The sequence below is a fragment of the Scleropages formosus genome, chromosome 21 (genome assembly GCF_900964775.1).
Source record: "Scleropages formosus chromosome 21, fSclFor1.1, whole genome shotgun sequence".
NCBI classification, from domain to species: domain Eukaryota; kingdom Metazoa; phylum Chordata; class Actinopteri; order Osteoglossiformes; family Osteoglossidae; genus Scleropages; species Scleropages formosus.
Genome location: NC_041826.1, coordinates 15,527,639 through 15,646,011, shown reverse-complemented (window position 1 = coordinate 15,646,011; position 118,373 = coordinate 15,527,639). Strand labels below are relative to the sequence as shown.

The window sequence follows — 118,373 nt, the reverse complement described above, 5'->3', positions numbered from 1 at the left end:
GCCCCGCAAAAAGCTGAAACCCTTAGCCGGGCTCCAGCACTTACCCTAGCCCGAACCCTAACCCTAGCTCCAGCCTTAACCCTATCTCCATGCATGGGCCAGGCTCCAGCCTTAACCCTACCTCCAGCCCGAACCGTAGCTCCCAGCTGAACTCCGGCTGCTGCGCAAGCCACAGCGCCGGCCCCGCAAAAAGCTGAAACCCTTAGCCGGGCTCCAGCACTTACCCTAGCCCGAACCCTAACCCTAGCTCCAGCCCTAACCCTATCTCCATGCATAGGGCCAGGCTCCAGCCTTAACCCTACCTCCAGCCCGAACCGTAGCTCCCAGCTGAACTCCGGCTGCTGCGCAAGCCACAGCGCCGGCCCCGCAAAAAGCTGAAACCCTTAGCCGGGCTCCAGCACTTACCCTAGCCCGAACCCTAACCCTAGCTCCAGCCTTAACCCTATCTCCATGCCATGGGCCAGGCTCCAGCCTTAACCCTACCTCCAGCCCGAACCGTAGCTCCCAGCTGAACTCCGGCTGCTGCGCAAGCCACAGCGCCGGCCCCGCAAAAAGCTGAAACCCTTAGCCGGGCTCCAGCGCTTACCCTAGCCCGAACCCTAACCCTAGCTCCAGCCTTAACCCTATCTCCATGCCATAGGCCAGGCTCCAGCCTTAACCCTACCTCCAGCCCGAACCGTAGCTCCCAGCTGAACTCCGGCTGCTGCGCAAGCCACAGCGCCGGCCCCGCAAAAAGCTGAAACCCTTAGCCGGGCTCCAGCACTTACCCTAGCCCGAACCCTAACCCTAGCTCCAGCCTTAACCCTATCTCCATGCATAGGCCAGGCTCCAGCCTTAACCCTACCTCCAGCCCGAACCGTAGCTCCCAGCTGAACTCCGGCTGCTGCGCAAGCCACAGCGCCGGCCCCGCAAAAAGCTGAAACCCTTAGCCGGGCTCCAGCACTTACCCTAGCCCGAACCCTAACCCTAGCTCCAGCCTTAACCCTATCTCCATGCATAGGCCAGGCTCCAGCCTTAACCCTACCTCCAGCCCGAACCGTAGCTCCCAGCTGAACTCCGGCTGCTGCGCAAGCCACAGCGCCGGCCCCGCAAAAAGCTGAAACCCTTAGCCGGGCTCCAGCACTTACCCTAGCCCGAACCCTAACCCTAGCTCCAGCCTTAACCCTATCTCCATGCATAGGCCAGGCTCCAGCCTTAACCCTACCTCCAGCCCGAACCGTAGCTCCCAGCTGAACTCCGGCTGCTGCGCAAGCCACAGCGCCGGCCCCGCAAAAAGCTGAAACCCTTAGCCGGGCTCCAGCACTTACCCTAGCCCGAACCCTAACCCTAGCTCCAGCCTTAACCCTATCTCCATGCATAGGCCAGGCTCCAGCCTTAACCCTACCTCCAGCCCGAACCGTAGCTCCCAGCTGAACTCCGGCTGCTGCGCAAGCCACAGCGCCGGCCCCGCAAAAAGCTGAAACCCTTAGCCGGGCTCCAGCACTTACCCTAGCCCGAACCCTAACCCTAGCTCCAGCCTTAACCCTATCTCCATGCATAGGCCAGGCTCCAGCCTTAACCCTACCTCCAGCCCGAACCGTAGCTCCCAGCTGAACTCCGGCTGCTGCGCAAGCCACAGCGCCGGCCCCGCAAAAAGCTGAAACCCTTAGCCGGGCTCCAGCACTTACCCTAGCCCGAACCCTAACCCTAGCTCCAGCCTTAACCCTATCTCCATGCATAGGCCAGGCTCCAGCCTTAACCCTACCTCCAGCCCGAACCGTAGCTCCCAGCTGAACTCCGGCTGCTGCGCAAGCCACAGCGCCGGCCCCGCAAAAAGCTGAAACCCTTAGCCGGGCTCCAGCACTTACCCTAGCCCGAACCCTAACCCTAGCTCCAGCCTTAACCCTATCTCCATGCATAGGCCAGGCTCCAGCCTTAACCCTACCTCCAGCCCGAACCGTAGCTCCCAGCTGAACTCCGGCTGCTGCGCAAGCCACAGCGCCGGCCCCGCAAAAAGCTGAAACCCTTAGCCGGGCTCCAGCACTTACCCTAGCCCGAACCCTAACCCTAGCTCCAGCCTTAACCCTATCTCCATGCCATAGGCCAGGCTCCAGCCTTAACCCTACCTCCAGCCCGAACCGTAGCTCCCAGCTGAACTCCGGCTGCTGCGCAAGCCACAGCGCCGGCCCCGCAAAAAGCTGAAACCCTTAGCCGGGCTCCAGCACTTACCCTAGCCCGAACCCTAACCCTAGCTCCAGCCTTAACCCTATCTCCATGCATAGGCCAGGCTCCAGCCTTAACCCTACCTCCAGCCCGAACCGTAGCTCCCAGCTGAACTCCGGCTGCTGCGCAAGCCACAGCGCCGGCCCCGCAAAAAGCTGAAACCCTTAGCCGGGCTCCAGCACTTACCCTAGCCCGAACCCTAACCCTAGCTCCAGCCTTAACCCTATCTCCATGCATGGGCCAGGCTCCAGCCTTAACCCTACCTCCAGCCCGAACCGTAGCTCCCAGCTGAACTCCGGCTGCTGCGCAAGCCACAGCGCCGGCCCCGCAAAAAGCTGAAACCCTTAGCCGGGCTCCAGCACTTACCCTAGCCCGAACCCTAACCCTAGCTCCAGCCTTAACCCTATCTCCATGCATAGGCCAGGCTCCAGCCTTAACCCTACCTCCAGCCCGAACCGTAGCTCCCAGCTGAACTCCGGCTGCTGCGCAAGCCACAGCGCCGGCCCCGCAAAAAGCTGAAACCCTTAGCCGGGCTCCAGCACTTACCCTAGCCCGAACCCTAACCCTAGCTCCAGCCTTAACCCTATCTCCATGCATAGGCCAGGCTCCAGCCTTAACCCTACCTCCAGCCCGAACCGTAGCTCCCAGCTGAACTCCGGCTGCTGCGCAAGCCACAGCGCCGGCCCCGCAAAAAGCTGAAACCCTTAGCCGGGCGCCAGCACTTACCCTAGCCCGAACCCTAACCCTAGCTCCAGCCTTAACCCTATCTCCATGCAAGGGCCAGGCTCCAGCCTTAACCCTACCTCCAGCCCGAACCGTAGCTCCCAGCTGAACTCCGGCTGCTGCGCAAGCCACAGCGCCGGCCCCGCAAAAAGCTGAAACCCTTAGCCGGGCTCCAGCACTTACCCTAGCCCGAACCCTAACCCTAGCTCCAGCCTTAACCCTATCTCCATGCATAGGCCAGGCTCCAGCCTTAACCCTACCTCCAGCCCGAACCGTAGCTCCCAGCTGAACTCCGGCTGCTGCGCAAGCCACAGCGCCGGCCCCGCAAAAAGCTGAAACCCTTAGCCGGGCTCCAGCACTTACCCTAGCCCGAACCCTAACCCTAGCTCCAGCCTTAACCCTATCTCCATGCATGGGCCAGGCTCCAGCCTTAACCCTACCTCCAGCCCGAACCGTAGCTCCCAGCTGAACTCCGGCTGCTGCGCAAGCCACAGCGCCGGCCCCGCAAAAAGCTGAAACCCTTAGCCGGGCTCCAGCACTTACCCTAGCCCGAACCCTAACCCTAGCTCCAGCCTTAACCCTATCTCCATCCATAGGCCAGGCTCCAGCCTTAACCCTACCTCCAGCCCGAACCGTAGCTCCCAGCTGAACTCCGGCTGCTGCGCAAGCCACAGCGCCGGCCCCGCAAAAAGCTGAAACCCTTAGCCGGGCTCCAGCACTTACCCTAGCCCGAACCCTAACCCTAGCTCCAGCCTTAACCCTATCTCCATGCATAGGCCAGGCTCCAGCCTTAACCCTACCTCCAGCCCGAACCGTAGCTCCCAGCTGAACTCCGGCTGCTGCGCAAGCCACAGCGCCGGCCCCGCAAAAAGCTGAAACCCTTAGCCGGGCTCCAGCACTTACCCTAGCCCGAACCCTAACCCTAGCTCCAGCCCTAACCCTATCTCCATGCATGGGCCAGGCTCCAGCCTTAACCCTACCTCCAGCCCGAACCGTAGCTCCCAGCTGAACTCCGGCTGCTGCGCAAGTCACAGCGCCGGCCCCGCAAAAAGCTGAAACCCTTAGCCGGGCTCCAGCACTTACCCTAGCCCGAACCCTAACCCTAGCTCCAGCCTTAACCCTATCTCCATGCCATCGGCCAGGCTCCAGCCTTAACCCTACCTCCAGCCCGAACCGTAGCTCCCAGCTGAACTCCGGCTGCAGCGCAAGCCACAGCGCCGGCCCCGCAAAAAGCTGAAACCCTTAGCCGGGCTCCAGCACTTACCCTAGCCCGAACCCTAACCCTAGCTCCAGCCTTAACCCTATCTCCATGCATGGGCCAGGCTCCAGCCTTAACCCTACCTCCAGCCCGAACCGTAGCTCCCAGCTGAACTCCGGCTGCAGCGCAAGCCACAGCGCCGGCCCCGCAAAAAGCTGAAACCCTTAGCCGGGCTCCAGCACTTACCCTAGCCCGAACCCTAACCCTAGCTCCAGCCTTAACCCTATCTCCATGCATAGGCCAGGCTCCAGCCTTAACCCTACCTCCAGCCCGAACCGTAGCTCCCAGCTGAACTCCGGCTGCTGCGCAAGCCACAGCGCCGGCCCAGCAAAAAGCTGAAACCCTTAGCCGGGCTCCAGCACTTACCGTAGCCCGAACCCTAACCCTAGCTCCAGCCTTAACCCTATCTCCATGCATAGGCCAGGCTCCAGCCTTAACCCTACCTCCAGCCCGAACCGTAGCTCCCAGCTGAACTCCGGCTGCTGCGCAAGCCACAGCGCCGGCCCCGCAAAAAGCTGAAACCCTTAGCCGGGCTCCAGCACTTACCCTAGCCCGAACCCTAACCCTAGCTCCAGCCTTAACCCTATCTCCATGCATGGGCCAGGCTCCAGCCTTAACCCTACCTCCAGCCCGAACCGTAGCTCCCAGCTGAACTCCGGCTGCTGCGCAAGCCACAGCGCCGGCCCCGCAAAAAGCTGAAACCCTTAGCCGGGCTCCAGCACTTACCCTAGCCCGAACCCTAACCCTAGCTCCAGCCTTAACCCTATCTCCAGCCATAGGCCAGGCTCCAGCCTTAACCCTACCTCCAGCCCGAACCGTAGCTCCCAGCTGAACTCCGGCTGCTGCGCAAGCCACAGCGCCGGCCCCGCAAAAAGCTGAAACCCTTAGCCAGGCTCCAGCACTTACCCTAGCCCGAACCCTAACCCTAGCTCCAGCCTTAACCCTATCTCCATGCATAGGCCAGGCTCCAGCCTTAACCCTACCTCCAGCCCGAACCGTAGCTCCCAGCTGAACTCCGGCTGCTGCGCAAGCCACAGCGCCGGCCCCGCAAAAAGCTGAAACCCTTAGCCGGGCTCCAGCACTTACCCTAGCCCGAACCCTAACCCTAGCTCCAGCCTTAACCCTATCTCCATCCATAGGCCAGGCTCCAGCCTTAACCCTACCTCCAGCCCGAACCGTAGCTCCCAGCTGAACTCCGGCTGCTGCGCAAGCCACAGCGCCGGCCCCGCAAAAAGCTGAAACCCTTAGCCGGGCTCCAGCACTTACCCTAGCCCGAACCCTAACCCTAGCTCCAGCCTTAACCCTATCTCCATGCATGGGCCAGGCTCCAGCCTTAACCCTACCTCCAGCCCGAACCGTAGCTCCCAGCTGAACTCCGGCTGCTGCGCAAGCCACAGCGCCGGCCCCGCAAAAAGCTGAAACCCTTAGCCGGGCTCCAGCACTTACCCTAGCCCGAACCCTAACCCTAGCTCCAGCCTTAACCCTATCTCCATGCATGGGCCAGGCTCCAGCCTTAACCCTACCTCCAGCCCGAACCGTAGCTCCCAGCTGAACTCCGGCTGCTGCGCAAGCCACAGCGCCGGCCCCGCAAAAAGCTGAAACCCTTAGCCGGGCTCCAGCACTTACCCTAGCCCGAACCCTAACCCTAGCTCCAGCCTTAACCCTATCTCCATGCATGGGCCAGGCTCCAGCCTTAACCCTACCTCCAGCCCGAACCGTAGCTCCCAGCTGAACTCCGGCTGCTGCGCAAGCCACAGCGCCGGCCCCGCAAAAAGCTGAAACCCTTAGCCGGGCTCCAGCACTTACCCTAGCCCGAACCCTAACCCTAGCTCCAGCCTTAACCCTATCTCCATGCATAGGCCAGGCTCCAGCCTTAACCCTACCTCCAGCCCGAACCGTAGCTCCCAGCTGAACTCCGGCTGCTGCGCAAGCCACAGCGCCGGCCCCGCAAAAAGCTGAAACCCTTAGCCGGGCTCCAGCACTTACCCTAGCCCGAACCCTAACCCTAGCTCCAGCCTTAACCCTATCTCCAGGCATAGGCCAGGCTCCAGCCTTAACCCTACCTCCAGCCCGAACCGTAGCTCCCAGCTGAACTCCGGCTGCTGCGCAAGCCACAGCGCCGGCCCCGCAAAAAGCTGAAACCCTTAGCCGGGCTCCAGCACTTACCCTAGCCCGAACCCTAACCCTAGCTCCAGCCTTAACCCTATCTCCATGCAAGGGCCAGGCTCCAGCCTTAACCCTACCTCCAGCCCGAACCGTAGCTCCCAGCTGAACTCCGGCTGCTGCGCAAGCCACAGCGCCGGCCCCGCAAAAAGCTGAAACCCTTAGCCGGGCTCCAGCACTTACCCTAGCCCGAACCCTAACCCTAGCTCCAGCCTTAACCCTATCTCCATGCATGGGCCAGGCTCCAGCCTTAACCCTACCTCCAGCCCGAACCGTAGCTCCCAGCTGAACTCCGGCTGCTGCGCAAGCCACAGCGCCGGCCCCGCAAAAAGCTGAAACCCTTAGCCGGGCTCCAGCACTTACCCTAGCCCGAACCCTAACCCTAGCTCCAGCCTTAACCCTATCTCCATGCATAGGCCAGGCTCCAGCCTTAACCCTACCTCCAGCCCGAACCGTAGCTCCCAGCTGAACTCCGGCTGCTGCGCAAGCCACAGCGCCGGCCCCGCAAAAAGCTGAAACCCTTAGCCGGGCTCCAGCGCTTACCGTAGCCCGAACCCTAACCCTAGCTCCAGCCTTAACCCTATCTCCATGCATGGGCCAGGCTCCAGCCTTAACCCTACCTCCAGCCCGAACCGTAGCTCCCAGCTGAACTCCGGCTGCTGCGCAAGCCACAGCGCCGGCCCCGCAAAAAGCTGAAACCCTTAGCCGGGCTCCAGCACTTACCCTAGCCCGAACCCTAACCCTAGCTCCAGCCTTAACCCTATCTCCATGCCATAGGCCAGGCTCCAGCCTTAACCCTACCTCCAGCCCGAACCGTAGCTCCCAGCTGAACTCCGGCTGCTGCGCAAGCCACAGCGCCGGCCCCGCAAAAAGCTGAAACCCTTAGCCGGGCTCCAGCACTTACCCTAGCCCGAACCCTAACCCTAGCTCCAGCCTTAACCCTATCTCCATGCATAGGCCAGGCTCCAGCCTTAACCCTACCTCCAGCCCGAACCGTAGCTCCCAGCTGAACTCCGGCTGCTGCGCAAGCCACAGCGCCGGCCCCGCAAAAAGCTGAAACCCTTAGCCGGGCTCCAGCACTTACCGTAGCCCGAACCCTAACCCTAGCTCCAGCCTTAACCCTATCTCCATGCCATAGGCCAGGCTCCAGCCCTAACCCTACCTCCAGCCCGAACCGTAGCTCCCAGCTGAACTCCGGCTGCTGCGCACGCCACAGCGCCGGCCCCGCAAAAAGCTGAAACCCTTAGCCGGGCTCCAGCACTTACCCTAGCCCGAACCCTAACCCTAGCTCCAGCCCTAACCCTATCTCCATGCATAGGCCAGGCTCCAGCCTTAACCCTACCTCCAGCCCGAACCGTAGCTCCCAGCTGAACTCCGGCTGCTGCGCAAGCCACAGCGCCGGCCCCGCAAAAAGCTGAAACCCTTAGCCGGGCTCCAGCACTTACCCTAGCCCGAACCCTAACCCTAGCTCCAGCCTTAACCCTATCTCCATGCATAGGCCAGGCTCCAGCCTTAACCCTACCTCCAGCCCGAACCGTAGCTCCCAGCTGAACTCCGGCTGCTGCGCAAGCCACAGCGCCGGCCCCGCAAAAAGCTGAAACCCTTAGCCGGGCTCCAGCACTTACCCTAGCCCGAACCCTAACCCTAGCTCCAGCCTTAACCCTATCTCCATCCATAGGCCAGGCTCCAGCCTTAACCCTACCTCCAGCCCGAACCGTAGCTCCCAGCTGAACTCCGGCTGCTGCGCAAGCCACAGCGCCGGCCCCGCAAAAAGCTGAAACCCTTAGCCGGGCTCCAGCACTTACCCTAGCCCGAACCCTAACCCTAGCTCCAGCCTTAACCCTATCTCCATGCATGGGCCAGGCTCCAGCCTTAACCCTACCTCCAGCCCGAACCGTAGCTCCCAGCTGAACTCCGGCTGCTGCGCAAGCCACAGCGCCGGCCCCGCAAAAAGCTGAAACCCTTAGCCGGGCTCCAGCACTTACCCTAGCCCGAACCCTAACCCTAGCTCCAGCCTTAACCCTATCTCCATCCATAGGCCAGGCTCCAGCCTTAACCCTACCTCCAGCCCGAACCGTAGCTCCCAGCTGAACTCCGGCTGCTGCGCAAGCCACAGCGCCGGCCCCGCAAAAAGCTGAAACCCTTAGCCGGGCTCCAGCACTTACCCTAGCCCGAACCCTAACCCTAGCTCCAGCCCTAACCCTATCTCCATGCATAGGCCAGGCTCCAGCCTTAACCCTACCTCCAGCCCGAACCGTAGCTCCCAGCTGAACTCCGGCTGCTGCGCAAGCCACAGCGCCGGCCCCGCAAAAAGCTGAAACCCTTAGCCGGGCTCCAGCACTTACCCTAGCCCGAACCCTAACCCTAGCTCCAGCCTTAACCCTATCTCCATGCATAGGGCCAGGCTCCAGCCTTAACCCTACCTCCAGCCCGAACCGTAGCTCCCAGCTGAACTCCGGCTGCTGTGCAAGCCACAGCGCCGGCCCCGCAAAAAGCTGAAACCCTTAGCCGGGCTCCAGCACTTGCCCTAGCCCGAACCCTAACCCTAGCTCCAGCCTAACCCTATCTCCATCCATAGCCCAGGCTCCAGCCTTAACCCTATCTCCAGCCCTAACCCTAGCTCCCAGCTGAACTCCGGCTGCTGCGCAAGCCACAGCGCCGGCCCCGCAAAAAGCTGAAACCCTTAGCCGGGCTCCAGCACTTCCCCTAGCCCGAACCCTAACCCTAGCTCCGGCCAAAACCCTATCTCCATCCATAGCCCAGGCTCCAGCCTTAACCCTACCTCCAGCCCGAACCGTAGCTCCCAGCTGAACTCCGGCTGCTGCGCAAGCCACAGCGCCGGCCCCGCAAAAAGCTGAAACCCTTAGCCGGGCTCCAGCACTTACCCTAGCCCGAACCCTAACCCTAGCTCCAGCCTTAACCCTATCTCCATGCATAGGCCAGGCTCCAGCCTTAACCCTACCTCCAGCCCGAACCGTAGCTCCCAGCTGAACTCCGGCTGCTGCGCAAGCCACAGCGCCGGCCCCGCAAAAAGCTGAAACCCTTAGCCGGGCTCCAGCACTTGCCCTAGCCCGAACCCTAACCCTAGCTCCAGCCTTAACCCTATCTCCATCCATAGCCCAGGCTCCAGCCTTAACCCTACCTCCAGCCCGAACCGTAGCTCCCAGCTGAACTCCGGCTGCTGCGCAAGCCACAGCGCCGGCCCCGCAAAAAGCTGAAACCCTTAGCCGGGCTCCAGCACTTACCCTAGCCCGAACCCTAACCCTAGCTCCAGCCTTAACCCTATCTCCATGCATAGGCCAGGCTCCAGCCTTAACCCTACCTCCAGCCCGAACCGTAGCTCCCAGCTGAACTCCGGCTGCTGCGCAAGCCACAGCGCCGGCCCCGCAAAAAGCTGAAACCCTTAGCCGGGCTCCAGCACTTACCCTAGCCCGAACCCTAACCCTAGCTCCAGCCTTAACCCTATCTCCATGCATGGGCCAGGCTCCAGCCTTAACCCTACCTCCAGCCCGAACCGTAGCTCCCAGCTGAACTCCGGCTGCTGCGCAAGCCACAGCGCCGGCCCCGCAAAAAGCTGAAACCCTTAGCCGGGCTCCAGCACTTACCCTAGCCCGAACCCTAACCCTAGCTCCAGCCTTAACCCTATCTCCATGCATAGGCCAGGCTCCAGCCTTAACCCTACCTCCAGCCCGAACCGTAGCTCCCAGCTGAACTCCGGCTGCTGCGCAAGCCACAGCGCCGGGCCCGCAACAAGCTGAAACCCTTAGCCGGGCTCCAGCACTTACCCTAGCCCGAACCCTAACCCTAGCTCCAGCCTTAACCCTATCTCCATGCATAGGGCCAGGCTCCAGCCTTAACCCTACCTCCAGCCCGAACCGTAGCTCCCAGCTGAACTCCGGCTGCTGCGCAAGCCACAGCGCCGGCCCCGCAAAAAGCTGAAACCCTTAGCCGGGCTCCAGCACTTACCCTAGCCCGAACCCTAACCCTAGCTCCAGCCTTAACCCTATCTCCATCCATAGGCCAGGCTCCAGCCTTAACCCTACCTCCAGCCCGAACCGTAGCTCCCAGCTGAACTCCGGCTGCTGCGCAAGCCACAGCGCCGGCCCCGCAAAAAGCTGAAACCCTTAGCCGGGCTCCAGCACTTACCCTAGCCCGAACCCTAACCCTAGCTCCAGCCTTAACCCTATCTCCATGCATAGGCCAGGCTCCAGCCTTAACCCTACCTCCAGCCCGAACCGTAGCTCCCAGCTGAACTCGGGCTGCTGCGCAAGTCACAGCGCCGGCCCCGCAAAAAGCTGAAACCCTTAGCCGGGCTCCAGCACTTGCCCTAGCCCGAACCCTAACCCTAGCTCCAGCCTTAACCCTATCTCCATCCATAGCCCAGGCTCCAGCCTTAACCCTATCTCCAGCCCTAACCCTAGCTCCCAGCTGAACTCCGGCTGCTGCGCAAGCCACAGCGCCGGCCCCGCAAAAAGCTGAAACCCTTAGCCGGGCTCCAGCACTTACCCTAGCCCGAACCCTAACCCTAGCTCCAGCCTTAACCCTATCTCCATGCATAGGCCAGGCTCCAGCCTTAACCCTACCTCCAGCCCGAACCGTAGCTCCCAGCTGAACTCCGGCTGCTGCGCAAGCCACAGCGCCGGCCCCGCAAAAAGCTGAAACCCTTAGCCGGGCTCCAGCACTTACCCTAGCCCGAACCCTAACCCTAGCTCCAGCCCTAACCCTATCTCCATGCATAGGCCAGGCTCCAGCCTTAACCCTACCTCCAGCCCGAACCGTAGCTCCCAGCTGAACTCCGGCTGCTGCGCAAGCCACAGCGCCGGCCCCGCAAAAAGCTGAAACCCTTAGCCGGGCTCCAGCACTTGCCCTAGCCCGAACCCTAACCCTAGCTCCAGCCTAACCCTATCTCCATCCATAGCCCAGGCTCCAGCCTTAACCCTATCTCCAGCCCTAACCGTAGCTCCCAGCTGAACTCCGGCTGCTGCGCAAGCCACAGCGCCGGCCCCGCAAAAAGCTGAAACCCTTAGCCGGGCTCCAGCACTTACCCTAGCCCGAACCCTAACCCTAGCTCCAGCCTTAACCCTATCTCCATGCATAGGCCAGGCTCCAGCCTTAACCCTACCTCCAGCCCGAACCGTAGCTCCCAGCTGAACTCCGGCTGCTGCGCAAGTCACAGCGCCGGCCCCGCAAAAAGCTGAAACCCTTAGCCGGGCTCCAGCACTTACCCTAGCCCGAACCCTAACCCTAGCTCCAGCCTTAACCCTATCTCCATGCATAGGCCAGGCTCCAGCCTTAACCCTACCTCCAGCCCGAACCGTAGCTCCCAGCTGAACTCCGGCTGCAGCGCAAGCCACAGCGCCGGCCCCGCAAAAAGCTGAAACCCTTAGCCGGGCTCCAGCACTTACCCTAGCCCGAACCCTAACCCTAGCTCCAGCCTTAACCCTATCTCCATCCATAGGCCAGGCTCCAGCCTTAACCCTACCTCCAGCCCGAACCGTAGCTCCCAGCTGAACTCCGGCTGCTGCGCAAGCCACAGCGCCGGCCCCGCAAAAAGCTGAAACCCTTAGCCGGGCTCCAGCACTTACCCTAGCCCGAACCCTAACCCTAGCTCCAGCCTTAACCCTATCTCCATGCATGGGCCAGGCTCCAGCCTTAACCCTACCTCCAGCCCGAACCGTAGCTCCCAGCTGAACTCCGGCTGCTGCGCAAGCCACAGCGCCGGCCCCGCAAAAAGCTGAAACCCTTAGCCGGGCTCCAGCACTTACCCTAGCCCGAACCCTAACCCTAGCTCCAGCCTTAACCCTATCTCCATGCCATAGGCCAGGCTCCAGCCTTAACCCTACCTCCAGCCCGAACCGTAGCTCCCAGCTGAACTCCGGCTGCTGCGCAAGCCACAGCGCCGGCCCCGCAAAAAGCTGAAACCCTTAGCCGGGCTCCAGCACTTACCCTAGCCCGAACCCTAACCCTAGCTCCAGCCTTAACCCTATCTCCATGCATAGGCCAGGCTCCAGCCTTAACCCTACCTCCAGCCCGAACCGTAGCTCCCAGCTGAACTCCGGCTGCTGCGCAAGCCACAGCGCCGGCCCCGCAAAAAGCTGAAACCCTTAGCCGGGCTCCAGCACTTACCCTAGCCCGAACCCTAACCCTAGCTCCAGCCTTAACCCTATCTCCATGCATAGGCCAGGCTCCAGCCTTAACCCTACCTCCAGCCCGAACCGTAGCTCCCAGCTGAACTCCGGCTGCTGCGCAAGCCACAGCGCCGGCCCCGCAAAAAGCTGAAACCCTTAGCCGGGCTCCAGCACTTACCCTAGCCCGAACCCTAACCCTAGCTCCAGCCTTAACCCTATCTCCATGCATAGGCCAGGCTCCAGCCTTAACCCTACCTCCAGCCCGAACCGTAGCTCCCAGCTGAACTCCGGCTGCTGCGCAAGCCACAGCGCCGGCCCCGCAAAAAGCTGAAACCCTTAGCCGGACTCCAGCACTTACCCTAGCCCGAACCCTAACCCTAGCTCCAGCCTTAACCCTATCTCCATGCATAGGCCAGGCTCCAGCCTTAACCCTACCTCCAGCCCGAACCGTAGCTCCCAGCTGAACTCCGGCTGCTGCGCAAGCCACAGCGCCGGCCCCGCAAAAAGCTGAAACCCTTAGCCGGGCTCCAGCACTTACCCTAGCCCGAACCCTAACCCTAGCTCCAGCCTTAACCCTATCTCCATGCATAGGGCCAGGCTCCAGCCTTAACCCTACCTCCAGCCCGAACCGTAGCTCCCAGCTGAACTCCGGCTGCTGCGCAAGCCACAGCGCCGGCCCCGCAAAAAGCTGAAACCCTTAGCCGGGCTCCAGCACTTACCCTAGCCCGAACCCTAACCCTAGCTCCAGCCTTAACCCTATCTCCATGCATAGGCCAGGCTCCAGCCTTAACCCTACCTCCAGCCCGAACCGTAGCTCCCAGCTGAACTCCGGCTGCTGCGCAAGCCACAGCGCCGGCCCCGCAAAAAGCTGAAACCCTTAGCCGGGCTCCAGCACTTACCCTAGCCCGAACCCTAACCCTAGCTCCAGCCTTAACCCTATCTCCATGCATAGGCCAGGCTCCAGCCTTAACCCTACCTCCAGCCCGAACCGTAGCTCCCAGCTGAACTCCGGCTGCTGCGCAAGCCACAGCGCCGGCCCCGCAAAAAGCTGAAACCCTTAGCCGGGCTCCAGCACTTACCCTAGCCCGAACCCTAACCCTAGCTCCAGCCTTAACCCTATCTCCATCCATAGGCCAGGCTCCAGCCTTAACCCTACCTCCAGCCCGAACCGTAGCTCCCAGCTGAACTCCGGCTGCTGCGCAAGCCACAGCGCCGGCCCCGCAAAAAGCTGAAACCCTTAGCCGGGCTCCAGCACTTACCCTAGCCCGAACCCTAACCCTAGCTCCAGCCTTAACCCTATCTCCATGCATAGGCCAGGCTCCAGCCTTAACCCTACCTCCAGCCCGAACCGTAGCTCCCAGCTGAACTCCGGCTGCTGCGCAAGCCACAGCGCCGGCCCCGCAAAAAGCTGAAACCCTTAGCCGGGCTCCAGCACTTACCCTAGCCCGAACCCTAACCCTAGCTCCAGCCTTAACCCTATCTCCATGCATAGGCCAGGCTCCAGCCTTAACCCTACCTCCAGCCCGAACCGTAGCTCCCAGCTGAACTCCGGCTGCTGCGCAAGCCACAGCGCCGGCCCCGCAAAAAGCTGAAACCCTTAGCCGGGCTCCAGCACTTACCCTAGCCCGAACCCTAACCCTAGCTCCAGCCTTAACCCTATCTCCATCCATAGGCCAGGCTCCAGCCTTAACCCTATCTCCAGCCCTAACCCTAGCTCCCAGCTGAACTCCGGCTGCTGCGCAAACCACAGCGCCGGCCCCGCAAAAAGCTGAAACCCTTAGCCGGGCTCCAGCACTTCCCCTAGCCCGAACCCTAACCCTAGCTCCAGCCTTAACCCTATCTCCATCCATAGGCCAGGCTCCAGCCTTAACCCTACCTCCAGCCCGAACCGTAGCTCCCAGCTGAACTCCGGCTGCTGCGCAAGCCACAGCGCCGGCCCCGCAAAAAGCTGAAACCCTTAGCCGGGCTCCAGCACTTACCCTAGCCCGAACCCTAACCCTAGCTCCAGCCTTAACCCTATCTCCATGCATAGGCCAGGCTCCAGCCTTAACCCTACCTCCAGCCCGAACCGTAGCTCCCAGCTGAACTCCGGCTGCTGCGCAAGCCACAGCGCCGGCCCCGCAAAAAGCTGAAACCCTTAGCCGGGCTCCAGCACTTACCCTAGCCCGAACCCTAACCCTAGCTCCAGCCTTAACCCTATCTCCATGCATAGGCCAGGCTCCAGCCTTAACCCTACCTCCAGCCCGAACCGTAGCTCCCAGCTGAACTCCGGCTGCAGCGCAAGCCACAGCGCCGGCCCCGCAAAAAGCTGAAACCCTTAGCCGGGCTCCAGCACTTACCCTAGCCCGAACCCTAACCCTAGCTCCAGCCTTAACCCTATCTCCATGCATGGGCCAGGCTCCAGCCTTAACCCTACCTCCAGCCCGAACCGTAGCTCCCAGCTGAACTCCGGCTGCTGCGCAAGCCACAGCGCCGGCCCCGCAAAAAGCTGAAACCCTTAGCCGGGCTCCAGCACTTACCCTAGCCCGAACCCTAACCCTAGCTCCAGCCTTAACCCTATCTCCATGCATAGGCCAGGCTCCAGCCTTAACCCTATCTCCAGCCCGAACCGTAGCTCCCAGCTGAACTCCGGCTGCTGCGCAAGCCACAGCGCCGGCCCCGCAAAAAGCTGAAACCCTTAGCCGGGCTCCAGCACTTACCCTAGCCCGAACCCTAACCCTAGCTCCAGCCTTAACCCTATCTCCATGCATAGGCCAGGCTCCAGCCTTAACCCTACCTCCAGCCCGAACCGTAGCTCCCAGCTGAACTCCGGCTGCTGCGCAAGCCACAGCGCCGGCCCCGCTAAAAGCTGAAACCCTTAGCCGGGCTCCAGCACTTACCCTAGCCCGAACCCTAACCCTAGCTCCAGCCTTAACCCTATCTCCATGCCATCGGCCAGGCTCCAGCCTTAACCCTACCTCCAGCCCGAACCGTAGCTCCCAGCTGAACTCCGGCTGCTGCGCAAGCCACAGCGCCGGCCCCGCAAAAAGCTGAAACCCTTAGCCGGGCTCCAGCACTTACCCTAGCCCGAACCCTAACCCTAGCTCCAGCCTTAACCCTATCTCCATGCATAGGCCAGGCTCCAGCCTTAACCCTACCTCCAGCCCGAACCGTAGCTCCCAGCTGAACTCCGGCTGCTGCGCAAGCCACAGCGCCGGCCCCGCAAAAAGCTGAAACCCTTAGCCGGGCTCCAGCACTTACCCTAGCCCGAACCCTAACCCTAGCTCCAGCCTTAACCCTATCTCCATGCATAGGCCAGGCTCCAGCCTTAACCCTACCTCCAGCCCGAACCGTAGCTCCCAGCTGAACTCCGGCTGCTGCGCAAGCCACAGCGCCGGCCCCGCAAAAAGCTGAAACCCTTAGCCGGGCTCCAGCACTTACCCTAGCCCGAACCCTAACCCTAGCTCCAGCCTTAACCCTATCTCCATGCATAGGGCCAGGCTCCAGCCTTAACCCTACCTCCAGCCCGAACCGTAGCTCCCAGCTGAACTCCGGCTGCTGCGCAAGCCACAGCGCCGGCCCCGCAAAAAGCTGAAACCCTTAGCCGGGCTCCAGCACTTACCCTAGCCCGAACCCTAACCCTAGCTCCAGCCTTAACCCTATCTCCATGCATAGGCCAGGCTCCAGCCTTAACCCTACCTCCAGCCCGAACCGTAGCTCCCAGCTGAACTCCGGCTGCTGCGCAAGCCACAGCGCCGGCCCCGCAAAAAGCTGAAACCCTTAGCCGGGCTCCAGCACTTACCCTAGCCCGAACCCTAACCCTAGCTCCAGCCTTAACCCTATCTCCATGCATAGGCCAGGCTCCAGCCTTAACCCTACCTCCAGCCCGAACCGTAGCTCCCAGCTGAACTCCGGCTGCTGCGCAAGCCACAGCGCCGGCCCCGCAAAAAGCTGAAACCCTTAGCCGGGCTCCAGCACTTACCCTAGCCCGAACCCTAACCCTAGCTCCAGCCTTAACCCTATCTCCATGCATAGGCCAGGCTCCAGCCTTAACCCTACCTCCAGCCCGAACCGTAGCTCCCAGCTGAACTCCGGCTGCTGCGCAAGCCACAGCGCCGGCCCCGCAAAAAGCTGAAACCCTTAGCCGGGCTCCAGCACTTACCCTAGCCCGAACCCTAACCCTAGCTCCAGCCTTAACCCTATCTCCATGCCATAGGCCAGGCTCCAGCCTTAACCCTACCTCCAGCCCGAACCGTAGCTCCCAGCTGAACTCCGGCTGCTGCGCAAGCCACAGCGCCGGCCCCGCAAAAAGCTGAAACCCTTAGCCGGGCTCCAGCGCTTACCCTAGCCCGAACCCTAACCCTAGCTCCAGCCTTAACCCTATCTCCATGCATAGGCCAGGCTCCAGCCTTAACCCTACCTCCAGCCCGAACCGTAGCTCCCAGCTGAACTCCGGCTGCTGCGCAAGCCACAGCGCCGGCCCCGCAAAAAGCTGAAACCCTTAGCCGGGCTCCAGCACTTACCCTAGCCCGAACCCTAACCCTAGCTCCAGCCTTAACCCTATCTCCAGCATAGGCCAGGCTCCAGCCTTAACCCTACCTCCAGCCCGAACCGTAGCTCCCAGCTGAACTCCGGCTGCTGCGCAAGCCACAGCGCCGGCCCCGCAAAAAGCTGAAACCCTTAGCCGGGCTCCAGCACTTACCCTAGCCCGAACCCTAACCCTAGCTCCAGCCTTAACCCTATCTCCATGCATAGGCCAGGCTCCAGCCTTAACCCTACCTCCAGCCCGAACCGTAGCTCCCAGCTGAACTCCGGCTGCTGCGCAAGCCACAGCGCCGGCCCCGCAAAAAGCTGAAACCCTTAGCCGGGCTCCAGCACTTACCCTAGCCCGAACCCTAACCCTAGCTCCAGCCTTAACCCTATCTCCATGCATGGGCCAGGCTCCAGCCTTAACCCTACCTCCAGCCCGAACCGTAGCTCCCAGCTGAACTCCGGCTGCTGCGCAAGCCACAGCGCCGGCCCCGCAAAAAGCTGAAACCCTTAGCCGGGCTCCAGCACTTACCCTAGCCCGAACCCTAACCCTAGCTCCAGCCTTAACCCTATCTCCATGCATAGGCCAGGCTCCAGCCTTAACCCTACCTCCAGCCCGAACCGTAGCTCCCAGCTGAACTCCGGCTGCTGCGCAAGCCACAGCGCCGGCCCCGCAAAAAGCTGAAACCCTTAGCCGGGCTCCAGCACTTACCCTAGCCCGAACCCTAACCCTAGCTCCAGCCTTAACCCTATCTCCATGCATAGGCCAGGCTCCAGCCTTAACCCTACCTCCAGCCCGAACCGTAGCTCCCAGCTGAACTCCGGCTGCTGCGCAAGCCACAGCGCCGGCCCCGCAAAAAGCTGAAACCCTTAGCCGGGCTCCAGCACTTACCCTAGCCCGAACCCTAACCCTAGCTCCAGCCTTAACCCTATCTCCATGCATAGCCCAGGCTCCAGCCTTAACCCTACCTCCAGCCCGAACCGTAGCTCCCAGCTGAACTCCGGCTGCTGCGCAAGCCACAGCGCCGGCCCCGCAAAAAGCTGAAACCCTTAGCCGGGCTCCAGCACTTACCCTAGCCCGAACCCTAACCCTAGCTCCAGCCTTAACCCTATCTCCATGCCATAGGCCAGGCTCCAGCCTTAACCCTACCTCCAGCCCGAACCGTAGCTCCCAGCTGAACTCCGGCTGCTGCGCAAGCCACAGCGCCGGCCCCGCAAAAAGCTGAAACCCTTAGCCGGGCTCCAGCACTTACCCTAGCCCGAACCCTAACCCTAGCTCCAGCCTTAACCCTATCTCCATGCATGGGCCAGGCTCCAGCCTTAACCCTACCTCCAGCCCGAACCGTAGCTCCCAGCTGAACTCCGGCTGCTGCGCAAGCCACAGCGCCGGCCCCGCAAAAAGCTGAAACCCTTAGCCGGGCTCCAGCACTTACCCTAGCCCGAACCCTAACCCTAGCTCCAGCCTTAACCCTATCTCCATGCATAGGCCAGGCTCCAGCCTTAACCCTACCTCCAGCCCGAACCGTAGCTCCCAGCTGAACTCCGGCTGCTGCGCAAGCCACAGCGCCGGCCCCGCAAAAAGCTGAAACCCTTAGCCGGGCTCCAGCACTTACCCTAGCCCGAACCCTAACCCTAGCTCCAGCCTTAACCCTATCTCCATGCATAGGCCAGGCTCCAGCCTTAACCCTACCTCCAGCCCGAACCGTAGCTCCCAGCTGAACTCCGGCTGCTGCGCAAGCCACAGCGCCGGCCCCGCAAAAAGCTGAAACCCTTAGCCGGGCTCCAGCACTTACCCTAGCCCGAACCCTAACCCTAGCTCCAGCCTTAACCCTATCTCCATGCATGGGCCAGGCTCCAGCCTTAACCCTACCTCCAGCCCGAACCGTAGCTCCCAGCTGAACTCCGGCTGCTGCGCAAGCCACAGCGCCGGCCCCGCAAAAAGCTGAAACCCTTAGCCGGGCTCCAGCACTTACCCTAGCCCGAACCCTAACCCTAGCTCCAGCCTTAACCCTATCTCCATGCATAGGCCAGGCTCCAGCCTTAACCCTACCTCCAGCCCGAACCGTAGCTCCCAGCTGAACTCCGGCTGCTGCGCAAGCCACAGCGCCGGCCCCGCAAAAAGCTGAAACCCTTAGCCGGGCTCCAGCACTTACCCTAGCCCGAACCCTAACCCTAGCTCCAGCCTTAACCCTATCTCCAGGCATAGGCCAGGCTCCAGCCTTAACCCTACCTCCAGCCCGAACCGTAGCTCCCAGCTGAACTCCGGCTGCTGCGCAAGCCACAGCGCCGGCCCCGCAAAAAGCTGAAACCCTTAGCCGGGCTCCAGCACTTACCCTAGCCCGAACCCTAACCCTAGCTCCAGCCTTAACCCTATCTCCATGCATGGGCCAGGCTCCAGCCTTAACCCTACCTCCAGCCCGAACCGTAGCTCCCAGCTGAACTCCGGCTGCTGCGCAAGCCACAGCGCCGGCCCCGCAAAAAGCTGAAACCCTTAGCCGGGCTCCAGCACTTACCCTAGCCCGAACCCTAACCCTAGCTCCAGCCTTAACCCTATCTCCATGCATAGGCCAGGCTCCAGCCTTAACCCTACCTCCAGCCCGAACCGTAGCTCCCAGCTGAACTCCGGCTGCTGCGCAAGCCACAGCGCCGGCCCCGCAAAAAGCTGAAACCCTTAGCCGGGCTCCAGCACTTACCCTAGCCCGAACCCTAACCCTAGCTCCAGCCTTAACCCTATCTCCATGCCATAGGCCAGGCTCCAGCCTTAACCCTACCTCCAGCCCGAACCGTAGCTCCCAGCTGAACTCCGGCTGCTGCGCAAGCCACAGCGCCGGCCCCGCAAAAAGCTGAAACCCTTAGCCGGGCTCCAGCACTTACCCTAGCCCGAACCCTAACCCTAGCTCCAGCCTTAACCCTATCTCCATGCATAGGCCAGGCTCCAGCCTTAACCCTACCTCCAGCCCGAACCGTAGCTCCCAGCTGAACTCCGGCTGCTGCGCAAGCCACAGCGCCGGCCCCGCAAAAAGCTGAAACCCTTAGCCGGGCTCCAGCACTTACCCTAGCCCGAACCCTAACCCTAGCTCCAGCCTTAACCCTATCTCCAGCCATAGGCCAGGCTCCAGCCTTAACCCTACCTCCAGCCCGAACCGTAGCTCCCAGCTGAACTCCGGCTGCTGCGCAAGCCACAGCGCCGGCCCCGCAAAAAGCTGAAACCCTTAGCCGGGCTCCAGCACTTACCCTAGCCCGAACCCTAACCCTAGCTCCAGCCTTAACCCTATCTCCATGCATAGGCCAGGCTCCAGCCTTAACCCTACCTCCAGCCCGAACCGTAGCTCCCAGCTGAACTCCGGCTGCTGCGCAAGCCACAGCGCCGGCCCCGCAAAAAGCTGAAACCCTTAGCCGGGCTCCAGCACTTACCCTAGCCCGAACCCTAACCCTAGCTCCAGCCTTAACCCTATCTCCATGCATAGGCCAGGCTCCAGCCTTAACCCTACCTCCAGCCCGAACCGTAGCTCCCAGCTGAACTCCGGCTGCTGCGCAAGCCACAGCGCCGGCCCCGCAAAAAGCTGAAACCCTTAGCCGGGCTCCAGCACTTACCCTAGCCCGAACCCTAACCCTAGCTCCAGCCTTAACCCTATCTCCAGCATGGGCCAGGCTCCAGCCTTAACCCTACCTCCAGCCCGAACCGTAGCTCCCAGCTGAACTCCGGCTGCTGCGCAAGCCACAGCGCCGGCCCCGCAAAAAGCTGAAACCCTTAGCCGGACTCCAGCGCTTACCCTAGCCCGAACCCTAACCCTAGCTCCAGCCTTAACCCTATCTCCATGCCATAGGCCAGGCTCCAGCCTTAACCCTACCTCCAGCCCGAACCGTAGCTCCCAGCTGAACTCCGGCTGCTGCGCAAGCCACAGCGCCGGCCCCGCAAAAAGCTGAAACCCTTAGCCGGGCTCCAGCACTTACCCTAGCCCGAACCCTAACCCTAGCTCCAGCCTTAACCCTATCTCCATGCATAGGGCCAGGCTCCAGCCTTAACCCTACCTCCAGCCCGAACCGTAGCTCCCAGCTGAACTCCGGCTGCTGCGCACGCCACAGCGCCGGCCCCGCAAAAAGCTGAAACCCTTAGCCGGGCTCCAGCACTTACCCTAGCCCGAACCCTAACCCTAGCTCCAGCCTTAACCCTATCTCCATGCATGGGCCAGGCTCCAGCCTTAACCCTACCTCCAGCCCGAACCGTAGCTCCCAGCTGAACTCCGGCTGCTGCGCAAGCCACAGCGCCGGCCCCGCAAAAAGCTGAAACCCTTAGCCGGGCTCCAGCACTTACCCTAGCCCGAACCCTAACCCTAGCTCCAGCCTTAACCCTATCTCCATGCATAGGCCAGGCTCCAGCCTTAACCCTACCTCCAGCCCGAACCGTAGCTCCCAGCTGAACTCCGGCTGCTGCGCAAGCCACAGCGCCGGCCCCGCAAAAAGCTGAAACCCTTAGCCGGGCTCCAGCACTTACCCTAGCCCGAACCCTAACCCTAGCTCCAGCCTAACCCTATCTCCATGCCATAGGCCAGGCTCCAGCCTTAACCCTACCTCCAGCCCGAACCGTAGCTCCCAGCTGAACTCCGGCTGCTGCGCAAGCCACAGCGCCGGCCCCGCAAAAAGCTGAAACCCTTAGCCGGGCTCCAGCACTTGCCCTAGCCCGAACCCTAACCCTAGCTCCAGCCTTAACCCTATCTCCATCCATAGGCCAGGCTCCAGCCTTAACCCTACCTCCAGCCCGAACCGTAGCTCCCAGCTGAACTCCGGCTGCTGCGCAAGCCACAGCGCCGGCCCCGCAAAAAGCTGAAACCCTTAGCCGGGCTCCAGCACTTACCCTAGCCCGAACCCTAACCCTAGCTCCAGCCTTAACCCTATCTCCATCCATAGGCCAGGCTCCAGCCTTAACCCTACCTCCAGCCCGAACCGTAGCTCCCAGCTGAACTCCGGCTGCTGCGCAAGCCACAGCGCCGGCCCCGCAAAAAGCTGAAACCCTTAGCCGGGCTCCAGCACTTACCCTAGCCCGAACCCTAACCCTAGCTCCAGCCTTAACCCTATCTCCAGCCATAGGCCAGGCTCCAGCCTTAACCCTACCTCCAGCCCGAACCGTAGCTCCCAGCTGAACTCCGGCTGCTGCGCAAGCCACAGCGCCGGCCCCGCAAAAAGCTGAAACCCTTAGCCGGGCTCCAGCACTTACCCTAGCCCGAACCCTAACCCTAGCTCCAGCATTAACCTATGATAATCATATTACTTCTTTTGAGATGTAATTCTCATATTTCTCAGCACAAAAACACAACTGTTCCCCTGTTTACCGATTCTCATGCACAGTATGTTTGGCTTAGTGTAAATTTTGTGCATTCTTTATTGAGATATTTCACACAATCTAAAAATATTGCAGTATCCCCCACACAGAGCTACTTGAAATCAGATTGACAGACAGAGCAAAAGAAACATGCATTTTATTAGAAGCACACACATTTCTTAACAGCAATTTTAACAAAGATGTTTCCAGCAATCCAAGACACAAAACAGTTCAGAATCCCCCTGGGTCACTCCCAGCCCCCCTGCTGCACCCCATGGTTAAGGGGTTCCCCCCAGGACTCCCCAGAATCCCACTCTCGAATGCTGAACATAAATAGGACGACAACCAATCAGAAATCACACACAACTATGTACACACACATAAACACTAATGCCAACTATTTACACATATACTTCCCTCAGCGCTGTTACAATATTTTGTTCTCTTCTCCAGTGCGTAAAGCTGTTACTTGAAATATTACCTTTTAATATTGTACTGTAAAATGCGGTATTAAACTGTCAGCCAGCTCCAGTTATTTTTTGCAACAATGAGGCCCAACCTATTGTGTTTATAATTTGTTTTTCCCTCTCTCAGAAAGCCTGCAAAACTGTACAAGATCGCCTCCTTGTGGCATTGCATTTATTTAACAGACACATTTCTCCAAAGCAACTTCCAATGACCTCTATGCAGTGTTATCAGCCAACACACCTTATTCACCAAGGTGACTTACACTGCTAGACACACTGGGTCACTCATCCATACATCAGTGGAACACACTCTCTCTGTCACTCACACGCTATGGGAGAAGCTGAACAGCAGGCCTTTGGACTATGGGAGGCAACTAGAGCACCCAAAGGAAACCCACACAGACTGAGCACAGCTTGAACCCATGTCCTCTTGCACCACCAAGGCACTGTGAGACAGTAATGCCACTACCTGTGCCACCATGTAGCCCTTTGTGTTCAGGGGCCTCTCTGTGTTTATCCTTGCCTGTGTACTCTGAAGTTTTACAGGTGAGTCTACTGCAAAGCTTTTTAAATTTAAATTTAATTTAAATTTAACCCTAATCCTTTACTGGTATTGGCTCAGTCTACTCATATTTTTGTACATGATCTTCTATTTTAGTTTCCAGGGATGGCCATATAAATTATTTTTTATGAGCTGAATTTGTACAGATGAATCATAAACCCTTTTTTGGAACAACTGGTAGTGTAGTGGTTAGTACTACTACCTTTGGACCCACAGTGTGCAGGTTTGATCTCCAGCTGTAATACAGTTGAGCAAGGTACCTACTCTAAATTGCTCCAGTAAAATTATCCAGCTGGATAAATGCTTGTAACCATAGTAATTGCAACCTTAACATTTGTAGGTCACTTTGGAGAAACGCATCAGTTAAATGAATGAATGCAATCATTATATCAACCCACATATTAAGGGATCCGGTATATATCAGTTGCTTTCAGCCAAAACCTAGTTTATTAACCTGTGCATTACCATAGTAAAATATAAAAATAAGGTTTGAATGGTGGTGGTTTGACTCCTCTTTTTTTTTAATAGTTCCTATTTACTTCCTGCTTCCTCCCTGCCACATTGACAGTCTCGATGAACCAATGATCTCGGTAAATCTAATACCACAACTGAAATGGCAGATTCAATACAGGAACGTTATTTAATTTAGATTATTCTTATCGCCACAGAGACTTAAAATGCATACAATTATTTATCCATTTATACAACAGGGTAAATTTTTTCCATCAGTTTTTTTTTAATCAAAACCTAAAAGCCCATTCACAGAATCTAGATCACTGCAGAGTGTCTTTATAGGATCTTCCCAGGAACTTCTCAGCTACTTCTCAATGGTAAAGCTCTTCCGGCCACTTTGATATATTTATTCCTGGAATGTAATGGTATATAATCTTACTGGAATGGGGTTCATGCAACCATTCAAAAAGCCTTTAATAAAAAGTAGGTTTGTCCCCCATCCAAGAGACATGGTCAGGGAAACAGGCAAAATGGTACTGATGGGTGAACAAAATCCGAAGGTCAAATCCGAGAACCGTAATCCAGTAGACAGGCGAGAAGTCATGGTAAACCAGGAAGTTGTGGACGAGGAGCAGGACGAGGAGCAGGAGATCTAATACAGGAAGCGCAAGTGAATAGCAAGGCTGAACAAGGTTCCGCAGTTGTGTGTGTTCCGCACTTTCCTTTCATACATTCGTTCCCCTGATCAGCTGCAGCCTGCAGGTGTCCGTCATGGCGCTGAGGTGGAGGGTGTGACACATATTTACATTTATTAATTTAGCAGACGCTTCTCTCCAGAGCAAAGTACATCTCAGAAAAAATTACAATGAGTGCATTACATCAACAGAAAGAGTTCTGTATGCAGGTGCATGATTCTAAAGCACAGGTAGTTACTTTCCACCATATGAACCAATGTACATCACACAAGCAGCTGCATAAAAGTTTACCTCAATAATCAATAATTCCTAATCACATTTTTTTAAACAAATATTTACATCCCAGTAGCTGCATGAAAATTTATCCGTTATTCAATAGTTATCTCAAAGTTATAGAGCATGAACATTTACACATTAACGCGTACTTAAGACGTAATGGGAGAAGTGAGTTCAGAAGAAGTGCTCATGTTGAGGAGCTCAGTGGGACAGCAGGTAATGCTGGTACCTTATAATTTCTGAGGTGCTCACTGGGTATGGGGTTCAAGTGCAGCTCAGGGTGTGTAAAGTTTGCATACTTCTTCCCATGTTTGCCTGCCCTCTCATATATGAAACAAAGAAGACACTGGCAAACCACTTCCATTATTCCTGTACCTTGGAAAACAGGAAAGTGTCTGCTATGAGCCAGACTTGAGCTGATGGCCTATTGATCTATATTCATGTTAAACCCTAATCCAATTTTTTTTTAATGAAGTTATTAAACGTAAGCTAATTACACTTACATGCTTTGCAACGAAATTCATAATGCTATGGTCTTCAACAGAAGTTCTCTCTCTAAATAAGGGAATGACAACTCTTTCTTCCACTTTAACAATTGATTTGTATGACAATTCTAAAGAATTCTGAAATGTCTGGACCCCTTCTGGAACTTTTTTAGATAGTGCTACGTGATCATACCTTAGAAATAATGTAATCTTTTGACGTTCTGCCCTTACTGTACATATGTGGAGGTATTTGCAGTTTCTCCATGTGCTGTGTCTGTCTCTGTTTTGCAGTGTCCCAAAGCTGTTCATGAAACTAAAAAAACAGAAATAACATATCTATGTTGCTGCTTATGTATGTTAGTAGACCACACATGGGAAGTTCAGCATTTCCACTAAAAGTAGAATTGTTCAAAATTAGTTTTAAAGAAGTGACAGCTGCTTATACTGATTGTTAGTACAAATATTGTGTAGCTTTTCTTATACACTACAGTTGTCTCATCTTTATTTTATATAGTGGCTCAGGAATGCATTACAGTACTTATATTTCCCACTTTAATGGTAAATGCAAGTTCACTTTACGAGAATCCACCTTATCGTTACATTTTCATGAACGAATCTGACTTATGTAAAAGAAACCTGTTTGAATTTCTGTACTGAAAAAATGCACTTTAATAAGGTGGAAAAAATTATTATTGATCCTGTCAATCTAGAAAGGATTTCAACTCTTGCATAATAACAAGACTTCAGTTCAGCATTCAAGTAACTGTCACGCGGAACAGAGGACGTAGGGACAGATGGACCCATGTGCAGGATCGTTTATCAGGAACCAAGGGGTCAGGCGAGTTCTCGTTGTTGGGGATGGGCAAAGAGTCGGTCAATCGGTGGTCAGAGTGGGAGCGAGGATCCATGGAAGTAGTCAGGAGATGAGGTGAACGGTCAAAAGCCGGGGAATGAAGAACTAGGACTAGGAGAGAAGGAAATCTGGACAGGGCAGCAAAGGGGGACGGTTGTCTCAGTGAGATTCTGCAAGAGTGAAGGGGCTGAGGAGGGTCTTTTAAAGGCGAGTGCTCTGATTGTTGTCCAGTGCTTCATCAGCGTCGGGTGCTGTTGATTGTGGTGTGGGCGTGTATGTGACACTAACAACTGTGAACAACTGTGGAGAGAGTCAAAAGCTCCAAGTTTGGTGTACAGATGACGGTGGACCTCTCCTGGACTCTCAACATCACCTGCCTAACCAAGAAAGCCCAGCAGCGCCTCTACTTCCTAGGGAGGCTGAAGAGAGCCAAACTCCCCCCTCCCATCCTCACCACCTTCTACAGAGGGACGATAGAGAGCATCCTGACCAGCTGTCTCACCGTGTGGTACGGGAACTGCACGGTCTCTGACTGCAAGACCCTACAGCGAGTTGTAAGAACAGCTGAAAAGATCATTGAAGTCCCTCAACCCACCATCGACACCTCATACAAAAACCGCTGCATCCGTAAAGCCACCTTGTAGACAACCCCTCTCACACCTCTCATGGATTCTTCGCCCTGTTGCCATCTGGCAGGAGGTACAGGAGCATCCGCACCACCAACCAACAGACTCCGCAACAGTTTCTTCCTTGAGACAGTCAGACTGCTCAACACCCTGCTGCCTCCCAGCACTCACCTGGCACAGTCAAACAGCTAACCCAGCATGACTCAGTATTTTCCACTGCACACCTGTACTTTACAAAGCTGCATCAGACACTTTTTATTATGGAACTCATTTTTGCTGCTACAGTACAGTTTACAGCATATGTCCTGTGTATTTATTGTCCTGTGTATCTAATGTGTGGGTGGGGGGAGAATATCATGGTGGCGTAGCGGGTTTGGTCAGGGCCCGTGCTCTGGTGGGTCTGGGGTTTGAATCCTGCTTGGGGTGCCTTGCGAAGGACTGACATCCCATCCTGGATGTGTCCCCTGCACCCTGTGTTGCTGGGTTACACTCTGGTTTGCAGCAACCCTGCTTGAGACAAGCAGTTTCAGACAGTGTCTGTATCTAATGTTCTGTCCTGCATTCATCTCAGACTGTTGTGTATTTGCATTTTATGCAGTCTTGCGTACTGTTCTGTGTTGCACCACGGTCCCAGAGAAATGACATCTCGTTCCACTGTATACAGTCTGTGTAGAGGAATGACAATAAAAGTCTTGACTGAGGATTCTTTCAATATCATCCTCCACATGTGGTTCTTACTTTCACGCAGTGTTCACCTTGTGAACCCAGGACACCTGAGTACCAAAGTTGTATGTCAGTGTTTAATTTTGTTTATATTTATTCCCTACTGGTAATCTATGTAGGTGTGTGGACTGTGAGCTGGTTATCAGTACAGAGAGGAGAATCTGTTACCATCCCATATTGCTATGATCAGAAATATAAACACCATGTGAAATACTGGTATAAAAGGTACACATGGTCATCTGGTACTATCATGGTACGCACTGACTCACCACAGAGTAAAGGTGAGGTGTCCGTCACTGATGACCAGGACCAGCTGGGCTTCACTGTGACCATGAGGAACCTACAGGAGAAGGACTCTGACTGGTACTGGTGTGCTGTGGAGATTAATGGTGATGATGATGATGATGGCACATCTCTGTACTTCACAGTAACTACAGGCAAAATGGGTTTATTGTGACAAAAATAAAAAAATAAATAAATAAATAAAGAAAGAAACCTTTTAAACACGAGGTGGCAGCAGATAGTTAAAGGGGTTCAATGTAGATTGAATTTTTCAGGTTATTCTTAGAGAAAAATGTGGATTTCAGTGAAAACCATTGTACATTTGTGTAACAGTTGCTTCGTTTAAATAACTGGCTTCTTGTAAAAGTGCAGAAATTGAGTATTGCAGATATAATGGAAAGAGTATATTTTACATGTACATTTACATTTATTCATTTTAGCAGTTTTCTCCAAAGCGACGTACATCTCAGTGAGAACAATTTATACATTACATTAAGAAAAAGAGACATGGCTGCAGACATGTGATTGTTAAGTAAACTTAAGCTTGTTTCTTTCCACTTCATGCACCGATATTCATCGCACGAGTAGGTGCATAAAACGATCATGTATCTATTTATATGATTTCTATGTATCTATTTATATTTTAGAGGGGCGCGGTGGCGCAGTGGGTTGGACCGCAGTCCTGCTCTCCGGTGGGTCTGGGGTTTAAGTCCCGCTTGGGGTGCCTTGCGACGGACTGGCGTCCCGTCCCGGGTGTGTCCCCTCCCTCTCTCCAGCCTTACGCCCTGTGTTGCCGGGTTGGCTCCGGTTCCCCGTGACCCCGTATGGGACAAGCGGTTCTGAAAATGTGTGTGTGTATTTATATTTTATATAATAGATGTATCTCCAAAGAAACTAGGAAGGTGATTAGAAGTCGGCGATATTCTGGTAAAGTTTTATGCAGCCACTTATGATGAATGTCGGTACATATATGATATGGTGAAAGAAACTAACTGTACTTAATTAATAAGAGTCACACATCTGCAGCTATGTGTCTTTCTCCTAATGTAATGCACAAACTGTATTTTCTATGAGATGTACGTCGCTTTGGAGAAAAGTGTCTGCAAAATGAAAAAATGTAAATGTAAATGTAAATTTAATATAACCTTCCCGGTGCTCCAGCTGTGTGGTTCCGGACTCTGGAGAATGCAGTGCTTAAAGTTTTGGAAAAACATTATCGTGACTAATTTGCAGTTATGGCTCTTTTACAGTTGTGGCTAAAAATAAATAATTTATTCAGGATATACTGTATCTACGTCTCTCGGTTCTGACTCCGGATGTGGTGGAATGATCATCATGATGATCACCCCTCAGAACTCAGAACTGCTGAATACCATCAATTTTCATGAAGGCCGGGTCACGAAGAAAATCTCTTTCGGAATCACTTCTCTGTCTTATCTTCTGTGCACTCAGTCTAATAATAATAATAATAATAATAACGTAATTTGAGCAGTCGAAGTTTCGCCACTCTTCCGCGCACTGAGAAATCGGTCCAGGAGGGCTGTCCTCTGTGCGCATGCGTGGTGAGGTACCCCGGCCCGGGCACAGCGGGTGGTGTGAGCGCTAGATCCAGCGGACTGTGCTGCCGGGAGGGACCTCGTGGGATGCGGAGTCTTTCAGAATCCTTTTCACTCCCACAGGGTCGAGACGCGGAGTGAAAGAAGAAGGAGCCGCATATGAATCATTTAAAGCTGTAAGATGCTAATATTTCAAGTCGCAGCACACCTAGGTAAGTACCCTGATGCAACCTGTTATTATTTATTATTTATTTTACTTAAAGTTTTGTTCAGCAAATTTGTTATTCTTGCAACTTTGTCCACGTTACATTTTAGCAGAATTTCGGTTGTAGATTTCATCAAAGTTAATTCTGCATCCGGCACTTCTAGTACTTGGCAGTTAATGACACGAATTACGTTAGAAATTATGTAAATTAATTTAGATGAATTTGTATCGTACTATACTATACCCTTCATTTTTGCATGTTTCCAAGTGGAAACAATGCCTGCTGGTATGTTATCACCAATGAATACAGTTCTGTTACACTTTATATACCATCATCAAAAGATCTGGGCTGTCAGCTTTATCGACGTGAGTTTTCTGCCATAAATCCACTAGCAAACGTTAAGGAAAGCGGTGTGCGTTTACATTTACGTTTACTTTTTCCATTTTAGCAGATGATTTTCTCGAAAGCGACGTACGTCTCGGAGAACAATACAAAACAAAAGAGCATCATTAGAACAACAGAAGGAGAGATTTGGATGCAAATCCATGATTTTAGACTTAGAGTACGGTCGCATACCACAGCATTCACCAGTATACATGATTACGAGTAGCTGCATCATCATGTAGCCTATAAATAATAACAATAAAGAAATTATTTAAACAAAAAACAATTAAATATAAGCATGTACGCGTTTATCGGGCACTAAGGGGAAAGTGAGTCCGAAAGAGCTGAGTTTTGAGACCCCTGGCTTTCTTTTTCAATGTAAACCGATTCAGCAGTTCTGAGTGACAGAGAGTGAGAGGTCCCCAGGAAACCTTCGCTTCGTGCTTTCTTTCATATTTTGGACCTCTTGTGCGACTATACTAAATTGGTCAGAGGAAACAGTGCAACTGTTATTCAGCCTTTACTAGTTAGGATGCACAGAACAAGGTTAAATAACGGATTCCAGGTAAATCTGTAGATGGTATGATTTGAGATGCCCTGTGTCAAGCCGTTTTTTTTTTTCTTTTCGCGGCGTTCAGTATGAGATGATTTTCAAATGTGCCGTGCACTGCAAGTAGTAGTAACAGTATGGGAGCGCGGTGGCGCAGCGGATTTAGCCGGGTCCTGCTCTCCGGTGGGTCTGGGATTCGAGTCCTGCTTGGGGTGCCTTGTGATGGACTGGCGTCCCGTCCTGGGTGTGTCCCCTCCCCCTCCAGCTTTACGCCCTGTGTTGCTGGGTTAGGTTCCGGCTCTCCGCTACCCCGCTCGGGAAAGCGGTTTCATACAGTGTATGTGTGTGTATTATTATCGTTATAATTATAAGAAGAAAATTAAGGTGTGTGCTCTGACCCCGCTCCGCCGTCCCCGCGCAGCGCTCTGCGCGCTCACATTGGCCCAGGTGCCCGAGCTGAGCGATGTGTGCACGCAAGGCAGCTGCTACCCCGCAACGGGAGACCTCCTGATCGGCAGAGCCCACCAGCTGCGGACCTCTTCCACTTGCGGGCTCCACCGACCCGAGCCCTTCTGCATTGTGAGCCACTTGCAGGTAGGTCTAAAACACGCCCGGACACTGTCGCGTTTTAAAGCTCGTCCTTTACGAACTGAAGGTTGCTGGCTGGAAGCCCTGCTGTTCTACTGCTGCGCTTCCCCCGGATCAAGATACTCGTGCGGACCTGGTACGGCGATGCACATATGTACAGCAGTGCATTATGGCTAAATGATACGCAATAGGTTTTCTATTAAATACCTAACGCTGTGGGTCACCTTGGAATAACGGGTGTTGAAGTAATCACTACAATCAGTGGTCGCAGTGTTATTATCACGATAATATCACGTGTGTACATGATCTGGGATTTTAATTGTAGATGTTTTACAGTTTTGGCGGGAATCCTCGGGCTTGGGCCAGAGTTTCATACTAGTGCTTTACAAGTACTTTCGCTCGCGCCGTGTGGCTGGAATACATCCTGTGCGCCAATGATATTATAACTGTAATAACTACTGTAACATTTTACAGTGGAGCACATGCCCTGTGGGGTTTCTTTAATTCATGTTATTCCATTGTATGGGTGGAACTGTCGGTTGCTTTCTTGTGGAAGTTTTTGGGTGGGAGTTCATGTTCCTCCCCTTAGCGAGTCTAGACCATTTCCTGGGTTTGCTCAAAAATTCCCTGCACTGCTGGAAGCAGCACAAATCGACATTAAGCTCGGTGTTGCGGCGCTACCTTCACGCAGGCTTTCATTACACTCTTGCAGAATGAAAGTGTGTGGATAAGATATTGAGCACAAATAAACTTTTCAACGCACGGTGTTGCTGTTTCGGTGCTTAGACCACCCAATGTGTATCCACAACTGGTAATTAACCCATACTTTCAAATCTATGCTTTACATCAAAAGGATCTGAAAGCATTCTGGCAAGTTTTCTTTGTGATTTAGTGACTCTTGAGTAGAGCAAGTCCTACTTTTGAGCTGTCCCACCAATGATCGTTTTGCTTAAATTGTTCTATCAACTTTGGTAGCAGCTGGACCTTGAAAATGTCAGCGAGAGACAGGAGTTGCGAGCCTCAGACCATTTATGTCTTTATGGGTCACTCTGTGGGAGATATAAACTAGACAGATGACGCTGCTCAAGATGAGGCCAACAAAACAAACACTGCAGAAGGAATGAAAGGGAAGTGTCTTGTTCTAGAAATTTGCTGGGTATACAGTGTCCCTTATTGTTGGAAAAATGTTGCTTTGAAAATTTTGCCCAAGGGATCCTGATTGAAAACAGACGCGATGGAGAAGTATAATGTAAACACATCTCAAACATGGTTGAGACTTTGTTTTAGTTCACCTTCAGATCAGCAGGCCCTGCTGAGCTAAGAAGGTCTTTCATTTCAGATAATGGAAGCACCTAGTTTTAATGCGCTGATTACATCTTTGCAGTCCCAGTCACACAATGGTGAAATAGCTGCTTGTTGGACAAAGGTGGTTTTATCTCAAGTAACCAAAAGTATGTTTTAGGCTTGCCCCATTCACTGAAATTCCTTTCCCTGTTCCAATGTCTTGGTCCCCAGGAGGAGAAGAAGTGCTTTGTCTGCGACTCAAGAGAAGTCTACGATGAGAGGACAAATCACACGACCAGCCACAGCATTGAGAACGTGGTGACCACCTTTGCTCCCAACCGCCTCAAAACATGGTGGCAGTCAGAGAATGGTGAGCTTTCTCATGGGAAAGAGCTGCGGTAATGTGCACTCTTGGTTTGAAGGTTGGCTTAAAGGTGACTCTCTCTGTGGCACTTCTCAGCCCTTTAATCAGGTCAAGGAGGCCAAGAAGGGTGGGCTTTAAAGTAAGCAATAATGGCTGACCAATTAAACCTAGGTTTTACCTTTCTACTGTGAAATGAGAAGCTGGACCTAATGATTACCCAAGCAGCTCTTAAAGGACAGCTGTATTCTGTTCCTGTTTGTGCCTTCTTATTAAAATTAAGGAAAAAGATGTGAAATCTTGGTTTGTGGCACTGTGAAATGAAAGACCCACGGTGGAGACAAGAGTGTCCTGGTGAAAGACCAGAGTGAGAGAATTTCTGTGAAGGACAGAAAAAAGCCATGAATCTTGGAAAGAGTATCTGCCCCTGCAACAGATGGGCCAAGGTTTGAAAAAGATAAGGTCTGATTCAGTGTTGGTGTATTTAAAGCCAACAAACAGCTTGGATTCCATCACCTCCTCTTAAGCAAATGTCCTTTCTGTAAAAAAAACACATTAAAGTGATTTTTTAGAAAAGATCACCAATCCTAGAGATTATTTCCATCTCTTAATTATGTCTTCCAAGAAACAAGCATGCAGTGGCATCTCTCGCAAAAATCGCAGCCGTCCCGTTGACTCAATGAAACCCAACCTGTCTCCGTTTCCATGGAAACACAAAATGCTTGCCTGTCTTCTGTCCCAAAAATGGCCCAGCTTTTCCAGCTAGGTCTTTTAGAAATATGAACATCTGTTTTCAGGCCTAACACAGTGACAGTTTACACACACTTCAGTGTACCCACCACTGCTCTGAGAAATGCTAGGAATTCAGAGTTTATCTCTGTGGGAGGCTGGCCAGTGGGTCCCCTGTGGAGCTAACAGGCCTGGCTCTCGTTTGACTTGGCCTGGAACAGAGGTTCTCACTGAGATGCTTTGTGTTTCCTTTGCACTTTTCCTCCCCGCCAAGGCCTAGAGAATGTGACCATCCAGCTCAACCTTGAAGCTGAGTTCCACTTCACCCACCTCATCATGACCTTCAAGGTAGACACGACACTGAAAGTAGAGAAGATGGAAGGGGAGGGGCGAGACAATGGAGTTTGAGACACCTCTGGTTGTAGCAGTCCATCTGTTAGTTATAGAGAATATGTTTTTAAGCAGATAGTACCAGGTAGTGTAATGGTTGGACTTGTCACATGGGTGTTGAAAGACCAAGGTTCAAATCCCAACTCCTGCTGCAGTAACCCCTGTACAAGGAATTCTCCCTGAATTGCTCTAGTAAAAAATGCCCAGTTGTATCAATAGGTAAAAAAGCATCAGCTAAATGCATAAATAGTGTATCCATAAATCAGAAATGCCTGGGCTTTTGAACATAGCTAAATGAATAATTGTAAATCAGATTTGCCTAAAACACCTGAGCTTTTTTCTGCATTGATATTGCAGCACAAGTCCTGCAACCCATAACATGTTTCAAAGTGGAATAATATTTTTTTGTAGTTATCATTGTCTGAATCAACATCAGTCCAGTCCAGTCCATTGTCAACAAGGTGTATTCTATAATTCGACCCTTACAAATGAGCATTATGAACAGCTGCAGCAAAAATAATGGTGGCATGTATGTTGTGTGATTCTGCGGCAGACGTTCCGTCCTGCTGCCATGATCATTGAGCGTTCCGCTGACTTTGGGAAGAACTGGCAGGTCTACCGCTACTTCGCCTACGACTGTGAGGCATCCTTCCCCGGCATCTCCCGAGGGCCCATGAAGAAAGTGGATGATGTCATCTGCGATTCACGCTACTCTGACATCGAGCCCTCGACAGAGGGAGAGGTATGTGCCTAGTGACAAGACATGATGTTCCACAAGTATCTGGGCAACCTTTTCAGTTCTTGAGCTTGGCCTGTGTTCAGATCTTTAGTTCAGGCACTCTGAACACCTTCCACATCTTTCCCTTATTTGCTATTAGGTAATTTTTCGCGTCTTGGATCCAGCTTTCCGAATTGAAGACCCCTACAGCCCCAGAATACAAAGTAAGTGACAGACAGCAGGGTATGAATTTTTATATTTTACCACTTTTCATGTTGTACACGCCATCCATAGCACATACTAAGTGTCCTGATACACCTCTTATGCTCTCACACTTACTTGGCTTGAGGCACTGGAAAACGTAACATTTTTTCTGCCCATTTAACTCTGCAATTGCACAGATATGTTGAAAATTACAAACCTGAGGGTCAAGTTCACCAAGCTGCACACCCTGGGTGACAACCTGCTGGACTCACGCATGGAAATTAAAGAGAAGTACTACTACGCCATCTACGATATGGTGGTGCGTGGCAACTGCTTCTGCTATGGACACGCCTCCGAGTGTGCCCCCGTTGATGGGACCAGAGACAATGTGGAGGGAATGGTGAGCCGCACCCCTGACACAAGGCCACGGCTCCTGATCCCTTACTCCCTACACCATAACTGTTTAGTTAGTCTTGCTATATAGTTACACTGTATGCAGCTGCATCCAGCAGATCCATTTCACATTCTTCCTTTATGGATCCCAGGGCAGACCTGCTGTCTCCTCAACCGCTTTTACAGCAGTGTTAGCAAATCAAAGGCCTTTATTTCCATAATACATGGAGATTCATACAGTCTCATACGTAGGAATAATATGTGATTGCAGCTGCATGCAGCTGTATGTGAATAAACTACAAGTTCATCTCCTGTTTAGTCTCTTCCATTTCTTGTTTAGTCTGCGGTCCAGAAAAATCTCAGACAGTTGCACATTTGCTGACTTCTGTTTTCGACTAAACAAATGTTAAACATGTTTACTGTTATGTGCCCTTTGATACATGGGATATACTGCAGCTCATGCAATGCGTTGTATTTACAGAAGCAGTGTATCTACCGGGACACTTTGGTTGTGGCGTATATTCCACTTGCCAGAAACTAAATGCAACCTGGTCTTAACAATTTATCCTCATCTCCTCCCTCAAGGACAATGTTTACCACATTAATCAGCTGGCAGGAATCTGCAGGATTTCCATCTATCCATAAAGTCAATAAAGCCCCTGACTGGCTGTCTAGTGATCTGTGTGGTGGTTCAGTTCTAAGTCCTTCCTTGAAGGTGTTACAATATGTATTCAAATAATCAAAGTGAAATAAAACACACTGTTGATATTTCTGAAAAACAGCCCCTCCGGTGTTTAAATTGCCTTTTATATAATGTGTGCGCCTGTGAAAACACCACACCTAAACTGCAGCACAAACTAAAGCCCCCTGGTGTTTACATTTTTCACATGGACGTTTTCACAGCACGAGAAAAGCTGTGTCAAGATAAAAAGCACATCCAGCCAAGTGCAAGACAAGAGGTTGTTTCTGATATCCAGTCCTGTCCAATGCTGTTTGATATTCACTCTGTATGAGTGTTTTATCCTTGTTTATGTGACACTCAGAAAAAGTTACTGCGTTTGTCACTGGTCTCAAGACAGGACAGTATAAAGTTTTATTCTATCAATTTTTCATACGTTATTTAAGTTATATCTATTCCCAGAGAAAGTTTGTTTTAATAAAAATAAAAATTTTCTGTGAAACTTAGTATGTAGCATAGTTGGTTAGAGGCTCGTGCATAAAACTCTTCTAAGAGTATCCAGGAATCCTGGTTGTTTTTCCCTGACATTTCACCCAGTGCCTGGGCGTAATTTCATTTATTTCTTCCCCATGCAATTACATTTGTGGTCATCTGTAGGTCCACGGTCACTGCATGTGCAACCACAACACCATGGGCCTGAACTGTGAGAAATGCCAGGACTTCCACCACGATTTACCCTGGAGACCAGCTGAGGGACGCAACACCAACGCATGCAAAAGTATGATAGTAAAAGTCAGGATGTTTATTATCCATTATCTTAAAGTCCTTGCATGTACTTTATCTTGCACTAGAATTTGTGTTGTGCAATTGTCCAGATTTTACCGGAAGTGCCTTTCACTCCTTTCTTGGTGCATGGTTGTGTCGGTGCGGCCAGATTTATCACTTGACCTTCCCTGACTTCAGAGTGCAACTGCAACCACCACTCAGACTCGTGCCACTTTGACATGGCGGTATACGTGTTCACGGGCAACGTGAGTGGAGGCGTCTGTGACGACTGCCAGCATAACACCATGGGCCGCAGCTGCGAGCAGTGCAAGCCCTTCTACTACCAGCACCCCCAGAAGGATGTCCGTGACCCCCACATCTGCGAACGTACGTGCCGTCCCTTCCCCCTCCCTCAGCGATGGCTCCCCTCCACACTGTCTGGCTCATTGCAGCTTTGATCGCCCCCGGGGGGTGGGAACACCTGGGCTTTCAACTGTTATCTTTCATTTCTGAGCTCTCATGTGGCTTGTGCTCTGCGTGTGTGTGCGCGCGCGCGCGTGTGTTCTCAGCTTTCATCTTCAGTTACGAAGATGACTCTTAATTCCAATTTTCCTTCACATTCTGCATATGGGAAACCTTTGCATCTCTCTGCCCGTTTCTCTATCAGATACTTGGGTGCCCTTCACTTCTTGGTTTGGCTCCTCTCTGTGTTAGTGTCCATATGTACATTTATTCATTTATGTGACGCTTCTCTCCAAAGCAACTTATGATGTTATGCTTTTTACAATTATTTACCCATATATACAGGTGAGTAATACATTGTTGAAGGGTACGACCTCTGAAGGTAAAACTCGAAACTGCGACTTTTGGGCCCAAAGGCAGCACCTCTAACCTCTACACTATCAGCTGCCCTTCCAACTTTAAGCTCTTCACCTCCTCCTGTGGCACAGTGGGTAGCACTGGTTCCTCCCAGTGACTGGACTATGCTGTTGGACGTAGGCTCGATCCCCCATCGGTGTGTGTTTACTTTGCATGTTCACTTTGTGTTGGCATGGGTTTCCTCCTACAGTCCAAAGACATGTTTCAGGAGGACTGATGACTCTGAATTGCCTGTACTGTGTGATGCAGTGATCTGTAGTGTGAATGACTGTAGGGAGTGTATCTAGTGTTGTAAGTCACCCTGGATAAAGGCATTAGCTAAGTACTATGCAGTGATCTTTTTACATCACTTTGGATAAAAGTGTCTGTTTATTCATAATTGCAAACGAAAGACTGGCTACACTGACCCATTAGTGTTTTTCCTCCTAACGGGCCAGTCCTTCCTCGATGTCGTCCTTATCGTCCTGCTCTTCTTTTAGCGCTGTGTCTGTTTCTCTTATTTCTGGATCCTCCAATATTCCCTCAGCTTGCAACTGCGACCCGGTGGGTTCCCTGAACGGCGGAATCTGCGACGGGATGACAGACATACTGGCGGGCCTCATCGCCGGCCAGTGCCGCTGCAAGCCCAATGTGGAGGGCGAGCGCTGCGACCAGTGCAAACAGGGCTCCTACGGCTTGAGCGAGGACCCGCTGGGTTGCCAGCGTGAGTGTCTGTCCATCTGCCCTCTTTTGACACAGGAAGTTGACTGTAGCTTGTAATTTGTACGTCACACAATTAAATGGGTCACTTTTATGTCATTTGAAATTCTCATCCTCATTTTAGCCATTCAACTAGAATGGCAGTTCTGTGACTTGAATCAGCAGCCTTTTGATCCTTGTGCCATTCTTAAATCTCCACATTTCCTTCATGGTTACTGATTGTGAAGTTACGCTGCCTATTGTGTTTCCTGTGTCTTTTTCCCAGCATGCACGTGCAACCCTCTCGGCACTCTTCCGGGAGGGAGCCCGTGTGACACGGAGACAGGAAATTGTCACTGCAAGCAACTGGTGACTGGGAGGAATTGTGATCAGTGTCTGGTAGGTCATCGTGCCATAGGCGTGTTCACTGCAGTGTGTTTTGTGTCTGCTGAAGGCACATGTGACATAGTTCGCGTGAGGTAACCATGTAAACCAGCTCTTTAATAAGGTGTAGTGAAAGAAATGCCCTCTTTCAGCCACAACACTGGGGGCTCAGCAACGACATGCACGGGTGCCGACCATGCGAGTGTGACCAGGGAGGAGCCATCAGCAATGAGTAAGGTCAAAGCTCAGTTAACTCGATGTGTATGAGGATTCTCCATCCAGAAAATCTTCACCCCCCCCCATCTGTGACATTACCCTTTTTGGCTGAAAATGGTCATCATTTAGCAGAAGAGAAGCCCTGTTTCTTTGGCTACTTTCAGTTTAGCAGCCTGTCGGCTATTGCGTGTGGTGCCTCATCCGGCTGCTGGGCCAGGTGTGACATTGCCGCTGTGAGTGACAGCGTGTGAGTGCTGCTAAATAGGAATTCAGCCATTTGGCAGCTCTCCCTTAAAATGTGCGTCTGCTGCACAGCTGCTCTGCAGAGACCGGGCAGTGTCCCTGCCGAGAGCACATGTTTGGGCGTCAGTGCAACCAAGTGGAGTCTGGCTTCTATTTCATCGCTCTGGACCACTACACATACGAGGCAGAAGATGCCAAGTTTGGACCTGTAGGTGAAATGTTCCCTGACCCTGCATATTCTCATCACCTTTTTCTGTGTGTGTGTGCTCTGAGCTACACTATTTTCCCATTGTCAGGGTGTGACAATAGTCCAGCGGCAGTACCCTCAGGATCGAACCCCTACATGGACGGGGATTGGATTTGTCAACGTTCCAGAGGGAGCGTATCTGGAGTTCAACATTGACAATATCCCCTACTCCATGGAGTATGACATTGTGATCCGCTACGAACCCCAAGTAAGACATGGACTGATCACCTCTGTGTTTTCAAAATTTCTCAGTTAAATACATTATGAAGTGCACTATACATTTCGTCTTATAGCAGTTTATGTGCATGTCCCTGCAACTATAAAACAATGGAAAAATACACGCTCACCAAAAAATGCCGGAGATACTATTACGACCGGTACTGAAGCCTCGAGAAAAAACTGAAATAAAGTGTTATGAGGCCAGAACTTAGAGTGGTAACTATAGGTTTGTATACTTTTTTGATATGAACACTAAAGTGACACTTAGCCCATTTCAGCCATGGGAGATGCTGAGGAAGGGCTATGGCCAAAACACATTTGTGTTATATTGTCACTGTGTTCGTGTTAAAGAAAAGTGTGTGTGTGTGTGTGTGTGTACACACACACACACACACACACAGAGACACATACATACATACATATACATACATATATATGTGTGTCTTGCTCACAAGGACAGCAGACAGGAGGTAGGACCCAGTGCAGGATCTTTTATTAGTTGTCCAAAGGGCAAGGCAAGAATCATGGTCTGGGACAGGCACGGGTTGAAGAATCGAGGAGCGAACATAGTTCTGAGGGATGATCCAAGCAAACTGCAAAAACCGCGCTGAAAATAAGACGCGGACATGAAAGGTTGAGTTCACGTCTAACAAACCCTACATTTCACATGGGTTTAAATAGTACACACAATTAGCTCCTTAATAAATACGATACACACACACACACACATTTTCAGAACCGCTTGTCCCATACGGGGTCACGGGGAACCGGAGCCTACCCGGCAACACAGGGCGTAAGGCCAGAGGGGGAGGGGACACACCCAGGACGGGACGCCAGTCCGTCGCAAGGCACCCCAAGCAGGACCCGAACCCCAGACCCACCGGAAAGCAGGACCGTGGGCCAACCCACTGCGCCACCGCACCCCCCCTAAATACGATACTGTCATTCATTTCTGCTTGAGAGTAATAAATATTTTTTGCTCTATCTGTAGTTGCCCGACCAGTGGGAGGAAGTGATGATGACGGTGATCAGACCCGGTCCAATCTCTGCAGACAGTCGCTGTGTGAACACTGTGCCAGAGGATGATAATCAAATGGTCTCCCTCCACCCAATTTCCAGGTACACACCCCCGTCTATTGCTTCATTTGAGCTCTTCTCTATCTGTTCAAATCCGTGTTTCAAGCTCCCCTTCTCATTGATTCTGCTCTCCAGGTACGTGGTTCTGCCACGGCCGGTGTGCTTCGAGAAGGGGCTCAACTACACCATTCATCTGAGCTTGCCCCTGTACTCTGCCCTTAGTGTCGTCCAGTCCCCTTACACCCTCATTGACTCTGTGAGTTATCAGATTTCATTCATTGCATTTTGTCACTTAAACACCTCTGGACCTTCCTGTGCTCATCACTGTGTCCTTATAACCCTACTGCATTTCTAGTACAAGCCACTGTTGCCAAGCCTTGATGTAGCAAGAGTTGATTTTAAGTTGATTTGAGTTGAAGATTTTGAGCTGCATAGCTTTGCACAGTTTGATTATTAACACCAAGACTGACTGGATGCTTCATGTGGCTTCTGCAGATTGTGCTCATGCCCCACTGTAAGAACCTAGAGATCTTCACAGGATCAGAGGGAGGCGATTTGGTGACCAACAGTGCCTGGGACACCTTCCAGCGCTATCGGTGCCTGGAGAACAGCCAGAGTGTGTTGAAGACGCCCATGACAGACATCTGTAGGAACTTCATCTTTGGCGTGTCTGCACTGCTGCACCAAGGGGCTGTGGGTAAGAGCTCTGTCACTCAGCACTCATTACTTTATTTCTATGCGACAGTGCAAAGGGACTGACAGTGCTAGGTACTCTACACTGAATCCCCTACCATCATTCACCACATCGATACAACAAACGAGTATAACACCCACACTCACCCACACACAATTCAGAGTCACCATTTCACCTGAAGCATATGTCTTTGGACTGTGGGAGGAAACCAGAGCACCTAACAGAAACCTATGTGTACATGTGGAGAACACAGAAACTCCACACAGAATGAGCCGGATTCGACCCCACATCAAAACGCACAGCCCAGGCACAGTGAAGCTACTGTGTTGCACTGACTCCCCCCCCATCTACAGTCGTTACAGTATCTCCGCTAGCTTATTACTACCTTCTGTCGATACATTGTTTCCAACACAAAGACTTCATATCTTCAGTCATATCTACATACCATTAACCCCTTTGGTTTGTGCCTTATCTCCTGCTCATGTTCTAAATCCCAGTCATGCTTCCTCCTGCATGTCACTCATCTTCAGGCAGCCCCACATCCTCTGCATGCCCCTGCCTGCATCTGGGCCTCAAATATGATTACAGAGCTTGGCTGCCTAACATGTCCTGTCTCTGCTGTGAACCTCCTGGGGGTGTCTGTGGATGGAGCCCGTATGCTTGGGCTTCACGTGGAGGTTGGAATGGAGAGCATACAGCCAGGGCTCCATAAAAAATGGACCTTAAAGAGGATGGTTGTTTGGGTTTGACACTTTTGAAATCCCTCAGAATTAAAACTGGAAAAATCCTTGGACTTTCTTTCAATTCCTTTGTGCTTTGCCGAGGTGTGTGGTGTGTGCATCAGTGAGGTTTCTGCAGCTCCCCCCCTCCCCGTAGGGTTGCAGGTGTTTGGTGTTTGGGCATGGAGCACAATGGCAGGGCGGTCTGGAGGATCCTCTGATGTCTAAGACATTGTTTTTAATAATAAGTAAACAGACATCTGAGGCTTCCAGCTCCCCCATCCACACACACACACGCACACACACACACACACACACACACACACGCATGCTCCCTGTTATGTCTGTGGATCTTAGCTCCTCCTGAGACTGCTGAGCATGTTCAGACCCGTGGCCTACACAGGCTTGCTGTCTCCGCCATCACTCACCCCGCATTGACAACGGCAAACTTCTTGGCCTGTCTCTCGCCACAGCGAGTCTCTCTGTGGAATGTTCCACAGTCTGATACTAAAGAAAGGAAGTGCTTTTGTGAAGGTGTCACTGTGAAGAATTTAGATGACGTTATGGCCGAAAAGTCTGGCCAAAACCTTTCATCAGCATGAGGTGACAGTGGGACAGTCAGACAGATCTGAATGAGCTGTTTCACCTGAAGGTCAAACTAGTGGATGTTACAGAGTGTGTGCGACATTTATTAATGGTATCAAAATGAAATTTTTAAGTCATGGATTTTGTACTGAAGGTGAGAAGATATAACGATGATCAGTCTGTGTATGTTTCTTAATCAGCTGCCTCATGTTGTCTTTCTACCTTGCCCCTCCCCCCCACACACATACACACACACCCAGCATGTGAGTGTGACCCCCAAGGCTCCCTTAGCTCCGTGTGTGATCCCAATGGTGGCCAGTGCCAATGCCGGCCCAACGTGGTGGGCAGGAAGTGTGACAAGTGCACCCCCGGAACCTTTCAGTTTGGACCCAGCGGTTGCAGACGTGAGTTCCCAGGCCCCTTGTGGGCCACAGCTACCTGTCTCTCTTCAGCTGGACACCACTGGTGTGTGTCTTGTGAATTCATGCACAGTATACACATAGAGAATGGAATCGGTCTCATGAGCAATGTGAAGCAGTTTACTCTGTTGCTATGGTCCGCTCTAAGTATAGTATGTGATTCCCTACAGTATGCAAGTGCAACCCACAGGGTGCTGTCAGCGCTTTCTGCCACGAGGCTACAGGCCAGTGCGAGTGTGTTGTGGGTGCATCAGGCCGCCAGTGTGACGTCTGTCTCCCGGGACACTGGGGTTTCCCACGCTGCCGGCCCTGCTCGTGCAACGGCCACGCGGAGCAGTGTGACCCCCACACCGGGAAGTGCCTGGGCTGCCGGGACCACACCACAGGCCATAGCTGTGAAAGGTAAACATCTGGACTACAGGCTCAGTCAATGATCACGCACTGCAGAAATGCTTTTGTGCATGTATGGAAGTGAACAAAAATAACTGTTCATATGCTCTAATAATGGAATGATGAACTATGAAAATGATGGGAGTAAAAACAAGCTGAGACAAGGCCCCCAGTGGAGTTGACACCCCTCTCTGGTTTCAGAGAGATGTATTCTTGTGCAAATTTGGTGCCGGACTTCAAAGGATATGTATGAGGTTCTATGAGGCACTGATATCTTTAATTACAGTACCGAATACATTTATTCCAGACGCCTTTCACAGAACGACTGGTTCATTTGACTCATTTTTCTGACTTCACAACCTGAAGTGTCTGTACTTGGCTTGCAGGTGTTTGAACGGTTACTATGGCGACCCGGTGCTGGGCTCTGGGAGCCACTGCCGGCCCTGTCTGTGTCCGGATGGGCCCGACAGCGGGCGCCAGTTTGCCGGGGGCTGCTATCAGAACCCAGACTCCTCCCAGGTGTTCTGTGTCTGCAGCCTAGGATACAAAGGTAACAGTCACACTTTAAGATCTGTTTACTAAATTGAATGCATGCATCTCTTAGCTATGCTTCAGAGGGATTCACTGAGTTTTACTACCTGGACTACAATGAAAACTTTTTGATCCTTTAAATGGTACTAAGTATTATTATTATCATTAAGCGGGGGGATGCAGTGGCGCGGCGGGCTTGGCCGGGGTCTGCTCCTTGGTGGGTCTGGGGTTCAAGTCCTGGTTGGGGTGCTCTCCGATAGACTGGTGTCCTGTCTTGAGTGCCAGGTCAGGCTCTGGTTCTCCACAACCCTGCTTGGGACAAGCGGCTTCAGATGTGTGTGTGTGTGTGTGTGTGTGTGATCATCATTAAGCATTAATAAGTACTGTGCCGCTGTGTGAGAAGAGCATTCCATAAAAATAAATTCAACTGAAAAGTAAATAAGGCATCAGGGCCTCTTTCACTACACAAGCTAATAACCCTCCAAGTATAGGTTCTTAACCGCTGCACTAGCCACATTTTGGTCATTTCTCTCTTCCTTGCAAGGTGCAAGATGTGATGAGTGTGCCCCTGGTTACTATGGCAACCCGCAGCAGGTGGGGGGACAGTGCCAGCCCTGCCAGTGTAACCAGAACATCGACATGGTGGACCCAGACTCGTGCGACTCTCAGTCGGGCATCTGCCTCAAGTGTCTGCACCACACTGAGGGCGACAGCTGCCAGAGCTGCAAACTCGGTTACTTTGGAGACGCGCTCACCCAGAGCTGTAGGAGTAAGTTGTTATGCATAAACCCTACTGGGGACTTGAATCAGCAACCTCTGGTTATTGGTCTGTCAGTACACTCTCTGTTGCCCTGAGCATAATGTTTTGTGTTTTTACAATTATGAGTACATTTTGTGAAATACTTTATTCTTTTAATGAATTTCTCATGCATATTTTGTCCATCAGAGTGCACGTGTAATCACCTGGGCACAGCCAATGACACCTGTCCCTCAGCCGGGAACTGCCACTGCGACTTGGCCAGCGGGCAGTGCCGCTGCCTCCCCAATGTGGTGGGCCAGAGCTGTGACCAGTGTACCAATGACACCTGGAACCTGGCCAGCGGGTCTGGGTGTGAACCCTGCGACTGTGACCACAGCCACTCCTTTGGGACATCCTGCAATGAGGTAAGTCCTCCTGCGCAAAGCAGTCGGGTTCACCAGGCTTAATGGAGTGTGGAGAAACAGCTCAGTAGGGGTACGAAAAATAACCACAGCCATTGTGCATTTGTTTGACAAAATGTTTGCATTGTTTAATCCATTCATCAAGTGATTGATGCTTATAGTTATATACATACATACATTTACAGAAACAAAAACACAAATAGATACATACTTAGCCACAAATACATTTATACATACAAAGATAGACACACACACACACACACACATTTTCAGAACCGCTTGTCCCATACGGGGTCACGGGGAACCGGAGCCTACCCGGCAACACAGGGCGTAAGGCTGGAGGGGGAGGGGACACACCCAGGACGGGACGCCAGTCCGTCGCAAGGCACCCCAAGGGGGACTTGAACCCCAGACCCACTGGAGAGCAGGACTGTGGTCCAACCCACTGCGCCACCGCACCCCCTCAAAGATAGACACATGAATACAAATACATACCTAGAAACATAAACTGATAAATAGACACATAGATATATATACACATACATAGATGAATAATGGACTCATTGATACGTACATAGGCATGTAGATAGATACTTTGAAAATTAAGACTTTATTAATCCCAACAGAATTTACACAATTTAAGATGGAGACCTGGTGAGGGGGAGGGGCATTTTGCCAGATTTGGGTCCTCCAGATTTTCTTATGTCATCTATTTGTCATTTTATTTGTTGCAGTTTTGAGAAACTTGACCGGCTCCATTGAGGATTATCAAAACTGAAAGCAAGATATGTTTCTGTAACAAATGCATGTGGACTGGTCTTTGGGGGCTGCTGATGGTGCTGGTTTATTGAATACCTCAGCTTCTTAGTGCTTTATTCATATAATTATGTGGATTGCAAGTCAAATCACTATTTCTTTGTGTGGAAGCATCCTGTAAAGCTTACGCCCGGAGCTGTGCGCCGCCGGTGTGGACTGACATGAGTGCGGGGGCTTTGTGTTCCAGCTGACGGGACAGTGCTCCTGCAAGCCCGGCTTCGGGGGCCGAACATGCCGCGAGTGCAGGGAGCTCTTCTGGGGTGACCCCGAGGTGAAGTGCTCTGGTAAGTTTGTGCCTGATGTCATGCCTCTCAATGAGGGGGTTTGGGATGATTGCATGTGTACCTGCCGAGTTTCCTCTCTGACGTCTTACCTGTAGGAATGTTGATATTAGAGCTCTGGAGTTGCCCTACATCTGTGGAAGCAGTGTTTATCAAGGCAGTGAGAAGTATAGCTGTTTATTATCTGTCAGTCTGCACACCTTGTTCAAAGCTGCTCAGTTTCGCAGAGGAAGGCAAAGGGGGAGAGGTAAGGAGGTTGGTGTCTCATAGCTCATAGGGTCTCGTATCATTATTCATCACCGGGTGCGACAGCAAATGTGGGAGCTCCGGAGTCCATTCAGGAGAGGCAACAATATGTTACAGAATTATAATGTTACAGAATCAAAAACATGTTTACAGAGACTTCACTGTATTTGCACACGTGGGCCTGGAAGTTGCTGAAGAGCAGTGAGACCAAGGAGCTGAATGCCTGATAGATTTTTTTGTTGGAACTGTCCCACTTCCAGGGAGGCATATTCTTTTCTGCCAGGATTTCTGTAGGAGGTTCGGCAGTTCTGCTCTACAGTACGCACTCTGGCACCCCGACCCTTGTCATTTCAGAGGATAGATACCACCGGGCCTCCCGTACACGGCCGCTCCGCTCCGTCTTCATGAGAAACAAGTGGGGCGTCTTTCCAAGCTTCGCAATACTCTACTGCGCAATGACGCAGCTGTGTTCCCCCAGGCATCTCGGTGGGGTGACCAATGTCCAGGGCCCTGGGCCAGCTCAATGAGCTCTTTGTCCTCGGCTAATAACACCCTGACCTCAGGGGCTTTGTACACCACTAATCACAGCAGATTATTGGGCCTGCCTCTCCAACTCTGTTGCCGCATAGTCCTTGGTCGTTGACTACCTATAGTAGATCCACATTTAGCATTAATTACAGTGGATTCTTACCTCTTTTGTTGACATCCCTATGAGTGGAGACTACTGAGGTCCTCATCTTCTCAGAAAAGTACGTTTTTTGTTTTGTACATGGGTAAAAAACAGACCACAAGACATACTACTCCTCCGTATTTAATGATACATTATTGGTGTGCAGTTTAACGGAGGATTCTTTTTTGATTTATAGGAAGTGTGTTTTCTTTTGGAGAAATGGGGGTGCGGTGGCGCAGTGGGTTGGACCGCAGCCCTGCTCTCCGGTGGGTCTGGGGTTCAAGTCCCGCTTGGGGTGCCTTGCGGCGGACTGGCGTCCCGTCCTGGGTGTGTCCCCTCCCCCTCCGGCCTTACGCCCTGTGTTGCCGGGTAGGCTCCGGTTCCCTGTGACCCCGTAAGGGACAAGCGGTTCTGAAAGTGTGTGTGTGTGTGTGTTTTCTTTTGGTTTTTAGGCCATTCCTTAGCTGGTTTTTGCCACATCTTTAGCGCATAACAACAACTGCGATTGTTAGTTTTAAGAAATTAATAATAGGAATGCTATGTTTTACAGATGGGGGGGTGTGGTGGCGCAGTGGGTTGGACCACAGTCCTGCTTGGGGTGCCTTGCGATGGACTGGCGTCCCGTCCTGGGTGTGTCCCCTCCCCCTCCGGCCTTACGCCCTGTGTTACCGGGTAGGCTCCGGTTCCCCGTGACCCCGTATGGGATGAGCGGTTCTGAAAATGTGTGTGTGTGCGTGTGTGTGTTTTACAGATAAAGATCTTTTTAGACTGCTTATGAAATTCATGAATGGAGCTTCTCGGGTTACCCTCTGACAGCTGTTCTTTTTTTCTTTTAAACTCCTGGAATGCATTCTCACAGCAACATGTTGATTGCCATTTAACGGGGAATGCAATTTTCCGGAAGGTTTGCGTTTTCTCACAGTGGATGAGGCCCCGCGCTGACAGAAGTGTTGGCTGTTGTTTAGAGAAGTGGAACGAAGTAGGAAATCCCTGCTGTTCTCCTGGATCAGATTACCCTTTAATCCCTGTGTTTTCTTCCCCTGGGTCCTCCTGAATTTAATGGTCATTATTTCAGCTCTTACAGCTGAATTTTTGTCCTGCTCACAGTATTACACCATACAATGTACTTTTGTTACACTTTCAGACACACAAACCCCAGACCTCCGTACACTCAATCACAGATTCTACATTTAACCTGCAATGATGGAAACAATAACCTTGTTTACATTTACATTTATTCATTTAGCAGAAGCATTTCTCCAAAGCGATGTACATCTATTGTCTACATTTCATATAATCAAGTCATGGATAATAGTATTTTTATTAAAATAACCAATTCCTGTGTATACAAATGATCTTTTGGGAAGATCCAAGAATCATATTTGACACCGTGGGCTGTTTGTAAATTCTTGTACAGGCAGTGCTATGGCTGTGGGAACCCTTCACACACCAGTGTGTGTTTGTCCTGCTCCAGGTCTCTGACTTTGGGTGTTCCCTCCTGTCCTCCCTGCCGGGGTTGATTATTGCAGTGCGTTTCATCTCCCCAGGGGGTGCGATAAGAGTTTCTGGGTCTGTGAAAGTCTGTAAATATTTAGCGTCTGGCACCTGGTCTTTGTGAACACTAAGTGTTAGGGGCTATATTGGGTAAACGGAGGCAGTGCATTTGTCTCCTGCAGAGAAGGAGGTGTGAACAGGGCCATTCAGGTGGGTGGTCAGAATGGGGTTTGAATACTTGGAGACAATAGAGTACATTTTTCTCTGAAATGTACGTCGCTTTGGAGAAAAGCATCAGCTCAAACCACCACGCCCCCTGCTGCCTTGTTCAATTTTTGAAGTTTGAGCAAAGCCCCCCAGAGGTGGTAGATTTATTGAGGCAACTGTATGCTTGGTCTTTCTAGTGGAATCTGGAATGCGGGTGACCGCTGGGCGTGTTCATCATACTCCAGCTCCTGTTTGCTCTGCTGTCTGTCCCCCAGGAGTGGAGTGGGGGTGCAAAGGGCAGTGCTTTTCACTGATGGATTTAAGGTGGGGGAAAGTACCCCTTGCCCTGCCTCCCTTCCACACTCTTGTTCACCCTGCTCACACCCCTGGGGTTGGGAGCAGTGCGGGGGTTTACTGCAGCCGTCTGGAGCCAGTTCCTCTTATCTTGGATCGTGGTGGGGGAGGGGGCAGCCGCACCCTGCTGAGACCAAGAGTCCCCCATGAATGGACCACTGAAGCTCTATTCTTTGGTCTCTCCAGGTTTAAGACCTTCTCTTGTACAGTTACTTGTGGGCATTTTAAATAAGATACACCCATTCACAGCAGACCAAATATAAAATGAGCAGAAGATAACTTAAATAATTTATAGCATAGAAGGGTGAACACGTGGATGTACTGGTTTTGCACCCGCTCTCTTCCAGGCACAGTGATCGAATTTCCAGTGTAAACAGTGCGGGGTTTTTTCGCTTCCTCAAATTTTGCTTCAGCCAGGATGTGGAATCTGGGTCAGAAACCTCATGCTGTCCGAGTTACCCCTGTTTAAACATGAGGTATGCTGGAGAGAAAAGACAGCGAGCTGTCAAGATTCTTCTTACACTACAGCACTGGGCTTTGAAGGTTTTTTCACCCAACATACACACACTTCCTGTTGCCCCCAAGCTAATTTCCTTTTTCCCAATCAGGTTTGATGATGCCATTGAATAACCTCCAGCCACATGATGCAGGTCTCCGCTATTGCGAGTGTGACCGCTGTCATGTGTTAGATCTTCACTGTTCTGTTCTCCATTGCAGCCTGTGACTGTGACCCCAGGGGTATTAAAGAGGAGCAATGTGACAAGACCACCGGCCGCTGTGTCTGCGTGGAGGGTGTGGCCGGCCACAGGTGTGATGAGTGTGCACGGGGCTTCTCGGGCGAGTTCCCCCACTGCGAGCGCTGCCACGACTGCTTCCAGGTGTGGGATCAGGTGATCGGCGAACTCGCGAACCAGACACGCCGGCTGACCGAAAGGGTGGGGAGTCTGAAGGCCAGCGGAGTCACAGGACCCTATCATGAGACGTTCAACAGCATCGAGCAGAGCACCAGTGCCATTCAAGCCATCTTGGATCAGAACCCAGCTGCCCAGCCCCTGGCGGAGATCCATGAGCTGCTGGAGCAGGCCTCGTAGGTTCACCCTGAGCTCCATGGCTCGGACCACAACACACAACAAACACAACAAACGAACAGGCCCAGTCTGTAAAGCAATAACGTTATATCTTCAAGTTACTGAAAAACTAAACAGCTTATTTCAGCAGCCATACACTTGTCACTTTTTATGTATAATAATTATATGGTCAGTGATTGTAAAAATATTTCATTATTAATATGTTATGACTATGATTATAAAAGGTGAATTGTAGCGAATGGTGATTTTTTTTTTTCCAATTTTAAACAGAAAGCCTAGATGTTTTGTACTGCACTGTTTCTAGTGAAAAATTGTTTTTTTAGTATAATAGCTTTTTCATTTTTTGTATAACAGTGACCTGCTGGGAGAAATTACCAACAAGCTGAATACCACAGAAGAGACCGTGGCCCAGATTTCCAAGGACAACAATAGCACAGACTACAAACTGTTCGCCATCCAGGAGGATGCCCAGAAGCTGGAAAGCACCATTCGTGACCTGTGGGATCTGGTGGACTTTGTGAAGAACTCTAATGTACGAGGTATGTGTGGACCACTGAGAAGACAGGAGCAGATCTGTGCATTTATATATATTCATTTAGATGACTCTTTTCTCCAAACCAACTTCCAGTGAATGCTATGTAGTCTTCAGTTGACACCGTTTTAAATCCAAGATGACTTGCAATGCGGAATAGAGGCAGGAACAAAGAATTTTGTTTTTGTTTCTTCACGCTATACATTTAATTTTTTTATTCTACTCTAAAGGGGTGTGGTGGCGCAGTGGGTTGGACCACAGTCCTGCTCTCTGGTGGGTCTGGGGTTTAAGTACCACTTGGGGTGCCTTGCGATGGACTGGCGTCCCGTCCTGGGTGTGTCCCCTCCAGCCTTACGCCCTGTGTTGCCGGGTAGGCTCCGGTTCCCCCCGACCCTGTATGGGACAAGCGGTTCTGAAAATGTGTGTGTGTGTGTATTCTGCTCTATAAATAAATGCAGAAATTAAAGGCTATATTTTTTTGGTTTTTTGGGCCTCCTATAAGGCAGCCTTTCACAGAAATTTCACTGTCATGAAAGGGGAACATGAAGGTTCTAGTGTATATAAAATAAAATTTAAAAACAGTAAATTCTTAAAGTAAAGTTGCCGTGGTAGTGTGCATGGACTGGCTCGACTAGTGCAAAACAGTGGATGCAAACACGTGACTACTTACTACGTGACCTTAGAGCACCAGAACTGAGAGTTTGGGTGCTTGGTTCCCACAATGCATTGCATCTCATAGTCTCTCTTACACAGCTGATTGAAGCAATTTTCAAATGTGTGTTTCAGTTTATCATGTTGGACCAAATGTCGCTGGCAAGCACCCAACATCTCAGACCACACACACACACACACACACACACACACACACACACACACACACACACACAAACACACACACACAAACACTTTCAGAACCGCTTGTCCCATACGGGGTCACGGGGAACCGGAGCCTACCCGGTAACACAGGGCGCAAGGCCGGAGGGGGAGGGGACACACCCAGGACGGGACGCCAGTCCGTCGCAAGGCACCCCAAGCGGGACTCAAACCCCAGACCCACTGGAAAGCAGGACCGCGGTCCAACCCACTGCGCCACCACACCCCCCCATGTCAGACCAGATAAATGAAAATCTGGGCTGATACAATAAATGATGAGTGGTATTAATAATTGCTGGATGGTTAAGTGAAAAACCAGATATGGGAAGACAAAATCATAGGGGATCAAAGCATATATTCACATTGTTTGAGGACATTTGATAAGCAGCTCATAACAGGAATTTTAAAATGGCTCTCTTTTAATTCATGATTCTATTGGCTTTCTGTAGTCCATAAACATGTTTGCCTGATCTGAGTGTTTTTTGTTAGATGAGATACAGTCCAATATTTTTACTTCCATTATGAAGGTGCCATGGAGAGCATCACCAAACACTTCCAGCAGTCTTTGGATGCAGAAGAGCGTGTAAATGCCTCCACCAGCGACCCTGACAACACAATTGAACAGTCAGCCTCTATCCGGCAGATTGTGGAGGACAGGATGAATGAAACCAAGGGCCAGTTTGATGAGAGACAGAAGGACAATGCCAGGAGACTGGATGATCTAGCTGGTCAGCTGGAGACCCTTGACCTGTCCAAACTCAGTGATATGGTAAAATGGCAACCATTCTTAATCTAATGCTTTTGTTTGAGGGACTTCATGAAACATGTCTTTTCTAGTGGAGTTTCGTCTTACTGTGGCACATTGTTCTTATAAGTTATATTATCCAAGAACAAACTTATAGTAACGTACAGTGCAACTGCTTCGGTGCTGGTGTTTGGTGTTTGAATAAATCCAAAGCTGGGTCCCGCTAAAGTAATTTCATTCATACCACATAGAAGTATGATTTAGCAAGGCTGTTTTACATTGGCGTACTCTACCACCAGACATGCGGTAGCCCAGCTGGATCCGAGACGTGTGCCAGCTCGCCCTGTGGGGGTCTGGGCTGCCTGAAGGAGGATGGAACGAGAAAGTGCGGCGGCGAGGGGTGCGATGGCCTCGTCACCCTGGCACACAGTGCCTGGCAGAAAGCCAAGGACTTTGACAGGGAAATTCTCAGTGCTCTGGAAGAAGTGGACAAGCTCTCCAAGATGGTGGGACATAGAAAAAAAATCATTGAATAATCAGCATATTAGGTTTGGAATAGTGACTATGACTAAAGGCTTTACTGGGCTATGCTTTTTAAACTGCTTGTCTGTCAACTGATATTTAAAGGAGTCCTGCTGCAGTAATAACCTAGGCGTTCTGTAGGTGATGGAGGCCAAGATGAAGGCAGATGAGGCAAAGCGGAGTGCTCAAGATGTTTTGCTGAAAAGCAATGAGACCAAGCAGCACGTGGAGCAAAGCAACACGGAGCTGCGTAACCTCATCAAGCAAATCCGCGACTTCCTTACACGTATGTCCTCAGCGCAGTTACAGACCAGGTTATGGGCTATGCCCTCACTGATGTGGACTTGGAGAAAATGAACACTATGGAAGAATCCTGTCCTTGGAATTCATACATTCCCATATGGCAGTTCATGAGTGGCAGTCATAGCAGTATTGCACAAATTCGGTTTATACTTGTTGCATGCAGTAACTCCTGTTTTACTGGTGATGGCAGAGGATGGAGCAGACGTGGAGAGCATCGAAGCGGTGGCCAATGAGGTGCTGGCGATGCAGATGCCTACAACACCGGGCCAGCTGCAGAACCTGACAGAAGAGATCCGGGAGCATGTGGGCAGTCTGTCGGAGGTGGAAGTGATCCTGAACCAGAGCGCGTGGGACATCCAGAGAGCCGAAAGACTGCTGGAACAGGCCCATAAAGCCAGGTGAGGAAGCTCTGAGTGGAGCAAGTGGGTGCTTTGGGATTGAGGACTTCCACAAATAGTTGTCAGAAGCTTTGGCTAGATAGGGTGTGCCCAAGAAATTTAGATTATCTGGTCAACAAATATATGGGCAGCTTTCTGTATTTCACGTTGTCCGTCATGTGTCCCTGACACAGTAAAGATGCTCAGAACGTCAAGGACACAGCTGAGATGGTGAAGGCGGCGCTTGAGGAGGCTGGGCGTGCCCAAGGCACAGCTGCAAGAGTGATCAAACAAGCCACAACAGACATCAGTGGAACCCAGGACCTGATAACTTCGGTGAGATGTCCTGAAGGGCACTGGAAAGAGCAAGAGCACTACGGGCTGGCTTTGTTCTTCAGAGATATGTAAACATTGCAAATTGTATTATAAACAATTTAAATATTTCCCATTGTTCTAATTCATGTCAAGTTATGATGAGGTATGAAATCATGTCCTAGCTCAGTGAAGGTCACCCATGTTAACATTTATACTCTAGCTAAACACACACAGTATTACAATAGACTGTAACAATGTTCCTGTGCTGGGCCTCAGCTGGAATCAGAAACGTCGGACTCGGAGTTCCGCCTGAACAACGCCACGCAGAGGCTGCTGGTGCTGGAGAAGGACATCGCTTTACTGAAACAGAAAAACCAGAACAACTCTATCAGCGTTGAAGAGACCAATAAAGCCACAGAGGATCTCAACCAAGTAGCTGACGAGGTTCAAAAGGTTTGCATAGACTTAACTGAGTATGCTGCAAATGCAATCGTCATCATCACTGTCAAAAATACACACACATACACTGTCTAAAACCGCTTGTCCCAAGCGGGATTGCTGCGAGCTGGAGCCTAACCCGGCAACGTTAGGGAGAGGGGACGTACCCCGGACAGGACTCCAATCTGTCGCAGGGCAGGACTCGACCCCCAGACCCACCAAGGAGCAGGCCCCAGCCAAACCCGCCTTGCCACTGGGCCCTCCTTCTTTCAAAAATGGCTGCTGTTATTTTAATGTAGAATTAATCCTTCATTGCTGTTACATTGCCATTTGTTACAATGTGGCCTGTAGCTATGAGGTGTTGCATGATTGGTTCTGCCTGTGACTGAACAGGAACTGGACACAGAACTGAAAGACAAGTTTAAGTCCGTGGAAGACCTTGTCTCGCAGAAGGCTGGAGGCCTGGAAGATGCCAAGAAAAGAGCAGAGCAGCTTCAGCAGCAGGCCAAGGAACTGCTGTCACAGGCCAGCGACAAGCTGCAGCAACTCAAAGGTAACATGGAGCTCCTTCCTAAACTCACCCTCCTTGTGAAAAGACACCCCAGGCCCCACATGCAATGTCCAAAGAACTTAGCTGAAATCCAGGTGTGTTGAAACCCATGTGCATCATGTCAGCTCAGAGCAGATGCAGTGGAACAGCCCAGTGATGATCATACACACAAATGGGAAGTAGAACACCTTCCTATGCAGAAGTTACAAAAATTAATTTGCAACTTCCTTTCATTGCAGATTTAGAGAAGACATATGAGGAGAACCAAAGGAAGCTGGAGGAAAAGGCCAATCTTCTGGCTGACCTGGAAAGTGCAGTTCGGGGCCTGCTCCAAGACATTAGCGAAAAAGTAACTGTGTATAGCACCTGCCTGTTTTAAGTGAACTCATGACTAAAGAGGAAAGGCATCAGATACCAATGTTTACACCAAATCTTGAAAAATACCTATCATGTATGCAGAAAATGTGAAAGAAACACAAGCTGTAAAGGGCTGTGGAGTACATATTAAAGAAAAATGAATGCATATTGTGAACCATGAATGTACTGACTTGTATTTCTCTAAACATGAGATCTTGAAATACTGCTAATACTTGGAATTTTTTGGTAAATTGTATGACTGTATCCACAGTGTAATAAAAAAAATAAAAATGATACACATTCAGATTTTGACCTAAGCATAATGTATTTACACAAAAAATATTACCTGTGTAAACAAAGGATTTCAATGTTTTAACCGGTTAAATTTGTTGTTTCAGTTTTTAGCTGGACTTAAATAGCACTGATTTTATTTGAAAAGCTTGAACCATTCTACTGTGCAGTTTTTCTGTCACAGGCTCCTGTTTGTGAAAATACATACATTTTTTTAACTGACAAACCAAGTGGGGAACAGAAGTCTAAGTCCATCCACTACATCAAAACCAGTAAAACCTTAATAATTCAGCTTAACTCCTTGAATTATTCATGGGCTAGATTCTTATAAAAACAGAAGATAATGCTATTATGAATTAAAAATGAAAACTAAAAATTTAAATTTTTTAAATACTGTACTAAAATCAGTGTGGGAGAAGCAACACCAGGGACAGGACATTTGTCCTTAAGACAATTTTATTATACTTCTTGAATCAACATTAAAATTGCCTGCTTTAAAGTGACTGAAAATAAAAACGTTGGGTCCACAACCTCCTATTCGCTATGTTGTGTTCTCTATATGCGAGACAGTGCTGCATTCCTCCTGCACAACAGGTGGCATAAAGGTATAACAGAGGATGGCATAGGGAGAATAAATTAAAGTGCTTGACCCTAATTACAAAGTGCCTTCTTTGTGACTGAGTACAAAATAAAACTTCAGCATCTGGTCACTTTCAGTTTGCAGTCAAAAAAGCATAACAGAGACATACCTCTTTTTAACTGCGGAATATAGCAGAAATGCAGCTATTTCTGCACTGCAATAAATATTTTACAAAACAGAATGGCAACGAAAACATAATTAAACAAATAAACTGGCCAATGTGAATATGTTCCAAAACTCATAGCTCGAATTCTTGTAACATGTGGTAGCATTTTTTCCCCACAGAGTGGGCTCTTTATTCAGTAGAACAGCATTTTTGCCTGTTAAGCAGTCATTTCACGTCCATACACATGGCCTTTGAGCAATTTTGACAGACGTAAGACCACACAACCACTCAAATCATGCCGTCAGTCCTGCACAGGTGATTCTCAGCAACACTCAAATTCCTATCCCCATTATCAGTATAGAGCAGTCATCTACTACAACAAAATATATATGGAATAAACACTTGTTTTAACATTTAGAGAAATTACAAACCAAAACTTCATCTGAATATGTACACAAGTGTAATTATGCTTAGCACAAGGCAGTGAGGTAACAATTATACCCCTTTGACAATTTAAATGTAAATTAAATACAACCAGAAAAGCAGATTGAGTACTTAATTTGACATTTGCCTCCAAAGAAACTTACAATATTAAGATATTTAAATGTAGGTGTTTTTCTTGGAGCAATTCAATGTAAATACTTTGCTCCACAATATTAGAGCAAGAGGTGCTATTCCAATCCAGGTCCTCGAAGTCCAATGTGACAGCTCAAAGCACTACACTACGAGCTGCTGCTGCATACCACCCACAAGAGTGAAAGACATAAGTAGCTACCTGGTAAACTTTGTTTTATGAACGGAGACAAATTACCAAGTTGTCTCCATTTAGGGTGCATTGTATGTTTGGAGGTTAGACTCCAGACTACTGCAGTGCTGCAATGCACAAACAGTAATTGATAATGAATCCATGAAAATATAACATTGAAAGACTTGTCACAAATATTGTGACGCATTGGTGCTACCACCTACTGCTCTTTCCCACTTCTCTATTGAACTGATTTTCCCCTCTGATAAAGTGGGATTGTGTGGAAGTTTTAAGACACTGCATTTATTTTCTATCGTGATTTCAGTTATAGTCTGGTTTAGAAACCTAGCATGAAATATACAAGATAAAAGGAAATGTCCCCTGTGCATTTCAGAACCATTATACTTAAGTGTTAACTTTGTATGTGTCATTGTGACAAAAAAAGGCGGCATATTTGACTTACTAAAATGCACATAGTTCAATAAAACATACCCATCTATCATCAGTATTTTCAAAAAGTCAATTGTTTTTATTGAGAACATTTAAATAACAATAATTGGGGTACTAGGTAAGTTGTCCAGTAGGTCATGCCACCTATGGATAAATGGGCCAGATTTTGTAAACTGCCTTGTGAGACAGACATGTATATACATCAATCGATTAGAGTGTTTTAGAAGTTAATTGCTTTTCCAAATGATGCTGCGAGGTTGGCTTCTCTGAAGGCCTCTGAAACCGTCTGAAAGATGAGAAGAAAAGATGACTGGATCAAACTGGGTGCATGTCAGCGCGGTAAAATTAAAACTAGAAATGAGAGGAACTCACAGGATGGGCGTGGCACACACGGGCAACATCCTCGCATGAGGCTCCATACTCCATTGCCAGTGCTGCCTCATTGATCATTTCCCCAGCACCCTGGACACAACAGGGACACATTACTATTAGCACTGCTTTGGCACTTTGATCCACCACATTATCAAAGACATCCAATCTAAGTATTTAAGTCTACAGTATTTTAGTAAACTGCATAAGTTCTTCTCACATATCAGTTCAAGGAAAATGCATGATTATATATGGTAACTGCTGTTAATCAGTAAAGATCTATTCTGTTGCTTGGGGTCAGTTGACTTACTGATCCAAGAATGTGAGATCCCAGCATTCTGTCTGTCTCCTTGTGGCTTAGGATCTTCACCAAACCCTCTGTGTCTGCATTGGTCTTTGCTCTGCTGTTAGCTGCAAAGGGGAATTTGCCAACTTTGTATGGGATACCCTAGAAAAACAACAGTATCATTTAAAGGACAAGGACTAGCTCAGTTTATGTAACAAATTAAAAAATACTATATGCTCCGATTTAATTAACACAAAAGTGCTTGTAACATGTAGCACACAAAGATTGAGTTTAGAGAGAAAAAGCATGTCTTAATCAGTAAGGGGGAAAAAAAAGCCAGCCAAATTCATGGTACTGTCCAACACATTGTCATACTGCCACCATGTGATGGAACAAGGTAATTGCATGATACCAGGACACAAGTACTCACTTTAAGATTCCTGTACAGTTGACAAACCTAGTATACATCCATTATACAGTATATAAATTGTCATGTGTATTCTCTCCTCCTCAACTCACCTCTTCTTTAAGCTGCTCCTCTGTCTTACCCACCCAGGCTACCTCAGGGTGGGTGTAGATGACAGAGGGGACACAGTTATAGTCAATGTGGACAGCCCCCCCAGCCATGCCCTCCACACAAATGATGCCCTCATCCTCCGCCTTGTGAGCCAACATGGGTCCTGCCACCACATCCCCAATGGCGTAGATGCTGTGAGCCAGGGATCACAGAAGCCAGTTAAGTGCATTTTATACCTGCACCAGGGAGCCTCTAAGTGTTAATTTCCACACAACACTGTGGGTATCTTATATTTATAATATTGTTATTACTGCCTACTGTTGGTCAGGCTATGTTTTACTTAAAGTGACTTACATATTTTACCACACATGGAAAATTTACTTGATTAATTAAAATGAGCACAAAGATCAGTGGACTCCTTTACTAGAAAATGTTTGACTTACTCTGGGTTGCATATGGAAGCAGGAGATGGAGGCATTTAATCATGACACTTTTTGTTTAAGCACAGAGAGGAGTGATCTTGCTTACTTAGGCACTTTAGTCTGGAAGCGGTTGTTGATGGGAATCCGGCCACGATTGTCCAGCTCGATGCCCACATTCTCCAGTCCTAGGTTCTGTGTGTAAGGGCGGCGGCCGATGCAGACCAACAGAACATCGCAAATGAGGGTTTCATTTTTACCCCCTGCAGCTGCCTCCACCCTAAGAAGAAAACAGACATAAATCATTGATGTGTGCTGTTAAACACAGCATACTTCGGCATACTGGAACTGTTTTACAAAGCGAACACTCACGCCACATCAATCTGTCCATCTGGCCTCTTGGTGGCACCCAAGACCTTTGTGTTCAGCTTGAACTTCATTCCCTGCTTCTGCAGGATGCGCTGGAAGTTCTTTGAGATCTCCATGTCGATCCCCATCCCACCCACGTGGCCCAAGAACTCCACTGCCGTCACGTCAGAACCCAAACGCTGCCACACAGAACCCTGGCAATGGCAAGAGGCTCAGTACATACAACTGTTGTCTTGAAGCTCCTAAAAATCCTCAGATTACAGGAGACAGGCCAAATTGTAATATTCAGCATACCGCATGCACTGCAACATGAAAGGTCAGCGATAAAATATATGTATATTTTAAGTATTCCAAGAAACACTGTAATTTGACAATAAGAACGCTATAAGTTTTCAAGTTTGTGAAAATCATTATCAGACAGGCACACATTATGAGTCTACAATCTGAGGATCAGTACTAAGTGAATGTGACAAACCAGTTCCACGCCAATGACACCGGCACCAATCACAATCAGCTTCTCTGGAACCTTCGACAGTGACAGTGCCCCAGTGGAGGACACTATAGTCTCCTCATCAATCTGCAGACAGACAGATATGGAAATTATAGTTTTTACACTGAAACTCTACAACAGAAGTGTCCAAACTTTTTTTAGTTTTTCCAATCACAATCATTGTGAACTGGTGAGGGCTGCATGCATAAAACCTGTAGAAAGTCAAGTAGTACTGAATGTAGTACTGACTCAAACATGTAAAGTCAAAAAATTATTTTACTGTTTGTGTGTATTTTCTTTAGATGTGTGAACAAATGTGCATAATCGTAACTACTGTAGTTCTGTTCAGCGCAGTTGGTTTTCATACTGTGACTTCATCACTTAACTCATTTACAGCGAGTTAACTACTCTTAATGTTTGTATTTACTTAAACCTTAGTGCTCAACAGGGCTTCTAAATGAAGAATTCTGACAAATGTAAGAAATTTCAAGATGCTATCACATGCTGTGATTTTTACACATGGCCCTCAGACAAGTTTACAATTATTACAGACCTTGGCCAAAAAAGGTGGAAATTGCTGCTTTACATAATAAAACTTAAGATTAATTATTTGGTGTTAATTTAATTTAAGAGAAGCAATATTGTGTACCTGTATTCCTGGGAAAGGCATGACCTCTGACCCAGTAGCAATAAGGATGTTCTTGGTGTTGATGACTTGCTCGGCGCCATCACCCGTTGATGCGGTTACCTGGTTCTTACCTGTAATCTTCCCAAAGCCACTGACATGTGTTACCTGGAAATACCAGCATTAAAGAGCAAAAACAAGTAAATAGGGATGCAATTAAACTTTTTACATTTGTCATGTGGTATTTAACATGTGCTATCAAGTTTTCTTGAACAATTACTGATTTTAGGTGTATATAAACAAAAATCTGAATGTCCAGGAGTGTGCTGAAAGTTCTGCAGCAATGCAAGTGTCAGTGGTTTATGATGGACCTTGTTCTGCTTGAAGAGGTGTGCAATTCCACCCGTCAGTGCTTTGACTGCTCCGCTCTTCTGTGACATCATCTTCTCCAGGTTCAGTTTAATTCCAGAAACTACAGTGTTAAGAGGCAGTCACTTTATTCCATTCACTGTCATTTAAAGAACAGCAAACCAATCCCATGTTTTAAAGAATCATGAGACAGACATTTATTCTACAGTCAGGAAAATCATCCTGCATGCCCTCCCACAATGATACTTTTACACTTACTTTCAATACCCCTGCTTTCAAAATCTTTTCCATGTGCCAAGTGATACAGATAAGAGTTGTTCAGCAGAGCCTGAAAAGGTTACAATGAAAAAGGTTGAATCGGATAAAGTTTCCCATTTAAAATGTCCAGGTCTTCGGTACATAATGAAAACATTTTAACTAACCTTGCACATTTACACAAACCACTGAACTCTTGTTCTGAACATTGTGGATAGTTGCAGAACTCATACCAAGAGCACTGATACAGCAAATGATACAAACCAACCCTATTATAACTTCACCTTTGAAGGAATACAGCCAACATTCAAGCAGGTCCCTCCCAGGGTGGCATTCTTTTCCACGCATACTGTCTGAAATGATATAAATACATATCAGACATTTAGCAGTAGAACATTCACATTATTACTGCAATAAAAACAGCAGGACGTCAGCATTAAATTGCCTTGAAGCCAAGTTGAGCCGATTTAATAGCAGCGACATATCCACCTGGACCGGACCCAACAACCGCGACGTCTGCATCAACTGCAAAAAGAAACGTGAATCAGGAGATGCTCACAAAGTAATAAGTAAAGCTGTTGTAAGGGGATCAGTTAAGAAAAGGGACTTACTTGGTGATTTGTCAGCGTATGTCCTCACAGACAGGACTGCAGCTCCGTGGAGTTTACATGGCAGTTGATGCCCGCGCTTAAAGGTGGGGGGAGGGAGGTGGGGGGGTTTAGTACTACCTTCAATCATGAGTACCGACATACTTGAACATAGCATACAAGGGCAGGTGACATGTAACTAGCTCAAAAACTTACTAAGCTGCTTCTTCAGCTTAAAGCCATGAAACCCAGAACTGGACATTCTGACCATTTCTGCAGCATTGTGACATTTCAGATATGTTTGACACGTCGTTCACAATTCACATGTCAACATGATGATTTCAAAAATGTCCAAATCAGCGTACACTGACTGACTGACTGAAGGAACAACTGACAGTTCAGGGACTAACAGGAAGGAAGCACAAAAAAACAAGGACACACAGCACTAAGAATAAGTCCTGAAAAAAGTGCAGAAGTGACCATTCATCATCACTTTGGAAAAGAATGCTTTTAACCTCGTCAAGAGAGGTGTCACTGAAAGTAACTGTGTGCAACCACCATGCTTGCTGAGTAACTAGTTACACACACACTCCTGTGACCTGGCCCAGCTGCTTGGCACAGTGAAACACAGCCATTGCACAAAGCTCACAATCGGCCTCGTGTATGTGTGTGTGTGTGTGTGTGTGTGTGTGTGTGTGTGTTAATACAGCTGAGAAAATGTTCCATTTTGTTTAGTTTCACCCATCATTGTAGTAACTTCTGAGGCGAAACAGAGTTAGCTGAGCAACTAGGCCCCTTCAACACCAGCTGAATCTGAACAAGATAAACAGCAACGGGGGGCTTCCGCAACGCTACACGTTACTTTTAACAAGTCTGTAGTAAAATTGTTGGCGTTTACCTTGGCTAGAGAGCGATATAAATGGTTCCAACTCTGCATTTCGGCTCCACGTCCTTATTTTGAAGTCGTAACCTACAGAGAGACAGCGCAGCCAAGGTCTTTTCCGTGTGCGCATGCGCAGTCGAAGCCCGAAGACAGTGCCGGAGTCGTATTCATAGAGACCAGCTGCGCAAATGGCGCCTCACAGACTGCGTGGGAAAACTGCTCAAACTGCGCTTAGACGCTGCGTAAACTGCGTAAAACACATGAGCGCTGTCATTACATCATTGTACACGCTTTTTATAAATTACTTAAAAAACCGCCTAAGTTATCGGTATAATTAAAAGGAACTAATTTATGCTGATTTCACTCTCATAAATTTTGCGGTAAGGTTTCTCGTCTTGGTTTACAGGGCTTTTCCATCCATCACAGTTTATCCGTTTTCACTAAGCATTTGTCCTGTTAAGGGTCGCGGGGGTCCGGAGCCTATCCCGAAATCATCAAGCCAAGGGGGACGCCAGTGCTCAGTAATTCCAGGATAGGCTTAAAGCCACCATAACTCTGGCAAGCTGAAAAGGATAAGTGGTTTATGAAGGCGACTGTGAGTCCAACATTTGTTTTGCTTTTTATAATTCAAGCATAATCTGGAGTTATTTCGCTTGATGACATAAATTCCATGGTAGTACTCTTAAATGCATTTAACTACTAAATTTTCTATGAAAATTCATTTTAAAAAATGTCCCATAGCACAAGTACTGCAAAAAAAAAAAAAAAAAAACACGAAAAAAACTGAATGAAGTGTGAGCTAAAGTTCAGATTCACACACACACACACATTTTCAGAACCGCTCATCCCATACGGGGTCACGGGGGAACCGGAGCCTACCCGGTAACACAGGGCGTAAGGCCAGAGGGGGAGGGGACACACCCAGGACGGGATGCCAGTCCGTCGCAAGGCACCCCAAGCGGGACTCGAACCCCAGACCCACCGGAGAGCAGGACTGCAGTCCAACCCACTGCGCCACCGCACCCCCAGTTCAGATTCAGTTACTGACATTTGCATTAATTGTTTTATTTTTCATTTTCTCACGATGACTCAAGGACACCAAATGGCAAATAATTCTCACTGCCTTGGATTTTTAAAACAACACTACCACTTAAGCTTTTCTCACAAACTCTTTTGAGAATCCAATGAAAGCTTAAGATGTACTTGTAGAAAAATGTCCATGAGCAAATTCTGAGTCAATAATGACACTGAAAATTAACTTGACCTACTTACTTTATAAATATATGTCAATAACTTCTGACCTACTTACTTTATAAATATATGTCAATAGCATATTAACATTTTTTATTTTCTTTTGAGATTTTATTTAGTTAGACAGTGTCATTTTCAGAGCAATTCTACACTTCACAGACCCCATGAAATCTATTTTCAGACCCTCAAACCCTCAAGGGGTCCATGGGCCCCAGGTTAAGACCCCCTGACCTGGGGGGGGGGGGGGGGGGGGGGGGGGAAGCTCTCTGGCAGTCTTGGTAAAACAATGGGAATGTCAGCAATAACACTAGAGGACGCTGTTGATCATAATGTGTGTCAACACATAATGTGTGTTAAATTTCAAAAAGTTGTTGTCCTGTATTTAAAAAAAAAAGGTGTAAATGTGCTTCCTAAGTTCTTGTGCAGAACTTCAATGTCTCAGTAATCTGTGATGGTGTATTTAATATTGTTAAATGTCAGATTGTAACTGTCACAGTGTATTTGCAGTGCCCTTTTAATCGGCTGTAGAGCCGCTTTGTTGTTTTTCAATATATTCCCTATCCTTTAAACAGAATGATATAATGGTAAAGATGGTAATTCGCTCAGTTACAGTGTCATGTATAATCATTTAGAGTAATTAGTAATAATCATTGACATACCATTATTTTAAAGGTTTTGCCATCACACAGCATGTTTAGCTAATGGTTTATGTCATACACACACATTGACTGAAACTGCTTGTCCCAAGTAGGGTCGTGGTGAATGGGAGCCTAACCCGGCAACACAGGGCATACGGCTGGAGGGAGGGTGGACGGGACACCAGTCCGTCGCAAGGCACCCAAGCAAGACTCGACCCCTAGACCTGCTAGAGAGCAGGACCCGGTCAAACCCACTGTACCTGTATGTCCTTCCCTTAAATAAACATATTATCGCTGATGTGTACACTGAAGCCCAGGTGTATCCGTGACTATCGACCAGGTGTGGTCGGTCCATTAAAAAAAGCCTCTTTATAAAAGGTGGTCCTCTACGGAGGCTGAGAAAAAGGTGTTGGGTTCCAAATTTAGAAAAGTTATTTTGGACAAAATTCTGGACTTGTGTCCAGATTGTTGAGTTTGTCTTTACCTTTGTTCCTTATTGTTAAAAGCTTGGGGTTTTTCCCCCTTTTTTATAGACTTGGTTCACTTACTGAGTCTTCTCTTTGGATTTTGCAATTGTGGATGTTATAAATAAGAACTTCAGTCACTATTACCCCACACCTTGTCGCTCCTTGAACCCGGCTCAGTGTGTCTCACCTACATATACACTTTCTGTGTTTCCATGGCAGTACGGACCTGCAGTGAAAGAAAGGGCAGATTGAATGAGCTGCCTTTTGATGTTCTGACAAAAAGGACCAGCACAAAGGTGTGGGGCAAGGGGGCTGTCCTGCCCCGATCCAGAGCGCATTTCCCTTTTCTGGTTTTCTGAGCACCTCCCGTTGTCATCAGGGCAGAGCTGAGATGTTGAGCCGTGTGGACCCCGAAGAGGCCGTTGTGTGGTGTAACAATAGGGCTCCTCCAGCCTCCAGTCTGAGGGTGTGAGTGGGGAGCTAATGCCTCCCATCTCATGGGGACCGGGACACACAGTAAAGAATGCGTGGAGTGGGTTAATATGGGTTAATACCAGCAGGGCAGAGGGAGGTTGATTTTTGCTTAAAAAAAAAAACTTCTTATGTCCACACCTTCCTAATCGCATTGTGTCATGCTGGCAAAAGCAATTTTGATATGAACGATAATTTTGCAGGAAATGGTATGCATTTTTATGGGTGTCAACACGTGCGCTACTGTTTAGATTCTAACAGTTTTGGGGCTATAAAGATGGTCTGGTATTGCCACGCAACGTTGATGCGTGCGTGCACAGTAAACTCAGCGTATTATTGAGGCCAATTGTGGGAAGCAAGGAATGCCATTGAATTTGGACTTGTCTATTCAGAGGCTTTTGTATGAGCGTTGGAAAGTCCATTGTGAGCCTGGACACCTCAAAAAAACATTCTGAGCTGTTGTCTGAGAGTCCTCCTGGGAGAATAGCTGAATGCCGTCGGAAACATCCTATCACAAGGAGCCGTAATACTCGTAATTTTAAAGAATTAAATGAGAGCAGCCCAACAAAGGGTCTTTTAAATAATAATGTGTGGATGGTTCTTTTCCTTTTTTTTATTTTTCAACAAAAAGGGCCAATTTTATCCCATGCTCTATTTAAAGAAAGGACAAGAATCAACTCCAGAAGAAACTATTTCTCACTCGATCTGCCGAGTATCCTTGTCTCTCCTTCTAATTATTATTTTTTATTTAGGTTGTGTTGGTAGTTTGGGGTCATAAAAAATTTGTCAAAGTAGATCGTGTCACATGACTTACAATGTATTACTGAGAAAAACAGCAGTTTTTAGTTTTTCTTTTGATCAGTATGATTTGTCAAAGCTTTGGCATACTAACCCTGCTCACTGGTCATTTTTTGGGCTCTATATTTCTCTTAATTAGAGGACAGATGTATATGGACACTGAGCTCTGTAAATGATACAGTTTTTCAACTATTGTATAATCTTATGCAATACATTTTTTAATTATTTTAGATACCTTTAAAAGTACTGTCACTTCATGAACAATTTCAAGACCCATACACAGAGACATACTGAATTTATTTTAATGGATTCAGTCTTTTTTTAACTGACAACAGAATGGAACTGGGTCACTGCTACACTGAGACAGAATCACTATAACAAGACAAAACAAATTCATACGGATACAATTAAATACACCGCAATGGCAAAAGGTTACCGCATTTTGCAGGAGTGGCCATGTAGCATTGTGTAAGATAAAACAAAAAGGTGAGCTGATCTTTGAAATTTCATCAGAATTGTGATGCAGGTTGAATGTTAAATATGAACTAGCAGTTGTGGAAAATGATGTGCAGCATGATTTGCGCACTTAAATGCTCAAACAGTCTCTTTATAACGTGTTTGTGTGTTAAGTGCAGGCGTGTCTGTGCATACATACTGGCTTGTTCCATTATTTGAGGGCCACGGAGACAAGAAGCCTGGATATTCCTTTGCTGGTGTTGGGCTCAAAGCTTTGTTAGTGTCCCCTGCCTTCCCTGGAGATTTGCATAAATCCATGTTGCATGGGAGGATGTTTAACATCAGGGTTTATGCTGCAGAGAGAGATCTTTGTTTTGTCTCTGGCATAAAGGCAGCTCTACCCTGCAGCTGTTGCAGATTTCAGCTCTAGTTACTCAAAGTAACCAACATGCAAGGAGCAAGAAACTCATACTTTGACTCCAATGGTGATGGAATATAAACTGATTAATCTACAGTCTAATAATAACCAGTTACAAGCCATCTGTAATTTATTTATAACTTGATTGTTCCCACTTCATTACTGGTGACCTATATACTATGTTTGTTGTTCATCTACCAGGAATATTGATTGTTATCCCACAGATAGGTTGAAAATATCAATAAGCCAGCAGTCTGTGGCATGCAAATAATAACATGATGTAGTAATAATAACAGGAGGTACTAATGAATTAGGAGAAGTGGGGAAAGCATGAAAATTTTAGCTCTTCAGCAATTCCTCCTTATTGTTGGATATCTGGACAAATGCACTCAGTTTAGTCACTTTTTCAATGGTTGAATTTATGTACTGTATAATAAGAAAAAAATTACATTGTCTTATTATATACGTGGATCTGTTATCCTACCTTGAACTCTAGAGTGTAGCGTAAGTTTCCAGATTAGATTCAGTGTGATCAGTGACACTCTGTTTTTAATAGTAGTTTTTTTTCAGTGTTATGACTCCTTTACGAGCCTTATTTCAGAGAACCTGTGAACAGTTAACATCACATCACACCAGACCAGCTGAAACCGCTTGTCCCAGACAGGGTCGCGGGGAGCCAGAGCCTAACCCGGCAACACAGGGCGAAAGGCTGGAGGGGAAGGGACACACACAGGATGGAACACCAGTCCATCGCAGGACACTCCAAGCCGGACTCAAACCCCAGACCCACTGGAGAGCAGGACCCAGTCCAACCCACTGCGTCACGGCCCCCCCCATCCATGTTTCCCGGTTTATAAACAACCTTTTTTTGGATGTTTCGCTTTCACATACAGCCAAAGTCCCCATGCAACACAGTATCACAAATAATGCAGGCACATTTAATGATTTACCTCTTATGTTGTAATACTACTAAACTCCGCAACATCTCCAGTTTTATTTAGTACCATAAAGGTGTGTTTTCGAGCTCAAACAGCTTTTGACATGATCTCTCTCAGAGGCGGACTGGTTGTTCAATGTTCTTTCATAAGCAGAAATGGGCTTTTGTTGCTAAACATTCTGCTGTTGACTTACAATAGAGAGGGCGGCTTTATTGTTTTTCTTTACTGGTCTTTATGTGCTCAGTAGCTGCTGTTCTTTGGTTTCCATTGACTTGTTTTGCTTTGGTCATAGGCTTTTTTGTAGGCATCATGATGTATTTAATTTCAGTTTTTTTCCATCCATTTTCAAGTCTACTCTTCTCATTTTCTGGTTGGCCTTTTATTCTTGCGTTATCATTACTTTGAGAGCATTTCATACTGGGGTGTCCTTGTGCTGATTCTTAGCTGTACACAATATATTGCTGAAACTATCAGGACACACTGCTGCATGCTGTTGTTTGTTCTGCAAGAAAACATATTTACCTGTAAAAGCACTTCATAAAGGAAAGCACAATTATAGCTTGCTGATATTACACTTATAAATCACTTTCTTGCTAGAAATATTTGTACAGCAGGTCATTTCAGAGCATTAAACACATTTATGAATTAGTTTGCTTACGTTTCCATGTGGTATACATTGCCAATTTTTGTGAGAATGGAATGCTGTAAAATATCATTCAGGAAAAATAATTCTAGTACATACACATTTTTTCCATGGATCAGAATGTATTACCAGCTCACCAAAGGTGTGTGCCTCAACATGCTGTCCGACTCGACAGGTAAAAATTTCTCCATTGGCCATTTCCGACGATTAAGCTCTTTATTCAATAAATAAATCCTAAAAACTGTCATGCCAATGATAAAATCAAAAATAAAACAATAAAATCAATAAAACCAATTAATATAAGGACTGCATGGCAGGACCTTTAACTAGACACTAGAAGACACTAGAAGACATACCCCAAGGCTTAAAACCATAAATAATTAAAAGGAACTTACCCAGTAACTCCGCTGGAGAGGGGGGGTCCCCTGGTCTGTTCCCAGGGTTGTTACTATACACCTTACGTACATACATTTTTTTTTTTTAACCTACATATACATACACATATGCATGCAATCACCGGAACTCGGAAAGTCTGGGGTGTAGAAACAAATACATTAGCCCCCCTGGAAATGTTCAGACTAACAAGTGGGGACCAGGGTGTGCATAAATTAAAGATAATCTTTAACAAATTATGCAAATTTATTCATAAGGGTAACAGCACTGAACATTGGGGTGTCATGTTTTTAAAGACGAAAATCCTGCTTCCAGATGAAAGGGAATGTGGCTTGTTTGGAGTCCCAGAACCCCTAAGCCTTCAACACAATCACTACCAGGCACTCATGACCCCTAGGTATACCCTCACATTGGGACACCAAAAAGCAGGAAAAATATATTTTTTAATCATAGTTTTCAGACATTGTTTCATCCCTCAGGCCTCAAGTTATCCATCAATGTTTTTTTTCATGTGTTTATGATTTTCAAACCTGGACTTTGTGAGTGGTTGTGTGAATTTGTGTGTATAATATCATATACAATTATAATATCATTAATAAATTAAGCTCAAATCAGTGAGTCAGATGCATCTCCAGCTTTTTGGTGGGCAGTCATGCTGTTCATGAAATATACTGTATAAATCATATACATGTATATGTATGGAGGACATGAGTTTGATCCCTGCTCAGTCTGTGTAGAGTTTGTGTGTCCTGCTCATGTCCACATGGCTTTCCTCTAGGTGTTTTGGTTTCCCTCCCACAGTCCAAACACATGTGCTTCAAGTAAATTGGTATCTCTAAAAACGCCCATGATGTGTGTGTGTGTGTGTGAGAGTGTGTTGCTCTTGTGTATAGATGAGTGATTGACTGTAGTGTATCTGGCGTTGTTAGTCACCTTGGATGAAAAGGTGTCAGATAAAAACTACATAGAATTTGTTGTAAGTCGCTTTGGAGAGAAGCATCTTCTAAATGAATAAACGTGAACGTAAATATAAATCAATGCCAGCATGTATAACTGAGACATTTCTGTATGTGCTGCTTTATTTCCTTTATATGCACACAGACATAAATTCAAACACACAGTTCAGACACTGAGCAGTTTCATTGCTTGTGCCTGTTTGGGTGGTGGAAGTTCCAGTCTTTCCACATGGAATTGCCTCAAGGGGGATGTTACCCAAGGGAAAAGCAGCAACTAAGGGTGATGAGTAAACACTTCCAGAAGTGCAGAAAAGGAAGAGCACTGAGTTCAAAGGGGGCAGTGATGATTCCCTAACAGTGGAAGAAGCTTAAGTGTAAATTACTTGGGGGGGGGGGGGGGGGTGTACTGTCTGCAGAGCTGTGTGCAAGTCTTTCATCATCATCTGGCCACATGAGTTTGAAGGCAGTGGGGCAAGTGGGTTATCACCTTCTCAGCAATGGGGTGGTTAAGAGTTGTCTTTAACCATGTTTGTAACCCTGTTTTTTTTTTGGCACACTTGTAATACATACACACACACACACACACACACACACACACACACACACACACACACACACACACACAAAATGGCTACAACCGCTTGTCCCGAGCGGGGTCGCAGCGAGCCGGAGCCTAACCCAGCAACACAGGGCGCAAGGCTGAAGGGGGGGGGACACACACACCCAGGACAGGACGCCAGTCCGCCGCAAGGCACCACAAGCAGGACTCGAACCTCAGACCCTAGAGGATTCTACTGGATCCATATTGGCAGCAGGCAGTGTATTTTATGGACAGTCCTGTCCTGATCTATCATGTACCTCCTGTCCTACAACAGGACGATGGCACAGTACTCTCTCCAAAGCAAAGAGCTGCGAGTGCCCATGGCATGACTAACGCGATAATATGCACCTTTATGTGAAGAAAGACAATCACAGACGTCATTTTAGATAACACAGAACGTGGAAGACAGCTAACGCGACTTGTGCAGACACGTCAACAGCACGAAAAGTTGCCACACCTGGTGAGACAGGAGGCGCTAAAGCAGATGGGCAAGACTTCGTCTCCTTCCTCTTGTGATCGACACGCCCCCCTTCTCGCGCTCCCACCGCTGTTCCGCTAGCACCACTGACTGTCACGTGTCAAGTCGTCTTCCTTCGCCGCTGTAACGATGTGATTCTCTGGAGATGAATCTACCCCCACTTGTTAAAAAAAAGGTCACTGGCTTCCAAATTAAAAACATATATTTTTCCTCCGGAGTGAGTTACCGACTACATTCATTGCCCGGCCAGCGGTGATCGAGCTCAACCACTCTCACGGTGTCTCACTCACTCACTCAGTCACACTTGCGGGGTAACTGAACACTCGCTTCCCACAGCCCGCGGACTCTTATAACTACACTGCCTTCCAGCGACACTTTCATCCTGACCTCTTACACGAACCTCCGCTCGTCCCTGTCACACTCCAGGCTGACGTACACGATCGGAAGCGGCGCCTCCCGCGTAACTCGCGCTCGCACAGACAGACGCGTCGTCGGGGGGCTGTGTGGGCGGCGCGCGCTTCCACCCCCAGCACTCCCCATTTAACGGCACGCAGCGCGAAGTCCCACGACGGCTGCGCGCGCTCCCGGGCGACAGCGGGGCGAATGAACGGGGAGCGCGGAAAAACGTCCGGCACGCGCCGCGAGTAGCATCTCTCGCGCGTCTGTGGTGGAGCGCGAGCGCCCGTTCCAAGACAAGAAGTACCGCTCACTCTTCTTCTTCTGCTTTTTTTCCCCCCACTCGTAGTACATCGGTACTCGACAGCAGAAGTATGGAATTCCGCAAAACCAACTTTCTGATGATGCTTTGCCAGATATGCTTCATCTGCCAAATAGGTAGGGTCACATTTTTCACTATTTTAGTTTAATTTCTCAAAAAAAATGGTTGTTGCACTTGAAGTTGAATTACTTCTTGAATTCTCACCTGCAGAGCCTCTCTGGGGCTCAGTTTTTCTGAATTATTACGGCTTCAGCGGCCGTGGAAACTTAAGTTAAGGTTTCCGTGATACGAGCAAGAAGATACCAGCTGCGAGTGGTAATGTATTATGTGGTGTTTCCACTATTAGTAATATTACATGATGATGATGATGAATATGACGATAACAGCAGCGCACTGGGGGGCAAACAGTAAATGAGGCAAAGTGAGACACGTCCGGTTCACCTGCACAGTAACGTCACATTTTTTCTTCTGAAAAAATGCACGCGGCGTGCTGAGTTAAATGCAGAACTTAATGTTATTGATTCTCAGCCCTTGTATGACGAGTGTTTGTTTGATATCGCGTTCCCTTCCGCGCCTTTTTTTTCAAAGAACAGCGCAGATTTTTGTTGGGTTTTTCGCAAGTACGTCACATCTACATCTTGCAAGCGATCATCTTTCCGTTTGAATTTCTTTGTGTCGGGTGATAAAAAAAAAGGTTCAAGAGAATGGGAAAGTTGTTAAATAGAAATGGTGTAGGGGCCCCCCCGCTGTACGATGTTTCCTAGACACCACTATTTGTAGCCATGTGTCTTGTTTTAAGACCTGGCTTATTAACCCCCGCAGATACGTCGCTGGCCCCCAACTGAAGAGAGTTACATTTTTAACCGGAAACTGACTAGTATTAGAAAAACAAAACGTCTGTTATCATTGTCTCTCATTTAAGTATTTGTCTTTTATAAAGGTTTTTTTGGGAAAAAAAAAATCTGGACAGATACATATCTTTACAGTACAGTACAGCACATGTTTTCCACTGCAGTGAGAAGACATATTTTACATGATCTTATTTCAGCTGCTTCTATAGTTCACAGGGCCACCATAGTGTACAGATAGTATCATAAAAAAGTACCCAAATACAGTAGTTGTACTGTCATGAAACTGGTAAAAACTGGGTTGTCATTAAGCACAGTATTTGTTAGAAAAGAAGGGTAAGATGAATATGAGATGAAGTTTCTTACACCCCACACATTACATCCCTCATGGAGGTCGAATTTGCTCTTTGTCTACAGTTCGTGTCCAGCTCCTTGCTTTCTGAATTTTTTTGCACAAAGTGTGAATTTGTGACGTGCAACCCAGCTTGAGTTGAGGTCACATTCTTTTAGTAGTGTGTGAATTTAACCTGGTGCTGTATGCAGAAAAGTTCAGATGAATTATTATTGGTAGTAGTTTTACTGCCACAGCAACCTTCACTGGGACAAGCAAAGGGAAGATGAGATATGATTATTATTGGCTGTTTGTCAATAAGAAGTTTCCTTCATTTTCTCAAATCTGTTTATGGAGGTTCTCTCTTCTGACTTTGGCTTCCCGGTTTTCAACATTTAGCTCTCGCTACCAAAGAATCAGACTGATATAGTCGGATTAATCTTTTGGATGTGTGGCTTGACAAAGGTTTAGAAATCCAGCCAGAATCAGCAGGCTGAAAGCAAAAGACTCTTTGTGGCTCAAGTTTTCACAGAGACTGTTTAGTTGTGCTGGTACCTGCTCGCTGTTCAGCTTAGTCTTGACTTTTGCTACTGAGTTCTGTCAGCCTACAAAATGACACTCTGACAAATTCTGTCACAAAGAAAGTGTCCTTTTATTTGGAAGGCTGGGCTCTGTGACAAACAAAGATAAAATCCACACTAGTGAAAGAAATCCAGACCGTAGGCCATCTGTTTGCCAATGCTCACTGTGTCCTGGAGTCGTTCAGGAAATTAGTGGTTGAAACAGATGGCTACAAGGTTTCATTCAGTCCGACTCTGTTGGATTGGCCCATCACGCATGCCGTGCACATCCGTACAGTGTGTCGCAATCTCTCACTCCTCTCGCATGCAATGACCCATCATTTCATAGGAAGTCAGGAATTTTAGTCTGTTTAGAAAATACTGAAATGGGACACCTTTAGAAAAGTAAGAGAACAAGTTTAAAACTCTGAGAAAAAGTTGCAAAAAGTACTGTTGTTTGTAATTTTAGGATGGTATTTCTAAACAGGAAAGAACATGAAAAGCAAAGTGCCAGGCTGAAGCTGTGCCTTTTGTTAATTGATTGATGCATATGATTTTTTTTAAAGTTGGTATCATCACCATAACCAGACTGAGGACCAATAAGTTCCAAATCTGTGAAATTTCATTTTATTTTTTTTTATTTTTGACTGCATTATTTGTTTTAGACAGTATAATGTTTTGTAATTTATTTATATATAATGTGGATGGAAATGGCTAAAAAAGTTTTGCTCTGCATACAGCTGTAGTCAGTATTTTATCTGGAGGTGTTCTTAGAGCCTGGCTTTGTGCTTTTAAATTATTAGAGCCAGTGATGTGATGTGTGGTTCATTCTTTACAAGTTCACACCAACCATTGATACAGAACCAGATCAATGACCAGCTCAGGCTGCTGGACATGTCCCAGAGATGCAGTTTGCCTTCATCCCTCAGTGGTGAACAAGGCATCCTGACTTTGCAGAGAGCCACTTGTTGTGGGCAGTTTGGGAGGTCCCTCCTGGCCACTTGGCACCCCAAGCACTGTCTGTCTCCAGAGCGGGTACCCTAGTGCATGGCAGCTGGAGTATTTGATGACAGATTACTCGGTATTAGGCTCAAGGCGTTCACTTGGGCATAGCGAAGGAGACACTGAGCCTACGAATTGGCCTTTTTCTACCCGTCATGGTAGTGGAGGCAGTTGAATGGAACTGGGGATTAAAGAAGCAAACCCAAGCACTGGGGCTGAGGGGCACAGAGCTGATTGCCCCCCCTCCACCCACACAGCAACCCCCTGTGAATTATGCTGTCAGGCTGGCAACTTGCTATGTGCAAGCTGGCAGAGCAGGGGGAGGCTGGAGCCCTGCAGTGAGCGACTGCATGAGTGTGATGGCAAGCCAGGCCCTGGTCAGCCCTGGTGGAACCAGTGCAGGGCAAGATGAGCCCTCTGTGGGAACACAGAGCTGGCAGAGGGAGCCTCACAGAGTCATACATCTCATTGACCAGCTCTACTACCTCAGTGTCTCCAAAACTCGTGGCAGTACATAATCTCTGATGATTTTATTTTAATGAAATTACTTTTATTTATCATCCCCTTTCAGCCACTCACTCCAGTTTTCTTTTGTTTCTCCTTTCCTCTTTCTGAGTAGATTGTCTCCCCGCACTGATGTAGTTGCAACGTTTGTGATAGACAGGACAGGGAAATGGAGACAAACCCACCCGTGGCTCTAAGCCAGTGACACTTGCCATCCTGAGCAGACAATAAATGGATACCAGGGCATGAGGGTGGCCTATCATGTGGCTCAAAGAGCTGAGGCCATTTAGCAGGACAAAAGCAGTTCAGCCAAGTGGCTGGTGTAGAATTATTGATTCCTTACCCCGGTCTAGCTCATTTGTGTTTGTGTGGTCCCAGACAGTCTTTGGTGATGATGAATCTTATTTAGCTACTGGGACTAAACCATCAGTGGGAAAACATTTAAAATGAAGAAAAAAAAAAATGAATTGAGCAAACTATCTGAAATGTTAACGAGTTAAAAGCAGTAGAGGCATACTGGGCAAATGTATTCTGACTGGGGGGTGCAGTGGCGCAGTGGGTTGGACCACAGTCTTGCTCTCCAGTGGGTCTGGGGTTCAAGTCCTGCTTGGGGTGCCTTGTGATGGACTGGCGTCCTGTCCTGGGCGTGTCCCCTCCCTCTCTGGCCTTTTGCCCTGTGTTGCCGGGTAGGCTCCAGTTCCCTGCGACCCCGTATGGGACAAGCGGTTCTGAAAATGTGTGTGTATTGTGACTGTTTATTTAAGTCTGTGGCATTAGTTTGACTTTTCAGTCACAACTTGCATGTGATTTCATGATTTATGTCTAGCTTGGTTCTCACTACTGGCAATGAGAAACAGTAAGTAATCGATTTATATAAACAAAGGAAAAGGAGCGGTTTTAGCCATCTCTGAATGAAAGTTAGAGTTTGGCTTGCTGCAGTCCGTTTTAATTTAACATAAGGGGTTAATGCAAGGAGAACATAGTGGCACAGAGAGTAGCACTGGTGCATCACAGCTCTTGGGATCTTAGGTTGGGTATGGGTTCACATCTGACTCAGGATGTTGTCCCCATGCTCATGTTAGTTTCCTCTGAATGCTCTAGTTTTCTCCTAGAGGTACATGTTTTTGGTGAATTGATGGTTCCAGATTGCCTTTAGTGAGTGTATGTGTGAGGGAATGAGTGCGTGTGAGATTGCCCTATGATGAACTGGCATCCTATTCAGGGTGTACCCTGCCTCAGGCTGTATGCTTCCAGGATAGATTCTGGACCGCTTCAACCCTGCATTGGGCAAGTTGTTATTGATAATGGATGGATGGCTTAATGCTACTCTTGGGTATACGGGAATATAGGAAGCTGAGGTTTGGACCAGTTAGCCAAATGTGTCAGCTGTGTTGTTACTATGGAGCAATGAAAAGGTAGAAAACACTCATTTAGGCTCTGTGGATCAAAGCCATGTACAGCAGGTCTTGGGCAAACAGCCAGCTGAGGAGTCAGTGATGAGGTCTTTAAAATCCCAGATGCATAGCTCTTCAGTTCTGTGTAAGAAACTTACTATACATAATCTCTGTCGATTGTTTCTGTTATTCCTTAGAAAGTAAAAGTCTGATTTTAGTAATTTCAACAGAGCCAGAGAGGATACATAGCAAAATGAATCAGTTGGAATGGAATGTACAGGTAAGATATTCCAGAGGTCATATGGCTTTTATAACACAGGATCATTAAGAATCAGTCTTATAATCTTATAGTCTTACAACCAGACAATATATATTTTCAAAAAAGTTTTAAATGTGAGGTCAATTACATGAGGTTGGTTGTCTTAAGCAAATCTGCCACCTAAACAGAAGAATTCACGTGGTGATCAGCCATGGAAAAGTTACGGCGTATTACAAGGGTTGTTTGTACTTTTTTAAATTCCTAATCATTTGATTGATTGTATATGACTCTAGAGAAAATAATGTAGGTTGATATCATATCATATCATATTATCTCATGTCAGGTACGGCTGGTTGGAGATATTGCTATTTACGTACGTAACACTTCTTTGACTTGTTTACAAAACATAAGTGCAAGTTCCGTTGCAGAGATTTTTATTTCATTGACATGATATTTGGATCTGTGATAAACTTCACTGAACCAAAGTCAGTCCAGCTAAAGAGTTACAGTATGTACTGTTCATTTGCAGCTTCCTCAAGTTTGAATCTTTTTACCTGTCTGTTCACATTTTAAACACATGGAAACTTTCCCTGCTTTTAATCCAATTGTTTGTGCAAGATAAATCTTTTGATGGTAGACCATGAATTGTTATATTAGGTCTATGAATTATTCTTTCCATTAAAAAAATGATTGCAGTTGTGTTTGCCTAGTATCCTATGTGTGAATAAAAATGTGAGAGATCAGTTAATTTGCTAACATCTTTCCATCCCTGCACCTCATGGATGAAAGTGGGCAGAACTCTCTGTTGTGCGTATTGAGCTGACCGATAACTGATCTGTAAGTGTGTCAGAGCTAGATAATCGCAGCACTCACCTTATGGGCTGTAGTCAAGTATCCTGGTTCACATGTGGCTTGTTAATGTGGCAGATGTACCTCTTTATGTTTTCCATTAGGCTTGATCTCAAAATAGCGAGACTGGTGGTTCACTGGCAATGTTTGTCAGAAACAATGTGTAATGGGATAATGAGGTGGTGCATAATTGTCCTTCTAGCCCACTGACTGAGAATGTGGGCAGCTGCCTATGTCTCAGGTGAGGACTAACTGTAAGACACTTTCAGTTTAATACTGATGTTAGAAAGTCATCCTCCAATTTCATTTGGCGTTTGCCATTTTAATTAGGTGTGATCTGAATGCATTTGTGTATTATTCTTTATATATGTGACCTATGAAAGCTGAGCATTTGAAAAAGGATATGAAGAATAAGAGAAACACAGAAAGAAAAGCGGAAAAGTTTGAGAACTGAAGTAGGTTGAAGAAATAGTAGAAGTGGTTACTGTGTTTTTTTTAGATGCTTCAGCTTGTCTTCCAGTATACAATTGAAGCAAATGTATCTGCTTTTTAACCTCAAATGAGGAAAATTTGCTATTCAGTAAAATACGCTATAGGAAAGTATCTGTGTGAGCCTTTGAGTGTATAATGTACTCTCAGGCTCAGGCTGCTGGGACTACAGTGGAGTACTAGTTCAGGCCTACTGGTATGCAGTGGCAGAGAGGTCATGTAATGCTCCTTTTGCCTGCACAGGGTCTCCTTGACCTCCTGTGCTTCAGAGGAAGAGAGCAGGTGGCTGTTGCAGGGGAGCAGCACAGGATCACAAGGAAAGATGCCCGGAGTCCTGAGGTGATGGCTCTACAGGAACTAACTCTGCTCCTCCCATGACCTCCTTTACAGCCAGGTCTGTGCCAAGCCCTGCTAGCATGGCCATGGGGATGGCAGTCATTTGAATATGAAGTCACGATCCCTTAGCTTAGGTTATGCACTCTGAAAGCATTAACACAATTAATCTGTTCAAAATAAGTGAGCATGAATTTCTCTTTTTGCGTTCTATTTGCTGTAATTTATTTATGGGTCTTGCTTTTTGACTGAATGACAAACGCAGCTAGCTAAATCCGAAGATATAGGAGATGCAGCACTACAGATGGCTCTATACACTATTACCAGACTGAGAGGGAAATTTAACAAGGTAATTTAACAAGGTTTCTTGTTCAAACAATGTGCCTTTGCAAGCCTCATGATCATACCTGTGGCATAACCAGGACATGGTATCTTCTGGACTCAACAGCAAACCACTATACAGAGCCTTTCAGGGTGGTTGAAATTCAGTAATACCATTAAAAAGTAGCTGCTTAGTGGAATCCACATACAGAAAAGATTTGGTAACAGTTCTTGCTTGGGTCTGAAGTGGACTGGCTTCTGTTGGTGTATTCAAAGAGTCTGCTTTGCCTATTAAATTGAACTAATTACAGGAAATAATATTTTATCAAGAGCAGAAATACTGTAATGTCAATGAGATCTTGTAGGACCCGAAAAAGTCATTAATATCAGTTCACATTATTCTGGATAATTTAGAATCCTGACTGATCACAGCCCATGAATTTCTGGAACATATATCATAGATTTACTTAATATTCTTTACATCACTTTTACTTGTAACATCCTGTGGTTCACTGTCACTTATAGATGTGACCAAGAACAGAACTGTGTTTCACACTAAAATACCTGATATAACAATCAAGTGTCTGGTAAAATACTTGGTTGTGACGCATATATTAAATACCTCTTTGATTATTAAATAATAAATGTCAGTTGAAGATGACATAAATGGTAGGTTCCATGTCAGGAACATTCCTTGAAATTCGTCTGATTTGTACTTGATGTGTTTAATGAACTTCGTGCTAAAAAGTCCACAAACCTATTGTAAATGTTTGGATATGTCCGCCACGGAATCTATGACTAAACGAAAATAGAACGGTGATGTGGCTGGAGTGGGCAGGGGGGGCTTTCCCCACTTACCGTAGAGGATGTCCATCCAAAGTTATATTAACAGCAACTTTGAGCAAAGTCACAAAAGGCAGTGTTGTTGAAAAGGCTGACCACTGGGGTTGGCTCAGCTGTGGGCTGAAGGCAGGCCTTGTCCATTTGCTCCCCTGGTAAGATGATATAAGCTTGTGCTGACACCCCCTGAAATGAAAGGAGAGAGCCTGAATCTGTGTCCATGGCAATGGGTGCGGGTACCAGAGGAAGTCATGGTGGCAAAGTGCCACCAGGAGGTCCACTTGTTCTTGGGCAGTCAGGTTCAACGTGCCTTGCATGCAGATTTTTTTTTTTTTTTGGGGAGGGGGTCTTTCTAGTCCTGCCCTACCTGCAAACCTTCTTCCTAAAACCATCACAGGTGGCAGCTGCATGGCTGTTGCACTGCACTCAGATCAGTCCATTGTATCAGCATTATTCTGTCTCCTGTGGTCAGTGGTGGATAATGTGGCAGAGGCTGTCGTCTTTGTGAAGCTTGTTCAAGGATCAGATTCCTTTCCTTTGTGCAGCTGTTTGTCTGGCAGAGGACCGGGATGCATAGCAATGGAAAGTAAATTGCCATATTCATCTCTCTAATCACTGAGACCAGTCTCTGGTGTAAACATGTCAAAGGCATAGTATTATACTGAGAAGTAACACCTGCATATATAAACACACCTGTGCAGTTGCTTACAATAGATACACATGAATCTGATATTATTGTTTTTCAGGTGTATCATTTATTCAAGATGATCCCTTTGCTGTTGTATTTTTATGTTTCATTTCTTTTCCCAGCTGAATTTTGGCACGCAAAGTATTCTTTGGGGAATTGGTATTAAATCTATTCTAATCCTCTATCTTTTACACTCTAGGTTATTATAGTTAGTGCAGGAAGTCTGCTATCGCCTTTCAGGGTGGTGTCATTAGTAATTGCTATAGAGATTGAGTCCAGTTTTCCAATGGTTGTGTTTGACACTTTCCGGTGATTTAATACACAAAGTAATAAAGTCTTGACAGCTGACGGATGTGACTAGGATTGTTTTAAGATGGTCATAGAGAGGTATTTTTTCTTTGCTTCTCAATCAGTGAATAGAGACTTAGGTTTAACCCCACAACTCCATGGAGTGTTTTCAGCAGTTTTGCTGTGTTATGAATTTGAAGCATGCTGGAGCTTTCTTCTCATCTGTAATGGACTGGCCTGCATGATGAATGTGTTCTTTAACTAAATCTCAAATGCCTCCACTTCAGTCGCAGGTTGCAGATATGTGTGTGAGAATCTGTTGGCTTCCAGATATATTCATTTTGCATCTCATCACATATATCATTAACTCATTTCCCTTGTTGATGTGTATGCTTTTTTTTCTCTTCTCAGATTTTCAGGCAACATCTGGGTTGTTCCATACTTGTAGCCAGTGTGGGTCATGCTTTATAGAACACAATATTTAGCAGTTTTTGTTGTTTTTATTGGCATGATACCTATGTATTCAGCTTGTGTTCAGTCTAGGACTGCAAGAACAGCACTTTAGCATGACTTTATGTGAAAACTTTTGGTGTTGCACATGAGGAGGGTCATAGTCCACTTGGTAACAACACTTATTTACCTTACTCCAGGGTATGGTAGTGGAGTCTCTCCTGGGGCTGAATTAACCATACCTAATTAATACATTCCTAATCAATATGCAGCTGTTGTTGTCCAACTTCAGTACAGGTGAATTGTTGTTCAGCTGATGTTAATTGTTGAACCACTGATTCTGAATGCATGCAGCTTTTTTAACTGTGGAGGCTCACTATAATACGTGGTCGATGATCAGGTATGCAAAGCCAGAAACTTTCTTTGTCTCACGTATAAGACATCTGTTGATCAAAGGCTTTGTACAAGTATACAGGGGTGTAACAATATCTTTATTGCCCTCCACTGAGGAAGGTTATCGTATGATGAAACTTGTTGCTGCAGTGCAGGAAATTCATTTTTTTTCTTTGACCGCATTCTAAAAATATCTTAGGGGTTGTGTTAGAACCCAAGGAACAGTCAGTTATCCTTCCATTATAACTGGGCTCACATCCAGAGCAGAGGCCCAGTCACTGTGCCATCTAGGCTCTTCCGAAAGTGTCCGGTAATCCTTCCATTCATCAGCAGCCTGTAAACTGTTGAGGATAAAGGAATCCCTTCCTCATTGAATATGCAGTCAAAATCCCTCTTCATTAAAGATGACCACAATACTTTATAAATAACCCCCCCCAAAAAAACTACAGATTTTCCAGTCCTATTCCAAAAACAATTCGGATTTGTTCGTAGTCCACCTCCAATACATTTAAGTTCAGGATCTCCCTTTCTCTAAATGAGCATGCTTTAAAATGATTAAAATTACACTGTGTGTGCAGCTGGGGTTATTATAAAAAAGTATTCAATTCAATGAAAGAATTTATGACAGTATATTCAAGCTACAGATGTTACTCCTACATTAATGCAATCAAAATAATTATAAAATGCATAACTGTAATCCATTTTTTCTTCCTTTAATCCCTCCATATTTTATGCTGATTTGACTGTAATGTGTTTTTTTTGATGACCAGTGTATTAAGCAGTTCTTCAGTGATTATGGTGTAAATACACTCTTGATGTTGCCAAAAGAAAAAAAACTCATTAAAGCAAGAAATATCTTCCTTGATTTGCATAACACATTTTTATTTGGTTTTGTATTTTTGAATGTCTGTAGCCATTAGTGTATTTGATGCCACCCTTACGGAGCAAACAGGAAACTGAACACTCCGATAAGGTATTGCACAAACACAAAAGACAGTGGACTGAGTGAAATCGTACACCATGTCCACAAATCAAGCCAATTAAGTAGGCCACAAGGCTGTATAATGATCTGCTGTTCCGTTGTACACATGCAGGTCAGGCTGTCTGGACAGCTACCAGGGTGAGGATGTTCCCTAACAACGTATGCATCTTTTTAAAAGTGAAATACTTAATGTTATTTAAAAAACATCAAACAAGGAAGGCAGTAACCACCACCGTGGAAAGAGTTTGCAGTGCAGCACAGTCATAACAACCTTTTGTTTTTGCATACTTTCTGTAAGTATTATTAAATTACAGCCACTAGCATCGATTCCTACTTGTGCTGTCCAGTGTACAAAGGCATGTGTCAAGCTCTTTTTAAGAGCTCACTTTTTCTTTTCTTGGCATGGGAGCAGCTTTGATACTTTAGTGAAAAGCTAATGCCATTTGATACACATTAATAAAGAGGGGACACTACTGTAATGTAAGATGAGTAGCAGAAATAATCCTTAGTCTAGTATGAATCGGGCTGTGTAGTCTTCTTATTTCTGCTGGGGTAATGGGATGATACCTCTTGTCTGAAAGATTTTAGTAACAAAGGATCCAGGTCCCTGTGACATTTGTGAATGAACTTTCAGTGGTGCTACCTCTGAGAATGATGGGAAGGTTTGTGACAGTCACCTCAGGAATGTGTCCCATAAAAGAGTGGCAGCTGAGGGACAACGGGCTCATTAACATCCTGCTGTGAGGAGACTGAATGTAAATCACCACTGGCAAGTGGCTGTACTCAGTGGTGAGTGTACTCAGCTTTATATATATATATATATATATATATATATATATATATATATATATATATATCAGAATTCTAGCAAAAAATTAACAGCTCTAAATATTGGTTTTCTATAGTTTTGTGCCAGAAATGTCTTGTCCTTGACTGATGAACTTATTGTCACATCCAGACGTGAGGCGACGCGTACTGCTGTAATGTCCGAACGAACGTAAAGTATAATGATGTGCAGACTGTATTTATAAGTGCACAGTGCAAACTGGAAAGTACAGTGTAGAGATGAAACAATGAACATGGAACAAAGAGACACACAATATATTCTCACACACACACACACTGGCTGAAACTGCTTGTCCCAGGCGGGCTCGTGGTGAACCGGAGCCCAACCCAGCAGCATAGGGTGCAAGGCTGGGGGGGGAACACCCAGGATGGGATGCCAGTCTGTCACAGTGCACCCCAGCAGGACTTGAACCCCAGACCCGCACCCCGCACCCCCTACTGCAGTATATTCTCACAAAGGTGAAAAGTGAAACACGAATCTGTGAGTGCAACTCGAACACAGAGGTGTGATGAAATACCGGGCTGAAACACTGGACCTGGACAGGAGAACAAAAGGCAGGCATAGACAGAACAAACACTCAGGACTGGAACATAAACACCTATGGAACAGGATTTGGGGAAACAGGTGGGTAACTAAGGTTCAGTAGGAAATCACAGTGGAACACTGATTAGGAATTCATAATCTCACCTCAGTTTGTTCCTTTTATATTTGACTACATTTACATTTATTCATTTAGCTGATGCTTTCCTCCAAAGCAGCTTACAATTACACACACATTTTCTGAATCACTTGTCCCATATAGGGTTGTGGGGAACCAGAGCCTACCCAGCAATTATTTGCCCATTTATACAGCTGGGTTATTTTTACTGAAGCAATTTAGGGTAAGTACCTTGCTCAAGGGTACTACAGCCAGAGATGGGGATCAAACCTGCAATCTTTGGGTCCAAAGGCAGTAGCGCTAACCACTACACTACCAGCTGTCTAAGAGTGAGCTTATGAAAAGTTGCACAGGTCTGGGCTAGTGGCACTGAGTGGCACCTCCTCTGGCCCCTAGGGATATTGTCCCTGTGAGTCATGACACTTAGGGTCATAGCGCCACAGTTTTTTTTTTTTAATTCAAACTTTATTTGATAAAGTTATCAATAAAATACACAACCAAAACAAACATTAAAAAATCCACAATCAAACAAACCCAAAACCATTTTCCTACGGTTGGTCAACAAAATTACTAAACAGCCATTACATAAAATACATTGTCAAGACAGAGTCTTTCCCATAACAATCCCTTTTCTGGCTTCAAAGAATATAACTGACCCATGTCCTCCCCACACCAACATACCCACAAAAGGACTGTCCCCCAATAGCAGCTCAACCGAAGTCATCATGTCATATACATGCATCCTTCAAAACACATAAAATACTTCTAAATTACAGTATACAGAGTTGAGGGCTGTAAAATGTGACCTTCTGGAGTAAGGCTAAGACAGCACCAGCACTAAGCAGAGTGAGCATGAGAGAGGTGGTGATTTTTTCCATGGGTCTGAATGGACATACCAAGACCGCAAATGTGTCTAGTCGCTCAAGGCTGTCCAACACAACTTATACTCACAGTGGGAGAGAGTTACTAAGCAAGGGGTATCAGGAAAGGAGATGGGCCTAGATTTTAGAAGCAGCGAGCAATGGAGATCTGCCTGGATTTGAATAAGCATTAGGTGGCTGCTATGCATTTATATAGCAGGTCTGAAACTCTAGTTAGATGGTTATTCCTTTGCTGGAACAACTGCAAAAGTGTTCTATGAAAATGTGATTTAATTTGGCAAGGCCAAATACTAAATGCTCCTACCATTATATGAATATGATGACTAGAGACAGTGGTGGTTTCTAGTCTCCACCTAAATTTGAGCTTTTGTCATCTAATAATTTTGGTGCAAATTGAGACTGAAAGAGACAGATAAATGCAATAAATTAATTTGGAAATGTAGGTCACATACAGGCTAAAATGGTGGATTCCTATATTTCTTTCTGAACACAGACCGGTGGCATACTGGAAATTTGGAAATTGTGTTAGAAAAAATATTCTTCTCCACAACATTCTTCAAGTCTGGCGGTTATCAAGTTTTGTATCCCATTCTACCTACTCCAAATGGCCTGGATTCTAGAAGTGTTTATAAGCCTTTTAATTTGTCCCAGAATATTCTCTGGACGAGGGAAAAAAACCTTTAAAATTAGTTAAAAACATGTAGTGCCAGTTACAGAGAAGAGGAAGTGAATCTTTTTGATCACATTTACATATTTGACTGATTCTTTTCTCCACAAGGACTTCCAAGTGTTAAGTTACTTACAGTTATTTACCCAGTTATACAATGAGGCAATTTTTTACTGGAGCAATTTATGGTAAGTACTTTGCTGAAGAGCATTGCAATAAGAGGTGGGATTAAGACTGGGCCCTTGAAGTCTGAATTCCGTGGTGCTAATCATGACGCTTCCTGATTATATAAGGAAATATCTTTAATGTGGGATGAGATAGGACTTCTTGAAGTGTATGCAGTGTACTCTTTGTTGTACATTGAGACCAAAACTCATATTTTTCCTTGCTTTGGTTCCAGCTAACCTGGCACATGGATACTACAGAACCCAGCGGAAGTTTAAAGAGGATATTGACTGGTCATATGCAGGTAAACTCAAACCACCCCATGACTGAACATTTTGCTTGGCTTCTCATTCCACCATGTATTTTCCTTCTGTGTTTCCTAAAGCTCCCGTGTGCTCCATGCGTGTGTCTCGTTGAGAGTTGTTTTGTTCCTCCCGTGAAAGCTCTGCTTGTGAATTTCCCAACACAACGCCTTTAGAACACCTGAAGTACGTGCTTTGAGATAATATTTTGATACCTTTTACCGTGTCTTGTACCGAAGTTATAACTGACAGTATTGCTTATTTCTAAGTAAATTCCCTAATCCATTTTTTAAAGGTCTAGCACATCTTAAAAATGTTCTTGGTGAATGAACACCAAAGGCTTGTCCTGAAGGGCCTGCTGTTTGATTCAAATCACCAAAGTTCTCCTTTGCAATGCTATTAATACGGGCTTAAGCTGAAATGAGAAAATATGAAGTGTTAACATTTAAAAGAGAGGCAGTTTGCAGACTGTCATTTCTGAGACACTGTTTAAGGAAGTGAACCATTTTGTGATTGAAGGGAATTTAATACAGGTGGTCTCCAATTTACAATGGGGTTACGTTCCCCGAAACCCATCATAAGTCGAAAATATCGTTAAGTCGAAAATGCATTTAATACACCTAATACACACCTCTGTGTGACAGACTGGGAGATGCGGATCGCTGTTGCTGTCCAGCATCGAGAGAGTGTTTCGCTCCGCGTATCGCTTGTCCGGGAAAAAATAGAAACTCAAAGTACAGTTTCTACTGAATGTCTATAGAGAGCTCACCATTGTAAAATCAAAAAAAATGACAAGTCGAACCATCATAAATCAAGGACCATCTGTATCTTATAGCATGTCACAGGATCCTGGAGTGTCTTCTCTGAGTGTGTTTGAGGATCATGAATGATAATGATGATGATCTTTTGACAATAATGAATAATGAAGGTGGCATTCATTCAGACTGTACTGAACAGGGATCTGTCTTCACTGTGTTGGCTTCCTTAGGAAGAACTATATTCTCAGAATACTGGTCGGGTTTGAGTGGACTTGGCCAGACTCCTTATGTAATTTGTGTTTGTAAAAATGATTGCTTTTTCAGAAATGTCTCTGCCTATGCATTATAAATTACAGACCTACCTTTATTTCCATTCTAAAAAAAAATTTTTTTTGTGAATTGAAGTTTATTATCATGTGTACATAGTACAGGTGTACATTACAGAACATTATTACACACACACACACACACACACATCATCTGTTACTGCTTGTCCCATACGGGCTCGCGGGGAGCCGGAGCCTAACCCGGAAACACAGGGCGTAAGGCTGAAGGGGGAGGAGACACACCCATGACAGGACGCCAGTCTGTCACAAGGCACCCCAAGCAGGACTCGAAACTTTAAATAAAAATGTGTATCACAGTATCGATGAGTATTGTAGACTTCTACTGAAATGGCAGAGCCAAAGGGGCTAAGAATTAATGGTGCATTTGAAATGTAATGTGAGTGGATATTAATACCAGTGTCCCCAGTATTCTTCTCAGTGTGTTCATCTTTGAATTTGCATTTAAATGTGAGGCAGACCCGCCCACCCCTGATCCCTTTCATCAGTGTGAACCACAAGAGGGGTCGTCGAGTCATGAGCATTGCAAATCGAAGGAGATCATAAAGAGAAACCTGGGGCTTTGCACAGTTTTAATCTACTAATTTCCTCATTGCTATAGTAAAAAATGCAGATAATCAAATCTGTATGTGAGAGACCAAAGAAATTTTGTGTGTTTCCGTGATATTTTTAAAAATATAGAATCTGTAGAAACACCAGAGACTTAACTTTAGTTTGCATCATATTTTTTGTCCATGTTTTCCCCCAGATTCTTACACAAGGTAAATTCATTGTCTTAAAGTCCATCTTTTGAGTAGATTTTAAATTCAGGTTCTCATCTGAAAGGACCTTACATTATGCTGAACAATGTATGTTACAGTGTATAATGTGATTTAAATATGTATAAAAGCATTTATCCAGTAGACACTTTTCTCCAAAGTGATGTATACCAACAGAAGGAAGGATTTAGACGTGTGATTCTTGAGTACAGTCAATTTGTCACATTCCACTGTATAAATCAGTATACATTACACAGGTAGCTACATATAGGTTTTTTAATTTTCACATCTTTCCCATTTTTCTCAGTTCACCCTATTTACATACGCACACACACTTTCAGAACTGCTTGTCCCATACAGGGTCGCGGGGAACCGGAGCCTACCCGGTAACACAGGGCGTAAGGCCGGAGGGGGAAGGGGACACACCCAGGACAGGACGCCAGTCCGCCGCAAGGCACCCCAAGCAGGACTCGAACCCCAGACCCACCAGAGATCAGGACTGTGGTCCAACCCACTGTGCCACCGCACCCCCTTTCACCCTATTTACATATTGGGAAAATGACTGTCTACAAAAACAGTCTATCCTTTCATCAGATCCCTCAAGTACCCAAACAAAGTAGCCAAACCAAGTAGCAAAACCTTAAGTACCCAATCCCAAAAATGGTCCAAACCAAGTTGCAAAATTTAGATTTTTTTAATATTTTGTGGTTAAAGACCTTGTGAAGCCATTTTAAACAATTACAAAGTAATTTTAAATTACTACTATTTAATGTGTTTCAAAGCAGTGTAAGGCATTTGCTGTATGTCTGCAGTCATATGGGTGGCATTCTCCTTCCGACTGTCACTGTCATCAATCTACACTGTCTATGCTAGTAGTCTCATTTGTTCTTTCTGAACACATAATGCATGGTGCTTGTGGAGAGACAAGTTCCCTCCATACTTTCATAATGAGCCATAAAATTGCATTGCTATGATGATGCAGTATATGTTTGAAGTCTTGCAGATCCTCTCCAAGTGCAAATAATATATTAAATTTGCTGTTATCCTCCATGGAATGAAACTTTGATCTTAGCTCCAGCATCTTAAGGCTGCATCACAGGTGTTTTTGCTGTGTGTCAATGACTGTGTTTGATGCTCTGAAGATTCAGTGTAGATTGTAGGTAAGGGCTATTCAGCAATAGTGCTGGAAGGCAAAATTTTGCAAGTTTTCAATCAGTAAGAGCTCATAAAGGAAGAACAGTAAAGACAATGAATCAGATGACTTACTGCTGGCTGCAGAAAAACTCTTTAGCTCTTTCCTCCAATACCATATAGTTAAATACTCATGCCGTAGATGATGACTGCGGCTGATGGTGTTGACAATATGTAAAGACCCCAGTGTTCACATTATTGAGTTTTGGTGCTGTTCCAGGCCCTCGGCTGAGTGGCATTGTGTGAGCCTCCGTGGGAGCATTCCTCAGCAGTGTAAAAGCCTTGGTCTAATGTGTGTGCAGCTAGCCCATGCAGAGAAGACTTGTTTGTCATATTCACAGTCACGCTGGAAGTTTCGGTGTGTCAATACAAGCATTGGGGCATAAATAAGGGGCATTTGCATGTGAAAGAGCACACATCACTCTGTGGACCAGCAGAGCAGTGGAGATGTGGAGCTGATGCTGACTGTGATGTCAGTGCTCAATTACGGTACATATGCCATACTGACACAATCTGGAATCAGTAATCCATACATAATGAGTTACAAAGTGCACAGCAGGTAACATAAGGGTTAGGAGACTTGGACCTGTAACCTGACAGTCAGTGATTCAAGTCCGAGCTTGTCCTGTGTTGCAGTACCTTCACATATTTTACTCAGTTTAAATCACTCCAGTATAATTTCAATGAGTAGAAGGCACTTTCAACATCACAAAGCTTAATCAGTGGACAGTGTAACCCCAACGCACTTCTTAAGTGCAGAGCCAAGGTACACTTTTAATATGATTTAAAAAATGCTTTCAACATGCCAGTAAAAACTACAGAGCTCCATGAAAGAATACATTCTCTTCAGTGTAGGAGGGTGTGTCCTCCTGCAAACTGGAGAATGAATGGCTGAAGTAACAATGGGTTCTTCATTATATTAGTTTCTCAGAGGGTTTCAGTCATTTTAGGCCAAATACAATGGAGCAGTAAATACTATACCACGGGCCTTCAAAATGAACAGGTAAATGGCATGAGAAACAATTAAAATTATTAATTATATATTTGTATTTTATGATGTCTCATGAGTTGGGGGCGCGGTGGCGCAGTGGGTTGGACTGGGTCCTGCTCTCCAGGGGGTCTGGGGTTTGAGTCCTGCTTGGGGTGCCTTGTGATGGACTGGCATCCTGTCCTGGGTGTGTCCCCTCCCCCTCCGGCCTTACGCCCTGTGTTGCCGGGTAGGTCCCCGTGACCCTGTATGGGATGAGCGGTTCAGAAAATGTTTGTGTGTGATGTCTCATGACATTGTATGGAGAACTAAAAAAAACCAAAGACTATGAAGAATGCTGTCACAGTCCAAAATTGACCCCCTTCTTTTCTTCTGACCATCCTCCCATAAATTACCAATTTCTCCGATCTGTCCACTGATAGTGCCATCATTCTTTTGCTGTCATCTTTATCTTTTGCATGGGATTTAGTTACAAGCGACATAACTTCTTCTATTATTTACATTTATTCGTTTAGCTGACTCTTTTCTTTAACACAACTTCCAATATAAAACTACCTACAGCTATTTATCCATCTGTACAGAGAGGTAATTTTACTGGAGCAATTTACATTACATATCTTGCTCAAGGGCACTACAGCAGTACATGGGATTCAAACCAAACCTTTGACTTTTGAATCCACAGGCAGCAGCTCTATCCATTATTATTATTATTATTATTATTATCTGTTCTAAACTAGTGACAATTACATCTTCAATTTATCACCTCAGGGTCACCTTACAAAGCATTTTTCAGGAACACATTACTGGTGTAAGGTGTTAAAAGACTTGCTTTCATTAACTGTTTGTCCTTGCCAGGGTTGCAGCAGGCTGGAGCCTACCCCTGAATCACTGGGTGCTAGGATAGGAGGGATACGTCCTTTATGGGACTCCAGTCCATCTAGGGGTAATGACACAGGCAAATAGCATTGATCAGCATTGCCAGTTTACCTGAAAGACATGTCTTTGAATTGTGAGTTCCAAAAGAAAGGAACTCAAGCACACAGGGAAGAACATGCATGCAGCACACACACTGTGCTCAATTTGAACCTACACCCAAACTGCCCAGGAATTGTGAGGCAGCAGCACTACTCACTGTGCCTATAGTGGGGGAAGAGTATAAACTCAGTGAAAGATAAGAGACAAGTTACCTTCCTCCCTTTTGATTTTGACACCTGAAAATTCAATTTATACTTTTATCCTCATTCATCTTTCAGAGTGATCTCCACAGTGCTTATCGGCCTGCATTCAGGATCGGTCATTCTGTTGAGACTGTCCTTGCAGTGTAAGAAGCTCTCCAGTTTGCTAGAGCTCTCCCCTCACCTCATTTCTCCATTCTTCGTAATAAAATGAAAAAAACAGTTTTTATTCAAAGGATTATCACTGAAATGGCTTGAATCTTACTTCTCAGATAGATCTCACCAAGTGGAAGCTTACAGATTCTTCTGTGTCCCTTAGTACTTAGCTAAGTACGAAGCAAACTAACTGTGCTTTGACAGTCAAGTGTTGGCATCTAAAGCTCTTTGCCTGTTTTGAAATAAACTTTTTTCTCTGAGTTGTACATTGCTTTGGATAAAAATGCCCTATGAATAAATGTAACAGTAATTGTTGGATTCTCCTGTGGAGGAAAGTGTCTGCAAAATTAATAAATGTAGAATGTCTGTTCTAGTTTAATATTTTTTTTATTAAATGTTACTATCTGTGCTAGCTAAAGGTGCTTCTACTACGAAGCATGTTTTACCCTCGGGTGCTTTTGTTTGGTTGAGAGGGGTTGGGGTTGGATGTTGAAAGTAAAAATTCGTAGTTAATGTGCACTCCTAGTTGGGGTGCTGAAAGCGGAATACTGTTAGTTGAGAGAGCAGTGATTTCCCCTCCCATTCACATATGCAGACTCCACCCAACATACTCCCAGATCTCTGCTGAGACTGACCCATTTTTAATCGTATGCATATCTTTAGATTACTGCTGATCTACATTAATCTGTTCAAACATTTCAGAAGGTATTTGCTGAAATTTTCCAGAAATACTTTTTTGTACCTACATAAATATGGTACATGATATACATGTATACTAGCATATGCCTATGGTATCCTGAAAATATAGTGTATAGTGCATTGTGGATATACAATGCATAAAATAAACATCCTGTTGTTTTTGGAATGCTTACTGAGGACCATCTCTGTCGGTATCCATTGCAGTATTTATTCATCTACTAAATATTCCTCCCTTGGCAGATTGTTATGCGATGTAGATAGCCTGGCCTGGTTATTTCAATGCATGATTCATTATTCAGCATCTCCATTAGGACATTGTAGTTTAATTATTCCAAAATTTGTAAGGCACAAAAAATATGGCAAAGCAGAACCTGACAATAAAGCCATGATCCCTCTGGAGAGTCTCCTCCTGGGTGAGTATTGTTACTATTGATATGCTAATGAGGTGACCCAGAACTCTGGATGGCCTCATTCATTTCAGTTGTTTGTTATTCTTTAATGTGGAGCAACCCATTAGATTTTTAGTCTTTAGAGTTACTAATTTTTTAGTTTAAATTTAGTCTTTAATATTGCATCTCTGTAATGTATCTGTGAGTGGGTGTGGGTACACTCTGAGGGCTTAACACTCTGAAGCTTTGAATCCATTTAATATTAATTGACTCACATGATTTCTTATGATACTATGGGGTCTTTTTCAAATTATTATTATATTTATTACCGTTGTGTTAATCTCCATCATTGCCATTGTCATTGCTGCACACTCAAGTTCTGGTATCGGATATGTTGAAGATTTTCTGTTATTATTCTGTAATAATTGTGCGGTGTATTCTAAAACTAGGCCTAATCTGTCTCGAAAGTCAGTTTAAAATTTCTCATGTTAATAGTTGACTGATTGAGTGGTCTGTTTAATAGCCAAAGAGGTTTCATGAATTGAATTTGAGCAGATATATCTTCACCATAAATCTGTTGGGTAGGTTCCTTAATGTCTTTGCTGACACTAATTCATCATACTTTTCTCTTTTCTCCAGTCTTTGTCTACCATTGCCTATTGATACTAGATAACATCCTGCAAGTTACAGCTGGTAGTATAGTGGTTAAAGCTCCTGGTTTTGTACCCAAAAGTTGCAGGTTTGAATCCCACCTCCAGCAGTTGAACCCTTGAGCAAGGTACTTAGCCTAAGTTGCTCTAGTAAAATTATCCAGCTGCATAAAGGGCTAAATAATTGTATGTAGCTTAACATTGTAAGTTGCTTTGGAGAAAAGCATCAGCTCAGTGAATTAATGTAAGTATGATTTTGTAGGTAACTCTTGCTCTTTATTTTAGTTCCTTGCTTTACTGAAGTCTCCTGTGCTATCTTTGAATTAACCATGTATTTTAGAGTAATTATCATACTGTTCTTGGTTTCTCAGGAACACTAAATCAAAACAACTGGGCCAAGAAATACCCATCATGCAATAATGCCAAGCAGTCTCCCATCAACATAGATGATGACCTTTCCCAAGTTAAAATGCAGTTCCAGAAGCTGAAGCTTGAGGGCTTTGAGCAAGAAACCTCAAACACCACTACCATTCACAATGATGGGAAAACTGGTGAGCTCTGCAATCCATGTGTTCTTATAATGTTCCAAAGAGAAACATTAAGTGAGACATCAAGGATAAGAATTAAAAAAATTATAGTCAGAACACATTAGCTGATTTTATGGGATATAAGTTCTTTTGCTTGGTTAGTGCATTTCCTGGCTATATTTTGCATTTGTTTAGAGGCTTGCTACATGGCAATCCTGAGCGGAACTGTTCAACAACAGAAGGGTAAATTCATTACTCATCCATCTGAAATGAAACCATTCCACTGCCCTCCCATTCAACCACAGGTTCATTTCCGTGTTGCGCTTCTCATGCCCAAGGGTGAAACTGAATCACTGTGAAATTTATTTATGTGGCACAGTCATTAAGCTGTTTAACGTGCTTTTTATGTATGATAATCTTTTTTCTACTTCCAGCAGTCAAGTAGTATCCTATTGGAGAATCAGAAAAATCACAGCATATTCTTTAAATTTTTGTGCATAATGAGCCTAGAAAAGTTTAGCTTCATTACATTGCTGTAACATCACACCATCCTTGTGAAGTTGTTATAGTAGGGCAAAGGAGGGGTGTAATGCAGTAAATTACTTTAGTGTTCAGGATTTCGGTAATAACCTAAATTTCTCTCTGGTGATTGATCATCATAAGATAATAATGTATGTTGTATGTTGTAATGTGAGTGGTACATTCAGACAAACTGAATGAGTAGATTAGTTAAGCTACATGAGTAGGATCATTCTGCTATGTTTTCCTTAAGATTAATGTAAACTCAAAGACTGCATACTATATTTGGATCTAGTTTGTCAAATTCAAGAATATGGATGCTTACTACGGTACCTTCGTAAAATATAGATATATATTAAAGACATTTCTTTTTCTTAGCACTGTTCTTTATGAGACAGTATTATTAAAATATTTTATTTTGCATTTGTGTGGAAATATTCTTTATTCTGACATTTTTAATGCTAACTTGTCAGGTTTGTACTGCATTTGTTGTATTATAATAAAACAAAGAATGTGATATGTGATTTCAGTTGCAATTAACCTGAATGACGAGTACTACATCAGTGGTGGGGGGCTGAGGTCCAGGTTTAAAGTGGGCAGGATCACCTTCCACTGGGGTCAGTGCAACGCCTCTTCAGATGGGTCAGAACACAGTCTTGATGGCATCAAGTTTCCTTTGGAGGTAGATCACGTTATAGTTCAGGGCAGCCACCACTGGCAGGCAAAGATCATATATCGATCATCAATTTTATCATTGCTATGTTGACAGATATCCAGTTTTTGCTTTACAATTAAATTCCTTCCCTTAGATGCAGATCTATGGTTATGAAGCTCATAAATTCCAGTCCTTAGACAGTGCCCTGAAAGATGGAGGGAGGCTTACTGCTCTGTCAGTGCTCTTTGAGGTGGGTGTCGGGGGACAAGTTAGCCTAATTTAGAGAAGAGGAATGCAAATTTGTATGTTCGAATGAAGATTTTTTCTTGTAGGCATGTGCTATCGCTTGTCTTTTCTTAGTGACAGCGTTTTACTGAAAAAAAGGAGCAAGGGGTTCTTCTTGTATGAAAGGGCAGACTGAGTAATTTGAGGTAGAAAACATGTGATGTGCTGTGGACATCACTAAGAGGGAGAAGGAGAGGATGGGATTTTGGCTTGTCTTTTCTGTACTGCTTGAAAAATCAAAAATTCAGCAGCATTATACAAAAGGCCTAAAATGACACAATAAAAAAATACATTTTTATTTTCTTTTCTGTAATGTTTAAGATTTCACATTGCAAGGCGTTAAAAATCTGTGTTGATCTTCATTGTAGGTTAGTGCAGAAGACAATGAAAACTACGTTGCCATTATTGATGGGGTAAAAACCGTAACCAGACTTGGTATGTCATTCAGGATAACTGGGGGAGGTTATTAAAAATGTTGTTAATATTTTTTGTAGTCTACTGTGTTTTTAATATGTGCCATGGTGATCATTTGATAATAAGTTTCTATTTTCTATCCTCTACAAGGTAAAACTGCTGTCTTAGAGCCCTTCTCCTTGCTGGGCCTGTTGCCAAACTCTACAGAAAAATACTATATTTACAATGGTTCCCTAACCACACCACCCTGCTCTGAGACAGTCGAGTGGATTGTGTTCAGGAACACAGTGGACATTTCTGATGTGCAGGTGAGCTGGTTAGCCAGACAAGGCCTCCATCTCAGGTAACTCAGTTCTGATGGACTGTGTGTGCTTTTATCAGTTTATGTGTGTTGCATGTGTGTTTCTTCTCCTGAATCTGTTAGAAGCTTTTTGGACAATTGTTGTTTGGTTGGTCGGGTCCTGGCCATGGTGAAGATTTGTTAACATCCTATTTATAATAAGACCTACTGAGCATCATTGTTTTTTATTCTTTTGAAAAAGACTTCTCCAAGGGCAGAACAATGAACTTAGAAGTTTTTCAGGTCTTTGACATAGTGTGGCTAACTGTGTTTATGCCATTACAACAACTCTTTTAAGTCCTAGTGAGTCATTTTAATGTTTAATGTCAGCTTCTCCCATCAAGTTTGAAGTGAGAATTTCACAATTATTGTCAGACAACCAACCAACCAACCGAACAATATCTACAACCGCTTGTCCCGAGTGGGGTCGCGGCGAGCCGGAGCTTACCTGGCAACACAGAGCGCAAGGCCAAAGAGGGTATGTAAGACAAGTCCAAATGAAATCAGTGCTTTGGTTGTGCAAGGTTTGTGGGCAGAAAGTCCAAACGTGGTCACAGAACATGCAAAACTAGCATTAACGTTAGTTGACTGAGACAGAAAGTTTTAGTCAAATGATTGGAAGTAAAGGCTTCCATTTTAATAATATGGGGGTTTTGAAGCGTGGTAACTACTTGTGTGGTTGTCAAAGTAAAGGAGGATCCTGAAATGTTTTATAATTGCACATGTTTTTGGGCTGCAAACACAAGGAAATCATGCAAACTATAGATTCTGAGCAGGATTCAAGTCTGCTGTTGAACACACAGTTCAAGTACTGTGAGACACGAGGGGTGCGCATTTTGCCGCTGTTTTGCTAGCGTCACTCTGCAGCACTGTGATTACAGACAGTACAAATGGAGTTTAAGACAGGTAATCTTGCCAGGAGTGCTCAAAGCTCCAGGTTGGTGCTCGCCCCTGGGGGGGGGGGGAAACAGGCATGCTTTGCTTGGGTGTGTCACACATCCCACACTTGTGCTTGTGTGAGCCAGCAGTTAAAGCCCTTCAAGTACACCCGCTCAACGAGGTCCTAATTACAGAGAAAGGATTCACAGGGGAGTCTCATTTAGCACAATGAAATAGGTCAGTGGGGCTGCTCAAATTGAGGTGGGTGTTCCTTTGGACACTGTTCGTTCCTCTGTAGGTAACTTTGAATTTCCAGTCCTCCCCTTTGTTAATGCATATAGTCAAACATTGCTTCACAAACAGCCCCTGTCCCACCTGTCTTTCTACTTTTCCAGGCCAGCCTGGAAGCAGTCCATGTCCTGCTGTCTGATGCATAGGAGACATTAAGCATGTCTACCGTCTCAGAGTGAAAGCTCCACCATGACCGTGTTGTTGTTTTGCCTTCCGTCTTCGTTTGTTGAAGTGATGTCCATTTCCTCTGTAATGGCACGACTGATTATAGTGGCTGGAGCCGCATGTGCGGAGATTGGTGCCAATTCAATACAGAGCTGTCGGGGTGCCAAAGCACACATACTTTGATGCAGTGGGACTGAAATCAGGCTGCTTCCCTTCCAGCTGTTACAGTGGTCGATCCCTGACCCTGGTGACCCATTCCTCTTCTCCCTTCATCACATCTGAAGCTCCCCTGTTGAGCCAAGCCTTTCATGGTCATCTCAGAGCCTAGCTCAGGGATGCATTTTTACCGTGTCCTTAATTCTTTCATAACATACAGTCCAGCAGCATCAATATTTCAGTGTTCTAGCAATGGGGCCTGCCTGGAAGGGAGTAAATAGGAAACAAGGTATTTCTCACTCCAGAAAGTCAAATTTACCTTCTTATAGTATCTGTTTTAATTTAAAGATCTGCTATAAGATCAGGTTTAAAAAGTCAGTTTATCATCCAGAACAGTAAAGGAGAATATAAGTGATGACAGCCAGTTGTCCAGTTGGTCCTTCAGTCTAAAAACACCTTACATCTGTGTAAGGTCTCACATTTGTACATGGTGGAACATGATATGCTTGTCTGGTTACTGATTCTTCTTTAACAGTTTGTTCTGGTTTTGTGCCATTATTATACGGTGTAGGTGTTTGTGTGTGTGTATGTGATGACCAGCAGAAAGCATATTCCGTAATGTTTGTTTTCATTTATGTTTATGCATATACACTATGTACCTATAGGTATCCCCTGAATGACGGATCAACATATTAGTCATCATTAGTAGACGGCATCTTTCTATGTTTATCTGTTCGTGTTTGTTGGTGTCTCTGTGTGCCTGTGTGTTTGTAAGCAATTTATAGAGGGGTACCTAGATCAGACCTAGATCACTCATACTGTTTGTGTATGTGTGTTTGTGTGTGTCAATATTTGCACCTGTACCCGGATCATAGTTTAACCATGCATTTATGTTTGTGTGTGCCTGCATATGGTGCAGCTGGAGACCTTCTGCGAGGTGATGACTATGCAGCAGGCTGGGTACGTGATGCTCATGGACTACCTGCAGAACAACTTCCGCGAGCAGCAGCTCAAGTTCGTGGGCCAAGTGTTCTCCTCCTACACCGGGACTGAGGATGTCCCTACCCCCAGTATGTTCAGTATAAGTTGCCTCAGCCTTGATCCAGGCTTCTGTGTCCACCATCACATCATGCTTGATGTGGCATCTTTATCTATCCCAAAACAAAGTTTCTATTTTTTTCTGAAATTTCTGTTTCTGAGTATTTATTTTTTTTTGCACAATTAGTATTTATGTCTTAATTTATTTGAAAAGATTAACAATTCATGTATCATGAATTCCATTACTTTAGTCCTAAAATTAAAATTATAAAAGCTCTTTCCATTGTACAGCATATATTTATTGCCAAATACATTTTAATGGATAAAGGCTTTATAATGAGGGGTGTATACTCATTTATAGTATGATGATTAACAGATGTGGTGTAACAGTACAGTTAGCAATGCTCTGTTCTGTAAAGTCTTTCTACCAAAGTTGGGCAACCAGGATGTAAAAATTGCCAGTCTCTGGTTCTACCCCTTTTCAGTTCATTGTAGGTTGTTGTGACTGTGAAGAAAATGTTGCACATCTTTGCTTCTTCTCCTCCTGCTGCACTCTTGCCATCACCCTGGCTGTCACGTATTCTGAAATATTTCACCACGAACTGCACAACATGGCTCAAATGGCCACAGTATCTGCACTGCCAATCCTTTTATGTCTCTGTTCAGCACCCGATTCACTGTCATCACTGACCTCTGCCTTATAAGGCTGGATGGACAGAACAGCTGGCTAAAGTCATAAAAAATCCTTTGATGAAGGAAGAGCTAACTGATTGCAGTAATGGTTTTATCTCAGATGGTAACTGTTCTGCAGCAGTGAAGACAGTAGGTAGTGCAGTGGCTTTGGGCTGTTGCCTTGTAAACTCATGGTCACTGTGTTTGAGTTCTTTAAACAAAGTTCTTATGCTTAATAGATACGGTTAGAATGTGCTGCCGTATAAATGGGGAAAATCATTGTAAAGTTGTTTATGTAATACTGTAAGTCATCAGATAGTGAAAGGTAATAATTACAGCTGTTAACTTTTATTTTCTAAAAATGAACATATAGTTGAAACAGTATTATTATTAGGTGTAACCGGTCAAATCAATGGCTGTTCAGTATGTTTTTCCCTGATAAGGCAGGTAGGGAGTTTTCTTTCTTTAATTCTATTTTCATTCAAAGAACTCTTTTAAAGAAAACACTTATAGGGAAATTTTTGGCTCCTCTGCCCTCTTGTGTTGGAAACAGATAATTCTTTTTCAACACTTCATTGTTAGAGAATCCAGCTCCTGTACTGCTGAGATATCTTCATTCAGAGCTTATGGATCTCTGTTTTTAAACAATACTGAAAGTATTCTGAATTTCACTTACATATTTAAAGACTTTGAGTGGGTGATATTTTTTCACCTTGATGTTATGCTCTTGTTCTGTAAAAACAGGAGAAGTGAAGATGAAATGCTCATAATGCTGTGAACTGACTCAGTACAGTTAATGATCCAGTAGTTTGTACTTCAGTCAATGAAGGTAAAATAGCGAAGTATTTGGACTTTTTCACATTCAGCGGTGTAATTTCTTTCAGTTTGCAGCTCAGAGCCAGAGAATGTTGAGGCGGATCCCTACAACTACACCAGCTTATTGGTGACATGGGAGCGACCACGGGCTGTTTATGATGTTGGAATCGAGAGATACTTGGTGTCCTACCAGCCAGTGGGGGACGAGGACCTGCCTAAGAATGAGTACTTGACAGATGGAGACCAGGATGTGGTAATGACGCCGTCGCCATTCCTCATACTTCTCAAGTTGATTTCACTTCTTTTTTTAGTAATGCAAGCATCGTGTTCCCACTCAAGGGTGCGATAATTCAGGACCTGTCTGCCAACACCAGCTATGTGGTCCAGGTTGTAGCGGTATGCATCAACGGTCTGCAAGGCCGTGCAAGTGACCTACTGGTGGTGGGAATGCCACTGGATGACCCCGGTAAGGCCGACACAACCCTCTGATAAAGTTCTCTCTCTGGAAATGTGCCATCTATCACATGCTTCTACCATGTGATGCTTAGAAACTGGACAAAGGACTTCACCAAACTTCACTCTTTTGTAATCTGGTTCCTGAATCCTGAAGGCGTAACTAAAATTCAGTGCAGTCACTTTCATAAAGACTGTTGGATTGTATATGGCTAAACATGAATATGTGGGTATCTTTTTGCTCTTTATTACTGACAAGGTCAGAGGTAGGCGGTTTACATGGTTAGGCCAGGCCGGTTTTTTCCGGATTGACCAAATTCCCTGTAACATAAAGTGAGTTTGACTGTGTTTATTGACTTCCACAGAGGACCACATCCAAATGAGTCCAGCTGATTGTGACTGTTACTCGTTTTTAATAACGCCTCTTCTGTTTCTCCATCAGTGTTGGTGGGATTCCTTCTCTTTCTCTCTCTGCTTCTATCTCAGTAGGGATAATTTGTATCTGCACTACTAAAACATGAAAGTGTTCCTTACACACTGTGGACATTCTGTGCCTCCTTTAGAAATTCGTAGTAGATCTTTTCTGTGCATTAGCTTTTTGATACTATATTTCCTGGAATTTTCTGAGTCGTAGGTATTTTCTGTGTAGATGCTGTAATTTCAAGGATGATTTCACATTTCCGACATTCTGTAGAAAAAAAACTCCGTTTTTTGCTTCACACTTTTACAGAAACACATGTTTGTACTGTATGTATTTTTGTGTGAAATGGTATAAAAGATGATATTTGTGCTTGGTGACATGTAGATATGATAATAAACTAATCCTTCAGCAGAACCCTTGGTATGATATTTCAGTTTCCTCGTTCACAAATGGTTCATTATTCTTGTTAATCATGCAATCCAGGGATGTTTCTTTCATGCAGGCAGTTCAGTTTGGCCTTCAGCGTGAGGCCAACAGAACAACATAACATTTTCTCAGTGGTGCCACAGCATAACTTCTGGTGTAGGGTTACTGAGGAAACAACACGCAAAACACACACAAACAACTCAAACTGTCAGATTTGTCCTTCATAACATGCAAGGAAACTTAACACCATTCTGTGTAAGTTAGACCCATCAGGCAGGTAAGAGCCAATATTGCTCTCTTCCTGTTTTGTGTGGGGTGGGTGGGAGGTCTGCATGGGGTGAATGTACATGTTCCTGACTTGTGGTGACCTGGAAGCATTTCCTTCTGTGGTGTTTGTGTTTACGGCCAGGAAGGCCCATTTCCTCCCCTCCTCTTCCTCTCTGTCATCTGATGTTTGAAATATTCATATCAGGCTTCTCTCTAATGAGCCTCTTGACTTACTTTTTCGTGAATGGTAAGCTTGCAGCGGATAATGCCTTGCAGATATCAGGTTTCAGGAGGAAGAGATTGTGTTAAATGTTTGTCTTGAAGACCAGTATGTGAATAAAATTTTGTGTTTATTATTTTCATGAATCTAAAATGGTAATTTATTAAAAAAAATAAATTTAGCAATGATTTTCAGAATGATTTTAAAAAATTTTAAGCGTCATTGGGTATCCTTTCATTTCATTTTCGAAGCTTCACTGTCACTACTGAAAGTGGGAGGACAAACCTAATTTATGACTTCAGATCTGTTGTCTGTGTTTTTTTTTTTCTAATTATATAAATTTTATTAATGATGTTGAAAACATGTTGTTTAGCCGTTTGCTATATTTAAATTGCCATCATGAATTATGGCAAAACAGTGATCTAGTATTCTGATTCAGTGCATTTTTGTTCTTGAAAAACTTTCATTAGTGAAATAACCCATTTATAATGTCTAATTTATTAAACATATGTCTTCTTATTTTCTCAGAGACCAATCCTGACCCTGAGACTTCCGAATATTCTGAAAGAGAGGATGACTTTAAGGTTGTTATTATTTCTACATATTTCTCTTTCTCTTGCCTTTCTTTCACTGAATGTGCTTTTTAGTCTGAATGGTGTTTTTGCAACTTAGGTGGGATATGAGCTGAATGCAACACAGAGCAATTCAGATCAGAAGCAGAGACCTCATCAGACCTCCACGAGCTCAGTGGGTATTGTCACAACAACAGAGCAGCCAGGCTTCCTTTTCCCTGGAATCAGAACCACTAAGTTGCCAGTTCAGGCTAGGAGTACGGAAGAGATCTCCCAACCTTGGTTTACTGAACAGAACAGCAGCAGAGGCTACTCTGGACAGCCTGTCACCAGCAACAGCCATCCGATGGTGGGCAACCAGCTTTTTGGCAACAAGACGCAGGAAAACATTAGCAACATTTTCTATGAAGACGTCCTCAACAGCACAGGCTTTGAGCATACCACCCCTACAGTAATTTCAGTGCCTTATGAAGAGATCTTCAGTGATTCTGCCTCACCCAAGGGCTCTCTGGCCACCTCAGTGGACAGTGGGGTGTTCCACCCCACTACTGACTCAGAATTACCCAAGACTCACCGTACTACAGACTCGGAATTGGCTGAGATCTTCCCCTTCCAAGAGACCCAGGTCACTGTAACCTCTGCCCCCTTTCCATTGGGAATACCACTTCAGCCCACAAGTCCCAGTGCCCAGTACCCTTCTGCCTCTGCACCTGGAGACATTGTCTCCCAGACCACCCAGTCAGGGTTCAACGGTGAGACCGCCCACCCCATCCCCACTGTGTGTGACACTCTGAGCTCCCGCTCTCACACTGACTCTGTTGTGTGCCTGCATGCTTCCCCGCTGTCGCTCTCCTCTTCTAGCAGCATGTATCACAAGACCCTCTCAAGTCTGCCTCCTGGTGGCCGGGGCATGTCCGAGGGCTGGCCCAATTTCAGTGGGGGTGTTACGCATGCTGCTGCAGTGCTATTGTCTGCTGGTGGTCCATCTCTCACCCCCTGTTCCTCCTCCACCCTGTCTCTCCAACACTCTTCCCACTCTGTATTTGGCTGGGAGTCGGGTGCTTTCTACAGTGCTGATGGTACAGCTGCCTCTGCTGCTGATGATGATGATAATGATGAGGATGATGATGGTGATGTGATGTCTGGTTCGGCATCTGTGGCCACGGGTGATCCCCAGCTCATATCTAGAGATACTCTACCCCTTCAAACTTTACCTGATTCATCTGCCACTGAGCAGTTTTCTGATTCCGACTGGGACCTCTTTCAGTTCTCTAAGCCTATCAGAACTGTCTCTGCAGCAAAAACTTTAACACCTTCCACTGTGGATGACTTCCTCCAGCCTTCCATTCCTTTATCTGGTGACTTCATGCTGGTGTTAGCAACCGACGACCTTGGCGACGCACTCAAGAGACGGCATAGCAGTGTTCGACCAGTAGATGGAGCTAGTTACATGTGGGGGCAAGTAAAACCCTCGGTTTTAGATGGCGGTGTTTTGGGATCTTTGGTGGCAAGCCGAGAAGTGGGTTTGCCTTCGATTTCCCCTGCCATCGCCAAGCATACATCTACACCCTACACCTATGCTGCCAATGAACTGTCCTGGCATACAATTGGGTGGAATTTTCTACACACCTCTGTCCACCTCCTGCTGCCGCCTGCAGTGCCTGATCCAACCAGTGACTTTAGCAGCTTGCTCATTCTGACCGGCCAGTCTGACTCCTCCTCTGGTAGTGTAGCGGACCTCCAGTCCTCACTTTCTCCCACTGCGGGCACACATGGTGATGTGTATGCGGACAACAGTGTCGGTATGCCACCTGTAGTCTTACCTCCCTCTTCTGGTACAATGCCAAGCTCTGCAGCTGACTCCCATAGTGATGTGTATGTTTCTGTTACAGCCACCCTGGCCATCACCCAGAGCCACACACCTGTCCCCAGTTGGACAACTCCTTTGAATTCCCCTGCCTTGTCCCCTACTGCCTCTTACGAAGCAGGCTCCACACCAACGCTCGCCCAGGAGGGACAGGTAGAAAGTAGTGCCTCAGGGTCTGCGCTGTACTCGGGATCCCAGGAGGACATAGATCAGGAGTGGGAACGAGGCCGCACCCTTGTGACAAGCACGGGTACCACCTCCCCTACTGTACCTGCCCCGTTGGAAACGGAGGATGATGGTGATGAACAAGGAGATCGCTCCTCGTCGTTCTACTTCGAGAATGAGGTAGAGACGGAGAGTGGCACCGTGGAAACAAAAGGCCCGAGCCCCGGTGAGAGGACGCTGACTGATGGGGACGAGGATGGCGGCTCAGGGAGCCCCTACGACAACGAGACGTCCTCCGACTTTGGCGTGCCTGACTACTCAGGCAGGCAGTCTGAGGATGCGCCTCTAGCAGGTAAAGCTCATGAGTATGCCGCATGGTGGTGCATCATCCTCCCGGACAGACCTGGGTTCAAACTAAGGCTCTGGCTGAGGAAACAAAACAGCAGGGCCTTTCAGGCAGTCACTGGAGTGTGTTAGTCAGGAGGCACTGAGGATTGGAATGAATAACCAATGTATGTCAGTTCTCTGGAGGCAACAGTGGGGTTTGTCTAAATTCTAGTGACACATGGGTAAGGTAAGGTTTGGGGGTTTTTTAGACCTACTACCACATCACACAAGTCAAATTGCAAGTGTGATCACCATGGCCCTTTTTAGCAGTAAATGTTCAGTCTCTGTGCAGTAAAGTTGTGACATGGTGTGACAAAGCCATCATCGTACTCATCTCAAAGCCTTGTTTTCTATGCTGCTGTGTATTTTCATTATGACTATGAATGTACTTCAGTGTATATATGCAATCTTCAACAAACTGTTGGTGTGTTGTGCTGAAGACTGCAAGACTTCTAGTTTACTCATAAATTAAAGTTGCTATCTTGAAAGTTAATCGGCTGAAAGGAATCATGACACAACTCATAGGATTCAATGATAAGGAAAAAAGGCATCCTGTAATAATCAAAAAGAATAGCCAAGAATTTTTTTAGACTTTATTATTACATTTACATGTATTCATTTAGCTGAAGCTTTTCTCCAAAGCGACTTACAATGTTAAGTTTCTTACAGTTGTTTACCCATTTATACATCTGGGTAATTTTACTGAAACACTTTAAGTACCTTGTTCAGGGGTACTACAGCTGGAGGTGGGATTCGAAAGGTGGGAGATGGGATTGAGTCAAAGGCACCGGCTGTAACCACTGTGCTACCAGCTGCCCCTATAATAATAATAATTATGATCACCAATAACAACAATAATTATTATTATTATCATAACAACAATAATTATTATTATTATTATTATTATTATTATTATTATTATTATTATGTTTTTTGTATTTGTAATACTTTTTTCATTGTTCTTGGAAATGTACGACACTTTGGAGAAAATGAATAAATGTAGATGTAGTTGAAATTGTGGAAACTGTTCGTTACATGCCAGACCTTACTGCATTCGACAGCAGAAGTCAAGGTTAAGCACTTGCACGATAATGAGTTTTCTAAAGAAACTGATTCTTGGTGATGCCGCTTTGTTACTGAGGTCCTGAACTGTTCCACTCAGTCATCCAACACATGAATTCTGGCGACAGAGACAAGGCTCATGACATGAACCGTCCACAAGGAGGCAGGAGATCTCTTTTTCTGCTCATTCTGAGGTCACGAGCCCTGTTTGCTCCTCAAAGCAGATACGTCCCCCCCCAACAAAGAATCTTTAACTGCATACATTGAAGTCAGGTGCTGCAACATTGCTGAGAAATTCCAGAACAACTAGTAGCACTTTTTGTTTTGTCCTGCCTTGCTTTTGGTGGATATTGAAGAACTTTCTTACATCTTCTGCAATTGAATTTCATGTTTGTCCATCATCATTTCCATAGAGATGCAGCTTCAGGCTGACTACCTATTTGTATGATGGTGGATGTATTAACATGATATTTTAAATTTTTTCTATTATTTTTTGTTTTAATTGTTCATATTCAAGCAAATAGGGGTTGACTGTTCACAGTGAAATCCCACGTCATACGTGTGAAGTTCTTTATGTTTTGTTTAAGACTCTGAAAGATGGATTTGAGGCTTTTTTTTCTGTTTTGTCACATAAATCTATTGTCTTACTGGTTTGCAAATGACATTAACCTTGAGAACTACTAAGTAGTCAGTGAAATGCAGATGATCCAATTTTGGATGTAGTGAGTGTGGAAGTTGTTATTTCGATTGTTGATGTAAAGCTTGTAAATATAAATATTACATTATGTATCAGATGTAACTTTAGGCTAAGCGTTTCTTCTTGCCTGTGTGAAAACCTCTGACTTTTTTCTGAAAGAACAGATTGACTTTTGTAAGAATTTTACTTGACCTGAGCGAAACATAGAAATGCAGGGAATGCTGATGCTGAGTGCCTGTGAGGTTTAAGTGTGTTTTTCCAGGTTTTGTGATTTGTACTTTCCAGCACATGCGATGAGTTGACAAGACTGTACCTGGAATTTCGGAGGGATTGAGTTGTCTTTTCCCCTCCACACAGAGGCCATCAATAGCAGCCATGAATCTCGAATCGGCCTGGCAGAGATGGATGACCGGGAGAAACGCACCGTGTTGCCCCTAGTTGTGGTGTCTACGCTCACGTTCCTTTGTCTTTTTGTGCTGGTTGGCATCCTCATCTATTGGAGGTAAATGTATTGCATGCTCTTCATCCTCACACCAAGTGCATCATCACACTCCTGTTCATAAAGTCCTTTGTGTCCCCAAACCCATCTTCCTAAGCTATTACAGGCTTAAGTTGTCTTGTGTTCCTCCAAACCTGGTGCACATCCCTTTATCTACTTTTAAATCAGACAAGGCCTACAACTGGAAACCAGGTATTCCTTTGGGGCTTCCCAGACTCGTTTGGGAAGAAAAGGTTTCTCGATGGGGGGAAGACTATACACTGCTAGCAGGTTCGACCCCTGACTGCTTCCATGCTGGATGCTGTAGCCAAATATAACTTCTCTCCCTGAGTGGCATAGGAAATACTTGAGGCGGGGGAGAGGGGAGCTGTGCTAGGCCTGTAGCAGCGTGATCCCCAGGGACAGATGCTAAAAAGCAAGACCCTGATTCCTGTCATATTGTTATTAATCTGTCCCCCAAATCTGAGGATGTCAGACAAGGACTGAAGGAGCTCAGTGAGGAGGGGAATGGGGTCCTGGTCCCTAACACTCCCATGTTGTTCTCCTCATGGGACCTGTAATCTTCCCCCATCTAAAGACTTCCCTTCCCAAACAAACCTTTGTCCAGCAGTTGTGGCAATAACTCATATTCTGCATTTCCTCTCAGTGTCTAAATCAAGCACAGTGGTGGATAGCTGTGTTTTTTTTTTTTTCTTTCTTATAAAAACTTTAAAAGCAGACATTTCACCCAAAGGTCTCATACTAGCAAGTGTAGGTTTGTCAAGATTTCATCGTTTGTTTGCTTATTTCATTATAGTCATTCATTTAGCTGACCACTCTCACCCGATGCAATTTACAGTGATTTACCGATTTATACAGGTGGGTAATTTTTACTGAAACAATCCAGACTGCGGCTCTAAGCAGCACAGTACCCGCGGCCCCAGCTGTTGCCGTGCCGTTTTCCCTCATAGAAATTATAAACTAAACATTACGCTCCCGTTATGAGAAATATGGGTACTGCTTATATTATAGTATAATATAAGTGTATAATTTATACACATCTTTAGACCATGTAACGTCTTTAACTCTTTAAATCGTCTTTTCCGTCGTCTATTTTTTTTCTTTCATAATATATTTTAGGGTAAATATTACTAGAAAATAAATATATATTTTTACATACTTTCATTATGGGCGGTAACTATTACATCCGCCTGTGAAATAACCAACATTGAAGGACAAGATACGAGAAGGTAAACAGTTTATCGGAATAAGACTGTACATTTCTTATCCGCTATGTCGTTGTACGTCTCCGCCGTAGGAGACGTGACATATTGCTCATGTTTGTTATTATACTTTAAGATGGTGAACTATAAGCCCGTAATCTTTGGCGAGTAATTAAATGTTAAAGAACGCGGTCTGGGCTGCGGCAGGACGCGCCTCAGGGCTCGGAGGGCAGAGCAGGGCCGAGTCGCGCCGCAGCCTCATCATGTCCGACATGTCGCATCTTGTCGGATTCTTGTAAAACGTGTTCGTGCGCCGCTAATCCGTACTGCGGCCAATCCGTGTCCTTCCGCCCGAACACGGTGCTCATTTCGTGACTCGCACGATGTACATTTTGTATCTGCTTGTGTTTTGAAAACCTTTAAAACACACACTAACATATATCTATATATGAATTTAATCTGCGGGAACATTTTATTTGTGACAGAGGGTAGCTAAGCTTGTGCTATTTTTTTATTCGGAACACAATGAGAGTTAATCGCCGGTCACATCCCTTTAAAAACTTGTTGAAGATTAAATTGAACATCTTCAAGAATTTGAGAAGATTAGGGCCCGTATAGCAACACTGCGCGAAGCTGTTGTTTTCTGCAAGGAAAATAAAAATACTTTCCCATTTATAACAACGGAAAAGTAACAGAGTATTAGCAAGAGCAGCCAGTGCAGTATTGGGGAGGGGGGGCGAATGAGAGTTTGTGAACACTGAGAGACACATCCCCTTGCTATGCCTGCTTTATTAACAAGTACTGACATTTTATCACTAGTGGCTTGTGTTCAAGACAAATCTCTTTAACTTTGTTGCTGTTCTCTGTGTTAGTAACAACATTTTACGCAGAAGCATGCCATTTGTAGTGCGGTGTTTTTAAGTGAGAGCAGGGGGCGCGGTGGCGCAGTGGCGCAGTGGGTTGGACCGGGTCCTGCTCTCTGGTGGGTCTGGAGTTTGAGTCCCGTTTGGGGTGCCTTGCGACGGACTGGTGTCCCATCCTGGGTGTGTCCCCTCCCCCTCCGGCCTTATGCCCTGTGTTGCCGGGTAGGCTCTGGCTCCCCGCGACCCTGTATGGGACAAGTGGTTCAGAAAGTGTGTGTGTGTGTGTGTGTGTGTGTGTGTGTTTTTAAGTGATCCCGCTCTACACGGTGACCCGTCTGCTTTGGGATGTCCAGCGGTCTCTTAATATTATTGTGTTGGACAGGAAGTGCTTTCAGACGGCTCACTTCTACATAGAGGACAGCACGTCGCCCAGGGTCATCGGTGCCCCTCCATCTCTGGCGCTCTCGGCTGCAGGTACCCAAACTGCACGGGCACATTTGTTACAAGCAACCGAACATACGGCCAAAGGCATGTATGCTCACAGGTGCAAATGCTTGTAAAATCCATGCCCAGATTTGGCCCTCGCTACGAACAAATGTACCGTGCTACTATTCTTTCAGCAGCTTATGTATTCTCAGGAACAGGTTAAAACAGATTTTGTGAGTGATTACGTTGTTTGTGAACATACTTACATCTGCCTCACAGTCTGCTTGAACAGACGGTTTCTTATCCACACCATTAAAGAGACTAACTGTTAATTACCAAGCATCTGTTACTGTTAATCTACTACACCTGCACTTTCGGCAACTTAATTAAAAATGAAAGAATATGCAGGTATGTGCTGGGAAAGCGGGTCTCAGCACAACGAACATAAAACTGTGGAGTTTGTGTTTGGATGTATAAAAATGTTTCCTTTTTCTTTCCTTAAGTTCATTGGAGTTTTTTTTTCTCTCTCTCTGTGTCTCCAGAAAACCATGAGGCTTTGCCAATAAAGCAGTTTGTCAAACATGTAGCAGAACTTCATGACAGCAACACATTTTCGCAAGAGTTTGAGGTATGGTGATGTCAATAGATGCCACCTGAACATTATCTCCATCAAAGCATTTTAATGTACCTAAACTGTTATTATCATTTAGATTTCACAACAGTTGAACCACCATTGCCCTGCATGTCTTTATTTCAGATTTCAAGTAGTTTCATGGTGACATCAATTTTAGTGTCAAATTGTAATTTGTTTCCCCTTGTCTCACAAAGCTAATAAGTGGTTTTAATTTAATTTTTTAATAATTTAAATTATTTTCTGGTTCAGCTTAAGCCTTTTTAAATTTAATTTCCATCTGTCTTTCATGAATGCGTTAAAGTTAAGATTATTATACGTGGAGGATATTGCCTGCAGTTTTCATTTAAAATATTTAAATGTGAGCGCTTACTTTGTTCTGATTCAGTTTTACAGCTGCAACCAGAGGATCTGTAAAACCTTACATCTGATGGTTGTCAGTGTATCTCAATTGCTGTGGAAATGTCACATTTCGGAGAGATGTTGTTTTTGTGATTGAGATGCATGCAGTAGGAGATGGACACCAGGAACACTGTGTGATTTATAAGGTGCAGGTTGTTGTTAGCCTGCCCTGCCTTCCGCACTCTGGTACAGATTAGATTACTGCTTGTCCAGCTGAAACACGTGTAGCGCATCAGAAAGGACTCGGCTCACAAATTTGCAGATATTTTCACTTTTGCATCTTCTGTTCGCTGTCTGTCTCGGAACTTCATTGCTGTGCTTTCTGCATTCTCACTCCCTTCATTAGATATTGAAAGAGTGTTATGAGGTAAGACATGGTTCCTTTCTTTTTTTTCTTTTGATTTAATTTGTGTAGCACTAGTGGTCGTGTTTCTATGTACGTGTCGTGTCCTGCTGCTCACCGAGTGTTTGCATGTGATTGATTTCACCTTGTGGTGCAAAGGTTACTGGGATTGGGAAGTACACTGAAAACTTTTACATTTATTTCTTTTTCTTCTTTGTAGGAGATCCAGGCATGTACAGTGGATCTAGGCATCACCGCAGACAGCTCCATCCACCCAGAAAACAAGAACAAGAACAGATACATCAACATCCTGGCTTGTGCGTAATAGTGTTCACATCCATACGTGTATACAAACAGATGTGATTCTCTACATTAGTGACATTTCTGATGAGATTTCTCCTCATTCTCCTTCAGATGACCACAGTCGAGTCAAGCTGTCTTCTAGTTCGGATAGAAATGGATGGTCAGCTGACTACATCAATGCAAATTATGTAGATGTAAGTGGTCCTCCATTTCACTCTTTAACTTCGTATTGTTATTGGAAATACTCAGGAGCTATTGATACATTTACATTTATTCATTTAACGGATGCGTTTCTCAATAGCTTCATTGCTGACTTCTTCTGGAAAACTTAATGTAACACAAGTTATGGTACATTAATTGACTGACTTAAAATTGTGAGGTCCAGTTAATTGTACTTTTTTTACTCTAAAAGCAAGTACTTGGAGTGTGCGAACTCAGCTTGAACAACTGGGTTTGTTACAGGGCTTCACCCAACCTAAGGCCTACATTGCTACCCAGGGACCACTCAAGTCTAGCATGGAGGACTTCTGGAGGATGGTCTGGGAACAGAATGCAAGCGTTATTGTCATGATCACCAACCTGGTGGAGAAGGGAAGGGTCAGTGAAGCCTCGAGTTGGCAGTATCTGCTGTACTCTGGGACTATTGCTGGCAAAGTCAGTCTGTGGCCATTTGCACTGAGAAGGTGTATCAGTGTTTTCAGTGAATCTCAGTAGTGTTGCCTAGTTGCATTATTAAGACATTTACCTGTTCAGGGAGCTGAATTGTAACATTTATGAAGCATCTTGTATTCCTATGTTCTTGTTTTAGAAAGTTTTATAGTTAAACATGTCATAAGGTTAATGCCAATTAGGATGGCTTTGAATGATGACAAATGAGTTAGGTCAGTCAATTTCCTGCTGTCCCCACAGAGAAAGTGTGACCAGTACTGGCCTCTTGACAGCCAGGAAGAATATGGCAGTTTTCTGGTGACACTTAGGAGCACCAAGGTCTTGGCCTATTATACCCAGAGAACATTCACCTTGAAGAACACGAGAGCAAAGAAGGTACCAATACACAGAAAGAACCATCAATGCTTTTACATAGCATGATAATAACACAGCCATGCATATGCTGAATTTTGCTGGCAACTTTTGTTCACACTGACCCCAATGAGCATCGGTAATGGGAGTAAATTCAGGGAGATGGCTTTCGTTTTTATTGTCTCAGTAACAAAATGCTATTTTATGTTTTAGGGCTCTCAGAAAGAGCAGACCCATGAGCGGACAGTGGTGCAATATCATTATACTCAGTGGCCTGACATGGGTGTCCCTGAGTACACTCTCCCAGTGCTCACCTTTGTGCGGAAGTCATCCCAGGCCAACCTGGGGAACATGGGACCAGTTGTAGTACACTGCAGGTAGGACTTGGCCCAGTATGGGGTTCTATCCAGTACAGTCCCACCGTAACTTCTGAAATAAAAACGTCCTTTACAAAACCAATTTACAGGAAACTTCTTGTGTACTCTGTGCCACTCTTTACTTTACCTGCATCGTTTAAAATGAATCTGCAGGTTAGTCCATCAATTTTTTTGTTATTGTGTGAAATGTTAGTTAAAAAAATATAACAGATGATTATACTGGAAGGGTAGCCCAGGACTACATTTTCCTATGTCTTGTGTGTATACGTAGTGCTGGCGTGGGAAGAACAGGAACCTACATTGTCCTGGACAGCATGTTGCGGCAGATCAAGGAGCAAGGAACAGTGAACATCCTGGGTTTCCTCAAACATATTCGTACCCAGCGCAACTACCTGGTACAGACTGAGGTAAGAGAAAAAAATTCAGCTAACCCTCACTGCGCAATACCTTCATCAATTACAGAAGTCAACTGTTAGTGTAATTTGTTCAAAAATTGTATTGTTCTTTGGTATGCTCTGTGATACAGTTTCTCTGCTGTAACAACACTGAACAGTTTCACAAAATGAACTTTAGAATTTGGTTGTTAACCTTAAAGAGTATAATGATTAAAAACCTGGATTTTAGAATGTCCTTCAAGAAATTAGTCTTCCTCCACGTTACAAAGGTAATTTGTCCCTTTGTAATCTAAATTTTCCATAAATTGCATATTTAATTACCATGGATTTTAATGGTAATTCTTTTTACACATCTCTGAGCCTTAAAATTCAACACCCATTTATGCTGAAATATTACCAGATATTATAATGGACACAGTTGCTCCAATGTTTAACTTTAGTTATAATAAAATAACATAATAAGGAAGTTTTTCTTAGTTAATTATTGTGTTATACTGTATGGCAACTTGTGCTTGTTCACCTCTTTTTGTAACGATTATTTATTGTACACTTAACAAATGCTCATGAACAAGACATACATACAATACTTAATGTTTGTGTATTAATTAAACCTTTAATGCAAAAAACAGAACAGAAACGATCAACAAAATCTATGAAGAAATGCAAAGCAATTCACACTCACTGCAAAATCCAAATTAAGTGCTCATATGTGGAAAGTCCTGTTAAGCTTGGGGTATTAAATGGTACTTATTGTTAAGTCGAATTCTTCTCGTCTGAATGCCTGTACTTCAGTGATGACTCTACAAAAGTGGGGAAACAGATTATTTCTATCTTGTTTCATATAAATAGTTTTTATTACATTTCACAAGGAACCACAAAACTTTGTACCCGTCCACCTTCCTGTTTTCCTTCAGGAGCAATACATTTTCATCCATGATGCCCTGGTGGAGGCCATCCTGAGCAAGGAAACGGAAGTGCACAGCTCCCACATCCACACTTATGTTAATGAGCTCTTGATCCCAGGGCCTTCAGGCCAGACGCCCCTGGAGAAGCAGTTTAAGGTAGCGACGAGCTGTTGGGTTCCTGTGTGAAAGACAGAAGCATCAATGAGTCAAAGCATCAGAATTCAGTTTGACAGGCTGTATGCAAATATCCTATACAAGGGGAACTGTTCTGTATTATATGTAAGCTGTAACCTAATTAAATTTTTGGTGGAAGTGTTCACAGCAGTGATGGAGGTTGTGTCTTACAGATGATAACCCAGTCCAACGCCAAGCAGTGTGACTACTCAGCAGCATTGAAACAGTGCAACAGAGACAAGAACAGAAACTCCTCTCTTTTACCTGGTTGGTGTAATTCCATTTTAGTTTGTATATATAGAGTTATACACATCATCTTTAGTATTTTCTGTTGTTTATAAACACTGCATGATTGTGGTGATCCACCAAGGTGCAGATTTCTCATCATCATGATCACTATGCACTGCTATTTGAATCATCATTACATTTATTCATTTAGCTGACTTTTCTCCAAAGCAACTTACAATCTTATGGTATTAACAATTATTTACCTGTTTATACAACTAGATAATTTTAGGGGAGCAATGTATGGTAAGTACCTTACTCAGAGGTACAGCAGGTAGAGAGGGGAATTGAATCTGCAATTTTTGGGGCCAAAGGCAATAGCTCTAACCACTACACTATAACATATAGCAACCCATAAGTTAACTGAATTACTCTGGTCACGGAGGTTTACCTAGACAAGACGGCAGCTAATGTTGCCCTGCTTGTCTATGCTGTCGTAATTTACATGCAAACTGTCATCACATTAACATTTAGGAATTTAAGATCTTCAGAATATTCATGATTAGGATCTTGCATTGTTCTCAAAGATATTTAATGTTCCTGAGTTACATAGTAGTTTTTGTGTACAGGAGCTTGTGACATTGTTAGATATTCTTTGCAGTAGAGAGGTCCAGAGTGCATCTGTCCACAACAGCAGGAGAGATTTCAGACTACATCAATGCCTCTTACATTATGGTGAGTATCACCCTGGAGAAAGATACCTGGATGGGATAGGACTGGAACAGTTCTGAAGGCTTCTCTTTTTCCAGGGGTATCAACAGAGCAATGAGTTCATCATTACCCAGAATCCACTTCCCTCCACCATGAAGGACTTCTGGAAGATGATCTGGGACCACAGTACCCAAGTGGTCATTGCACTGCCAGATGGACTGGACCTGGTGGGTAACAATGCCAAAACTTCCTTGGTACTGTAGTTTAAAAAGTTTTGAGATCTGTTGACAAAGTAGCCCTAGTTAAGTATATGTACACCTGTAAACTTAAGGACTGTAGCCATACTTTGCTTAAGTAATAGTTATAAATGTCCATGTTAGCTTCATCAGAAGCTTGGTGTTAGAGAAAGAAAGGTTCGAAAATCCACCTGTTCCTGGATTCCTGTTTCTCCAGGCAGAAGATGAGTGTATTTACTGGCCCACCAAAAGCCAGCCCATCAGATTTGACACATTCACAGTCACCTTCATGGGGGAAGACCATATGTGCCTGTCCAATGAGGACATGTTGATAGTACAGGACTTCATCCTGGAGGCCACACAGGTATAATGAAAGACAATCTGCTTCCATCAAAACCGGGTTCAACTAACAAGAGTGTGGAGCATCGGTGCTCCTAGCTGTACTTCCTCTTGTATTTGTGATCTTGTCATCTCAAATTAACATTAAGAACATTTAAAACTATTTGCTTCATCAGGCACTTTCATTTGCCACTGTTATTGTTCTGAATTTTCAGATCTACAAGTGAGCACTGGAGAAGAATTGACAAGCACAACTTGACCTGCTACATTTTTGTTTTGATAATAGATTTGGTTTTAACTGCAGTGCTATACTTTCTAGAGAAGAGTTTCATGTAGGAGTTTTAAAAAATAAGTCCCACCTCTTTAAGCATTTTACATGGTAGTTTTTGTGTTAATTGGTGCTAAATGACTCTCTGTAAAGTTGTAGAGGAATAAGAGACATAAATGGCTGCTGGAAAATGTGAAAATGGAATTCAATAAACATTTAGCATGCTTCAGTAGAGCACATCTGTTATTTTTCACATAGCTGTCACATCACCATCTGCACTGCACAATGTGCAGTCAGTCTACTCATTGTGCACACACACTCATAGTGTACCCTGTCTTCACTAGCTCTCTTTCTCCCTTCTATGTGTGTCCTACGGCTCTCCCACGTGTCAGGATGACTATGTTTTGGAGGTGAGACAGTACCGGGCTCCCAGATGGCCCAACCCTGATGGTCCCATCAGTAACACCTTCGAGCTGATTAACATCATCAAGGAGGAAAGCGTGTCTCGAGATGGACCCATAGTGGTGCACGACAAGTGAGTGCTTGTTAAATCCCTTCTGACCTGTATGGGTGTGACTGGAATGGAACTGTTCAGCTGTACATCCAAATGATCGGTGATTCATTACCCCCCATCACCCATCTTCTTCTTACTCACACTGACTCTTTTAGATCCCTCTCACTTACAGTACAAATTACATTCTAGGTTATCGTATATCTACACTCTAATGACCAAGTTAGAAAATTTAAATTTTTCCAAAAAGCTTTTAATAACCTGTACATAAAATCTGCATTTCTATAAGGGAGCCTGTTAGTGGCAGTTGTTTTGCAGTTTCTGGGCACTGTGTAGCATAATTCCATGGTATTACCTGGACAGACGTGGAGGAAACATTGCGGGGACTTTCTGTGCACTCATGACTCTTCTGCACCAACTGGAGATGGAGAGCTCCTTCGATGTGTATTGGGTGGCTAAGATGATCAACTTAATGAGACCGGGCATCTTCACTGACATTGTAAGTGGTTCTTGCTAACTCTTATTTTAATAATCATTTTGTAATTTGTGGTGCCAATCAACAATTTGACTTATTTCAAGAAATTCCTTTTGCTCCAGGATCAGTACCAGTTCCTTTACAAAGTGATCATGAGTCTGGTGGCCAAAAAAGAAGAGGTAAGAATGCTCCAATGTGCTGATAATGGGCTGGCACTAGGTGGCACCGGCAGTGATTCAGAGAGTTTGGAGTCCCTGGTGTAACCATGGTAACATCTCCTCCGTGTGAAACCTACTTGGACTGAGCTGGAGCTCTTCATACTGACACTTAAAAAAGAAACTGCCTTGCCTTTTACCATGCTTCCCTTAGTTTGTCAGTTTTTCAACAATATAAATTTACTGATAGATATGATGAGCTCTTGTAACGTGTGCCTTTAAACAACTTCATCTTACAGGTTTAACAACGTTGCTGCCTTTTCATTGTGCTCTCAATATCATTTCAGATTTTTAAAATGGTCATTGTTTTTTTTTTCAAATTTTGCATAATTGTATCTTCTAAAATGTTGTTCACTGGATGTCAGGATAACCAAAAAGTGGGAAAAATATTAATCTTTTTAATAATATTCAGTTAATTACATGTATGTAACAGTCATTAATTTCACAAGTTTTCATTTATATATATATTGTAAATACAATACTCTTTTTTAGTAATGTAACTAGACTGAGGTCAGGGCTAAATAGCATGGTGTAATCTAATATGTATATAGTAATATACTGACCAGTTCAACAGACCAAATTTCTATTTATACTGCTAGATTTTTTATATTTTACTACACCCTTTTTTTTCTAGTCATTTTGAACTCTAGTTGAAAGCTGTAAATGTTTTTAATACTTCTAATATTGGTGTTTTTATTCTGCTACATGGATTTATGTGTTGCATGGAATGTAGACATTGATTTTGTTATTTCTCAGTTATTTGTGTGAGACGGGCTGTTGTGTGTTTAGATTAAATATCAAACAAACAAAATAGAAGACTGCATACAAAAGAAAATGGGGGGGGAAAAGTACATTTCATACAAAAGTACTCTGTTTTGTTGGTCTGAGTCAATGAATTGAACACAATAAAGAGGTAAATTTGGTTTCAGTATGTCCTATGAATTTGATTAACCTTCTTATTGAAACAGCACAGTTGTTGAGATCAGCTATGTCTAGTATAATTACTTACTAATTACTAAACTTTTTCTAGATTTAATTTAAATTTGGTGTTCTGATTTTCAAAAAAAAAAAAAAACATTTTGATAAGAGTAAACATTTCCCGGTGATGTTTTCAATATACTTTATTAAAAGACATAGAATTAAGACAGTGGCTAGCCCAGGATCAACACATATGTAAGCAAAAATAGTATAAAAATTACTCAAAGAATGGTGTTTGGTGGCATTGCTGTTGTCCCTTCAGCTTCAGAGTAGATTTGATTTCTACAACACTGGTGTTGGAAAAGTTTTATTGATTGGCTATTGTGATGAATTAATATTAAAACACAGAAAATGTTTCAAGAAACTGATCTTAATTTTTGAGAGATTATGGATTATGAAATAGGGAATAATAAATCCCCATGGAATAGGGTGAATGCAATTAATTCCTCTGCAGTAATCCAGTCTAAGACTTCTAAGAGAATGTTCATTTTTCTGGATCAAAATAGGTCAAGTGTCCAGACACCATCTTAAACATTGGCTTATATTTGAACTTAATTTGCATTTTAAAGTTAAATAATTGCATGCTCAGTTATAATGTGCTTGGTGACCTAATTTGAATTTAATGGTAAATGAGGGAGTCATTTCTTAACCCC

The 118,373-nt window shown here is 46.1% G+C and overlaps 3 protein-coding genes across 12 annotated transcripts; 2 read left to right on the top strand and 1 right to left on the bottom strand.

Annotated features, from left to right (window-relative positions):
• The first annotated feature begins 29,340 nt into the window (after nucleotides 1-29,340).
• LOC108918620 (laminin subunit beta-1-like) lies at nucleotides 29,341-55,363 on the top strand. Its single transcript, XM_018726065.1, has 33 exons — nucleotides 29,341-29,493; nucleotides 30,843-31,015; nucleotides 32,525-32,663; nucleotides 33,658-33,731; nucleotides 34,327-34,515; nucleotides 34,652-34,715; nucleotides 34,893-35,095; nucleotides 36,425-36,545; nucleotides 36,731-36,919; nucleotides 37,938-38,114; nucleotides 38,376-38,488; nucleotides 38,626-38,705; nucleotides 39,005-39,140; nucleotides 39,229-39,387; nucleotides 40,390-40,517; nucleotides 40,611-40,731; nucleotides 40,971-41,172; nucleotides 42,734-42,877; nucleotides 43,063-43,294; nucleotides 43,669-43,832; nucleotides 44,358-44,582; nucleotides 44,760-44,977; nucleotides 45,978-46,074; nucleotides 49,760-50,129; nucleotides 50,485-50,669; nucleotides 52,063-52,304; nucleotides 52,580-52,786; nucleotides 52,944-53,088; nucleotides 53,296-53,503; nucleotides 53,677-53,818; nucleotides 54,074-54,250; nucleotides 54,629-54,788; nucleotides 55,025-55,363. The coding sequence occupies exons 1-33, from the start codon at nucleotides 29,463-29,465 to the stop codon at nucleotides 55,162-55,164; spliced, it is 5,355 nt and encodes a 1,784-aa protein (XP_018581581.1). The 5' UTR covers nucleotides 29,341-29,462; the 3' UTR covers nucleotides 55,165-55,363.
• A 537-nt stretch (nucleotides 55,364-55,900) lies between these two features.
• On the bottom strand, nucleotides 55,901-62,676 carry dld (deltaD). Its single transcript, XM_018726080.1, has 14 exons — nucleotides 62,559-62,676; nucleotides 61,685-61,760; nucleotides 61,519-61,598; nucleotides 61,358-61,426; nucleotides 61,077-61,146; nucleotides 60,821-60,921; nucleotides 60,474-60,617; nucleotides 59,810-59,911; nucleotides 59,338-59,528; nucleotides 59,075-59,245; nucleotides 58,549-58,738; nucleotides 58,054-58,191; nucleotides 57,747-57,836; nucleotides 55,901-57,660 (listed from the first exon to the last, which is right to left on the bottom strand). Exons 1-14 carry the CDS (start codon nucleotides 62,595-62,597, stop codon nucleotides 57,595-57,597), a joined length of 1,527 nt encoding a protein of 508 aa, XP_018581596.1. The 5' UTR covers nucleotides 62,598-62,676; the 3' UTR covers nucleotides 55,901-57,594.
• An 8,687-nt stretch (nucleotides 62,677-71,363) lies between these two features.
• LOC108918776 (receptor-type tyrosine-protein phosphatase zeta-like) lies at nucleotides 71,364-117,665 on the top strand. Of its 10 annotated transcripts, none has more exons than XM_018726302.2 (31): nucleotides 71,364-71,885; nucleotides 85,754-85,822; nucleotides 93,300-93,479; nucleotides 94,505-94,656; nucleotides 94,784-94,879; nucleotides 95,283-95,349; nucleotides 95,479-95,636; nucleotides 98,079-98,229; nucleotides 99,754-99,938; nucleotides 100,025-100,151; nucleotides 102,001-102,056; nucleotides 102,145-103,846; nucleotides 103,937-104,428; nucleotides 106,580-106,724; nucleotides 109,169-109,260; nucleotides 109,755-109,840; nucleotides 110,592-110,612; nucleotides 110,809-110,905; nucleotides 111,003-111,085; nucleotides 111,354-111,488; nucleotides 111,801-111,935; nucleotides 112,125-112,288; nucleotides 112,560-112,695; nucleotides 113,598-113,744; nucleotides 113,936-114,029; nucleotides 114,652-114,722; nucleotides 114,797-114,925; nucleotides 115,152-115,298; nucleotides 115,934-116,076; nucleotides 116,416-116,551; nucleotides 116,650-117,665. In XM_018726302.2, exons 1-31 carry the CDS (start codon nucleotides 71,822-71,824, stop codon nucleotides 116,788-116,790), a joined length of 5,601 nt encoding a protein of 1,866 aa, XP_018581818.2. In that variant the 5' UTR covers nucleotides 71,364-71,821; the 3' UTR covers nucleotides 116,791-117,665. The 10 variants fall into 10 exon arrangements, with proteins under 10 accessions (XP_018581818.2, XP_018581819.2, XP_018581817.2 ...); XM_018726301.2 differs by having other exon boundaries at nucleotides 71,365-71,885; nucleotides 114,649-114,722; XM_018726307.2 differs by having other exon boundaries at nucleotides 71,372-71,885; nucleotides 102,145-102,796; nucleotides 114,649-114,722.
• The last annotated feature ends 708 nt before the right edge of the window (nucleotides 117,666-118,373 follow it).

Excerpts from the sequence above, each read along its gene's own strand:
- LOC108918620 (XM_018726065.1), top strand. The coding sequence starts at position 29,463 with ATGCTAATATTTCAAGTCGCAGCACACCTAG. Across the intron at positions 38,115-38,375 it reads GGACCCGCTGGGTTGCCAGC|CATGCACGTGCAACCCTCTC; the intron begins GTGAGTGTCTGT and ends TCTTTTTCCCAG. Across the intron at positions 41,173-42,733 it reads GCTGCACCAAGGGGCTGTGG|CATGTGAGTGTGACCCCCAA; the intron begins GTAAGAGCTCTG and ends ACACACACCCAG.
- dld (XM_018726080.1), bottom strand. The coding sequence starts at position 62,597 with ATGCAGAGTTGGAACCATTTATATCGCTCTCTAGCCAAG. Across the intron at positions 61,427-61,518 it reads CGGCTCAACTTGGCTTCAAG|ACAGTATGCGTGGAAAAGAA; the intron begins GCAATTTAATGC and ends ATATCATTTCAG. Across the intron at positions 57,837-58,053 it reads GATCTCACATTCTTGGATCA|GGTGCTGGGGAAATGATCAA; the intron begins GTAAGTCAACTG and ends TGTTGTGTCCAG.
- LOC108918776 (XM_018726301.2), top strand. The coding sequence starts at position 71,822 with ATGGAATTCCGCAAAACCAACTTTCTGATGATGCTTTGCCAGATATGC. Across the intron at positions 112,696-113,597 it reads ACTACCTGGTACAGACTGAG|GAGCAATACATTTTCATCCA; the intron begins GTAAGAGAAAAA and ends GTTTTCCTTCAG. Across the intron at positions 115,299-115,933 it reads TCATCCTGGAGGCCACACAG|GATGACTATGTTTTGGAGGT; the intron begins GTATAATGAAAG and ends CCCACGTGTCAG.